General features: G+C 40.5%; 5 protein-coding genes across 18 annotated transcripts; 4 read left to right on the forward strand and 1 right to left on the reverse strand.

Moving 5' to 3' along the window:
• Window positions 1-2,837: 2,837 nt before the first annotated feature.
• On the forward strand, window positions 2,838-16,845 carry LCA5L (lebercilin LCA5 like; the record flags this gene model as incomplete). The annotated part of the gene is made up of 7 exons (XM_082337866.1): window positions 2,838-3,093; window positions 6,309-6,823; window positions 8,317-8,454; window positions 10,363-10,456; window positions 14,030-14,139; window positions 14,441-14,573; window positions 16,253-16,845. The coding sequence occupies exons 1-7, from the start codon at window positions 2,880-2,882 to the stop codon at window positions 16,843-16,845; spliced, it is 1,797 nt and encodes a 598-aa protein (XP_082193992.1). The 5' UTR covers window positions 2,838-2,879.
• Window positions 16,846-18,504: 1,659 nt separating this feature from the next.
• GET1 (guided entry of tail-anchored proteins factor 1) lies at window positions 18,505-26,790 on the reverse strand. The gene is made up of 5 exons (XM_082334221.1): window positions 26,626-26,790; window positions 24,370-24,535; window positions 22,905-22,972; window positions 21,927-22,041; window positions 18,505-20,215 (listed from the first exon to the last, which is right to left on the reverse strand). Exons 1-5 carry the CDS (start codon window positions 26,713-26,715, stop codon window positions 20,142-20,144), a joined length of 513 nt encoding a protein of 170 aa, XP_082190347.1. The 5' UTR covers window positions 26,716-26,790; the 3' UTR covers window positions 18,505-20,141.
• Window positions 26,791-26,911: 121 nt separating this feature from the next.
• HMGN1 (high mobility group nucleosome binding domain 1) lies at window positions 26,912-34,596 on the forward strand. Of its 8 annotated transcripts, none has more exons than XM_082337782.1 (6): window positions 26,912-27,259; window positions 27,709-27,741; window positions 27,852-27,881; window positions 28,006-28,056; window positions 29,666-29,797; window positions 31,385-32,283. In XM_082337782.1, the coding sequence occupies exons 1-6, from the start codon at window positions 27,245-27,247 to the stop codon at window positions 31,523-31,525; spliced, it is 402 nt and encodes a 133-aa protein (XP_082193908.1). In that variant the 5' UTR covers window positions 26,912-27,244; the 3' UTR covers window positions 31,526-32,283. The 8 variants fall into 8 exon arrangements, with proteins under 8 accessions (XP_082193908.1, XP_082193909.1, XP_082193910.1 ...); XM_082337783.1 differs by lacking the exon at window positions 31,385-32,283 and adding an exon at window positions 34,463-34,596 and having other exon boundaries at window positions 26,914-27,259; XM_082337784.1 differs by lacking the exon at window positions 31,385-32,283 and adding an exon at window positions 29,894-30,034 and having other exon boundaries at window positions 26,916-27,259.
• A 2,659-nt stretch (window positions 34,597-37,255) lies between these two features.
• BRWD1 (bromodomain and WD repeat domain containing 1) lies at window positions 37,256-100,403 on the forward strand. Of its 6 annotated transcripts, none has more exons than XM_082338014.1 (41): window positions 37,256-37,494; window positions 37,676-37,734; window positions 37,946-37,975; window positions 38,174-38,233; window positions 41,435-41,585; window positions 42,881-42,979; window positions 43,545-43,705; window positions 46,352-46,573; window positions 48,554-48,654; window positions 50,217-50,287; window positions 51,462-51,562; window positions 52,939-52,979; window positions 54,568-54,666; window positions 56,131-56,281; window positions 56,864-56,998; window positions 58,435-58,563; window positions 59,878-60,103; window positions 60,530-60,715; window positions 61,460-61,643; window positions 62,477-62,567; window positions 63,484-63,624; window positions 64,529-64,614; window positions 65,564-65,759; window positions 66,750-66,866; window positions 67,015-67,122; window positions 67,350-67,474; window positions 67,584-67,666; window positions 68,107-68,218; window positions 74,060-74,121; window positions 78,077-78,232; window positions 78,502-78,622; window positions 80,249-80,374; window positions 81,043-81,118; window positions 82,373-82,417; window positions 83,040-83,186; window positions 84,369-84,521; window positions 84,796-84,965; window positions 86,665-86,900; window positions 88,035-88,226; window positions 88,695-89,675; window positions 99,182-100,403. In XM_082338014.1, exons 1-41 carry the CDS (start codon window positions 37,431-37,433, stop codon window positions 100,330-100,332), a joined length of 6,945 nt encoding a protein of 2,314 aa, XP_082194140.1. In that variant the 5' UTR covers window positions 37,256-37,430; the 3' UTR covers window positions 100,333-100,403. The 6 variants fall into 6 exon arrangements, with proteins under 6 accessions (XP_082194140.1, XP_082194141.1, XP_082194142.1 ...); XM_082338015.1 differs by having other exon boundaries at window positions 78,077-78,208; XM_082338016.1 differs by lacking the exon at window positions 37,946-37,975.
• Window positions 100,404-103,616: 3,213 nt separating this feature from the next.
• Window positions 103,617-118,159, forward strand: PSMG1 (proteasome assembly chaperone 1). Of its 2 annotated transcripts, XM_082303944.1 has the most exons (8): window positions 103,617-103,769; window positions 103,965-104,074; window positions 105,504-105,655; window positions 106,047-106,109; window positions 108,611-108,809; window positions 109,697-109,833; window positions 113,956-114,057; window positions 118,073-118,159. In XM_082303944.1, exons 1-7 carry the CDS (start codon window positions 103,636-103,638, stop codon window positions 114,025-114,027), a joined length of 867 nt encoding a protein of 288 aa, XP_082160070.1. In that variant the 5' UTR covers window positions 103,617-103,635; the 3' UTR covers window positions 114,028-114,057; window positions 118,073-118,159. The 2 variants fall into 2 exon arrangements, with proteins under 2 accessions (XP_082160070.1, XP_082160069.1); XM_082303943.1 differs by lacking the exons at window positions 113,956-114,057; window positions 118,073-118,159 and adding an exon at window positions 110,915-112,959.
• The last annotated feature ends 23,960 nt before the right edge of the window (window positions 118,160-142,119 follow it).

Raw genomic sequence — 142,119 nt, forward strand, 5'->3', positions numbered from 1 at the left:
CGGTCGGCCGAGGAGGCCGGTAATGGCGGCGGGGGAGACGCTGGGGAGGCCGGGGCAGGGCGGAGGTGGGGAGGGATGGAGGAGATTTCTTGAGAGGGCAGAGGGGAAGGCGGGATCCCCTGCCTGGGGGTGCGCACTGGCGAGGGGCTGCTCTCCCGCTCTGGACGGGGAGAGCGGAGCAGGGCGGTGTGAGGCGGGGCCTGCCAGGGCTTCGAGGCCTCTGAGGCGGCTGGGGAGGGTGAGCTGGCGGTTGGACCCCGCCAGCACCCTGGGGAGCCCCGCACTCCTGAGGGTGGTGGGGGAGCTCTGGCTTGTGTGGAGCAGGCCAGGGAGCTGTTCGGGGCCCTTGGAGGAGCCCGGAGGCAGGTCTGAGGGCCCTGGGGACGCCCTCACCCTTCCTGCCTGAGCAGGTGGGCCCTGGCACCGGGCGTGGTGCCCCCCGGCTCAGGGCTCGGCTGTGAGGCCGAGGGACTGCTGCAGCATGCTGGTCTGGGAAGCCAGGCTGTGTTCTCCCACCAGGACTCCCCCTTCATTTACTTACTCTGGTTTTGCACACAGACTACAAGTAATTCTTCCCCGTGACAGTTTTGCGGTTTCTGGATGCTTGAAATGGCATTTTCACCTTTGACAGATATATTTGGCCCTAACTATTTTTGTTCCGGCATCTTTTCCTTCAACATACGTTCTCCTAGTGTTTGTCCATTTCAGTCCCCCTTCAGCTACTGCTTTTTTTCCTTCATTTCTATAGTAATATCTTTCATTTAATTTCTTTCTTTCTTATCCTTCGCCTTTGGTTTTTCTGTTCTTTCTTCTCCTTTTCCATTTTATTTACTTCTCCACATCTACTCTTGAAGCTGCATGGTGAGATTCAGCCCACACTTCTTGTCAAAACAAATTAAAGCAGTAGTGTTAAGTTTAATTTAAGCTAATTTGATTTAAAGACAATTTGGTGAAAAAGCATTGACAGTGTCAAGTCAAATTTAAACAGAAATACAAATCTATGTACGAAGCTGGCCTTTGCCTAATCCTCATCTTAAAATATGAGTTCTCATCTCTTAGGGGTTATTGCAGTGGCTCAAATTTAGTAGGACCCTTGGCATTCCTCAGTCTTCCACAAGGAAGAGTCATTCATGTAAGGGAATGAAGAGTTATGAAACTGTTTTGGTTCAACCTAGAACATTTAGTGCAATCCTAAATTACACTTTTTAATTTTCTTTGGGAGTTATGTAATTCCCCTCTCCCCTTTAAGAAATTTAATTTAATTTGAAATTAAATGCCACCACAAAGCAACTTATTATACTACTTATTAGACACCTTATTATTATTACTACTTATTATACAACTTATTCTACTACTGGGTAGAATTCTGCATCTATAAAACTATGGTCTGAGTAGTCTTCATGTGATATTAAGAAAATGAAATGGATTGAACCATATCCCAAGAAATACTTTTTACCAGAACCACAGTGTTTAAATAATGCTGCCAGGAGTATGAAGTAATCTGTTGTGCTACTCTCCAGTAGCCTCTGCAGGGAAAAAAATTGAGGTGTAACAGATATTCACAAAGACATAGAAAATTAGTCAGCATTCTATATTTTATGCTAAGCATATGTTTTTTAAAAAGCCAAACAATTGGGAGAGTTCGTTTTGTTCGAAAATTGGACTGTTGAGAAAAGGCAATTCCAGAAGCAGCAGCAATGTTACTTAGAACCTGATGAAACAAAATGAGATCATCATCTCATCAGAGAACCACATCTCTGACAACAACAGTTCATTACAAGTGATATTTTCTGAGCTGTATGAGTGCATAGACATGGAGATAAGTGTCTTGCAGCATTTTCAAAAGCAAACAAATGTGTTAAGTACTGTTAGGCTGTGAATAAATTGTTTTCATTAAAAAAACACTGAAATTTTCCCTAATGTTTCTTTGAAATTGTGCAGAGACACTTATTACACTGTGAGGTTTTATTTAGCAAGCTTTTTTGTTTTTACAAACAATTTTGATTTGAAAAGAAATAAAATAAACAACATCCCAAAAGTTTAAGAAAACTTTTATTTCAGTCTCTAAGTCACATACTCTGTTGTGCAGCTTTAGGTGCTGCTATAACCTCTACCTATAATGCTAATATGGCAGCTAAGATCTTTTTTTCTATTTTAATGCATAAGTTAATTTTGTGATCCGATTTGTGATTAATTATTGAAAAATATGACTAAATGATATTTTTATGATATGAATGGAAACCTAAAAATACTACAAAAACAGAGTTAGAAATATCCAGTTTCTATAGACTTGAACAATTATTTTTTTAATATTGTAAAGCACTTTGTAGGTATTGAGCATAAATACAGTTACACTTCTTTTAAATTATATTAATCATGGAGAAAATGTATACATTACAGGAAACAAACTATGGTATCTTTTTACATTTAAATGGTAATACCTTGTAAATATTTAGAAAATACATGCCAGTATCATAGTAAATGCTGAGGTAAAAACTAGTATATTTCATATTGCAGTTCATTCTGGAAACAAACTTAACCCACTTACTACAGACCACACAATTATTTTAATGGTTTAAAGAGTAATGACTGTTTTTTTTTAAAAGGTCACTTAGTATTTCTCAGCATCGTTTAATATAGTTGAACACTGTTTAGTATTGTTTATGTCAACTGTAAACAACTCAATAACATTCTGATTCCGGAGAGGTTATGGAGGTCAACTTTTAAGTCTTCTACCATAACAGTGGTGAACTCAGATGATTGTTTCCTCCATATTTTAGTGACAGAAGATAATAAGTCAGAACATGGCACAAAAAGCAGAAATACTAAAGATTCCTCAAAGCACAGAAGTATCAGAAGCAGCAGCTGTAGCAGACGTAATGATTTTAGGTGACACAGTAGAGAATACAGAAATGCAAATTCTGACGCTAATGATTCTGAGGGCTTTGTCAGTGACTTGCTCTGAAACACCTAGAAGCAAGAAATGTTTAGAAATATCAGGAACTGAAGAGAAGAAAACACAGGAAAAGGACAAAAAGAAAAACAAAAAGAAGAAAAAAGGACAGCATGTTTTCCCCCAGGATGATAAAAAAGGTACTTTGTTTTCTGGTGGTAGTATAATGAGACTCTCTTGAGAAATATAGCTGTTCCCTTTCTTTGGCATTTTTTCAGTAATTAGGAAGACAGAGGAAACAGTTTTTCAGTGACAAAAAATAATAAATCATGTTTCAAACCCTAGGAAAGGGAGGGAAGTGAGAGAGAGATTTCTGTTGTGTTATCCCACAATACTTGGTGATCCAAGAGGCAAGGGTAATCACCTAAGATGTGGGAGCACCTTTGCAATCCTTATTCCTCAGTTTTAATCTGAGGATTTGAAAATGGCTCTCCCACATATACTGCAATTTCTGCTTTTGACCATACATCACATAATGAGTCTGAAAAAGCCTTTCCTGAGGAAAGTTACTCAAAAATTATATGTCTGCACAAAAGTGTCAGTTTTGACAAAAAAACGCTATGTTTTGGCCAGCTTAGTCATGGTGTATCATGTAAAATTTAGTTTGTGCTTCGATGGAATGACCATATAGTACACATATGTTCCCTTTATGTAAATGTTAACAGTGAAGAATCTTTTCATGTCTGCATGTTTTCATATCTAGATCCATACTTTCTTAAATCCCACCATGCCATGTCAAAAAATGAGTGTAAAACCAATAACCCTTTTCCTGCTGATCTTCAAAATTTCATCTAGAGCTACCAAACCTATATGATGCAAATCAACGCAAAAAAGAGAGTGGAACCACTGATTATCTCTTCTATTATATGAGTTACATGGTGCTGTCAAGAAGGCATACTGGCATGAAACTAGCAGACCAGAAAGAATAACCACATTTTAAAAATCTATTTAGCAGAAGAATCATTATTGGCTGCTAGCTGTGTTGGATATTTTAAGTGGTTACTTTTGCTTGTTCGTGGCTACTTGAAATGATCAGTTTCCCAGGAACGCAATTATAACCTACAGTTTCACCCTGTATAGACATGTATAGATTTTACAGTATTTTTGTCAGCTTTTGCAGGAAGGTATTTTCCCATTTCTTTTACATCCTCTCATTCTATTCTGGCGAAATGAAATAGTAAGTTCTCATTTTGCAAATATTTGTGTGATGACGCTTGTGGTCATATTATAGTCTTCCTGCAGTGGAATCATATCACAGAGAACACGCAGGTGTGATGCTAGCGTACCTTCTATTTGCTTTGTTTTTTACCTCTGGTGAGTTTTTTTCACAGCACCTGTTAACTTTGCTCACTGCAGAAGGTCTTGAATGTGTCTGACCTCAACTGACTGCTACAATTTCTTCTCTCTTTACTTGAACCTCCACGATAGTCCTTCTTAATCCATTTAAAACATATGTAAAAAAAAATAACTGCCCTGCCCAAATCACAGTCTCTCCTCCTTTTGATTCCTAATCTCGGATTCTTTCTATCCTTTCCTTTAGCTATCACATCGAATTTGATAGTCTGTTCTCCCTATGTGGCTCTGTATGAGTAAGGTCCTACCAGCTTGCCCCCGCTTTCTCTCCTCTATCAGCAGGGCCATGAGAACAAAGACCATCTGGTTTGTATCCTGAAACACCGGAGTACATCAGGTGTTTCAGGAGCGAGAGCAAAGGACAGACAGCGTGGTCATTCTCCTCCATGCCATTCCAACTTCACTCCGTTATCACCAGTCTGCCCTGTTGTGCCCAGTTGTACAACTGACCCGCTTCGTACTTCCCTCCAACTTTCTGCCTCGCAGACCAGGCACGTGGGTGCCAGGGCCCAGGCCAGACTCCAGGCCCTGCCATGGGAAGGGAGGAGCAGAGCTGGGCTGAAGGTGTGGAGGACAGGGAGGGTGTGGCGGCTGCTGCCAGCAGGGAAGGGGAGAGAGGGGAACAGGTGCTGCTGTGGCAGGGAGGAGCCATTTCCCCACTGAAGCCACTGCCCCACGCATCTCTGTCTTCCTAGGTAACGCTCTTTCCGTAGCTTTCTACTATTCTGGCTTAGGTCATGGAAGCAGCGAGGCCATGGTGTGGTGGTGCCCTAGGCAGTGTCCTGCTTTACTTTTCCTACCGCTGATTTGATGTTGCTTCCTGTATGCAACGGGGTGTTCTGGTTAGGGCCTGCTCCTGTAAACACTTTGTGTGCAGAACACGCATTGAATTCAACAGAAGTGCTTCAAAAGATCTGTCCTTTTCCTCTGATGTTTTTTAGATTAGGACCTTGCCTATTTTATCCATAAAATGTTACGTGATCTGTAAATTATTGTCATCAACTTCTAGCAAACTACTGCCTGAAATGTCTTGAGAGCTATAGTGAAACTGAATACATGCCTGAAAAAGGGGAATACACTCAGATTTACGGTCTTGACTATTTTCAAATTCTGATTATGTTTTAGGAAAGGAAAATGAGAGTAATTCACTTAGAGTGCTGGCCATAAAGAAAGGCAAATGGCAGTAATGCACCTAGAATGCTAGCCCATAAAGATTTTTCTCAATTGCTGTATAGAAACAATGTACACAACTGCGTAACCGTTCTATTCTAATAAGCATGTAAGGGTTCAAAATGTACTTCAATTCAAAGCTGGCTTGAAAATTCTAGAAAGCTGGTTAGAAATCCTAGCTGCAGAAAAAATTAAGCATCTGCTATTGTGAACACCTTGGTTTTTGAGTGCTTGCAGACCTGTAGATTACTACGTTAGGTTTTTTTTCTATCATGCCCCATTCAAAGTGTAGGTCCTCCCTCTTGGGAGTCTTTCTAGATGGTTGAATTTGGTTCCGCAGTCCCCAGATCATGCCTACAGTAGTGAACTGCATGATTTACAGAGAGAGAATTTATTTCCATTGGTACTGGAGTAATGTGTTAACATACTTTAGTAAGTTATTCCCAGAGTATTACTGCTGTTTACCTCAGAAGACATCACCTACGTAGTTACCCTTATTAATGGAAAGTGAGCATGATGGCTGTTTCGAATGAAAATGGCTTCAGAGAATGAAAGGGGGAAACCTTGACCTCCTGTAGACCTAGTTAGCTATGGCCCAGTGCAGCCACATAAATGCACACACAGAGACATAAAATCTTTAATGGATTTATCTGTGAAATACTTGAACATTGGAGTCTTATTATAGATCTTGGGCATTTTATCAAATGTACCACAGTTAAGTAGCTTGGATGAGCAGTATATGACCTTATGTGAGCAGTGAAGATACGCAGTGATTTTGCTGTCTCAAATGATTGGTATATATCAATGTCAGTTTACTTTGGTCTGAATGCAGGAGGAAAAAAATTGCCAGCTGAGAAGATAACACATCAGAATTCTTCATTTTTAAGCCTGCGGAGTAGTATGATTTCCCAGAAAAAAAATGCAGTGGCTCAGCGAATATCATCAGCAAGACTTCACAAAATTAAAGAGCTGAAGAATGAAATATTTGATTTACAACACAAATTAGAAGCATCAAGCTTAGAAAACCATGTTTTGAAACAGCTTCAGTGTCGACACTCAAAAGCAATAAGTAGATATGAAAATTCAGAAAGTAATTTGCCAGATCTTTTAGCAAGTCATTATAAAGAGGTGAGAGCTTTAAGGAAACTCCTGAGGATGTCTCAGGAGGATGAGAGAAATACATCCAGGAAGCTCAGAAAAGTTGAAGCAGAGCTGCTAAAAGCTAAAGATGCTTTGCAGGCCTTGCATATGCTTTCAGAAGACAAAGCTCTTGCAGAGAGAGAGGAACTTGATCACAGATTATCAGTCCTTACAGAAAAAATGGAAGTGAATAATAAGAGAATACAGGTAATATGTGCATGTCATTGTATTTGTGGAACAGTACTAGGAGAGGTTTCTGTTGAAGAGTAGTGGAAAGTTTTTAGCTACTCCTTGTCACATTAATGATTCTGATACAATCCTGTAACATTGAACTTTCTTCTTAATCCAGAGCTGTCCTGAGTGTAAGGTGCTAAAAGTGGCAGTAGTATCTCCTTTCAATATTTTAAAATCTGAAAGAAATCTATGAGTGGATTAAGTTTGGCAATAAAGATGTTTTAGGAATTAAGTCATATGTCTTAACCCTGTTAGGTCAGAAGCACAGCATACAGCTGGCGAGCAGTCTTCAGCAGAGCATCTACTCTGCTCCCTGCCAGCAGCATGGGGTGCCCAGGCTTGCTTGGGCCGTCTAGCCACAATTGCACGGACCCTAATTTACCCTGGCAAAGCACAGGGTTAGTCATACATGGAGACCACCAGGCTGCTGCTGAACTGCTACCTTGAACAACCAAAGCTGGCTTATCTGGAACTAGCACGGTTATTTTTATGTGGTGCTGGTGGGCAGTATGGACATACCTACATCTCCTATTCACTAATTACTGTCACTCACTGTAGGGTGGCTGCTGAATTAGGCAGCAGTCGGGTGTCGTAGATTTTAGGGTGGGTTCTACAGTTGTTTTATTATGCAACTGTAGTAAAAGCCTGGTGGGAGTTTAAGGGGAGATAATTCAGCTCCTTTTAATATCTCATGCTTCTTTACTCTTATTGAACCTTTCACAGAAAGACAGAAATACAGTTTTTAATACAAAACTGGAAGAGTGACATTTCCATTGTCCTCCAGGAATTAATTTCTATTTTCTATGGGGTATATTATGCATAGAATTAAATAAAGAGCCAGGTAATCATAGAAGCGTTTCACCGTCTGAACAGCTGGGTCTGAAGCACATTTATTACATGAAAGAAAATGAAAATACAAACAGCTGAATTCAGACTCGCTTTTGAAAACTTTCTATTTAAAGAAGTCCTAGTGAGAAGCTATAAAAAGCTTGCAGGATTGGGTGTCCACCTTACAATTTTAGTAACTATAATTTCAGTGCATGGCACTGGATTCTGATGATAAAGTACTCAATAAATTACCTGGTGTTCATTTACACTAAGCCTCCTTATGCTGCCACAGTTAATAGGTCTCAGTGTGAACAGAAATGTTGTCTTAACATTTCTCAAAGATTATTGTATTCATTAATCCATCAGAAAGGTAATGTACAGTCTTATTTTTCATGTTTAAATGCCAAATATACTTTTTTGTTTAGTAAAATCAGGTTTTAAACCAGGCTTTTCTCATTTTTGAAGTAATTTTTCAGGTACTTCATCAAAATTTCATGCATTGTTTAAAATAGAATATAATTATCAGAAGTTTACTTTTCATTATATTAGCATGCTTATTTTTTAGACCTGGTAAGAACTGAGATTTTCAACAGTCATAGCGAGTACATCCATGTTGTAAAATATATAATTTTTTTAAGAGCCTAGAAAAGCAGCTGAAGTTGAACAATAGCACCTTTAGTCATCAGTTGGCAAATGAGAACAAAAAAGCGGTGGAAGCTGGGATAATTACAAAGAACTTGCAAATGGAAATTAACTCTCTTCACCAAAAAATTAAGGTATTCAAGCTTTTAAACGGGTTTCTGTTCCTACAAGAAGATTCAAATATTTAATGTTATCCATTCCTTTTGCCTCTTTTATATTATTTAGTAATGGAATTTTTGTTTCCTAGTTGAGTTGAGACTATAGAGTCTACCAAAAAAAGTCAAAATATAAAATTATGACATTATTGTAGGGTCTATTTGTCAAAAGTTCAAAGCAGTTCAATAACTAATCGAAACAGAGATTGATGCATCACAATTTGAACAAATAATCCCCACCAACTTGTTACCATTTTGATAGATCTAGGTCAATATATTCATCTACTAACTTTAAATGAGCTCCCTTATAGAAACACTTTCAAATCAAAATGAGGCAAATATTACCATCTGCAAAACTGGAGTTTAACAAAAAGACTCACGTAAATGTTCCAATAGTTTGTTTCAAATAACAGCTTGGGTTTTAGATAAATATTTTTGGGACAAGTATGTCCAGTTGCTTGTAAACCAAACATACAGGAAAACCTAAAAGTGGCACTAAGTAGAAATAGAAACAAAACTGCCATGAATGGTATGTCATATGAGTTGTAAACAAGAAAAACAGAACACATTCCAGAAAACATTAAGATCCTTGTGGCTTTTTAATAATTTAAACTGTGTTTGTAACACAGTTAGTTACAAATATACGGAACTTCCTCTTTCTAAATGGAATCAAATGTCTGTGAAAGATGTTGTTATGGGGAGTTTTCCCAGACATTGTGAAGGGCAGAACAGGCAACTACTGAGGATTCATGGAGATCTGCATTTCTGTACCGGGCACTGTTTGTCCCTCTTACCTATGGATCGGTTGCAGAAACTTTCCTCCTGATACTTGGCAGCAGCCAGGCTGCCCAGGCTGCAAAAGCCCAGTGAGCTGTTGGGAAAGGGAAAAAGTACAGTGCTCTTCCCGGGCCCTGTATCAAAGGCCCCCGAGGGGCACTTGCGGTACTATTTCCCTGCCAGAGTCTGATCTTCTCCTATATGTGCAGATCTGGGAGACGGGAGCAATTATAGTCCCAAGAACGCTAAGGTAAAACTGTTCCAAAATACAAATTATTCTAAAATACAGTTCTCACCTTAATGCTTCTCCAAAATATTTCTATTATTTCATGTGTTTTCCACTCAGTTTTCTATGTGTGTCCAGTTCTCTTAATGTTATATTTAGATTTAGAAAACCTTCTATTGTTTTACCACAAAGACCAGACATGCTTATTACTAACCTTATTTCTGTGCCAGAACAGAGTTGGTTTTTACACAGCCATAGTTTTGGGCACCTGGCTTAGACCATTCAAGGTATTCAGACGCACAATTCCCTTTCAGATCAACCTGTATCTCCAAATTAAATGCAGCTCCAATTGTTCACACTAAAAATTGATATGGTGAGAGTGTTACCCAAATCTCTCTTCTGTGTTTAAGATAGATTTCAGTAAGGAAAGATGACTCTTGCTAAATAAATTTTTAAAGTGTGCCTCTGAAGTTTATCTCCTCTCCCAAGCAATAGGTTGTAAACCAGAACTGAGCACATTGTAACCAAGGACACTGGGTAAATAAAAAAAATTTTAAAAGGGAGTAAAGCCAAAAATTACTTAGATCTGAAAAAAAAACCTAAAAGAACAACAAATGAAAAAATCATTAGAGAAGACTTCCTCTTTTGACCATGGCATTACGAAAAAGATCATGTAGGTGTGCTTTTAGCCTTAAAAAGGGAGAATTTTGATTTGGCTCGTGAAAGAAAATGACAGATTCCTATTTATGTAAATAACAAAGTCACCACATGGCCTGGCACAAAGCAAAATCACTGACAGTTTTCTCCCAATATGGGAAAATTAAGTTGGTAAAAAGTAATTCTTAATACATATTAGAAGTTTAATAGTGTTTATTTTTTCTTAGGAAAAGGATCGGCAGCTTTATGTAAAAAATATGTATGCAAATCGGATGCCTAAAATCCCAAAAGACACGGGTGATTCAGTACCTCATGAAAAAAGTACGTGTATATTCATTTTCCTTTGTTGTTTAATTATGTGAAACTTAGATTGTAACTGGGACATATATTCCAAAATAAAAGCCAATATGATACTTTTATACGGGCTAAAAATATTCTGGCACGTATAATACAAAGAGAAGTCCTTGGTGTTTTGCTCATTTATTTTATGAATACAAATACATGACCTCTTTTTAATATTTAACCCAAATTTCATCATGAATAGTATTTCATGTATGCAGTTCTAGTGTACTAACAGTGACACTGAAGTAGTGCTGCTATTTTAAGTGTCTATTCGCATCAAGAGCTGTTTGCCTATTTGTTTTTTAACAAGGTGAAGTTATCAGTCCACAAAGCTTTTGCAGACTAATTCTTGTTCAGGCTGTTGCCTTTGACTTGGCCTCGAGAAGTGGCCACTCTAGACCTAGAATTCCCACAACATGGCTCACTAACTCAAAGCACCTCACAAACAACCCTCCTGTAGCAAGTTCCTAGTTTTAGTACAGACTTTCAAAGTGCTTCTATGTGAGCAAAAACAATTAATTTAATCGGGTTGTTAAAAACTGTTTTCTCATCTTTAAAATCCTTAGACCCTGTAACTTACAAATAGCAGAGATGCATTGACATCCATTATTGCAGCTTCTGCAGCTTGCATTTTGTTGGAGTGAAAGGGGAGGAGAAGTTTTCAGATACAGCATTTAGGAAGTTTAAAGGGTAGTCTGATGATCATACTGTCAGCTTATCTGAGAGAAGAGAAGGTTTATCCTTAGTAGTCCTTTGGTTTTTATCATAAGTAAATTTAAATGGGCAACCAGAGATCATAATAACCCAGTTATTGTATACCTTCTTGATTAATTCTTTCCAAAGAATTGATGTTATTTAGAATAATATAGTAGAATGATAGAAAAGAACAATAAAACGTTAATTGTATCAAGGAAGAAAGCGCTCTTTATTAAAGAGAATTTCTTTTACATGGATGCTCTGACAGGTATCAGAGGGAAATATCTATTATATGCAACCTTGTCTTTCAGCCATTCCAAGAGCAGCTACCTTGTGTGGGATTCAGCTGCCTAATTATAGGCATCCAGTGCCATTTGAGATGCCCTAGCACATTCTGCCTGGCCCTGTGGTTGTTGTTCTAGAAGGACATGGGTGTCCCATCAGTCCTGTGTAATATCGGCCAGCCTTATGTGGATACCTTGAATACTCGAGGGCATCTCAAATAGCACTAGGCGCCTGTGTTCAGACAAGTGGATCCCACCCCTTGAACTGAGGGAGCAACAGCTAAAACCAATTACAGATCATACAAGACAAGAACTGTTACATTGCCTATGTGCTCACTATATTTATCAGGGACAAAAATGTGATAGTTTTCTTGAAGCACTTACAAATTTCTGATTGTCATATGCTTTAGATGTAGTATCTAGAATGTGTTTCTTACAGAAACTAATAAAGAGATTTCAAGTACTTTCCCCACGTTGAAAGTAATATTTTGCCTCCTACTCAGGATCATAAACATTCTGTCAATATTCTAAAGGAGAGCTTTCTGCACAACAAAATTACACCCTTAATTTTGGATAATGATCTGAACATTGAGTTTCCTGGGTTCAGTACCTCTTTAAAATACTCATCAGATATTTCTGCTCCTAAACTGAAGGAGGAATTGGAACTTTCTTCATACGGGTACAGAAGAGCACTTAAAATTTACATGGTAGCAAACATATTTGCTGGAAATATTGCACATGCCCACAGAATTCTTTGAATTATGGTATCAGTACAAAGTCCTATCGTAGTCAGTTGCTTGTTTCTTTCCTCTTCATTGCCTTAGCAAATCCATTACTCTGCCGTAACTACAAGTGAACTACAGGGAAAAGGTGGGTAATTCAAGTTGTAAAATTAAGAAAGACGAATTCCTACTTCTCATTCCAAATCAGACATGTTTTTTTATGAAGCCCTGAATTCCAATTTTAGTTACATCACATAACCAGCTGTGTTTTTTTTATTTTTACTGACATATGGATTTGTACAATATTGTTACTTAAATTACAGTACTTAAATCACTGTTTACTGTTTAAGTTCTTCTTTTCCTTAAGCAAGATAAGGGGGCTTAGTTGGAGAGAGATATTTTGTAAAATGAAAGTGTTCCAAGCAAAGTTGTCTGATCTTTTGGTAATTTTGGCCAATAAAGGTTTCATTCTCGGCCAGTTAATGCAAACAGATGATTTAGAAATCTAGGACTGGAATTACTGGCAATTGTTTTTCCTTTTCACTATTGACTTGAATTTTCCTGTAACAGACTTAGAAAGACCTGCTTCTTCAAGTAGTTATGTTCTGCTCTGCGTTTGTAAAAATTTTTACCCAGCAGGAAAGAAAAAAAGAAATGTGGGGCTGCACTTTTTAACAGTCCTGATAAATAGCTGAAGGTAGGCTTGCTTAGGTTATCAGAGAGCTCTGTGTACATAAATAAAATTGCTTTATTGAATGAAGCCATTAAATTCGTTGGCTCTCCCTGAGAGCAAAGGTCGCTCCGTTGTGGGAAGGTCCCAGCAGCTCATCTAGAGGTACAGCTCCCCCTAGTTCTGAATCTGAGGAACGCTCCGCTGATTGCTGCTGAAAAAGCTGCTGAAGTAACTGCTTGCTGGTTCCCTTTCGAAAGGGAAAACTAATTCCCTCCGCATCATCAGGGCCATTCCTTCAAGAGTGATCTTCAAATTAGTTATCAACATCCTTTTTACCACCAAACGGCAAACATTTGAAAATCACCATTTTTATGGATAGTCGTCCTCTGATTTCAGAGATCAAAACTGGGAATGAGGCCGAATGTTGATGTAGGTAAGATCACATTTTTGCTGCTGTGCTAGCAGCTTTCTCAGCTACTGTACTCATGTCAAAACTATTCTAAAATAGAATAAAAGGACAATATAATCACCTTCCCCATTCCATCCCATCTCCATTCAGCTATTTCTTTAAATGCCTCATTCAATCACTCCCTTGGAATCTCTTTTCAAAGACCATAGATATTTCAGTGTTAAGCATTTCTTCTGGAGAGTTTGGTTCCATAAGTCCCACATAAGTGCTTAACTTTGAGAAACGTGAGTAACCAAGTCAGAAGGCATAAAAGCAAGCATGTTTATTGTACTCCGTAAGATCCGACTCCAGGAACCTGAAAGCTGAGGCCCCATACCAGACCTCTTAAATTTACATCAGAATGTTACCACACAAATTAAGCCCACACGGGCTCTAGGGTATAGACACACTTGTCTGACTTCGCATGTTCTATCTGGACAGGACTTTGTAGATCTAAAACTTAAGTATATTTATGATGTACTGATGTATGGATGAAAACGCTTAAAAGTCCAGGTAGCTATGTTTGTGTTCCAGTTTCAGCACATAAATGCTCCAGATCAGGCAGAACAAAGAATTTCTTTATTAAAGGGCATTAAGACATGCAGCAAAAAAATGTTTAAATCCTAGGCCATATACCAGTATTATCAGTCGTCAAAGATATCTTTTGTTTATACCAACAATATAATTCCAGAAACTACTGTATTACTAACAATTGTCCTTTTTCAATAGGTCTTAGCGTAAACAGATCAGTACAAGTAGATAAACAGAGGTTTAGATCACTGCTGCTGTCACAGTACCAAACTCAGGAAACAGAAAAAAGTCCAATTCAGCTAACAAAGGTATGAGAGATCTGGATCCAATCCCTTGTTTAAACTCTCAACTAAGCTGTATGTTATTCTGTAAGTTTCAGTAATATGCCTGAATAGCCTGATCCGTCATCTTAACTTTCTAGGATGTGGATTTTGTGTGAATGTAATTATATTACAGATAATATGTAGGACAAATGTTGTGATACAAAATAAGAATATAATAGTAATAGAGATCACTAATCTTTTTATAAGTATTGCACTGCCTGTGTACTTTTAAAAGTCACTAAACAAGTATTCCCTCATTATTTTTACCTTTAATTGCCAATCATAGGAGGAAAAGTCTTCCGAAGATAAGAATCAAAAAGCTAAAGCAAATGAAGCATACACAGATGCCAAATGTAGAACAGAAAACCAATCAACCAAGAAAATACCAAAGCCAGAAACTTTTAATAGAACACACAGAGGTATATTTTAACATTTTTCTCAGAAATTCATTTGATCTTTTCAAAAGTTGAATGAACTGATGGTATTGGTAATTTACATAGGTCTGACAGCCATTAGCTGGCATCTGACTGACAGGAACTAGTTCAACAAAATAATATATTAAGGGTCACTGAAATCCAGCTGCTGGCAGTGCTGCACCATCAGCAGAGCAGCTCCACAGTATGAGGCATCTTCATACTGCTGTACTTCTAAAAGGAGTTCCTTTAAAAAGGCAGTGCTTTATCTGTAAAAGTATACTTCAGTTAATAGTTTGTTAATTCCATACTAATCAAATACTGATCTCAAATTGTTGGTTGTGAATCTTCATCATAGCTGATGTCAACATATACTTCTGACTCAGGATCTATTGCTGAGAAAGGAAAAGGACTTCTTCAAGGGCTGGGAGTATCTCCTCATCACAATGATCACTGTAAATAAGTTTTATGTAAATCTTAGCCATTGATTGTGTTCTCCTGTAATGGTTATATGCAAGGGACTCATCTATAAACACCTTTATTTTGAAGAGATTCTATAGAACAGAAGAAACTAATGCATCCATTCCTTTATCTGAGTTTTTCTTTCTAAAAATATTTGTGTTATTTTCATTATAGTGAGGCTTGTAGAAAGAACCAAGATCTGAACGCAATCATACTAAATACTTCACAGATGGTAGGAGACATGATGTGACCTAAAGGCCACGCGTTTACAGAGGTGAAACAGGTTGTTGAGGTCACTTACTAGATCAGCAACAGAGCTAGTAATCTGGAATGCATTAACTCCTCTATTTTGTACCCCGCCTTTTCAGCCTGCAGCCTTTCCAGACGCCACCAGATAACAGAAGTCACCATTTGTCTTTGAAATCCCCTTTTAAATTTGACAGAAAACACAGGTCTTCTGATTCTGCCCGTGAATCTCTCTCCTCACTGTTTGCCAGACTCCCTTCCGGCTTTCTCCCACTGCCGATATCAGACTTATTTATTAAAGTCTTATTTAGCTATTTTAATTATTGTAACTTCATACTTCTCCTTTAAGCTTGGACTCCTGTCTCATTTTGGAGGCACTCTAAGTCTCTTCAAAGCACAGAACCTGTTATAATTTGTCCCCTGCAGCAGACAAATGTATTTATGTAGGCATTCAGTATACACATAGCTTTTTCTACTAAAAAGTGGACCCAACTCAGTGAGAGGTTAGAGAGTTGCAGTATATTCTGTGCCATGCAACAAGCAACCGTGTTGTCAATTAAGGGAGAGAAAATCATACATATATTTAAGTTCCATTTAAAAGCAAGAAAATTACCATTAGAGTTTAGATCTCACGTGATTTCTCTGTTGCATTGTACGTGACTTTTCTGGCCCTTTAGCCATTACTGATTATATTTGCATGCCAATTCATTTAATAAAATGAAACATAATGAAAAAGGTAAAAATAAGGATTTTTACCTGGATTCAATGGCATAATGATCTTGTTTAAATCTTGCCCCATCCTGTTATACTTGTTAGTAAATAGCATTGTCATAACCCTCAAGACTGAAATACCATCAATAACAACAACTCAAGCAATGAAATAAGGAAGTAAAACTTGCTCTCATTAATGCTTCATGACTCTTTATGTTCCTAGGCACTTTAAGAACATTCCTAAAAAACTCACTATTTCATTTTAGAGTATTTAAGGGAGGGCAGACTACAGATGGAAGAATACACTTGCTTGGAATTTATGAAAGAAGAAGAAAAGGAGACAGACTTGCTTAAACAGGAGCTGAAAAAACTGATGAAAACTGAACAAACTCCTCTACGTGACAGTGTGAAAGAGAACGATAAAGAGGAAGATGCAGTGGAAGAATATGAAAAAGAAGAAAAAAAGCCAGGGGAACAGGTAAATAACAGCGAGAAGGCAGGGAGTAAATGGTCCAAGAAAAAACAAACTGCAGGTCCAAGAAACCACACATTCATTAGGCTGAAAAAAAAATACATATTCTCAGAAGCCACTGAGAATTTGCATCATGGGCTTCCTACATCAGATACAAAATCCAAAAAAGGCAGTCTTTGCAACCATAGACATGCAGGTCAGGACTGCAGCGAAACAGCTGCATCGAAAGTGAAAAATTCCTTTGGGCTATATGAACCGTCTTTTGGTAAAGTTATCGAAAGAAGGCGGAAGGACAGTTCCACTGAAGCGGAAGGCTGCGCTCCTATGACATTTGCTGACAGGAAAAACAGTCTTATGAAAGAACTCTTTGGAGCAGGCTGTGTTTGAAGAGACAACCATTCAAGTTCTAACATGAGAGGAATGAAGAAAGGGAAGTGAAGGGACGCAGGATTACACAAGCCGAACTTCAAACCACCACTACTAACTCATTCAAAATGTAAAGCATCTGACACTAATGAAATCGTCATGAGAATACACAAACTAATTATTTTAGTTGATATTTAGTTAAGTACATCAACTTATCTTTACTCTAGAAATACAGATAATTTAAAACTTTTAAAAAAGCCCAGTATTTTTACCTTCATTAAATGCATATTAAATCTTACAAGTAGTGAGAATTTCTTTCAATGATTTTTCCAAAGTGATAGTCCAATCAGTTGTCACAAGAGACCATTCTTCTCTTCTTGGTCTGTGCGCATGCATGTGCATCTTAGTAAGAGTGCCTTAATGATTACGACATTTTTACCTGTTATCAGGTGTCCAAGTTAGTCCTTGTTGTGTAATTTCCAGTTTTTTGCATTCTCTCTGCAGTTTGAATTTTGAAGGTGATTATTTGTTAGCTAGCTGAAGTGAGCAATCTGCTTTCATAAGGCTCATTATTGGGTTAGTACCAACAATGCAAGAAAAGAAAATAATTTTTTATTTTCTTCACTCCTGAAATAGCTTCCAGAATTCACACATAATAAAAATAATATGCTATCACATTGTTTTCACTAGCGTTATAAAGCTCTAAAGCGTCATTCTTTTCCACTGTTAGAACTTATCAAAGCAGTTTGTCTGGCAACTTCCACAGCTGACATCCAAAGATGAATGTGCAAGAGTAAACTATTGTTTTGGAGAAGTCAGGCATATCCCGTTCTCAAAAAGCCTTTAAAAATCCTGTGTTTAAGGTTATGTAAGCGAGGGTAGGAGGATTACGTTTTGTTCCTCATAGTAATTCATGAAACGTTTGCTAGAATGTGAAGTTAGGGGAAACTATGTGTGTTCTATTAATTCTAGAAGACAGTAGCACTTAAAAAAAAAACTTCAAAAAAATATACTGCAAAAGGTGATCAAGACATTTAGATCCAAACCTACTTACAGCATATTTCTTGTCAAAATTTCGAAGGTTTTTCTTGAAGTAGTGCTTAAGCTGTACAGCGGACAGGTTTCAAAGAATGACTTCATGCAGTCAGAAGAGTAGGCGTTTCTCCTCCGTGAGGTATTAATGCTTCCACCACGCCATTACTGCTGTCCCAAAGCTAAGAGCAAACGAGCGTACATAACCCAGCACTCCTACTTGTGCCGACTAGATGGCCAAAAGCCTTTCTGCCCTTACTCACCCCAATGTTTGACTACGGCAGCCAACAAACTGCGTATTTGATGACCCCATGCTAAGCGTGGATAAACAGCAAATGCCATCGTGGAGATTTTAAATGATGCTGCTTTTCTTGACTTCACTGTGCTGAATTCCCTAACAAGCTAAGTAAAAATATCATTAGCCACATCTTTAGATTCAGAAATATGTCAATGTCATAGTTAAATAATCTGTCCTGAATACTTAAAACCCACAATAAATTACGCCTGTTGATTCTAACAGTATCTCCTTATGCAAGAACATGGCGGGGGGGTGTTGGTTTGGGTTTTGGGGAGTGGGGGCGTGGGGTTTTTTAGGGAAACTGTAATTAACATTGAAAAATGGATTAGAAAACTTGAGATGGGTTGAAAAGCTTTATTTCATTAATAAAAACACAATTATACATAACATTCAATCACAACTTTTTTTTTCTTGATGATATTTAATGCACCTATTTTCATGTGGGCTAAATGTAATCCCTAATATAAAATCAATTTTTTTCAAATTAACATTTAAAAAAACAAAACAAAGCAACATTTCATGCATATACATATACACAGACACACAATGTATCATGACCTTTTGAACTGATTTCTAAATGCCGTGCTAATTATGGAGGGGCCCTAGCCCCTTCCGGCAGGAAGGCAAAGGACCCGAAATAACAGAACAGATGCATTCCACTGTAGAGAGCGGGCAGCTGAGCCAGGATCGCCAAAGCCCAGCAGAAGAGGGAAAGGTGTCCCCTAGGGCTTTGTTCAGGCTCATGTCAAAAAACAAAAGGAGATGTGGAGCAAGAACTTTTTAAACCACTCATTTGTCTTGCGCGGCAGCAATGACAGGGTTGCAGATACCTCTGCAGCATGGAAGGTAACGCAACTTTATTGCTGTTGTACAGGCATGGTACTAGGAGAAATTCTGTCCACCTTTAAATTCAAAATATTGTGGCTGCTTCCTGTACCTAAATACAGCAAGAACGATTTACACCAAAAGAGAAAATTGTTTTCCCTCCTCCTCCTGCTTGCTACCATTCTGTTACTACTTTAGAGATTTAAATCACTGATTTGCCTTTTTACATTTACATAGCCGTTTCAGGTTACCCTGGACTGTCAGTAATATATGCTAAAGCCCTTAGAAATGTAGTCCTCCAAAGGCACAGCACTGTCTTCTACTTTCCCATTCTTAACACGGACCTTGAGAAGGCTGGCCAGACCTTTCCTCCCAAAACGTAGAAGGAAACAGTTTCAGTGATCCTCACTCAGTTTGGGAAGCAGAAAAAACATCAAGGAAGGACAGATCAGCTATCAATAAAAAAAAGCAGGAAAAAATTCAAGGGTTCAATGACTTTTAAAAGTCAGGGAGGAAAAAGTAGCCAGCCAGCCAGCCTGTATTTGGCAACTGAGTGAGTCTCTTAGGGGTTGATTCTGCGTATATATCAATAGCACATTTTCTAAGACAGCCCAAGAACACACCAATTCTAGTGTAAAAAACAAGGAGGGAACTCATTCTGTTTTACCCTAAGCCAACGAAACCACCTACCTCTATCCTCTAGTACCACTTGTCACCAAATATAATCCCACCTTTGGGTGAAACTGGCATATTATACAGCAAAGAAACAGCAAAGCTCCCAAATTAATTCCTAATGCCAGTGCATTTCCAACTTAAAAATACAAATCCAACACTTTCAGATTTTGGCGAATATATGCCATGACAAAGCCTTACGGTTCTGCCACGAATCAGTGTTCATACTTGTCAAAATAGACACAAAATGAGGTTCTATAAACAGCAATGCTATTCTTTGAAAACTGACCACCAAACAGAAAAACAAACTAAGGAAACAAAAAATAAATCCAAAGGAATATTCACTGATATCCAAATGAAGTAACAAAGATTATCTCAGACCTAGTCTCATGAAAGACAACTGTTCCTTTTTTTTTTTTTTTTTTTTAATTCATTTAAAACGGTGATAATGAAAATGTAGTTGAGGACTCCATGGATTACTGGGATTCCTTCAGCTGAAAGGGTGTAGCATGATAGCTACAACTTTATTACAAACCACAAGCCAACATGTAATTCCAACACCACCTGAAAGAGATATAAAACACAATTTTAATCATTGCATCAATAACCCTGAAGCACACAAGCTTCTGAAAACGACTTCGGAAGTGTAAAAAACAAAACTTAAGAGTTATGAGGTGAAAAGGAACAAAACATCTTTCTTTTTATATACAAATGTCTCTCTTCAAGGGATGGCAGCTAACTCCATGCTGGTCCCGAGAAAACCTGAAGATTGTCTGGGGAAAAGAGTACCAAATAACACAAATATGAGCCAAAGTGCGGTACGTAGAACCCACAGCTTCTGAAAACATTTGCTGTGTACCTAATGGAAAACGTCTAAGGCATGGCAAGTAACAGAATACTTTGCCAGAATCTAAATTCAAGATTTGAGATAGGTAAAAAGTAAATTTCCTCCGAAATTTACATCAGTCTTTTTAAAAGTATTAGATGCATACTTCTCTCCTTTCCCCTTGCTCCCCATACAGCTGTATAGAAAAAGGCTACTGAGACCTTTGCTACTGACCCAGGTGCCTTGCTCCGCTGTTGTGAAGGGTCCTGCCATCCCAGCCAGCAGCACAGAAATCCGTATTGGTATGGTGGAATGGAGGCTGTGCCCTGACTGTCCTACACAGCACTTCCACATTGCAGACTACCTAGAATCATGCTACATAGTATCATGGAATACATAGCTATTCGTAGCACACACCTGAAGAAACTACGTTTTTGGTGATTTTTAGACATTTTTGTGTTTATCACCTAGAATTCAAAAGCGATCTCTTTACTGTGATTATCAGCCAAGACAAAGAAAAGGAGATTTGAAGGCAGGCATGGATGTGAACCTTTTTAAATCCCTTCAAATGCTATTTAAATAAATGTCTTCCGAAGACTATTCCCCCACCCTGCACAGAAGCAGACTCTTCTCTTGTCCAGTGAGCTTGCTGGATACAAATCATTCTCTAGACAGCTATTAAAAATACAACAACATACAATTCCAACAACATATTTTGCAGTTCCTTCTAAGGCAGTTGGGACTTAGAAGCCTAACATGAAGAGTCACCAGCAGCATTTTAGCTTGATGGTAAATTTCCACGCCACATTGTCCTGTCATTCTGCCTGTCTACCTTATGCTGTTAGCATAGAGCCAGCACACTTGTCACTCAGAAACAGGTATCTACTAACTGTAATATCGTTCTGATCATTAATTCATTAAATTGTCCAAAAGAAAAGGATTTAAGTAGGTAAAAATGCAACAGAAGTGCGATGGGAAAAAGGGTGGGAACAGACAAGACAAAATGCCGAGAGAGCATACCTAAATTGTTTTGGAGTTACACTACTATGAAACCCCAGCAATTTATAAGAAACGCATGTAAGTGATACAGACCTATGAAGTATTTGCCCGTTTTTAAACCCAATTCTGCTATTTCAGTGGACTCCTTAATATAAAAATATTCCTGATTTGAAATCTTCTCCAGGGTCTATTGCATATAGATAAAGATAAAGCTGCTCTGTTTGAGAAGAAATAAAAATGACAAATAGCCCATTTCATTGTCAGTTAAATAAACAAGAATTGAATACATAGGAAACAGCTAATCAAATGTTTGAAACTCCTCCCTGTGTTAAGGGAGTTAGAAGAAACATGCAGAAACAGTGCTTTTAATCTGTGCATGCTCTTCGTCACCACATTGTTAGCATCCCCATGGCCTTGGGAAATGGATCTTTTCTACTGTACAGTCCTTACCTGCCACCCCCGTAGGAAAGGCTACCAAGCGCTCCAGCGGAGCAAGCCATTTGCTCGGAAGCACTGTAACTGGCTCAGAATAGTACTTCCAAATGAGACAGATCATCAAGGCAGCCTAGAATTGAAATTTTCATTAGCTTGGATAATAATACACATCAAAGTACATTTCCACGGCTATTTTGAAGCAGTAAATCACAAATTCTAATTAAAGGGAATAGTTTCTTTGTTATTTTACACTGTTCTTAAGCAAGCTCAAAATATTTTTAAACTTAGTATGACCTTAACTTTATGCACAATATTAAGAGGTAGCAGTGAGACGTTTGAAAATACTGCTTTCTTTTGAGACCCTGGTTCAAGTCTAGCATAGACAAACATATTAATAATAGCTGTTAAATTCTGATGACTGTTTTTAGCCATAATCCTTGCCTGCTAGGAATCCAACTAGCTTTAACATTACCCTAAAGACATCTTCGGGTTGACCACTGTCATCCTTATTAGCGGACAATTCTTTGGCACCAAGTCTGCACTACAGAGACAATCTGATGAGGCACTGTGGCAAAATGTGCAGCAGCTGCAAGTGGAGATTTGCATCCTCATCAAAAGCACATTTTGTCTTCAAAAACATAAGCAAAATATATTTACAGGTATCAGAACCTTCCCGGTTCCAGTGCCGTATATAAATGAAAAAAAGAAACAGTGATGAAAGAGCTAAGACAAACTCCTACCTTGCCATCTCAAAACCAGAAACACAGGGCTGAAATGAAACTCAAACCTCCTTCCATCCACAACTACCAGACCTTATCAGCAACATCACTCCCTTCTGTTCCAAGAAACTGTTTCAGTGTGGCATGTGCTGTGTCATTAGAATGTCAAACACCTGTGCGACTAATCATTGTCCAAAAAAAACGCAGGAGAGAATGGTAACACTACTGGGGATTTGGTTTAGTAATTTGTATTCCTAATAAAATATGTACTTACTTGTAAGATGTAGAACACAATATTTATAACCCACTTTATTTTGGCTAATTGGGCAGTTCGTGCTTTCACTGTTAAAAAAAAAAGTACTCTGCATTATTTATAATAGTGTATTAGACTTTCATAAAACTATTAACGTATTAATATTTCATTCTTCAAATCAGGACATTACAGTGTTTAAAAATCTCTTTTCAAATGACTCATAGCTATATGGAAAGTACCCTTCTGCAAGAAAGTGCTAGGTCCTTATCACACCGTAGTTTATTATTAATGCTATTATGAAAAGTTGCAAAACACTAATACCCTAGACAGAGAAATGTCACACGTAATCAAGAACACTATTCCCAAATGAGAACAGCCACTGTGGTTACTAACTTGAGAACTTGCTTCAGATGAAGCATAAAGTAAATTTTCCCCTCTCCTGAAAGGGGAGAACGATGGCTTTAGCAGATGTACTTTTTGCCTTATTCCATTCAGGAACACAGTTAAGACTATTCCTTCATTGAATGAACCTCGGTCAGGTTCAGTATTAAAACTTCCCATGCCTATTTTTCTTCTGTTGCAGTACCTCAAACCAATAGAGAGAAGCCCAGTGAAGAGAGCACATCTTCAAACATAACGGTGGCCTCAAGTTTTCTAAAACAATGTTGTTGGTTGCTAAGTAAACTACTCAAATCTAGTTTAACTGAAATTATTGGGTTAAGAATTACACTACTGAAAGCAATCCAAAACTGCCAGTTGTAAATATTGTCCTTTCTCCAAGCAAGGAACCTATAAACATCCATCCATTCCGCACAGAGGAGGCAGACAGAGCAAGTAGTCTCCTATCCTGTTAGGATCGGTTAGTGAGTTTGGGCAAAGACAAGAGCAAAAGCTCTGGTGCCAAAGGTTTACCTGTACTTTCTACCATGAGATGATGGACTATGCTACTCCCAATGGAGGCAAAGCACTACAGCTTTATCGCAAAAGCTGCTGCGTGAGATCAAACAGGATTGCAAATTGACAGGAAAGATCTCATCTGGTTACCTTATAGATCAACGTTTTCTCTCTAGCATTTTGTAGTACACCAACCAAATAGCCCCAGCCAAGCAATGCATCCTTTTGCAGTGAAGATAACGCAGCGGAGGACTTCCTCGACTTACTCAAAACATGATTCAGTGATGAGCATCACTGAGAAAGGGTAAATAATTACACAGTGAAGCCCCGGAAATTCTTTGTAACAAAAAATTTATATCTAAATCCCTCCCTTAGCAGTGTATGTAGAACTATGCACAATTGAAAGACAAAAGCAAGCTCTCCAAAAACTTTAAAGAAAAAAAAAATGAAAGAAAGAAAAGAAGAAGGGAGAACTGGAAATGGATAAGAGAGGGAGGAAAAAAAGTTGAAGGAGAAATATACTTAAAATTGAAAACACTCTTGACAAAATGTTTTTCAGAAACTAGAAAAGGGAGTAAACATTGCACTCTACCGTGAGTTTTAAGCTTGTCGGTCATTTTGTTAATCTTTCTTTCCAGACGGGCATATCTAGCAAACTCATCCATCATACTAATGGTTGAGAGTTCTTGCTTCATGTTCTGAATTTCAGCTCTCATTTGGGATTCCTGCTCTGCATCCTTTTGTAACAATCTGGATATCTAAGAAGTAAAGAAATAGTATCAGTTATTTATCCAGAATTCCATTGGTTTTCTTTAATGTGTATAAAGTATGATCTCCTGTTTACATACTCCAAAGCCTCCCATAAAAAAGGCCCTTTCATCAAGACACGGGAAAACCTTGGCTTAACAGTTGCAACATGTTCTAAAAGCCAAAGAATTTTTACTCTCTTGTTCTGACTGAAGCAAACAAAAAAGGGTTTTACCGTCCCTGTAGGGCAGTGATTTTCAACTTCTCTAACTATGGTTAACTGCCTTTTCCTTCTCTATTTCTGTCTTCATCTCCTCATCTCCCCGCTCTCGATGACGCTGCCTTCTGAGACCTTTCAAACCTCCCAGGCCCTGCCTGCCGCTGCGTCCTGAGCTGAACTGCTCTCTTCCCTCCTTGCAATTCTCATCATGCGCGGCTTGGATGACAAGCGCCTGATATGTGCAGGAGAGGAAGGGTTGGGGAAGCACTCCTTTTCATCACTACTTTTTCCAGCTCCAGCAATGCCCCTTACTCATTCATCATTCCCTTTTCCAGCTCCAGCAGCTTCAGCAAGGGTCTAAACTAATTAATGTGGAAACTTTATTCACTGAAGCCCAGTTTTAGACCTCACCAGTAATGCATGGCTCACCAATCGGGAATCACTCCTCTAGATTACAGATTGCCTAGCCTGGGGGCTGTTAGAAACACAGGAATTGCCATACAGGCTGAGAGTTGTGATCCATCTAGTGCAGCATCTGACCGCTACCTCAAAACCAGAAACACAAATTTGCATTAGTTACTTTTCTTACATCTCACCTGTGCATTTAAATGTGGTTTTCTTATAACATCTTATTGGTTTCTTGGCTAAAATTATTTCCTACCGACGTAAATGTAAAAAAGTAATCACGTGTTGTGTTGCCAAACATTTTCTCCCCTTCTTTTACTTTTCTGCTTTCTTTTCATGAGGCACCACCTGCTTGTTGGTTCATGAACTCCCTTTACCATAGAAATGAAGACACAAAGAGCATAAGACCTTTTTCTTGCTGTTCCTTAGCAAATCTTTCTAGCTTTCTCATGACACGTGTAATTTTTTCCCCACAACTGATGTTCTCAGTATTGCAGTCAATGAGAACATTACACTACTTTCTGTCAGGAACCACAGCAGAACGTTGAGCAGAGATTTTCATTAGTCATCTTTAGTAACACTGAGTTCAGCTTCCCAAATTGCTAAGAGTAATTTACGTTTACAGGATTTTTATCCATTATCGAACAGTGTGCACTGATCTGTGTGACAGTGAAGTTATTTACGCAAAAGAACAGAATGATAGGTATTTTAGCATGCTTGCTCGCATATAAGTTTATTTGGCAGTCACAGAGTTTACTGGTCCATAATTCTGTTAGGCACGCTTCCACAGGAACGCGTAAGATCAGACCAGGGGCATCCCGATTAGTGACTGCGGTTTAAGGTTTTCTCCTGTGATGCCTGACTCGTTAATCTCAGCATCCACTGACCTCTCTTCTCAACAGCGGGGGTGCCCATCTGTTGGAAGACCGAGCAAAGCTGTCCTTTATGTTCCCTGCAACGTCCTACGGGCTGGAGCCTCATTTGGGACACTGGTAACTCATTACCCAGAACTTGGCCTCAAAGACCCGCTTAACCGAGGCTGCTGGAGGCAGCCGCTGTCATGGTGCCCAGTTTTACCATCTCCAGTTCTTCCCAGCACCAGCCGCTCAAGCTTCTCCTCTCCTGAGGCAAGGAGCAGGGCCAGGCCCCGCCGGCCGCAGCCGGGGATGCGTTACGGGCACCGCCGGGCACCGGGAGCCCGCCGGGCACGGCGCCGCTCCCCCCGCCTCCCCGCTTCGCCCCGGCTCTCGCCTGCGGGCGGGGGTGACGCCACCTCCGCGAGGGCCTCCGTAACGGCCTGGCCTGGCCTGGCTTGGCCTGGCCTGCCCCGCCGCCTCACCCCCTCCTCCGACACCCGAGGGCCGCGGCAGGCGCTCGGCCGCGGCCCCGGTTTGGTAACGGCCGCTCCCCCGCCCCCTCCCCCCCCGCCTCCCCCGGCCAGCCCGGGGGCGGGGCGGGCGCGGTGACGTCACTCACGATGGCGGAGCAGGAGGGCAGGAGGATCTTGAGAGCGTTGCAGAGGAAGACGGAGCTGAGCACCAGCAGCCAGGCGCCGCTCTCCGCCATGCCGCGCGCCTCCGCGGGCGGGCGGGCACGCCCCTTCCCACCCCCCGGCACTGAGGCGCCTCCCGGGCGCGCGGCACCGCGGCGGGGCGGGGCGGGTGCCCGCCTGAGGGGAGACGGGGACAGGTGCGGCCACGTGACGGGGGCCGGCCAATCAAGAGCCCTCCCCGCCCCGCGGCACGGGGAGGCGGTGGTTAGCGCAGAGATCCCGCCTGGCGCGAGGACCCGGCCGGCCCCGCCCCGCGGAGGCGCCCCTCGGGCGGGGAGGAGAGCGGGGAGCGCCCCCCCGCCGCCGTCGCCCCCTCCCGCCTCCCGCCCCCCCTCCAATCCGGCTGGATCCTGTTGCGGTGCCGCTGGCGCTGCTGGGATGGGGGGGGGCGGTTTCCCTGCGCAGCGGGGCTGGCTCGCAGGCAGGCGCAGCCGCTCGCCGTGAGGCACCCAGCGCGCGCAGCAGCCAGGCGGGAGCCGCCGCCGCCGCCGCCGCAGCTCCGGGGGTCGCGGGCGGGAGCCGCCGCCGCCGCGCAGGCTCGCCATGCCGAAGAGAAAGGTGAAGCGGGCGGGAGCGAGAGGAGCCGCCGAGGGGGAAGCGCGCTGCCCGGGGCCGCCCCGCCGCGGGGACGGGCGCGGGGGGAGGGCGGCCTGACGGCGCGGGGACGGGGCTCGGAGGGAAGCGGCCGCTCCGCGGGCACCGGTGCGGCGGCCGCCAGCGCTCGCTTGACTGGGGCCGGCGCCTTCCCCTTGGCCGCCAGCTCCGCGCACCCCCTGACGGAGGCCCCGCCGGGGGGCGGCGGTGTCTGGAAGGTTCGGCGGGGGCTCGCCGGGCGCCTCGCCGCGCCTCTTCGGGACTCGAAATCCGAAAGCGGCGGCGGGAAGGGGCGGGCGGGGGGGCGGGCGAGCGGCAGCGTCACGTGCCCGGCCGCCCTCCCGCCCCGCCGCCGCCGCCGGCGGAGGCCTGAGGCGCCTGCGCCGCCTGACGCGGGCTGTTTGTGTTGGCAGGTGACGGTGGCGGACGGGGAGGCCCCCGAGGAGGTAGGTGTGGGGGCGGGGCGGGGCGGCGGGCCAGGGGGGCCCGTCCCGGGCCGATCCCGGCCCGCCCGCCGCCCGCTCACGCCGTTTCCCTCTCTTTTCCCTGTCTGTAGCCGAAGAGGCGATCGGCGCGGCTGTCCGCGGTGAGTACCGGGGGGAGAGGGGGGTGTCCCTGCCGGGCTGGGCGGGGGCGTGCATGCGCCGCCCCGCACCGAAAAGGGGATTACCGAGGGCCGAGTCTCTACCTTACTTGTTCTTTCTTCTCAGAAACCTGCTCCTACCAAAGCAGAGCCGAAACCAAAAAAGTTAGCGGCAAAGGTGAGAGTCAATTGGGAAGAGGGGAGGGAGAGGAGGTGGTCGAGTTCGTTGTGCGTCCCATCATCGCGTCGCGTCGGCGATGCACGGTGTCTGAACGTTCCGACTTGTCTTCGCACGTTCCTTGTGGGAACATTCATTTACCTGAAGTATCATTTTCAGGTGCTTCTGTCAGTGTCTGCAGGTACATTCCACCACTGTTTGAGTAGGTCCTTGTTAAGCATGCAAAGTATTGTGTAGAAGCATCGGCGCTGATTCATGGGTGTTAGGTGGTAGTTTGGTACTGAGCGGAACTACTTGACTGTCAAAGCAACTGTACGTAGGATTGTATTTCATCACTGTAACAAAATGGGATAAAATAAACTCACAGTTTAAAGCAGCGTGTTAGGACAGGAAAAAAAAATATTTTAATCACTCAGGCAGCCACTGAAAAAGATTCGAGTCTCCATTCATGTAGTCTAGCTTTCAGGTCTTTGTATGTGTAAGTAAGCTGGTTTAGTATGATTTTTCAATTTTTCAGTGTTTTTTCAGTATTACAGCCTTCGCAGTGCCAATAACTGAGGTGTAAAATTCTTTGTTACTTGGGAGAAATAAAGCAGGCTATGTATCTGTTGGCTTGTTGGTATATGTGTTTTTAAGTGTTCCTTTGTGATTATAAGCTTTTCTTTTTAATGTATGGATTAAGAGCATTTCAAATACACTAATATAGAACTCTGCTTTACACACTTTCTGATGTTTTCATTTTATTAATCCTACTGAACAGTTACTTAGCAGTAATACACTTCCATTCCAGTGGTTTAAATATCTGTTCCCATTCTTGAAGTTGTAAGCCTAAAGAATTTGGGGAAGCTTTCCAATTTTACTTCAGTTCTGGTTCTCTTTTTTTTCCAGTGTCTCTGTGTGGTGCATCTAATTCTTAATGCTGCTAGTTGATGCTGACTGATACGCATGATGCTGACTTGCTGCCTGTAACTACTTTACTTCTAGAAAGAAATGTTTCCACAGTTCATAGCTGGGAACATGTTCATGTAAACCAAGTACATCACAAACAATTGTCAGCTTAGACCATTAAGTAGAACACCTTGCATGAGGCCCCCATGGAATGCTGCTGTAATGTGAATATGCGAATGATGTTTTTCTTTTTTTTTTTTTTTTTTTTAAATCGCTATTCCTATTGAAAATTCAAATAAATGTGTAACTTGATTTACATTTGATCCTCTTTGTTCTAAAACTCATGCTGTCCCTAAAGTCTTTTGTCATTTGGAAACTTTCTCATTGTTAATGTAAAAATCTCTTTTGTACTGATTGCATTTTACTTCTCATTTTAGCTATCTCTGGACTTTCTTTAAATGGGTTGCAGAAATATTTCACTGTTATCTTCTTATCCCAGTTTGATTCTCTCATTTTACTGACTGTCTGAAACTGTGATTGTTTGTCTGTGTATAGTTTGGAAAACTTTTTTGGCAGTTGAATTACATATTAGTTCATTGGTTGTTGGTAGCAGCTCTTGCTGTTTAGCAAGTCCGTCTTGGTTTTGTGTGTCTTTTATTATTTTCAGAGTTTACCTAGTAGGTCGTAGGAATTTACTTACTGGAAATTTATTTCATTGTAGGATAAATCTGAGGACAAGAAGGCTCAATCAAAGGGGAAAAAGGGGCCTAAAGGAAAACAGACAGAAGAGACAAACCAAGAACAGACAAAGGACAACTTGCCTGCAGAAAATGGGGAAGCTAAAAGTGAGGAGGTAAAGTTGTCTGTATTCTTTGGTGCAAAGCCACTGGATAACTTACTGTACTGGTTTATACAAACATCTGTCAGAAACATACGCAGTTCTTTTTAGATTCTACAGAATCTATTTCTGCCAAAAGGAAGATGTAGGCTATTGAAACATTAGTGGATGTACCTGGAAGATTCTAGTTGCCCCCAAAAGAGTTGCAGTGATGTGTCCCTGCAATAACAGTCTCTGAAATTAAGGAAGAAGGTGAGAATGTTACCAAAGTTCCAATACAGGATAACGTCCTTTCAGAGAGGGGCTGTTTTCCCTGTGGGTAGGTCTTGGCAAAATAACACATCCAGGGTGTACAGAGGGGATATTGCTCGGGGTGGGGGGCGGTCTGTCTTTGGAGGGTTTGGTTTGTGTTTTAGTCTGCCTTTGCTGTTACTGGAAGAGAAGTTCCTTCTTGCTACAAAACTTTTTTGACAAATGCAATATTCATTTTCTTGGGACTGGAAGCAGTTTTTGCCGAAAATCCGAAGTTGAAATGATTTAACCAAAGCTGAGATAATATTCATAGGAGTCAGAGATACAGACACTGCTGGTAGACGGGCCAGGTTGGTGCAGGGATGGAAGACAAAGTGCAAAAACTACTAATAGTTGTTGTTGCTGAAGAAAAGAACATGCCAAATCAGTCTTGGCTGTAATACCATGCTAACATGGCCCCGTTGCTGAAGTTTTTGGAGTCACTGATCATCTAACTTAAAGCATCCTCCACACTGCATTCTTCTTCTGGAATGTGGACATAATTTAGCTTTAAATTTAGGACAAGACCTGTAGGGAGAAGCAGTGCCTTTTACTAGGGCAGCTGTTAACAACTGGATGAAACACAAGCTTTCATGTGGTAACAGGCCTAGAATTCATCTCAGGTTTCTGCAACATTGAATGCCTCACTCATTTTAATTAGTTCAGTGGAGGCTGCTGATCAGATAGTCAGATGACTTTTAAATTTAATTCATGATTCATGCTTCCTGTCTGGTTGTTGCATTGAAACGTAATTTTTTTAAAATAGGAAAAAAGTCTATCTGAATTCTGTCGCACTGATCTATCAGTGTGCAGATAGATCTTCAAGCAGAGGAAAAGAGTATTTGGTTTTTAAGTAGATGATGCATTTTGGTGGGTGAGGAAGGTACAGGATGGTACTTGAGTGTACAAGAAAACTTATTTTGGGGTAACAGTTTTTCATTTGCAAGCTTACAGTGTGATCTTTGTGAAAAATTTGTGCTATAACTAGGAACTCTTTAGTTGGCTTAACTTTCTGTGTAGCTCTGGCTCTGTATTATTATCGCATAACTTGGTCTTTTCATTTGTGCATGTAGTATTTCAGCAATACCAGCGAAAGTTAAATTTGGCAATATTTCTCAGCCGAGGTGTATTTAGTACACTAGTGCGGAGATGATGCAAATTTACAAGGAACGGATGATGACTTCTGGGGCACATCTTCATGCTGGTCTCATGTTGGTCACACCAGCCAAAGTTCCAGGCTTAATGTAACACCAGAGCCTGGAAGAGGCAGAGGTATAGTCTGTCCTGTTGGATGTTCCTGTTTTCAATCAGGACAACAGTGTCAGCAATGCTGCTGTTAATCCACGATCTGGTGAAGGGCCAGTCACGACTTCTGGTGACACTCACAGACGCCTGCGAATGGAAATGGCTTCCGTACTTCATCCTCCAAAAGCTTCCCCCAGGCGGCAGTAAAGACCGAACAGGTGTTAGGGTTCCTGGTTGGGTACTACTGCGATTGAACAGTCTGTTCTGCTGGTGGTGCTGCAAAGCTTTGGAATAATTAAGTAAAATTTTTATGTCAAGAGATACGTTACATTCCTTTTTTTAACCTACGTTGCAAATGCAGCGAGTTTTCCTATCTAAATGGAGTTGTAATTTTAATCAATTAAGTTTGTATTAACTTGTTCTGAAGTTGAGGTACGGCATATAGAGACTGGACTTGAAAGCAGTATAGCTCTGCTGCTACAGTTCAGTTGCGCTGAATGTATTTCTACAGAATTATGTTTAATGCATTACTGTGTTTCTCAGTCTTAGTTACTTAAACATGGTAAGATTTGAGAATATGTTAACAGCGCTGCACTGAAATGTAAATGCATGAAGTGTATCTCTAGTGTCTTTTCTAAACATGCTATATGCAGGGATTTTAGCTTAGTAGGTTAAAAAGCCCCCTTTTCCTGTCATAAAGGCAGTAATTGTTGAAATGGGCTTTCTTCTTTAAAAAAAAGAAAGCTGCCTTTTCAAGACAGCTTGTTTTTAGTCGGTCATTATCCAAGAGAAATAAGCAGACCATGACACCAGTTTATTAAGACTGTAAAGCACGGTACACAGAAACAAGTGGTGGTTGTTCTGTATGTCAAGTTAGCTAACTTGTGCATTAAAAATACTACAAACTAGGAGGCTGAGTCACTTAGAAACTTTCTGCATTGAAGTGTTCTGGTTTTTTGTCTTCTTTTCAGACCCCAGCATCTGATGCAGCAGTAGAGAAAGAAGCTAAGCCCGAGTAACAGCTGGTACCAAGTCTTTAATTGGTGGTCCTTATACCTTTCTTCTTGTACAATTCAGAGGAATATTTTTATCAACTATTTTGTAAATGCAAGTTTTTTAGTAGTTCTAGAAAACACATTTTTAAAAAGGAGAGAATCCCAACTCAACCCTTTTTTTTACATATTTAGATAAGTCTAAATGCTTTTTTTAAGTGGTAAAATCATGTACTGGTTGTCTGTTTTCTATGAAACCAGAAATTAATGGCATGTTACATTAAGGAGAAGGCTTTGAAGCCTTGATTAGGCTTCACGTTCCACAGGCTGTGAGGGACAGTTTTTCTATTCAATTAAACGAAGCATAACACAGATCAGACTTTGGAATTCATAATGATATGTTGAGAATGTCTTAACATTTTAGTTATTTATCTTTATCTATGGTTGTACCAGCAGTAGAATTGCTTATCTAATAAAACTGCTCCCTAGTGTTGGATTTCTTGCTGAGTGATGTATATCTGTGACAAAATTATTTTTGGTAGTTGCAGCTTTATTTTTTCCAACGACTTTGTAGCTGTGATGCGAAAGATTGGAAACTTCTATTATGACTTTAAATACGAAGTACAAGTTTCGGCTTGGCAGATGTAACTTGTTACGTCAGTATTCGAGATACTGGAACGTCACATTCAATTTTAAAGGACAGCTTTGTCTACAAAGATCAAACAAAAATATTTGAAATAGTCTTAGAAAAAAACCCAGAATTATAGTTTTTAGATTTAAAAAAACTATGTGAATAAAAACAATTGTAAAATTGTTCATAGTGTCTGTGATCACCAAACAAAAGCCAAATAAATCTTGATTATGAAAGGATGTTTCTGTAGCTCCTGCATTGACTATGACAACTCACAATCTAAGTGGTGTAGTTTTTGATTCTTAACCATGTTCTTGATAGTGTTAAAAATGTACTTTTCAAGAGATAGGTGGTAATGCAGGGAGTGAGTAGCAAGTAGAAAACTGTAGTTCCAGTCTTAATCTGGACTTCCAGTTTGAAAACTGCTAGCCTAGTGCTGCTTCTGTTACCTTAAAAAAAAAAAAAAAAGTCAATAATTAGTAAGCATCAGATGTTTTCATCTGTTCGGCATCTAAGAGTTTGCATATGCACTCGTGTGTGAATAACTGCTTTCAGGAAGATGCACAAAGCAACCCTCTTGAATGTTAACTGATCAGGTGGTGGTGTGTTGGAACTGTATTGGAATTTCCCCAGATCCTGCCTTAAAATCAGTAAAGCTTCAGATGTCTGGGGAAAAATGAACCTAGGCCGTGAACTCTTCCCCGAGTAGCCAAGTTTACCTAACGGAGGATTGATGGATGGCATTTGATGCCATCCATAGAGGAGGAGCCGTGGGACAGCCTGGGCAGGAGCGGGAGGGAAGCACAAGACAACTTCCCCTTTGGTGCTGATGAGCCGTTAGGTGAGCTTACTCTGCTGTGAGCAAGTGTACGCGCTCGATAAGGTTGCGGGTTGGCAGAGCGTCGTTTCAAATAAAACATACCTGTGCTGAGAGGTAATTTGTGTAGTACAAAACTGTCCTGATTCTTCCTTGCTGGATTTGAGGAAATTAAATCAATCTTGCTGAAGATTTAACAGCCTTTCATCAGAAGGGGGCATATTAAGTATATATTACTTAACCTTAAAAAAATCAAATCTAGTACAGTATTACTTCAGTCTTCCTACAAAGCACGAGGTTGTTTTGGTTTGTTTTGCATTTTTTTTCTCCCCCATTTCACATTATTTTGCTGAATTGCAGCAAGTAGTAGCCCGGTTTTATCTTACCAGTCTATTTGATGCCAGTCAGACAGCTGGCAGCCTTGTCTTGGGAGGAGTCAAGATCAAAAAGTAACGTTCATTCTTTTTTTTTTTTTTTCCTTCCCCCTTGACCGAGAACTTGTTTATGCTCTTAGGTAACACCTGCAAGCACAGTATCTGCTTCCTGTACATTTTTGGTGCCTTTTTCAGATTGTCATACAGTTATTTCTAAAAAAGACTATAGTTTCACCTCCAACTTGTTTTCTTAAACAATGCTTTCATTTGAAAAAGCATTTTACCACTTTTACCTCTTCAGTATTTAAGCAATGTTTACCTTTTCTTTAGCTGATCTATAGGATGTGCTCCAACACCGGACCACGATATGCTTCTGGTCCAGTTCCACCACAGCTCTGTTCCTAGCAGAGCGCACCTGCCTTCAGAAGTGGCTTTGGCTTCAAGTTCTTGGATATTCCCAAACTGTAAATTTATGCCATTTTTTCTGCCCCTGCCTTCCCTGCCAGCCCCCTTTCCAGTTACCTTATTTGTTGGTTTCATTTAGTAGTAGCCTGACATAGCTACATGACATTCTTGACTTTCTGGTTTTAGCAGGTTAAAAACACCAGTTAAATGAGCAATAAACTTGCAGGTAAAAAGCCCAAAATAACCTCTCTTACCTCCTTGTACTGAATGCCTGCTTTTCATGTGTTTTGAGTCTCTGATGTTGAGATGCCGTTGACTTGCAACATCTCTCTTAACTTAAACAGTGGATAATAGACGTTACTGTAACTGCTCCCTAATATTTACTCTTGGGGACAAAAAGTTATTTCTTACTTTATTATGGCAGTGAAAGGACTCAGCAAGGGTAAATCAGCAACAGCTGCTCTCTCGCAGGTTGGAGGAATTTTCACGCTGGAAGGATGGGACGAGGTAGTCGCATCAGGAGCACAGGAGCCCTAGATCCGTTTTGAGCGGCACAGCCCACTTGATGCAGAAAGAATGAAATAGCCTTTCCTAATCACATAAAGTGTGCCTACTAAATACGTAGGTGAATCAGCTATGGATTTGGATTGGTTCTGCAGCAGACAGATGCTGTTGCCCTTCCCCTCAGAGCATGACATGCCAACACGTAACCATAAAAACCCACCAGTTTGGCTACTGGGAAAATGAGGAATTGTATATATTGGCACTAGATGTCAGTTCTGCCTGTGGAGAATTGGAGTGGAAGGCATTTAAGTTTGTCTGACAGGAATTTCCACGGGCACACTAAAGAAAAAGCATTCTTTCCTGTACGATACCAGATACATTTGCTCTCTGCGACTGAGGAATGGAGTGACGTCTCGTGTGGATTTGCATGCAGCGCTACAGAATAGATACGTAACGGAGGACCATCCATTTCAAAATACACCACGAAGAGAACAAAACGTCTTTCTTTGAAGTTACTCAATCGTATTCGTATGCTGCTACGAGTTGTTCTGGTTACGAGAGTGCTGTTTCATACGTGTTCACGCTGCACCATTCTGGAATTCATTTTCGAGCGTCGGCTAGATCACAGCTCTTTAAAACACGAACGCAGCCAGGACGCTGAAGTGCATCCAAGTTTAGCTAATGAATACTGATTTGTTTGGCAGGGAAATCTAAAGGAACGCAGGTGGCCTTTAAGAATGATCCGGCTCAGGCTTGCCACAATACAGGAAGCAGAAAACCACGGATCTCTTTTGAAGAGAGATTTTCAATGGACAGGATACTGGGTTTTGTTGTTTTTTTTTTTTGTTTTTTTTTCCCCCCCCCTTGTACCCGAGCTGTGATGCAGGGGCACTGCCCAGGCAGGCGGTGAGGAGCAGGGAGCGGAGGCAGCAGGCTGCCTTCCAGGATGCATCCGGGGAAGCTGCCCGCAGCCGGGCCTGCACCTCAGGTGTGCAGCGGCTCTTTGTCAAAAGCTGAAAGCACGTCTGAGGTAGCGAGATCAGTAAAACACGCATATATCTACAATGACATGTATAAGAATATTTTACTTCAAAGGTTCTGAAAGTGTGTACCAAGCCACCGCAGGCGCGGAATGGAAAAGGAAAGGAACAGCTCAGATTTAAAATACTGCACAAGTGTAGGCATTGCTACATTTATGTTAGAATTCACGCTGGGCAGAAGTGAGGAACAACTGCAAGAAGGGAAAAAAATAAATAAAATCCCCCCCCAACAGGCTGCCGGAGCCGGGGGGGGGGGGCCGCGGTGCTGGCACCAGTTTGCCGAGGCAGTGGGGGGCACTGGGGCAGAGCTGCTGGCGCCGCTCCCTGACCTGCCGTGTGGGGTGGCCGGGGTGCCCCCGGGCATCGCACCCGCGGAGCCCCGCTGCCGGAGGAGGGGACCGGTCGGCCCGGGCAGGTCGGAGATCGCCTGAAGCGGCCAACAGGAGCCACAGGAGAACCGGCCCCGTGTACGAGCGCTGCCGCGCTGGCTGCAGGCGCGCTATGCCGCTGCCCGAGCCGTTCCCCAGCGCCACCGGCCCGGGAGCGCACCGCTCTGCCCGGCTGCCCGGCGCAGCGCGCACGGCAGCCTCCCGTGGGGCGCGGGTCTGGGCCCGGGCCCCGCCGCGCACGGCGCCCGCAGGGCCCCGGGGAAGCGCCGGCCCTCGGCCAGCAACGGCAAACGAACGGCCGCGCCGCGCGCGCCCGCGCCCGCCCCGTGCCACCTCCCCCCCGCCTCACGGAGCGGCCCCGCCCACCAGCGCTCCGTCACCAACCGCCTTCCTCGCGCAATCCTTCCGCGCCCGGGCCTCGCGTTCCCCCGCCGGCCGCCCTCTCCTCCCCACTCCCCTCCCCGCCGCCCGCCCCGCGCGTTCCCCGCGGCTGCACACGCACCCTCTCTTCCCACCCCCGCCCCCCGCCGCCGCCGCGCCCCGGCCCCCGGGCCCCCGTGCCGGGGACTACTTTTTCCCTCCGCCTTCCCTCCCCCGGGCGTGCCCGGCGCAGGTGTCGGCGGCGGCGCCGCGGCCCGTGGGGCGGCGGCGATGGCGGCGGCGCCGAGGCTGCGCTAGTGCCAGCGCAGGGGGGAGGAGGAGAGCCGGAGCGCGAGCGCGGCGTCCGGCGGGGGGCGGGGGCGGCTCGCTCCCGCGCGCGGAGGAGAGAGGAGGGGGGAGGGGGGGCGGTTGGCTGGCGGTTGGCGGTGGGGGAGGGGCGGCGCTGACAGGGCTATGCCGAGCCGGGCCCTGCCCGCGCCAGGCGCTGCCTGAGCCCTAATCCCTGCCCGGGCAGCAACGGCCGCCGCCAGCAGCGACTGTGCCGAGCGAGCGAGCGGCAGCCGCCGTGCCGGGGCCGCCATGGCTGAGCCCCCGGCCTCTTCCAACTCCGGCGGCGGCGTGTCCCTGCCGCTCATTGAATCAGGTAAAACCGCCGGGGCGCGGGCGGCCGCGGGCCAGGGCGAGGGCTACCGCCGGTGCCGCCGCCGCCGCTCCCTGCCGCCATCTTCCTGACGGTGATTATGAATTACAGTCACCCCGGGGGCTCCCCCCCCGCCCCAGCCAGCCCCGGACTCATCCCCCGTCTCTCCCCGTGTCTCTTGCAGAGCTCTACTTCCTCATAGCTCGGTTCCTGACCACCGGGCCCTGCAGGAGAGCGCTGAAGGTGAGTACAGGGGCGCCGCACACTCACCTGGGCGCAGAGGCTCAGACCCCTCGGCCATTCGCTGCCGCGGAGAGGACTGAAGGGGAGGTGTGAGCAGCCGGTCCCCCCACCCCCCTCCCCCGCCCGAGCCCTTTTGCGGCAGCGGCCGCTGGGGAAGCCAGAGGCTGGCTCGTCCCTAACTCTGTGGTTTTTTTTCCCCTTTTCTTTGCAGGTGCTGGTGCAGGAGCTGGAGCAGCACCAGGTCTGTGTCGGCTCTGATGAAATCATCCCTCTTGCTGTAGTCAAAAGTTTCCTTTACTTTACAAGTCATTCAAGTTTCTTCCACTCTACTGTCTCAACTTTTTCCCCTCAACACACATTGTTTTGGATGTGATGTATCCCTCCTTCCCCTTTAACCACTCAGTTTTCCTTTTTTTTTTTTTTTTTTCCCTCCATTTAGTTGCTTCCTAAAAGGTTGGATTGGCAAGGAAATGAGCATTATAGAAGTTACGAAGAATTGGTGAGACTTTTTTTTTTTTTAAAAAGTTTTACGTAGGATGATAACATTGATGTTAGACCCTTTACCTTTAAAAGCAGGCCCAAAGCTTTACCTTCCAGTTTCATTCCGGCTCTGTTAAGACATTGGAGTTATTTTGGAAAGGGCCTTTAATTTCTTTACATTAGACTAACAAAAACACCAGTGGTGTTTTAAATTGAGGATATTGTTTACATAGCAGAGGTGGAGCTTGGCGTTGTGCATTGGTACATGCCACTGCCTACGTATAGGGAAGAACCAATCTGAAGCAAGGTTTCATTTCAGAGTTTCATGAGCAAGTTTGTTAGGTGCATTTTGATTTGACGGTATTTATTTTCTGGTTGGCTTCCTTCATCAGTCCCCTTCAACAGATTAGGAAATGAAATCGCTGTTCAGAAATCAAGGCTTGGCAGTTCTGGTGCCTATGAGTGTGCTCGTTATCTCTGGCTACTCACTGGTCATAGCTTTGTTTCTAAATATTAGAAGGATGTGAACAATCTCTCAACAGCATGTACTTTATGCCTTCTACAGCTGATGTTGTTTGCTCTAAATGTTTTAACTTCTATCTGTTTCAGAATGGAAAGCTGTCTTTCTCTTGGTGTTTTATTTTACTGCTTCTTAAATGGCAAAGTATATTTGGCAGTTGAATCTTGTGAAGTGGTGGCCTGGTGGTGCCTGTCCAGTGTGGTTTTATCCTACTTTATTGTAGCTGATCTTTTTTTCTTTAAATGGATGTTCACTCTCACTTTTTGCCCCCCTAAATTTCAGGCATTCCAGGTTAATTGACTGACTTCTCCCTTACCCATCAGTTTGTGTACTGTTATAGTTCTCCTTGTCCCTCTTGTGTAACACTTGAAGATCTTGGAATCGTATTTGCATAGAGAAGGAATGAAATTTTGTTTAAAACATTTTCTTAATTACTTAAGTGCTGCTTAAAATGATAAACTGGCTTCCATTTCTTCTGCTTGTCAGCGTGGTCAGTTGAGCAAATGAGGTTTTAAATAAATGCTTTAAGTCACTAAAAAGCCTAGTCTTGCTAAACAGGAATACTTTCAAGTTCTGACTTGAATTTAGCAAACATGAAAGTAGTATTAAGTTTAAAAAGGATTGTTTGGGGTTTTTTTGTTGGTTGGTTGGTTTTCTTGACCCCAGTTCTTCTGGCAAAAAGTGGTGGTCTTGGGAGATGTCATGTGTGGATTCTTCTGACTTAAGTACAGTGTTTTTTAACTGTGTTTATTATGCATATACAGTTGTCAGATTAATGCTTTAATATGTGCTGCTTCTACTTCTTTTTCCTACACAATTTAAAAGAAATCTCTACATAGGCTAATAGTATTTCAGAATATCCCAATTAATCTTCTGAAGGTTTTAGTTTCTGCTTTTGAGGGGCTTTGGGAACCTCTTGTCCCACTGGTCTCACTCTGAATTTGCAGGGACCACAGACAAATGCAATCATGTGGTGCAATTATTTCTTTTCCTCTTTGTTCATCATGGAATTGGAGCAAGACTTTAACGTAACTGTTCCTTCCAAAATCAGAGTAAAACTACTTTAAAAGGAAATTAATGGCGAGGTTTTGTATGCATACTTCTGTCAGGGATTGCATTTGGAATATATACTGCCTGATGATGATGGCATGCAAACAAAATTGTTTATGATGCTTGGCATAAAGTATGCTGAGCTGTCTGTCCTGAGTGTCATGGCTACTACTGTTCTATACCAATTCAAGAGGCAAAATTTATAAAGAATTGATGAAAAAGTGTATTTCTTAATCTTTGGAATGCCAAATATATTTCTCATAATCAACCTTAAGCATCTGATGAGCTGATTTACTTTGGATATATTTGGCTGTGTGGTGATATTAACTATTTTACTTATATTACCACCTCCCTGCCCCTCCTCCCCCGGAATACAACCTATACTCCTGCAAGCTTTATACATTGTTTGGTGGTTTATTATTAAAACAAGCGTTAGGTTGTGGCTTAAATCTTACGTTTTCAATACTCAGTGTCCATTTGGGCAACTTCTTGTTGAACAGATCTTACATGACAGCATGTGGTATTTTTATTCCCGCTGTTCCGATGACGAGATCAGCTTTGTCAGGACTTTCCTCATCTAAGTTCAGTTGGTAGGCTAAGGGAATAGCATCATAAGCACGAGCTAGTTCTGCCTGTGTTCTGAGCTACGTGGGCAAGAGGCCACATACCTGTGTTGGTGTGGCCCTCTGCCTCTCCTGGGTGTATTGGCTGGGAATAGTCTGGCTGCTGAAGTAGCAGTGTGGCTTCTGGGTCTAACTGGTTTTTACGAGGCCAGATCAGAGAGTGGAGTAAGCATGGGTGCCTGCTGATTCAGACCTCCCCAATAGTTTAAATTGATGATTCTGGTGGTTTGGTGTACTTGAGTCTGTGTAAATTCTACTTTGCATATTTAACCTCTTCGTTATTGTGACTGACTTCATAGTTAGATAAGGATTTTTTTTTCATTGAACTCCCAGGAAGAAAAGGGGGGAAATAATCAAAAACCACACACATCTGTTCTTGACTGAGACATCTGCATGTGTGTGGTGGTGTATTTTTTTAGATTGTTAGATGTAGATAGTATGGGATCCTTCCTGAATGGATGGATGACTGTTTTGATCCTTTCGGTTTAAGGAAGTAGGGCAGTCTTATGCTAGGTAGTACTGGTTCTTCAAGGAATCTATTTTCAGAGAGATTGTACTCAAACCTACTAGTTTGCAGTTTACCAAACAAGTACTGTGTGACTGAATTACTAGTTGCATAAATTCTTGTGCTGGATTACAGCAAAATTCTCCATGATCTTGAGTTATGAGGGTTTGAATGATATTTTTTATTTTTTTATTAAAAATAATTGGGTGAATTGGGCAAAGACACTCGTTGTAGGGTGCCGTGCAAATGGGTGCCATATGTGTGAATGCTACAGGCTTTCAGTAGTAAAATACTGATGTGCAGTAAGTAATTTTACTGCAGTTATTTTTACTACAGCTCTCCCATTCTTGGAGAGTACTTGTTGAATTTACTAGATCAGAGTTTAACAGAATTGATTTTGTTTTGTAAGTTGAACTTAAAAATATTTAAACAATGTTTAATATACCTGTGAATATTCGATGGTTTTAGATTCATCTGTTCTGGATGTACCATATATATTTTTAAAACTTAAATTTCTGTCAGGTGCTGTCCAACAAACATGTGGCTCCAGACCATTTGTTACAAATTTGCAAGCGTATTGGCCCTATACTGGATAAGGAGATACCACCCAGCATTTCGAGAGTGAATTCCTTACTTGGTGCAGGGAGACAGTCATTGTTACGTACAGCAAAAGGTACGGTTTGTTTATTATTTGAAATGGGTATGATACATTTTCATAAGTATATGGTGAAAACTTTTGGAATATTTAAAAGTGGTGAGCTTTCACCACAATTGGCCCCCACTTCTTCTGTACTGTGTTTAATCAACCAAATCACCAGCGATCTGTGTATTAATGGTATAACTATATATTGATTGTTGTGAAGAAAAGGTTTTAAGTTGCATCACAAGAATTATTGTTACTCTGAGTGCTGAGGCTGCTGAATATGGCCAGTTTTCAGTATTACTGCAATATAATGAATCATCAGGACACAGGTGCTACTTCTCTAACATCTCCCGATACTCCCAGTAGTATATTGGCCTGTGCTGGTTTTGAATGCAGTAGCTGTTGTACTCTGTTCACTGCAAATGTGAGACAGTAACACCAGTTTTCTGAAAGTTTTCTTGGTTAATGCAAATGGCATCAAAATTAGTACTTGTGAGTTCTGTACATACACAGGAGAAAGTCCTTGCCCATAACGTAAAGGGAATGATTGGCAATGCAGAAGCACATACTTTATTTGATAGAGTAGATTTTAGCTTTAGGCAGATCTCTTTGAATGTTTCTCGGAGGGGGTGTTGATGTGTTTGTATGAAGTTCTGTTGGGTAGCTAGGTGCTGTGGTGTGGGACTGGTTTATGGGATACTATTGTGTTTTCAGTTGTCAGTCTTAACTGCTTTAAAGGATGCACAGTGAATGACAGTGACTGTTCTATCCTGAAAATCACAATTGCAATTATTTCAGCATGAGTGTGCCAAAATAACTGTCAGCGTGGGATTTTTTTTTTTTTTTAAGAATTGCACAATTGTCAGGTTGGAAGGGACTTCTTGAGATCATCTAGTTAAATAATTTCATACTAATAAATATTCAATAAGTATATTTATGAATAAGTATTCATGAAAATGTTAAAAATCTTAAATGCTTTGCACTGAGAATGAGTAGGAAAAAATTCAAGTAAAAGGTTAGTTTTGTGTGACGTGAACTTGCAGGGGCATCACCATTTAGGAGTAATTTCAAAGTTTGGTTGTTGGTTGTATTGTTTTTTTTTTTTTTCCTCCTTCTGTTACTATATGAAATGGATTTTTCTCTCAATCTGACGCTACACCGTTCCTGGAAAGTTTTGGGGCATTTGGTGTTCCTATTTTTTTAGTTGTTTCATTACTGTGTTTGAGACCGCCTATAGATACGTTCTTTACCATGTTTTGGAACTGCAGCTCTCTTGGCATTTTTAACATGTACTTACGATGAACTTCAACCAATTGGTTTTAAAGATTGCAGGAACACTGTTTGGAAGGGCTCTGCATTTGCTGCTCTTCACAGAGGAAGACCTCCTGAAATTCCTGTGAACTATGGCACACCACCAAATCTTGGTAAGCTTTTTTCAGCACTCATCACTGCTGCTGTGAGCATGCGATGTGTATCTTGATACTGGCCTTGCTACAACGCTGAAAATTGCACCTCAGAGCTGGATCTGGAGGCTTATCTGGAGAACTTCTTTCGACTTCACCGGAGCTGTGTATTGGGTACAAAGGTTTGCTCACAGCACTAGTGAGACAGTAGCCTCTAGATGACTCTTTCCTTTTATAAAGCCCCTGTATTAAGTAGATAGACCTGCAGAAAATACAAGTCCTTCTCCTTTGGATAGAAGGACTCTTGTATGATTTTAAGGTCTAGAAAGCCATGGGAAATTAAAGATAATGTTTAGCACTTCCTATTTAGAGACTGAAGTTTTGATTGGAGCAAGTTTAAAATACTGTCTTGGTTTTATACCCAGAAAAAATTGCGAATACAAAAAACCCTGACTTTATGAAATCTGAAAGTCAATTCTAGTAAGTCCTTAAGTAATATATTAATGGAAGTTAAATAAAATCATGTTTTAGAATAGACCTGCTTTAAACATCAGTACATTCATTCTCTGATTTCTTTGTGTTCTAGTGGAAGTACATCGAGCAAAACAATTAACTGGATATGCAAAGTTCAGTACTTCATTTCCAGGAAGTATGTATCAGCATGTCAAGATGCACAGACGGATTCTTGGCCATCTTTCTTCTGTATATTGTGTTGCATTCGATAGGACTGGACATAGAATATTTACTGTGAGTTGATGAAATAGATCCGAATCTGAATATAGTTCTAGATGGATGCAAGGAAGAGAACTCTGAAATGCATGTTACGCTAGAACTTCTGGAGGTGGATATTGGTAGAGTTGAAATGTAGCTGATTAGTTCCATGGACCTGCTTAAGCAGAGCAATTTGATGTAATTAAAGGTCGGAAGCATGTAAGAAGTTGTTATACTTGATGTCTAGTCAGGTTGACACTGATGTAGGAGCTTTATTCAGTGATGTAGTTTGGTCATAGAATCATAGAATGGTTCGGGTTGGAAGGGACCTTAAAGATCATCTAGTTCCAACCCCCCTGCCATGGTTAGGGACACCTTCCACTAGGCCAGGTTGCTCAAAGCCCCATCCAGCCTGGCCTTGAACACTTCCAGGGATGGGGCGTCCACAGCTTCTCTGGGCAACCTGTTCCAGTGCCTCACCACCCCCATGGTGAAGAATTTCTTCCTTATATCTAATCTAAATCTGCCCTCTTTCAGTTTAAAGCCATTACCCCTTGTCCTATCACTATGTGGCCTTGTAAAAAGTCCCTCTCCAGATTTCTTGTGGGCCCCCATCAGGTACTAGAAGGCTGCAATAAGGTCTCCCCAGAGCCTTCTCTTCTCTAGGCTGAACAACCCCAGCTCTCTCAGCCTGTCCTCATAGGGGAGGTGCTTCTGCCTACTGATCATCTTCATGGCCCTCCTCTGGACTTGCTCCAAGAGGTCCATGTACTTCTTATGTTGAGAACCCCAGAGCTGGACACAGTGCTCCAGGTGGGGCCTCACAAGAGCTGAATAAGAGGGGGAGAATCACCTCCCTCGACCTGCTGGCCACGCTTCTTTTGATGCAGCCCAGGACACAGTTGGCCTTCTGGGCTGCAAGTGCACATTGCCAGGTCACGTTGAGCTTCTCATCAGCCAATATCCCCAAGTCCTTCTCCACAGGGCTGCTCTCAATCCATTCTCTGCCCAGCCTGTGTTTGTGCTTGGGATTGCCCCAACCCATGTGCAGGACCTTGCACTTGGCCTTGTTGAACCTCATGAGGTTCGCACAGGCTCACCTCTCAAGCCTGTCAAGGTCCCTCCCGCGTGTCAACCACACCATGCAGCTTGGTGTCGTCGGCAAACTTGCTGAGGGTGCATGCAGTCCCACTGTCCACGTCACCAACAAAGATGTTAAACAGTGCCGGTTCCAATACCAAGCCCTGTGGAACACCACTCGTCACTGGTCTTCACTTGGACATCGAGCCGTTGACCGCAACTCTTTGAGTGTGACTGTCCAGCCAATTCCTTATCCACCAAGTGGTCCATCTGTCAAATTCATACCTCTCCAATTTAGAGACAAGGATGTCGTGCGGGACAGTGTCAAATGATTTGCACAAGTCCAGGTAGATGACGTCAGTTGCTCTTCCCTTATCCACCAATGCTGTAACCCTGTCATAGGAGGCCACCAGATTTGTCAGGCACGATTTGCCCCTAGTGAAGCTATGTTGGCTGTCACCAATCACCTCCTTGTTTTTCATGTGCCTTAGCATAGTTTCCAGGAGGATCTGCTCCATGATCTTGGTGGGTACAGAGGTGAGACTGACTGGCCTGTAGTTCCTCAGGTCTTCTTTTTTTTCCCTTTTTAAAAATGGTGGTTATGTTTCCCGTTTTCCAGTCAGTGGGAACTTCACCGAACTGCCACGACTTCTCAAATATGAAGGATAGTGGCTTAGCAACTTCATCTGCCAGTTCCCTCAGGACCTGCGAATGCATCTCATCAGGTCCCATGGAGTTGTGTACCTTCAGGTCCCTTAGATGGTCTCGAACCTAATCTCCTACAGTGGGTGGTTCTTAATTCTCCCAGTCCCTGCCTTTGCCTTCTGTGACTTGGGCAGCATGGCTTGAGCACTTGCTGGTGAAGGCTGAGGCAAAAAAGTCATTGAGTACCTCAGCCTTCTCCATCGTAGGTCTCCCGTTTCCTTCTGGAGAGGGCCCACATTTTCCCTAGTCTTCCTTTTATCACTGATGTACCTATAGAAGCTTTTCTTGTTGCCCTTGACATCCCTGGCCAGATTTAATTCTATCGGGGCTTTAGCTTTCCTAACCTGATCCCTGGCTGCTCGGACAATTTCTCTGTATTCCTCCCAGGCTCCTTGTCCTTGCTTCCACCCTCTGTAGGCTTCCTTTTTGAGTTTGAGTTTGTCCAGGAGCTCCTTGTTCATCCATGCAGGCCTGCCATTTTTGCCTGACTTCTGCTTTGTTGGGATGCATCGCTCCTAAGCTTGGAGGAGGTGATCCTTGAATATTAACCAGCTTTCTTGGGCCCCTCTTCCCTTCAGGGCTTTATCCCATGGTATGCTACCAAGCAGATCCCTGAAGAGGCTGAAGTCTGCTCTCCTGAAGTCCAGGGTAGTGAGCTTGCTGTGTGCCTTCCTCGGTGCGCTAAGGATCTTGAACTCCACCATTTCATGGTCACTGCAGCCAAGGCTGCCCTTATGATTTTATTTCTTTCAGCTTAAGTAGCGTACATAGTTTTAAATAAAGTGTAGTTTACCACGCTGTGGAAAAACATCGTTAGGTTCTTTAAAAGAAACCTAAAACTTTTATCCTGAATGTCTTTGAAAGTCCTTGCCAAGCATAATAAATATTTCTTTCTAGGGTTCCGATGACTGCTTGGTAAAGATTTGGTCAACTCATAATGGCAGGTTATTTGCCACATTACGAGGACATTCAGCAGAGATTTCCGATATGGCTGTCAATTATGAAAACACTATGATTGCAGCTGGAAGCTGTGATAAAATGATCAGAGTGTGGTGTCTGCGAACTTGTGCACCAGTTGCGGTCCTCCATGGACATACAGGGTCCATTACCTCATTACAGGTATGTTTTTTTAAGCGTTTCTACATATTGAAGCACAAATAATGTAGGTAGATTGTAAGAAGCAGCCAGTCCATGAAACGCGAAGGTAAGTTTCACTTGACAGCATGGTATGGAAAGCTTGAAGGTATTTTAATCAAATAGTAGAAACAAGAAACAATTTGGGGGAAAAAAAAAAAAGTTGCTGTTGCACATGATTTAAAAGTTAAGAGTCTGCTTTAGTAGTAGGATTTAGACTGATGGTGTACCCTAAGATTAGCTAGCTATCATGTTGGTAAGAACCAATTTCCTTGGTTGCTTACTGAAATCGAGAAACGGTTACACGAACGCTCTACACCAATAGAGCCTTCTATCTTTGTGTTAAACTTCTTGAAAAGCAAGATCAGTACCTCATTTTCTGTTTGTGGAGAAAAGCACTTCGTGGTTGCTGTTACTAGGTTAAGAAGTAACTTGCCAAGTGTGCATCTTACTTTTTCATGTCCAAGTGCAAGGAACTGATGTTCTGTTTCCCATGAAGGCTGGCATGTGAATGGCAAATAACTTTCACTGTGCTTGTCACTGTGGTTGAAATGACTGAATTCAATTTCATGACTGAAATTATTTCTCTGTGACTGCCTGTGGGAATAGTAAAAGCTGAACATTTAAATATTGATGTCAAAAATTAGTCAAAACCACAGGAGTAACCTACTTTAAAAAAAAAAATTCCTTGCTTCCCTGATATTCCTGAATATTTAACTGAAGATAATGACAGGAATTCTTCTTCACTTAAAAAATATCACTATCTGTAGTATTTGAGCTGTTGGAACCAAAGAGAATTTCTGGGAAATATCGTGTCCTCCTATTGTCTGTTACTGGAGACGTGATATGCTGGTTTATGTGGGTGAGTGTTCTGATCCAATATGTGATTCTTACAACTTCTCCGATACGGGTATTTGTCTTAATCTCAAAAATATATAAGTTATTTCAAAAGTGCAGGGATGTTTGGTGTAATATGTTGTGTGTTTAAATTTGAAGGTGGCGTGAGACTTTGTGCTATTGGTAGTCCTTTAGATTCAGTCTCCTTTTGGCCTTTGTAATTCCTTATTTAACAGATAAACTAGTAGCTCATTATCCAGATTTGCTGTGTTTTCCAATGAGGCCTGTGTTGAGAGGTGAAGAGTGGCTACCTGCCAGCTTGTGAAGTTCAGTACAAAAAATAATTTTGCAGGTTTCTCAAAAATGCTGCCTCCGAGAGTAATCTTCATATTTGCAGAGTTTCTGTGGAGTTCATTGCATTTTTTTGTTTCTTTGGTTTTTAATGGCAATGCACTTATTCGTGGTGTTTCTTTTATTGTAGTATGGTGGATATTTTTTTTTGTTTACAGGTTCTTAATAATACTATAATTGCAATATGTACAATTTATATGGCCATTGCCAAAGGTGGTAGTAGTAATGGATGAACAATTTAATCAACTTGTGTTCTGTAAAGTTTTCTGAAGGGTAGCTCTGTGCATAGCAATAAATCCATGTCTTATAGAAGTATGTGTGAGGACTTCCTCTAAATTCATATGTGATGCTGGGTTACATACTCAGACTATCTCATAACTGATGCTCTGCTTAATTATAGAATTTTAAAAGTAAGCCTGTCGAGTGAAACTTCCTTCCATATTTTTTTTTTTTTTTCAGTCTGCTCTGCTCATTGCTTCATTCATTGACAAAATTTTTTGTGAATGGTTGTGGTTAGTTAAGACTTCAAAAACAAAGCAGTGAATAAATTGGTTTTATGTAATGCAATAATTGAAACATAGACCACAAACTTATTTTAAAGTATAGGAGATATATTATTTTGTAAACTTTAAAAATGGCAGTTATCAACAACTGCTTTAGCAGTTTTAGTTGAAAAATCCAAAGTAAATCAAGGTTTCACATTAATGGTTTTAAAAGTTCATAAACAGTTTTAAAATATCTCTTTGTATGTGTCTGATTTTACTTTCTTCTCTTTAGTTTAGTCCAATGGTGAAAGGCTCCATGCGATACATGGTCTCTACTGGTGCAGATGGAACTGTTTGCTTTTGGCAATGGGATACAGATTCCATGAAATTCAAGTATGTAACTGCGTTGCTGATTATGCCATACTATGCTTGATTGAAATAGGTCAAGTGCTTTTAACTAGTTAAAAAATTTTCTTTTGTTTTTGCGATGATAAAAATGTTGTGGAAATAATCTATTACGTAATTATTTTAAAGCACTATCACTAACTATATCCTTTACAAATTTATGTTATTCTGTTGTCATGGGAGATTAGTCGGGAAATACATTAACTTTTTACTACTCTCAAAGTACAAATGTAGGACAACTAGATAAATATGTTGGAACAATCTAATAAAGCTTTTTGTTTGTGTTGAGTTTTCAGTAGTCCTGTAGTTTTAGGATGTCTCTTACAGAACTTGCATGCAGAGTATGTTCAGGATAGTTGTTAAATGTTCTGTGTGATTGGTGTTTATTTGTACAAAAAAAAAAAATTATTATGGGAAAGAAGAGATCTGGGATGATCAGTCTGTATCTAGGATTGTGCTGTATAATGGTAGTTGGTATAGTGATCCATTTTACATTAGAGCAGCTATTTTAAAAACAAAAAGAATCAGTACTTTAGAAAGCAGAAGGTTATTTTGCTTTTTAATTCAAACTTGTGATCTTAAAGTAGTAGAATCGCAGCAAAAACCATCAAAGGCGTAGTTTCATCTGAAGAATCTTTTAGGGCTGTAAGTTATAGGAGGAGAGTGTTTAAACTGGATCCTTAATTATTCTCTTTCTAAAATGAATTTAGACGACTGTATGAGACGTAAACATTGTTTAAATTAGTTTAAGCATGGACTTAAATCGGTTTAAGTGTTGGTAGGTCTCAAAGCAGCATTCTTAGGATTTGAATCTCTGTACTGTGTATCATAGAAACATGAGAAATACTCTTCAGGCTGAAGGTCTCAGCATTTCCTTTGATAAACAGAAAACACTTCAACAGAAAAGCAGTAGAATAGTGAGCAAAAACCTATAATGCTTGTAAGTGGCACAGCTTGCTGCGTTTCTCCTTAATGTAGTTCTTAGTAGCTACTTTCTGTGAGATGATGGCCGTGTCAGCTGGAAGAGTGTGTACATGACTTGGAGAACAGGAAACCAGTCTTTTAAATCACCGTGTGCCTGGTGTTGCAAAACTTTTATTTACTTCTGTAAAATTTTATGGTTTTGCACAGCATTCTGCAGTAATGGTATTTAGTAGGCCTTATTTCATGTACTGTTGGTGGTTTATAATGTGAGGGTAAGAGTTCAGTACTTTGTGGATATGTTATGGAGGGGGTAGATTATACTTACCGAAGGATGAGAGAGAATAAACATTCTTTGGCATGTCATGTTATCCTTGCTAGGTAATAGCATCTTGCAGAAAAAGTTATAAGCTGTGTGGGCTTCAAATGTCATTTATGTGTGTACAGTAATTTTGAAAAGTAAACCTTATTGCTTATCTTTCTGCACAAGATTTACAGATGTTACTGTATGTAGTTAGGAAGTACCTGTTATGTAGATGTTTGAAGAAACATACCTTTATGTTTTGAAACGTTGATAAAAGCCAAGTTTTGTGTGGCATGTCCTGTTTCAAGCATCTCTTCTTTTTAAGCAATCGGCCAGTGAAATTCACAGAGAAACCTAGACCAGGGGTTCAGATGCTTTGTTCTTCATTCAGTGTAGGTAAGTCATGTACAGACGGAGTTTAGCATTGTGATTTCTCTTCTTTCCTCGTAAGTAGTTATAATACTCTGATTGTGATGGCTTTAAAATATACAAAGCCAGCAGCTGTGTAGTAATTGTATATATGTGTATTGTTAGCCTATGAGATAATTAAATATTGTGACTTGCCTTAGCTAACAGTGAAAGACTGTTGAACTAAGTGATGCTATTTTTCTTTTGCCATTGGTGATTTTACAGAAGTAAAAGTCACCTGATGGTTGTTTACTTTTTATCAATCTTTACTGGATTTTTATTATTGTTTAATGCCTTAGTATAATGTCAGGGATTTTCAGAATTAGTTTTCTAACATACCACAGTCAACAGTAGTAGAAGTGGTTACTGCCAATAGTAGGAGCTCCTGTTTCTGTGCCAGTTGTATGCAGGGAGAGTCATAATGATCCCTCCCTTCTCAAGGATCCACAAATGTATCTATAAATGTGCTTCACTCCTGGCTTGTAGTCTTTTTTCATTCTAATCATGTGGGTGACTTGTGGGAAGGCTTACTGGTACCAGACAGCATGAACATCAGGAGAAACTTGGGAATTGCAGAAATAAAATACAAATCGAAGTGTAGTTTGTTAACGTTGTCAGGATGTAGCCCTGGGTTGTGTTTGGGTTTTTTTGAGGTTTTGTTTGGGGTTTTTTTTGACAGCACTTACAGGTGCCAAGAGGCAGATCTTCATATTATTGCCACCACAGCTAAATATTGGAGTACTTATACTGGTTTACTTATGCTTCTACCCAGTTTTGAAGCAATTCACATGCCACAAATGGGACACATGCTACAGTGAAAGAGTCATCTAGATAATTCTGATGATGACTAACCATATTCCCAATAATCAAAGGCTTCTGTGTGCAATTAGTAGTGTTAGATGTTTCAGCATTCCCCTAGTTATATATTTTAAAAATCTTTGTAACACTGAGTGCGACCATTTATTTTTTTACTGTGGCTGAGAGTTTTCTGGGGCAAGAGGGGGATTTCCTTCCACATTTGTATGTCAGTGGAAGAGCATAAAAAACGTGACACTCTTCAGATTTTTTCTTTTTTTTTTTTTTTTTAAACTAGGCATCTGAGATGTTGGTGATCTGTTTTAATTTCTTATACAGTAGCTTAATTATTGCTTGATTTTTACAGGTGGTATGTTTTTAGCAACTGGCAGCACTGACCATGTCATCAGGATGTATTTTTTTGGCTCTGAAACACCTGAGAAAATAGCTGAATTGGAAAGTCATGCTGTAAGTAAGATTATTAAATCTAATAATTAGTCGCTTCAAGCGGTATTGAAGTTACAAGTTAGTGTCGTTAGTGGGTTTGTAGCAATGTTCTTTTACTGAATATTTTTAGAACTTATGCAGAATTTCAGCCAGTCATCTCAATGTGACTTGACCATTTTAAAGGCTGGAATGTATCAAGATGATATTTAGAATTCTGTCTTTTCAGCTGGATGTCATACATTTCTCTAATTTTAAAATGTGTGGTTTGCTCGGTTGCTTCCCTCTGCAAGTGTGCCCAGCCACCCGCGTATTGCATGCTGTATACAGGAAGTAGTTAGGCTGAGAATGTGGTTTTCATTACTCAAGTTATTTATCATTTGATACCTTTTGTGTTAAATCTTTAAATGGGATTGAGTTTCCAGAATTTTACTTCCATTCATCTTGACCTTTATTCATGTCTTCAGTGGCTGTGCAAGCTACTTTATACTTCCTAAGTAGTGAGTCAGCTTGCTCATTTAGCGTTGTTTCCCCATGTGCTTTATGTAATCTGTGCTGTCTGTCTTTACTTGCTTTCTTGATAAAACTGATACCTGTTAGGAAAAGAACTTCTTAGATAAAATACTGTTATTTTTTATTCGTGTATCTTAGTTTACTGGATTCTAAGGAGTCTAAGGGAAACTTGGCTTACATTTGTGTGCTGAAGGTTGAGTCTTTTTTTTTTTTTCAGCACTTGATGCACAAAGAATCTGTAGTTTTACTGCAGAGAATTTAGATTTAGTTGAACCCTTAAAGCTTGTTCAAGGGCAGCTCTTAAAACACTCATCATCATCTTCGTTTTGTTTGCCTTGATATATTTTCTCCAATACTGAATCTAACTTTAACCATTGATGTTATAGTGATAAGGCTGGATCAATACGTATTTTGTATGTAGAGAAGACTTCCAGCTCTGAAGATAAACTGATCTGAGTGTGCTATCTACTTTTCTTGTAGTTTTTATTGTGATAAAAATGAATAACTAATTGTATATTTCTTTAAGGGATGTGTGAGTAGGAGTGGGAACAATGGATTGCTCTTCATTGTAGTTGGCTTAGGATATTGGAAATATACATTCAAGTATAAGTTAATTGGCTGCCAAGTTATTAATGGACAGTTATTTCATCCGTCAATCCTTCATATCTAATGGGGACATTTTTAAAAACTTGCATTTTAAATGCATTAACGGTTAGTGAATTCTGGTAAGTATTTGTTGGACTTGGTTCATCTTGCAGTTAAAACTCTTAGAAATTATACAATATGCATTTTTTTCATTGTTTCAGATTTTACTAAGCTCAGATTTGTCAAAACCATATTTCCCGTTTAAAAATGTAATTTCTAACAAACTGTACTTTTTCTTACAGGACAAAGTTGACAGCATTCAGTTTTCTAACAGTGGTGATAGGTATGTTGAAAGATGCTCAAATGTGAACAAACAATACATTATTTTGGAATTAAGAATGTATTCTTGTTCTCACCTGGAGGTTTCCAGTAAGAAATTCTACTTATTTAGAACTCAAAGGGGAAATTTGGACTAATCCAGGAGAGCATAGTTAAGTTTCAGCTGTCTGTCTCAGCATGCTATTAATCTTTGTTAGACAATGTGTTTGGACTGGCTGGGTTTTTATTTACCTGGAGGAATGTTACCACTTTTTAAGATACCTGATATATTCGTGGCTTCATAAACCTCCTCTTCCCCCTCCTTTCCTTTCAGTTTCAGGAAGTATTGGATCAAAACAGGAAATAGGAAAGTGCAATGCAAATGGTCTAAAATAAATTTTAATCCTTTTAACTTCTTTCTAGCCTTCTATTATTTTTTTTAAGGAAGTGAATTTTACAGCTGATTTGGCGGGGGGGGGAAGCATTGTGTAAATTCCGTTTGTAAAACTTCACCCATACTTCCGGTACAGCATGGAGTCAAAATTGATCTCTGATTGGCCTTTCACTAATTAGTCAGTGGATTTTAGCCTTCAGGGTAGACTTAAATCTGCAACCATAAGTTGCAGCTTTATTTTCTTTTTTTTTTTTTTTCTCAAAAGCCAGATAACTGTGACTAAGAATGCTAATAATCTGCCTTCAGTTTGGAAGTTGTAGTTGTCTTCCTTTTTAGGTGTGTTTTTTTGCAGTTATACTTGTCTCCGGGGCCATCATGTTGCACTGGTCCATCCATGTTACTTGCATGGATTACTTTTCAAGGCAGTACCAAAAAAAAAACCCAAACCCCAAACCAAACACAAAACTTCTGCTCTTTTGCTTGGTGACACTTTCTATGGAAGATGTTTAAGTTATATAATTATTATTAAAATGAATCATAGCAAATTAGAGCACAATCATGATATACCTAGCACGCAAACTTTTTTTCTGTGGGAGGTATGTCAACTGTCTTTCTCAGGGTTGTGATTCATGGACTAGGGAGACTATCTTTGGATGTCTTAAAATGTTTCAGTTCCTCTGTTCAGGAATTTCCATTCTGCTGCATTGATAGTTCATGAAATGGAACCCTGAACTGCCATGGTTTACACTTTGGTATCTTAAAGTAAACCACTGGTGGTCTTGTCTTTTGTGCACAGTTGTGGGTGGGAACATCTCAGGTTTGCCTGTGCTGATGTGTTCTTGCCTCTACTTCAGTATCTGATACTCTACAAATTCAGAATGGATTACTTAAAATACTTCATTAAAGTATTGTAATTGAGAAGGAGTCGAGGATGAAGGTGTGAATTAAGTTTAACTTTGGAACTTGCTTCTCTGTTCTACATGTTTTGACAGCTTTGTTGAGTTTTTCAGTTCAGGAAAACTCTCTTTCCTGGGCTTCTGGAAAGAAAGTTAATGGCCAGGTAACAGTAAAGAATTCTCTTGCACACAAATTGAAGATTTCACTTCTATCAGTCTTTCATTGTAATGTTTTAAATTGTGGTGGTGTGTAACTCTGAACATACTTTAAAGCAAATTCTTTTGAAGATGCATTAACTGTCTTTTAAAACTACTTCTTCAAGGTTCATAAGTGGCAGTAGAGATGGAACAGCTCGAATCTGGCGTTTTGAGCAAGCAGAATGGAGGAGTATTTTGTTGGATATGTCTGATCGATTACCAGGGTAGGTGAAGTGTAGTCTTTTTATCTGTTGTGTGAGGTCAGAAAGCTTGAATAACTTATCAAGCACACTTACTTACAGTCAAACTAGAGCAAGCCTTAGCAATATTGTGATCAAGTGGTGTGGTCTTTGGGGGGGTGAAATGAGTGTTCTGGTGATGTAATAACTTGCTAAATTTTAGTCTGTGCTTGAATAAATGCATAAATATTTATATAGCTTTCAAATGTACACTGTGCCAAATTAATTACATTTCCTTTGTTAAAGAAAAAAGTTGACAGGAAGTGTGATATATCTTCTCTATCTAGATTTCAGTCAGACACCTGACAGGTCACAGGAGAAACATTTTCTAGATTAGTAAAAATAAGGTAGATGATAACCTTTTTCCAGGAGAGGTCATGACAGGTAATAGGTGGGTTTCATCAAGGACTGATCTTGCTGACTATTTTCATTGATTTTTTTTTTTTTTTTGTAGTTTTTAAAAGTGTATTAATGAAATATGCTGGTGGCACACAGTTTGAATAGTGTCATTACAGATGAAGATCAGGATATTACATGGCATTGGATAAACCTGAAGGGTGGATGATTTACAGTAGTACAGAATGCTCAGTCAACTTTTATAGGCACTAAGCAGAATTGAATTTGTAGGTGATTAAATGGGGCGGGGGGGGACACAAACACAAAAAACACATCTTGGGTATACTAGTTGATTGGAGGGTGATTGCAAGCTCTTCTTGTAATGCAGCCATGGAAAAAAAAAAGTGGTTTTACTTAAAAAAAGGAGGAGGTATTAATAGTTGAGATTTGACTGTGGCATCTTTCTGGGTTAATATGTACAATTGTAGTTGTGTATAACTGAGAGAGAGTCTTTGTAAGAGAGGCTACTAGTTGACATGGAATATAGATAATACTGTGTGAAGGTATGTTTCAAAGAAAGCTTGTTCCTTCAGTTGACTAAGATGCTGAGAGGGAGTGTTACAGTATCCTATAAATGTATTTTGGGGAGAGAGATGAGGAAATAGAGGTTAATACTAATTATTATCTTTAATATATTTATGCTGGGAATCAAAAAAAAATTCTTAGTTAACATAGAGGTTAGTTTCTGAAACAGAGTTAGTTGGAAAGCTCTTGACTGTAAAAAGTCCAAATTTTTAAAGGGATTATGTTAGGACTCTAATTGTAGAAGAAACAAGACTCCATGAAAAAGGAAAGCCTTTTGCCTTGCATCTCAAATGGGAAAGAGGTTATCATGTCCTATGAAATAAGTATGCTAGAAATCCAGATTTGCTTTATAGTTGATTGCTTCAAAAAGAATGAAATTTAGGGACAAAAGTTTCTAAACAAATTTAATTCTTAACTTCCCTTCCCTTCCCTGATTATTAACATGGGAAAACAGGTTCTTTTTCTGTACTTTGAGATTGTAATGGGCTAATTAAAAATATCTTATGCCTGTTCAACTCTCTAAAATAGTGACATGTGTTCAGAAGAAGACAAATTTATGAAGCCTAAAGTAACCATGATAGCTTGGAACCAAAATGATAACTATGTCGTTACGGCTGTGAATAATCATCTGCTCAAAGTTTGGAATTCCTGTACAGGGCAATTGCTTCATGACTTGGTGGTATGTAATTTTACTTGCTTTTTGAAGTAGATGGTCTTCCTGCAATGACATGTTCATGCTGAGTTCATAATTAGATCTGATTTGTCTTGAAAGCTCTGTATGAATGATAAAGCAAGTGTAGTGTTTCTTCGATATTTTTAACCAAAACTAGCTGCTTCCTCCTGCATTTGAACAATCCTTTTCCTAGCTGCTTTGTTGAGCTTGCCTCTCCTGTGGAATAAGTAAAAGTTGCTGTGCAGTAACATACTTGCCCGTTGAATAGCTCACTGTCCTTTGGCAAAAGCTCCAGATTCCTAGAGTTCTTGCATGAATCTAGAAAATGACTAAATTTAGAACGATGATGTTTTTCTGGCTGCCTGCGGTTTTCCCCTGCTTATGTGCCACAGGTAGCAGTCCAGATAGATACACTGTGGAATTTGTAGAAGTCCATATATTTTTGGAGACAGCTTGTAGGGGTCTAATTTTCCAAAAGTATGAGTGTCAGGAGAGGGTAGTACAGTGCTTTAGACTCTACTGTAAATGTCCTATTGATGTGGATTTATGCCCTCTTGTTTGCACGTGATGTGCAATTTTGATTTCTAGGGGCATGCGGATGAAGTATTTGTCTTGGAGACCCATCCTTTTGATTCCAGGATAATGCTGTCTGCAGGTCATGATGGCAACATCTTTATATGGGACATTACCAAAGGCACGAAAACAAAGCATTATTTTAACATGGTAAGACCTTTTTAAACTCCATTTTTTTTCAACACACAGCAGTGTGTTCACATACTAGTTTAAGGAATTGTCACGGACACCCCCTGCACCTTTTGGGGAAGAAGAAGAAAAAAAACAAAACAAAACAAAACCAAAACCAACAAACAGAAAACAAACAACCAAAACCCACCAAGAAAACCAAAACCAACAGAATTTATGAGTTCGGTTTTTTTCTCTAGAGCTTTTACCTTTGAATTTCTTGGTTATTGTAATGGTAGGTACAAAGTGACCAGGAGCCAGTTTTAACAGTTTAACGTGGCAGAAAAGGAGGGCTGGGATTGCCTCCATTGTCTGTTCCCAGCTGTCTACTTCCATTCTCTACCTTGAATCAGGTGCCTCTCACTGGACTCTTTACTCAGCTGAGTCAGGTCACTGACCTTCTGCAAAAGTGCTCCCCACTTCCTTCCACTGCTGCTTTTCTGTAGAGCTTCCGAGTTGAATTTAGTCAGGGAGGTCTTGATAAGCTTCTGAGACAAGGAAGATGAATTGTGAGAATTTGCAGTTGGGTGTGAGGAATGTGAGGTATGGGGGAGCAGAGCAGGACTTTACTTTCTTCACAGTCAGTGTCTGAGCTCTTCAGCCTTCACCTGTTGATGAGGACTTTTCAGGCTGTGAGGTGTTATGAACAGTTAACACCAGGGCTTTTCCACTCTTTAGTAATAAAGATCTTCTTGAACCTGATTAGTGGTCACTATTTTCTTTAATTGAGATGAGGTGCCATCTAAAAGACTGAAAGGTCCTGTTTTAGACCATCATTTCAAGAGTCTTATGGACAAATACTTGTATTCTCAACTGTCTCAAAAATGATAATATTACCATAAGCATTAGTGGATTGGCACAGTTCTTCTTGAGAGCTCCCATGACATTCACTCCATTTGACAGCTCATGATTAACACTTAAAATAGGTTATTTTCTCTGAGACTTAAGTTATGATCCAATGTTCATATTAATTTTTTAATCTAATTTTTTTTCTGGTTACAGTCAATAGCGAAGTGATTTTTTTTTTCTTTAGCTTTAAGATTCCCTGAGCTTTTCTTGAAAGTGGTTTAACAAAATCAGTATATATTGTCTGCAGCTTACTTTTAAGCAGTATAGTAACAGCTAAAAAGACTCAAAAAGCGTTTTTTCCTCCCTCCCTTAACAGTAAGTTTCCATACCCTTTAGTGCATCTTTTAAAATTGAGTGCATTTTTTAAAATTGTATGATTCAGGACTTAAATTCACAAGTCAAGGGGAAAAGAAATAAACTGAAGTTACGAGGTTATTTGTGCTTTAATGGGGGTATTTAAGAGGTGCGTGACTGCTTTTGATAGAGTAATTAATTTTTGATGCTGCATTATTGTTAGCTCAAAAAAAAAATTGGTCAAATAGTCTCGAGTTTTTTTTCCTTCAATCTAGATTGAAGGCCAAGGACACGGTGCTGTTTTTGACTGTAAATTTTCACCAGATGGTCAGCATTTTGCATGTACAGATTCTCATGGGCATCTATTGATATTTGGTTTTGGCTGTAGCCGGTCTTATGAAAAGGTAAGTTCAGCTTTTTATTAGAACTGTTTATTCAAGATTCTAACTGAAATTAGATTAGTTACATTCGTTCCTCTAAAATATCATATATAAAAAAGAGTTTTGTATGGGTACGGGCTCTAAATATAACTCTCAGACATCAAGGAACCTGTTCTCTTGTAGGTATGGTCCTGGCACAGCAGAAACAACCAGTGTCTTAACGTTCCCTTGGGAGTAGCTTCCAGGAACTTTTCTGGAATACATTTTCATCTTCCAGCCAGCTAATTTGCATGTTATTTGTTGAGCCTCAAAATTACTTTCATTTCTAATTTCTGAAAATAGCTTAATGTTTAAAGATTGGAATGTATCACAAATTTTGTTGCACCACTACCTAATTAACAAAAAGCAGACTGTATGTTAAGAAAAATTTGCAGGTTAATTTCAATTATTAGAACTTGCAGTTCTTTAGGCCTTTCCTTACTCAAACCCAAATTCACTGTAGTAGTTGGATGAATATTTCCTATTGCTTATTTTAATCAAACGCTGTGAATTTTGAAATGTTAGAAAAATGTGCACGGGATAAATGTTTTGCTTTTTTGAATCTATCAGCCTGTTTACTTTTTGTTTTGATGAACACATGTGTTTCTGTTTTTTTGAAATAGCTCTCAAAAGTGCAGTTCTGGCCTATACTTTTCTTCACTTCCCCCTCAATTTTTTTAAAGTTGCCATGGTAATTCCATGTTCGTCATTTTAAAGAATTATTTTTTTTCTTGCTCTACATTCTTAGCTGAAATTGAAAGTTATTCTCTTCATCTTGCTCATCGTTGCTAGGAGCAAAGATTCTGACTGTGATCTAATACTTGTGTAACTGTTTTCCTTCAGCTGCATGGATTTAACAGACTGTTGCAGTTGCAGAAAAAATTTCTGGTGGACATTGCATGATTAAAAAAACTTTACTTTGAGAGCTTACGCTGAACTTTAGACAACGATTTCCTTGCATGAAAACCAAGAAAACTTTTCTAATTATGTGGGGAAAAAAGTAGCATGAGATGTAAAATATTTTTAATTTTAAGTGTAAAACAGTGCTTCTGCTTTCAGTTACCTCAGTTTGTTGTTTTCTAAAAGCATTTTGTTGCCTGCAAAAGCACTATCAAAAATGAGAGTACTGCAACACCCGTACAGGTTAATTGTAGCTATGCATAACTCTTCTTATCAGGAACTTGCCCTTTCTTTTAGCTTTAAGGAGATTTTAGATATTTTAGTGTCACTTATTCTTCTCCGTTCTTTAGCATATTCTTTTTTTCAAATTGGTAACATAAAAACTTCGTTTCTTTTTAGATTCCTGATCAGATGTTCTTCCACACTGACTACCGGCCACTTATTCGAGACTCTAACAATTATGTCCTAGATGAGCAGACTCAACAGGCTCCTCATCTCATGCCCCCTCCCTTCTTAGTAGATGTGGATGGAAACCCTCATCCAACAAAATATCAAAGATTGGTGCCAGGAAGAGAGAACTGTGCAGATGAACATTTGATTCCTCAACTTGGATATGTAGCAACAAGTAAGACCTACATCCAGAAGTTAGTTACTGTAGTAATTCTGAATCGGAACAGAGTAGATATGACATAGGTGATTTAAAAATACCTTTGTTTTCTCACATGCTGTTATGTATTTATGTTCACTAAAGGTGCTGAAAGGTCCCACAGTGAATAGAATTGTAAACAAGCAAAAAAAAAAAAAAATCAGTTGTTCAAATGGATGTCTTAATTCTTTTCTTCTGTGCGGGCAGTGACATGCACAAACTGCGTTTGAGTTGTAGACTTTGTAAAGGTCTCATTCAGAATAAGCAATTGGAATCATTTCAAGAGCTGTTTTCATTGTGTTTAGTTGTAGAACATGTCTCACTGTGATGTGAACAATGAGATTAAATCATTTGCTGTAGTCAGTTAAATGAACCCATTCATTTTATTTGTATTACACTTGCAAGGTGATGGAGAAGTGGTTGAACAAGTTATAGGCCAACAGACAGTTGATCAGGATGAACAAGGCTTGGAGCCCAGCATTCTTGATGGCATGATTAGACAATTACAACTACAACAAGATCAAAGAACTGGAGCTGATCAAGAATCTGCTTCAAGTGGTCCACAAAATGGGGAAGGAACACCTAGGAGAGGTTAGTACTTGCTGATAAATTCTTAGGTAATTGTTCTATCTTCATTTTTATTAACCCTGTGTGAAATATTTCAAACAGGTTTTAACTTTAATGTTGTTTGGGGGACTAAGATTCCCTTAACATAGTGATATCTGGTTAAGATCTTTTTAGTCATTAAAACACTGCTACTCCTGTGATTAAATTAAAACCCAAAGCGTTTCGCTTTTCCTTTTAAAGAGCATTAATTGTATTTCTTGTAGAGTGCTACATATTTAATAATATTTGTAGAGTACTCAAATAACATTTATAGGAGCTACATTTATTCTCCTCTGAAGTTTGCAAAATAAGTATTTACGATTATTCAAACTGGTTTCCCCTCTCCCTTCTTTACAGATTTAAACCAGACACTCTTCTGATCTGTGTCCTTGTAGTTTTAATTACGTAAGCTCAGGTCCAGGAAAAGTGCTTTTTAGAACCTCACTAGCCTCAGAGCTGCCTGAAATAGTTCAGAAAAACACCTCTGTCACATTATACTTCCTTTCACTATATTAAAATAGTAGTAGAAATAACCATTTTAAAAGTATATGTATAATCTCACTGTGTTTTCTACAAGACAGGTAATTTCCTGAAGGTGATAACTAGTCATATACTTACGGTCACGGAGATAAGAATAAGTAAAGTGTTAATTTTTTATCTTGTAGTAAGAAGAAACAAGGTTCTAATTCTGTGTAGTCTGGAAAAAATGTTTTTGTTTGTATATTTTAGCTTTCAGAAGACCAAGTTTCGACATCCAGTCTCCTCCCAATATTGGTCTGCGACGTAGTGGGCAAGTTGAAGGTGTGCGTCAGATGCATCAGAACGCTCCACGAAGTCAGATGGCTACTGAGCGAGACCTTCAGGCTTGGAGACGAAGAGTTGTTGTACCAGAAATACCACCAAGCTTACTCAGGTCTGTAGACAGCTTACTGGGCTGCAGATATGACTAGAGAGAATGCATCATGTTTTTTCTAAATCTAGTGCTATTAGACCTAAGCTAAAACACGTGTGGTACACATTGAAATAGTTCAGTGTTATGGTCAGCTGTGCTTAAAAACTTTTGATTGTAAAGTCCATTCAACAAAAATAAATGGAAGTTTCTCTCGCTTAATAGAGAAAGATTCTCCCGTATTTCGATATTCTAAGTCATCTTAAAGGGCAGCCAGATTACCTAGTTTCTTGCTTTTTCCAAAATAAAGGGATATAGGTTAAATTCATTTACGTGAAAGAGTTCAGAGAGATTGTGCTTTTGTGAGACTTTGTGAAGGTGATGTGTTATGACCAGAGAAGCAGCACTGAGCACTTGAAATGCTAAAACAGTTAGCTGCTTTCAAAAGTACTATCAGTATGCATCTGTGAAAAGGAGAATTAATATCAATAGCTAAATATTTCTTTTTAGTGGTACAGCCATATGTGCTGCCACATCTCTGAAGTTTTTTAAAAAGCTTTCCCAGTGTTGGGAGGTAGAACAATTGCGAAGGGAAAAATGTGTATTGAAAATTGTGTTGAAAAAGTTTATTATATTCTGATATTTGCAAGGAAGACTTTCTTAATGCCCATCTTCTTTATCTGGAAATGAAAGGACATATGTTACAGGTGTTTGAGCAATAATAACATCTGAAATTAATAATGTAATGGAATTAGATGTTAGGGTTTTTAGATAGATCCTTTAAAGAGAACGGACCATTTAACTTCTCAGCATTGTCAAAACAGATGTAGAATTAGATTTTCATTACTTTCTTGTAGGAAGCAGGAAGAATATCGAATTGCAAAAGGGGAAGAAGAGAGAGATCTTTATGCAACAGAGAAGAAAAAGTCATTCGAGTCATTGGAAAAGGTATGCAGCAGCTTCTAGGAAAATAGGCATTCTGTGCCCAGGGACAAGTCATGGTTTAAAAAATGAAAGCAGACATTTCTATGGTCTTCAAAGGTTCCTGCTGATTCAGCTTCTACTTATTGCAGGACAAGGTTTGATTTATTTTTATGAATATGCAGAATTCTTTTTTCTTTCAGTCTTGTCTCCTTCCATCTAAGGTATTTGGTAGTAATTTTTAAAGGCAGGCTAGGTTTCAGGCCATTCCAGTTTTACTGCAGTTACAGTTTCAAAGACAGCTGTTGTAGGTCCATGCTAAAGCACTGAGGAGTAAGTGGGAATGTTCAAGGTCCTGTATTTGAAGAACTATAACCTATATTGCTATGCCCTTGTCATTTTACTTTAGATGACAATGTTTTGTGTATGGGGCAACTTTTTCAGACTTGCCCCATTTTGAATGATTTGTTTCGTTATCTATTTTTTGGAAGAGATCAGTAAGAGGAAAAATTGGTTATTGTACTGTTTTTATAAGACAGTGGCCTAGTTCACTGTGTCTTGCAGTACAAAACAATTTGACGCAAGAGTTCTAGTGCATGATCCCCTCAACTGGGGGGAGTTGAGGATTCTCAGAATTGCGCGTTGTAGGCAGTTAATGTCTTGGTTCTGTAAATATATTTATCAGGTAATGTGAATGGACATGTCACAGTAGTTTACAAAGAGCAATTTCTTAGAACAACTACTAAATCTTAAGTTGGGAACAGCAAATTTAAAAGTATTGGTTTACAGGAAAATTATTTCTTGTGAAAAGGAGTTTTGACATGATCAGGCTATTTCAGTTTTTACATTCAGCAGTGCTTTTAGCCACCCTTTCACCCCCATAAAAGTTCGCCACATACATACTTTTATGTAACTTCTTTTTTTCGCTTCCTATGTAAATTAGAGTGACTCTGAGTCTTCATTAATACAATCTAAGCGTAGACTGCATAGACGGAAATACTCCAATTACCGAACACGGAATAACATTGAACAACTGGAGTCTTCTGATGAGGAAAGAGATAGCTGCTTTGGCTTGATAGAGCAGGTAAGTTCTGTATTGAATGTTAAATCTTGTTTTTCTTTTTGTTTTTCTTTTTTTTTTTTTTTTTTTTTTGCTTGGCAACATATACCTTGACATGAGCAATGCATTATATTTAGTCATTTCAGTTATGGAAAACACATTTAAAACATGAAGTTAATGCAAATAAATTGTTCAACAACAATCAGGAAATGACTTAAGTTATAATACATTTTGATGTATCTTGACCATTTAGTTTTGCATTTAAATACATGCATGAATGCACCCAGTTAGTACTTGGTCCATGAGTTGATAGTAAAATCAGAAAAATCACCTGATTCTAACTTGCATAACTAATGAAAAAAAAAAAAATCATAGAAGTGCTACTCCTGTAACAGAATATTCCCATGTTGTGTGCGGATGGGAGATGTGATAGTTTTCCTTGATTTGCTCCTTTTGCACTCTTGAAATTCTTGCTTTGCATTCTAGTGAGCTAGATTTTATGGTGTACTTTACATGACCTAATTGCAGCATCATGAGTCTGGAATTTAAAGGAATCAAAATCGCCTGCCACTTTGTTCTGATAAATGATGTGAACTTATTCTTAGACTAGAAAAAAATAGAACCGTCATATGGTAGGGGAACAGAAGTGTTGCTTTGTGAAGAGTGCCTACAGCATGTGGCTAATAAAATGTGAGTGAATATACAGAAGTTGATGATTAATAGTGCGCTACTGAGGTTAATAGGCTAAGTTGAAATCAGCTACAAAAAAGAACTACTTTCATTTCCATTTTGACAACTGTTTTTACCAGATTTCTTCCTAACTTGTTAACTACGCAGACATGAATGGAGAATGTGGTTTATGTTTCAAACCCTTAAAACATGTGCTGTGAGAAGGTTTTGGATTGACTCTGCATATTTTTAAATTCAGGAAGCTGAAGAAAGTGAGGGCTCTGGCTCATCTGATGAAGAGGAAGAGTGGAGAAGTGACAAGAAAAGCAACAGTAATAGTTCTAGGTAAAAGCGAACAAACAAATCCCAGCTTTTACTGTAATGGGTTTTACTTGACTTTTGGAAAGTTAAAAGTTGTATGGAAGTTCTGTTGTGCTTTGTATGTAATAATATTTTGTAGGGTGCTGACTGTACTGAGACATTGCATTGTTACTTAGTGTTCCATTTCACCAAAACATTTATGTCTTTTAATATAGTTTCAAATCCGTTTACTTTTTTGCTAGATGGCAAGGAGAAAGAAGATAGTCTGGAATGTTTTTATAGTGTGTTTTGTTCTGTTGGGTTTTTGAGGGGTGCGGATTTGTTTTGTGTGGTTTTTTTTTAATAATGCCACAACAGTTAGTTGCTTGCTCTTACAAAAATGTTTAGGTGAAAAAAAAAAAAAATCTTAATTTCGATAAGGTTATAATTTTATTTGAAATAGAAGTTATAGATAACTTTAAGCACAATACCATGGCTTTGTAATCACTTTACTATAGCTTTTTTAGATATTCTTTCTAGAACACTATAGTAGTAAAACTAGAAAATACTGAGAGATATTAAAAAGGCAAATATGTTCCTGTGAGATTTGTATAACTGTCCTTAAAGAATTTAAGTAGTGTTTGGCCAGTGTGTTTTTTAGGGAGAGCTCTTAACTAGTCCAGAATTTCATTGCACAACTTTCTTGAATTCTAAAATCAGTAATTTTATTCACCAGACTTGAGTTGTTTTTGGTTTTGTTTTTTTTTGTTTTTTTTTTTTAAAAACATGCTTTGAATTATGCTGGTCCCAAAAAATTGTTAGACATCAAGTGAAGTAGTTGTTAAAACAGGTCAAAGTAATTTTAGTACTTTTGATAATGCTTTCAACAGCAATCTATATCTGCAAATATTTGTCTAAGAGAATTTAGCATTCTGAAATATTCACAACTTCGTTATATGTTTGTATTTTCCCTGGCCCCATCCACTATGGACAGTGATTCTTCAAGTAGATACTCTGACTGGATTGCTGATGCAGGGATTAACCTACAACCTCCTGTACGGACTTCTCGACGGAAAACTATCAGATATTGCAGTACTTCAGAAGATGAAGTATCAGCAGAGAAATCATCTCCTCCAAAGAGAAGAAGAAGAAAAAGGAGAAAAAAGCCCAAACCAAAAAAGCAGGAGGAGGTATACAGTTAATTTCATCTGCTCACTCTTGTAGTAAATTTCTCTCTTAGGTTTTTAGATCTCTTCACTGGAAACTGTTAAAAGTAATTGTTATTGCCATTGGACAAGGATATTGGTATCACTACATACAGTGTACTGTTAATTAATTTGAGACCATTCCAAATGCAAGGTATCTGATGATTTGTATGGAAGAATCTGCATTCCAAATGAAGTCATTTTCACTTTTCAAATAAAAAGAGTTCTCAAAGTTGCTGGTATCAAAGTGGAAATGTGATTATTAAATAACTGTACAGAATATTAGACTAAAACCCTGTTAAACTGTCTGGTTTTAAGCAATGTGTCTTGTTGAAAACTTGGAATATAGTCACTGTATTTATGCTGGCCATTTATACTTGGGTTGAATCTCTAATTTTTGGTAAGTTACAATATTTACTCTTTAAGTTAGTGAAATTTTAAAGTTAGTTTAAATAATTATCCTTTTTTAAGTTACAGTAGCTGTTGTTTGCTGTTTTCTACCATAAAGGGGCAAACAGATTTTTTCAATGCTTGGGGTAATTTTAGTATGTTTTTCTCTCCATCCTTTCAGTGCTCAAAATGATATTTTTGGAACTGTTTTAATATGGATATTTACTGTGCAATATCTCTCATAATTTTCATCTTCAAATAGTTTCTTGCAGCTTGATAGATTTTTAATTGGCCACTGAGACTGCCATCTAAATTATAAAACTTTGTTTCTCTTAAGACCTGCATAATAGTAATCTTGCTCACTGAAATCTTCATATAGGAAAGGAATGCTTAGTATTAGCACTACAAATACATTTACAACTTGAGCAAAGCCTTGGAGGAATTTTGCTAATAGGTTTTGGAAATGTACATTAGTCTTTTATAAGTTAAGCTTTTGTCTGCCAAATTAAAACGGGATGAATTGTTTTGATGTCATGTCAGCAATATGTCCATTATGTCTAATTTTGCTGTCTATTACATGTGAAGGCTAATGCTCCAACACAACCAGTAAACTTGGAGTTCTCATATGATTGGCATCCTCCCATTTGGATAACAGACACAGCTCTTCGAAGATCCCCTTTTGTTCCTCAGATGGGTGATGAGGTAGGAATATTGATTAAAATCTTTAAATGCTTGTGTTAACTAACATTATTATAGTTACTAAATATAGGATAACCTTTACTGTTTGGGTTTTTTTTGTTTTGTTTTGGTTGGGTTTTTTTGTTTGTTTGGTTGGTTTTTTTTTTTTTAGGTAATATATTTCCGACAAGGACATGAAGCTTACATTGAAGCAGTTAGAAGAAATAACATTTATGAACTGAATCCGCACAAGGAGCCATGGAGAAAAGTAGCCCTTAGGGTAGGTGTGCATTGAAGATACTGTGAGTACTAGTAGTCTGTGAAGGAAGAGTTGTATTACACTGTTTGCAAAACATTGATTTGTGAGGTTATGCCATTGCCCTATGGAAACAATAGGGGAAAGTTCGTTCAGTTACCAGAGTATCTTCAGAGTTAACTGTCGGAAGCCTGAATATAAATGGCTCTGTTAAAATTGCCAAGTCTGACAGACTTTGTTCTTACCTGTAGGATCAGGAATTGGTAAAAATAGTTGGAATTAGATACGAAGTTGGTCCTCCCACATTGTGTTGCCTCAAGCTTGCCTTTATAGATCATGCCACTGGAAAACATACAGACAAATCATTTTCCATCAGGTACGTGCATCTTTATTTTTCTGAAAAGTATTTAAAAATACGTTTCTTTTTAAGCTTCTTCCTAAAGCCCTAAGGCACCCACATGAAAGGATTTATTTTTTTTATCTAGATACCATGATATGCCAGATGTTATCGACTTCCTTATATTACGTCAGTTCTATGACGAAGCACGGCAAAGGAACTGGCAGGCTTGTAAGTGTGTTTTCTAAGTATTTGACTAAACAATTTTGAAATAAAAAAATTGTCCTTGGCTAATTGCTGAATATGCTAGATGCTACTTGTTTGTAACTTCAGAGGGCTCTCTGGTAGGTAAGGCCCCTTTCCCCATTAGAAATTTGAGCCTACTGACTGCTGTCCTAAGCACTTTGGAGCGACTACCATAGTCTTCAAAACATGTATTGAGACTCTAGTGTTCCTTTTTCTTATTTTCTAGCTAAGTAACAAACTTATTTAGATTTTAGCACTTGTATTTTTTTGGCATAATAAGTTGTCTCATCTTTTATTGAATTTCAGTGGGTTTAGAACTTTAAACTGAAATACATTCATCAAAAGTTTTTCTAATTGCATGTAAAAGAAGCATAGCTAAATAACTTTCCTTAATAGAATATCTGAGCAGGCTTTTTTTGCTCTAGCTGATAGGTTCCGATCCATTATTGATGATGCGTGGTGGTTTGGAACGGTGTTGGGTCAAGAACCATATCAGCCTCAGTATCCAGATAGTCACTTTCAGTGTTACAGTGTTAAGTAAGTATAAAAAGATTTTACACTTCTAATGTTAGTAGCATGGGTTGCCTCTTACATAGCTGGCTTATTGGTATGAGAATGTATAAATCGTTCAAATGATTTTACTGGTGTATATCACTTCTTAATGGTTTCAAGTTGCTAATCTAGCACAACATGAATATGTAATAACTTGTGGCAACTTTTTAGTGAACAGTAATATGGAAAAAGAAGTTATTGACCTCTTTCACATTTGCGAATCATTTTCTGTGATGTCTAGTGCTGAATCTCTTCCATGAATCCATGAAGCAAGTAATGCAATTTCCAGTGTACACTAATTATTATTCTTCATTGATAATTGATTTTGGATGGAGCATGCTGAATCTCTTCTGTCATTGCTGACATCACGATCCTTATGCTTCAAGTTCTCGCACTTGTGTCTTTCATGTTATAGTCCACAGGAGCAAGTATACGTATAAGATGTTCTCACGCTGTCACTTGAGACTCCTGTAGAGGATGTTCCCAAATGTTACTCTCTCTCTTCATGCTTGACACATGAATGTGAAGACAGAACTTGAGTCTCTTCACTACCTAGTGGTATCCTGCCATATTCCCTATTGTGTAGGTCTCACCTGCAATTTCGCCTTTTGATTTCCTCTTTGGGTGATATTTAGCTAGGTAACTGGCAGATAGTGTAACCCTGCGTTACAGGTAACAGACAAAGCCCTTTGACTGGTCTATTTGTCAGGAGATACAGTACTGCCTAGATGAAGGTATATAATATCAAGTGCATTGTTCAAAACATGGCAAATTGAGCAAATCAAGGGTATTGGAGTAGAGAAAAATAACTGCTTAAACAGGAAAGGCCAGCAACATCCGAGTCAAACTGGTAACAAGATAGTTGGACGCATACCTTCTTTACCAAGGTGTGTTCTGAAAAATGACCCCGTGACGATTTGACATTGGTGGCGTTCCTGTGCACCTTCTGTCATATTGACAAAGAGGTCCTTCACACAAAGGAGAAGAAAGGTGAACAAAGATAACTCCGGACCTCAGTGTTCAGAATCAGGATATTGTCCTTGTGCTGCCCTGTCCAAGTTGTCTGGAATGGTTCTGGGATCTTGCTTGCTTCTGCAAGGAGAATAATCAGTGAATACATAACATTCCTATTCCTGTCATGACCAGAGATTCTTCCCATGTCTTTTACAGTATATTTGATGTACAGAGTGCCATTGTTAGAGGGCTTTTTAGTTTTTTTCACTTGAGGCTTTTGAACCTGTCACTTATCCCAAGGAAAGGAAGTACTTGTAGCTGAGACAATTCTGTGAGACTGCCAAGATTGTGTTACATATTTTAGTTCCTTGTCTCGTCTACTTTACTTGTCATCTATCCCGTTCATTTTCCTTAGTGGGAATATGTAAGTAACTTCCAGATTGAAGTTCTTGCCTGTATGCTTTTGGCAAGTGAATTTTCACTTTTGCTTCTACAGCTACAGTTAGCAAATTGGCACTCTTGATGTGCCATAAATAAAAGTGGCATCAATTTCAAGTCTCTACAACATCATCTGATCGTAAAGAATTTCTTCACGTTCCTGTCAGTGATAAAGCAAAGACTGCTCCACGTATAAAGGATCTATCAGTATGTGCGAATACTTTTTTCTTTCTGACAGTTGCTTAATCACCCACAATGAGAAAGTACATGCAGATGAAAAACTGAAACCCAGACATTGATTTCTTGCCCTCATTTCATTCTTCTTCAGACTCTTCTCTTACCTAAAGAGAGGATCTTGACAAATTAAAATGGTGCTGGATGCTTACTGAACATCTTACTCATGTCCCAGGCGTGAGGGATAGTACACTTGAAGCGTATCTCCTGCAGGTGATGTAGGGGTAAAAATGCTCAAGTTACTGGCTACTATATTTTCCCTTGTTTTGTAAAATGATGTACAGAGTAAAAATCCACTGAGTCTAGATACCAGTATGAAAATACAACTAAATGTTCTTTCAAAGTACTAGATTTTATCTGTTAGATAGCTCAAACCCTTTGATATGCTACCGTGGGGAATATGTTACTTTCCGTATGTTACACCTTTCATATGTTTTGTTATGTTACCACAGTTGCTCCTTAAGAGTAAGTTTAGGTGGGGTTTTTGGTTGTTTCTTGGCCAGTTCAAAATCAAGTTTCCAGTCATGAAAAAGAGCTTATAGCCAGTTTCCTAGACTCCTTTCTTCTGTGAACACTAAAGGATATTTCAGTATTTTAATGTACTAGCCTTTAAGGGACGAAAGTCTAGAGCTGCTTTGAAGTTCGCTTAATAATTGAATAGGGAAGGAATGTAGTGCTCTTTAAAGAGCACTTTCAAAAGAGAGCTTTTTAAAGATTTGTGCTGCTTTTGTAGAGAATGTGACTCTGTCCTACCTTGACTCACAAACGACTCTTCTAGAGAAGATTCCTAAGATAGATAAATATGGAAATGTCTGGAGCGTTTTGCAGGTGTAGTTAGGTTTTGCAACTTGGCTGGGTCCTTAGCTCTTTCTGCAAATACGATCCTTTGTTCAAGAATCTTAGTCTTGTCTATCTAAGAATCTGCATGTGGTTCAGCAGCAGTAGCTTCATAATTTGCATTCATATGCTTTATACATTAGATGCAAAAAGATTTTTAAATACATTAATTTTACATCTGTTTAAACAGGAAAAAACAACCTAAACACAAATGGCTGTGACTCTGTCTTGGAAAAACTGCAATATGCAGTCTCTCTTCTTCACTCAGGATTTGAGTTATGGTGCTTTTTTAGATGGTAGTATTTTGCTAATCCAACTGAGATTGAGCATCTGCAGTTGTTCTTCACCACTTCTGAGGCAAAGAGCCTTATGGGAATAGAAGTGCTTTTTATTTTATACCAGAAACAACCTTTGCAAGTTGGCTTCAAAACACTCAAAGATGGAGAGTGTGGGGAAACCACATTTGAATGAGATGAAGGGGAGTAATTGCCACGTAACTTAATGGAAAGTCTTATCGGTAACCAGGTTGTCACACACTTAGGAATCATCTCAAATTATCACCATCACTGTTGTATAGATAATAAATAAATAGAAGATGTATAATTTGAATGTTTTGTTATTTTATTGGCCAGACAAAAATAGGTATTTGTGTAGCAGCATCTTTATAGATTATTAAGTTGCATTACCTGGATGAATGGAGCTTAAGCAGAACTGAATGGGGCTTAAGCTGTACTAAGCTGTATTGATAAAGTCTTCCATGCAATATTATGAAGTAGTATATACATTCATGAATACCAACAACTTCTGAAGTGTTGTGCATTAACTGGGAAGGAGAACTTTGTAGATGGACCTTCAGAGCCTCCAGAGCTCTGTGAGTTCATAAACATCAAACAGGCTGAATGTGGATGGATCAAAGTTTTCCTAAGTCAATGGGTAATCCAAAATACTGGAGAGGTACTCTTGCCTGAGCAGAGTTTTAGTTATAAAATGTAATGAGGATGATCATGGCAATTTTCAGTTCATTTGAAATAAATACACAGGAGGTATTAGACCAAATATCTAAGTTTATTAAGTCGTAAGAAGTAGACGGCATTCACTCAGGCATTTGAAGAACTCTGATATGAAACTCCTGGCAAGGCTGCAAGCTGTCCTACAGTTGGACCCTATCCTAGAGGACTGGCAGATTGCTATTGTAACTCCTGCCAACCGAAATGGCTCTGGAGGGAAATTTGTGAACTGCAGACTGATATACTTGACTTCAGTTTCTGGTATGTGCCTCTAATAAAGAATAACACTGTTGAGTGTAAGGATAAACCCAGCTGTAGGAAAGAGCCAGCACTGCATCTGTAGGGGAAGTTCTGCCTCTCTCCTGCTTTTGAAGATCTGTGACTTTGTTAGTAAACATATGAATAAAGTGGACAATGGACAACATATATTTGGATTTTTTTTTTAAGGCCTTGACAGGGTTTCTCTTCCAGGGATGTTAAAGAAACAAAGATGACGTAGTATTGGAGCAAATACTTCCAGGTGTTGAAAATTGGTTAAACGATAGGGTGCGAAAGAGTGGTTCTTAACAATCATATTGCAGGCTGGAATAGCGGGCTCCCCCAGGAACTGGTGCTAGGACCAGTGTTAGTCAGTGTCCTTCTAAGCCTCTTGGAGGGCGTGCACAGTGAAATATGCAAGGTCTGTAAATATCGCAAGTCATTTCGGGTAGTAGTCAAATATCACCCTAAAGGTGAGGACTTCCAGGAAGACCTCATAAAACTGACTGGGTAAAAACTGCCAGGTAATTTTCAGCGCAGATGTATGTTAGGTAGGATGTCTGAGGGAACAGTGGTCTTATTTATGCGTCTATGATGGTCAGCTCATTAGTAGATTCAGCTGAAGACAGAAATGTTGAGGTAGTCATTGACAGTTCTCAAAACATCAGCTGTGTGTGCAGTGGCAGCTACAAAAACCAGCAAGGTGTTAGCCACCATCAGAAAGGATATCAAGGACAAAATAGTATTGCTCCCAGCTTTCTAGCACTGTGGTATGCTGATGTCTTGATGCATTTTGGGTCTCAGGATCTAAAGGAAGATGTAATGACTTTGGGAAAGGTACAGATGAAGGGCAACTAAAATGATTAAGAGTATGTACCAGATGCTTTGTGGGTTAAGACTGAAAAAAAAAGTGACTCTTCAGATGGAAGAGAAGGGTGAAAGGGGTGCGTTCATAGTTCACAAAATCATAAAGGTGATAGGCAAGGTGAATAGAGAATTATTATTCACCAAATTCTGTAATGACAGAACTAGAGGTGCATGTTGAAATCTGTAGGTAATTTGTTTAAAAGACTTTGGTTTTGGGTTGTTTGGGTTTGTTTGTTTGTTTTCATTGGGGTAGTGAACTTCGGAAATACATTTACACAGTAGGCTGTGGAAACAGTATTAGCAGGTTAAAAAAGGTATTGGACAAAAATAAACAGATACTAAAGGAAATAAGTTGGGATGTATTCGCAAGCGTGCCTAAAGGAATACAGTGATCATGAATGCTGGAAGTATGAGTAGAATGGATTGTACCAGGATCATATGGTCTCTGTAAATAGCATCTCCCAGTAATAGTTTCAAAGACACAAATTACTGATCTAGCTGGACCAGTAGGGTGTTAAGCTGATCCAGTCGGGCATTTCTTATAAATTTGTTGGTATTTTTTGTGTTGTTAAAAACATGTAAAAATCTTCCCAAATGTGTCCAACAAATGATATTCATACCTAATAGTTAAGTTTCAGAGTGAATATACAGATACACTATCAATATCAACTGTGCTTGCCTTTACTTCCTCTTGGTCCTTACTTAACTTTAATTTCTTCATTTTATACTTACTCTTTTCTTTGTCTTAATGTGGTATGCCTTATGAAGTGAAATGTCAATATACTGAATACCTCACTTATTGTTCTTCCTTTCTCTGAAACATTCCATGGACTTGAACAGCTATTGTTTTGGTTAGCAAAAAAATCCTCTCCCCTGTGTGTTTTTTCTTGTATCTTCCCTTTGATGTTGTTATCTCATTTTTCCAAGTGTACAGCTTATTTTTCTTCTGCAACTTCCTGATACAGGCTTTATAAAATTGATTTTTATGTTGGGTAAGTTGCGTATAGCCAAAATCAGGAGCATAATTTTAATTTGAAATTCATTATGAAAAATGTTTCTTTTTTGCACTGTGATAGCTGATTGCTAGCTAATTCTTTTTTTTATATGCATGTTTATACAGTATATTTTATTAATACCTAAAAATAGCTGTGATTTAAATATGCTTGGAGGGAATACTTCTGAATCAAGATAACTTTAAATTATTATTCTTTTTTATAACTTGGTGAATCAGATGGGACAATGGTGAAATTGAAAAGCTTAGCCCGTGGGACATGGAACCGGTTCCTGATAATGGTAAGTAGAAACTCACTTAATAAAACAGTTTAATGTGCTTCTCCCTCCTTCCAGTTCCTTTGTTTCATGCAGGTAGTGGACCTTAGATGATTCCCTTCTTTCTTGCGACTCTTGCCACTAAGTCATCCGAGTACAGTATCCATTGTGCACATCTACTTAACAGGTGGAACTGATATGGTAATAGTTATCCTTTAAATTATAGAGAATGCCACCAAGGTGGTTTTGTGCATTTAGGCAAGAAAGTTCTTAAAGACAATCTTGCTTCAGATTTGTTGAAGTACCTTGAACATACCTATATTTTTCCCTTTGCGTCTTCCAGAACAATTTTGAAGGAAATACTTTAAATGTGTAGCTCTGACTTATGCAATAAAACCTGCTACTTCCAAATGTCAAGTTTCAAAAACATCTCAAGTTTCAAAAAAACTAGTTTGTTGTAATACATTATAGTATAAGGGGGTGGGGGAAGAATATGTATAAAATAATTTCCAGTCAGCAAAACCAGCAATTTGTAAAGTTTGCTGGTCAAATCCAAAAGATCTGTAAATGCAACAGTTGGATTCCTGGTTTGTCATATTCAATTCAGTTTTCCAGTGCTTGTCAGTACAAGCTGGGGGAGGGAGGAGAGTCTGTGAAGTACTGGGAGTGTAGTTACTGAATAAGCTGTAAAAAAGATACTGATTTTCTTAATAACCTTTGCTAGGAGTTAGGTTGTTTCCCAGATACCAGAAAGGATTACGCTGTATTTTTTCTCTTAAATATGAGTATATGGTACACATGTGGATGTTCTCAGTAGCCACCTGACTGTCTAATCTTTCAAGTGTTAGCTGGCTGCTTTAGTCATATCTTGTCATGACAAATTCTGCAAAACAGTCTGAAATCAAAATGTGCAATTGAAATCTTTATGTTTCAGTTTATAGAAAACAAGTAATCAGCAGAATTTTGATCTTACACACACAGAGATTTAATTGAAACATTCCATTTTCTCATCACTAACATCTGTCTCCTCCTAACATATAGAAGCTTTTTCTTATTCATGGTGAACTGATTAATGCTTCCCTTATATGTCACTGAGAGACAGTCATATTGTTAGAGGCTCACAAGCCTTACCTGTGAACTTAAGTCGGGATTTATTCTGTTAACAGGACAAATTGTATCAATTTCTTCTGAACGCTGTGTACTATGGTTTAAGTTGCTGTTTATATCAGTGTATTAGTTATCACTTCTTCCTCCTATAGTTTGAAATATAGAGTAGTGTTCTCAACCATGTAAGTGTGATAGCATAAAGGAATTACAATTCTTGAAATCGCTACACTGACAACGTAATGACAGACATCCTACAGATGCTAATTTAAATATGGATAGTATTACGTGTGTAAGTCATCATATACTGGCTATATCAGAGGCAAATTGTAGCTTCTTTCTTTGATCTAATAAGTTGTTACTTTGCCATGTTAAGAGCATAAGGTTTGATTGATCTGAGGAGCTATGACTTCACCATTGGAAAACTGGGAAGGGACACACAAAAAAAAGCTAAAAGCTAGTGTCTCTCTTGTGGACAAGGTCAAAGAATTGAGAAGAACATCCTCTGAACAGGCCAAGGATAAGTACCACAGCAGGCACTAGACTAGAGGAAGAGAAAAAATTGTCTGAAGACAATCCGGAACTCCTTATTTTCTACCTTTCTTTCCAGGCAGAAAATGGTGCTCTGTAGGGAAGTAAAGCTCTTACAAAAAGGTTTTGTGCATGTATAGAAAGCATTATTATGTTAATGATATAGTATAAAACAGAGGTTAAACCCCTTCTCCTTTACTTCCTCTTCCTTTCTTCAATTGAATGACTTACAGATCAAATTGAAATTGTACCTCGCATTTGCCACTCTTCTCTCAAAATATTTATTTTTCATTCAGTTTACTAAGATAGATGTATGGGAGAAGAACAGCACTGAAGTTGGACTAACTAGCAGGTCACAACTTTAATTTGTTACCTTTTGTATCCTGCAAGCATAAGTTTTGTCTTATATTATCAAGATACAGTATCAGATGTCAAACTGTTGTCTTGTCAGGGACAATACTGTCAAGACCAGGAGAAGCTGGTGCATATGGACCGGAAAGTTCAGTTTTCAGCAGCCTGCTTACTAAACCACTATCAGTGTGAACTGGCTGTTGTATATATTAACTGTCTGTATCTGCACTGTAAGCACTGCAACCCTCCTTCTGGGAGTTCAGCTTTCTGTGACCCATTTACTCCTGAAGCTTAGACCATATGGTCATACTATATATATATATATATATATATATATAAATATATATATATGGTCATATTATATATATGCACACACACATACAAATAAAAACATGCCAGGAGTTATGACAAGTCTTCTGTGTCACATGTATGAGGATGCTGCAAAGAACACAAAGCAGAGATCTTTACATGCTTGTTGAGAAGGACAGAGTTTTGTTTTAGTCTGTCATTCTGCTTTAGTTGTTACTCCTGCAGGAGAAAATCCCTCTTGAGCGCTTATGCAATGGAGTACCAGATACCATGTTGAGTTCTTCTTGACACAACCCTGTGTAAGTGTAGAAGCATTACCTGCTGCTTTCTCTCAGTGTTGTCTTCAGGAAGCTTGGTTGTAGAATTTGTTTCAGCTCAAAGATGAGTTAGGAGGATCATCTAAGTGAGTCACCTCTGCCCCTTCAGCTTTTCCTAGCACCTTTTTGTATTTTATCCCTTTGTTTGCTGAAGAACTTCTTCATCTTTAGTACTATTTCAGTGGGTAACAAATACTGTTCGGGCTCCGTCAGTACAGTAATTAACAAAGAACTAGAAACGACTTTGGGTTATTGAGACTAACCCTGTACAGCTGAAGGAAAAAGCAGTCCTATTTGTAAACTTAGAAGATCCCCCAATAAAGCTTGGTTTTTTTTTTCTCTACAGTAGTTGTAGTTGAAATGTGTTTTAGAATTTGTATGCAACATATTCATGGATTACAGTAATTGTAACGCTGACAAGGACCCTATCCTATTTCTTGCTTTCGTCTTTAATGGACAGACTCTCAGATGCTAATGGAAGTTCTTACTGTTAGTTTCTAGCTATAAGCCTACATGCTTTATACTGTTGAATTTATCTGCTAAATAAAAATAATTTATCTGCTAATTCCAGTTGTCCTAATCGGTACAAAGAAGTGATCTTGCCTACCCACAGTGTCTGACGGGAACCTTCATATGCTTATTCTTTTCAAGTGCTCAAATGAAATGAGGAACTTAGCTTTTCAAAAACAGTGAAAGTGCAGAAACTCCAGATGTACTAAAAATAATCTGTGGAGTTGAGGGGGAAAGATATCCAAGGATAACACATTATCTACTCAATCATTCTGCATTGGCCAGATTGCATTAGTCTTCGGAAGCGTGACTCTCTCCACAAAACCATACACCACAGCTTTATGTTTCTACTAGTTCTTATTGCTTTGAAACGATTAATCTGCCATGTTCAAAACAAATATTTTTAAAAATGTCAAAAAGATCATAGTTGTTAATGCCAGGAAGGATGTCACAAAGTATATTGCCGATCTAGCACATGTTCAAAGGTTGGGGGTACAAATGGACTTATTAAACTAATTTACGATCCTGTGAAGTTTAGGGTGTGCATTTAAAACAAAAGCATCTAAACAACTCTTCTGAGTTTAAGTCCTCTTAAGTGTAGTGCTTAGATGAAGAGAGGAAAGTGTCTTCTGGAAATTCAGAACTGCAGAAAAGGCAAGTAAAGGATATCTTTGCTGTTGTATACATTTTATGTACTTCTTTTCCCCATAGTCTTAGCATCAAACTCCACTTTAAGGCAAGAATTGTTTTGTCAGTTATGAGCATATGAGTATTTAATAAGCATGAGTACTCAACAATTTAGTTTGTTGTTTTGTGTTCTCATGTCTTATCCTTTCCTATTTGCTATCACTCTTCAGTCGATCAGCCTGAAGAATTAGGAGCTAGTGTTTCCGTGACTTTTGAAGAGGTGGAGAAGCTACTATACAAACCCCAGGAAGGGGAGTGGGGGATGAGATCTCGTGATGAAGCATGTGAACGGATTATCAATGGTATTGATCAGCTTCTGACTCTTGGTGAGCATGTAATCTAAGCTTTAGGTAGTTTTCTCCTAACATTACATTTATAAACAGGTCCCTGGAATATCCATGGCATCCTTTAAAAATTCCCTATGATAAAGTACTGTAAATGTTCATAAATTTTTATGTGTAGTTTTTTCTGTTTGTTTGTACTGAGATTTTTTTATATTTTTATACATCATTGGTTTTATGAAGAACACCTGGCTCAATTGTCATATGCATACAAGCCTTAAAATAGTTTGTTTAATCTTGCTGTTTCTCAACAGAAATTTCAGCAGCTTTTGCTGGTCCAGTTGACCTGTGTACATATCCCAAGTACTGTACTGTGATTGCTTATCCAACAGACCTGAACACTATTCGGACAAGACTGGCTAACCGATTTTACAGGTTAGTACTAGCAGTAGAAACAGGGGACGATGTAGCCTTGAGTTTGTCCGTTGCGAGGAGACTAAGCTTTTTTTAGTAAGAAGAGCAATTCTTCTTTTTACAAATATTCTGAAAACCAATAGTCCAGTACCTGAATTCAGCATTATTAGTGTTTTTTTAGCAGGGCTCTTCTGCTTGATAACTGCAACATTATATTCATTTTTATTAAGTTTCTTAGTGCTGTAGGAAATTGATTTCAGCCTATATTGGTACTGTTTTTAGAGTTACCATAAACACTGACATTCTTTCTTTGAAAAATTTGCTATTTGAAATTAGTAAATATTAAAACAATTGAAGTTACTTCAGTGCTGAAGACTTAATTGAGATTTTGAAGTGCTGTACTTCAGTTACTTTGAATTTAAAGAGGTTTAAGCTCTTAAGCTCTTATTACTTTCAAAATGGGATTAAACACGGAGGTGAAACGTTGAATATTACCACCGATGTTTTAAATGATGAAAACTTCTGGTAGAGAAAGAGCAAAGAAACTGAAATGTAATGATGATAAAGTTCTGATTTGCTGGATGTGCTGGGTATCCATAGCTCTAAAAGAAATTTAAGGGTGTTCTTCATCTGGACTTGCATTCAGTGTGTCTGTAAATACAGTGAAGAGACATTAATTGTTGTTTTCCTCTGACATAAGACTGAAGTGTCTCGGGAAATAGTTTGAAATTCTGTAGGTGAAGAGCTGCATATTTGGAGTATCTCTGCTTCACAGTTCTAAGGAATTGGAAAAATGAATGATAAAAATGAAATTACGCAGTTGTGCTCGCTCACTTCTGTCAAGTTACAATTTTAATTTGTAGCAGTTTATATAAATCTGTCATCTTACAGAGGACGCCGCTTTGACTGGTCAGTTGGCCTCAAAGCAAGGTATTTGAGGGAAGACAGAAAACATCATCATAGCTGAGATCTCTTTAAAATGCAGTTAGACTAAGCTTCTTGTCACTCTCTCTTTTAATTGCTTGTGCCTTGTGTTCATTAGTTATGAATTACTAAGATACTACACAATTTGTGTTCCATTTGACAGGGCTTTGTGACAAGCAACTTCTGATGTTTCAAGAATAAATGTTATAATTTACAGTGGTGGTTAAATAGTACTTTGTTTACCTCCTTTTTGAATAAGGTCAAATGTAAGCTTTTTAAAAAATGCATGCGTTTTTAAAGAATCCAGGGAATCCACAATCCTCAGTACTATTTCAGTGATATTTTATAATTTAGTGGTAACAAATGCTGGTGCTTACTTGGCTAGTTGTATGAACTGAATTTTAAGAATGAAACCAAAGCACGCTAGAATTTCACAAACTTTCTGAAGATTAATTATCAATAATGAGTTGGAAAATCGATGAGCAAAGATGTGCATTGTTGGTTTTGCTTCCTTGAGTGAGTGTGTGTCTGTATATGTGTGTATACATACACACATACTTCAGTTTTCCATGTGAATGAAAAGTTTTGAGACTGGTCTAATGAGACTTAAAACAAAGGACATCTATGTTGATCTAATGTGGACAGAAAATTACTAAGATATAATTTTTGCAGTTTTTCAGCTTTTCAGCTTACTATTAAAGGTGCAATGTTTTTAATTTTAAGGAGAATCTCTGCATTGGTTTGGGAAGTAAGATATATTGAAAGCAATGCTAGGACCTTCAATGAACCTGGGAGTGCTATTGCAAGAGCTGCAAAAAAGATCACTACCCAGCTCTTAAAGTTTATCAAGTAAGTGGCATTTTCATCTAAATAGTGCTTGAATACTTGTACTCTGAAACAGTGGGAGAGTATAAGCATCTTAATATCCCTTTGTTGTGAATCCTGCTTCTTTTGATTTCTTACTATTTTTCAATACACTACAGGACAGTTGTATAGTTCTTTTTGAGCATTATCTTAACTGGGGAAATACTTCAATGTTCAGCATAGAGGCATTTTAACTTTTTCGCTCAGTGGCATTCACTGGTATTTATAGTATCAAATTGTCACTTGATGTGAAAGTAGCTCAACCTATAATGTAAGTTCTGTGCTGTCTAGCACATGTGTAGAAGCTCCTGTTGCAGCTTGTCTGATTTAGTTCAGTTGAGAGGTTTATTTTTGAAAGAAGTTAGTATAGGCAGTCTTCCTGCAGGTAGATCAGACATGAAGGCCCCTTTCAAATCCCTAATGCTAATTTCACCCTCTTCCCTTCCCTTCTTCTGAAATGTGCAATATAGCAGTTCTTCAGATATAACATTACTTTGTTAATATTATAATAATCTTGTGATTTTTATATTTCATTTAATTCTTAGTTACTGTCTTCCAGATTATGTGTAGCTTTTGGTTGTGCCTGGGTTTAATCTAGGAAATGATAGCTATGTTTTTGCTATTCCAGTAACAGAAATGTAATTGCATTACAGTGATCAGGACTGTACAAACATTTTTGAACTATGTAGCACAACAGATGATGAACAGGATTGTCTTGATGCTGATCTGGTAAGCTTTTTTTGTGGACAATTCCAATAACGTATGGTGGTGAGAAAATACCACCAGCTTTGAAATATTTTTGGTAAAATTGCTCAATTATTTTTATAGACATGTTTGTGTGTATTTATACATTGACATAGCTAATATAAAAATAGAATATGTTATGAATGTGGGGAGTGATGTAAGGAGATGCTTTATTAAAATAATTTTGAGTTGTCAATATTCATTTAGAAGTATAACAAGTATGCATTTTGTACTACAACTGTGTACCATCAACTAGAACAATTCTTCTGTGTTTTGTGAGTGGCACTGTGTTTCTGAAGCATGTTAATGTGCAGTAATGTAATATGAATATTTCCAGAGCACATGAATAGCTGTCTTTCATTGTATTTTTAGTTATATGCATCTGGCTATTTCTGAGGTCAAAATTGTCATTCATATAGTCATCAATGCTAAAAGCTGACAAGTTGTGTAACTATTGCACTGATGCTTTGCCTCTCAGTTTCTCTGTATACCACAATATGAATCGTGCATCAGATTTGCATGCCTCATTGAGAATTTAATTAAACACATTTCTCTTAAATATGATAGAGATACATACTTGTTATGCAGTGAATGCTATCTGCAGTGCTGTATGTTTATTACTAGTATACCCAAAACTGCCCAAACCAATGTCTTTTTCACATTTTGATTTCTAATTTGGCATTTACTAACAAGACTTCATAAAGTTGCAAAGTAGCGGCTCTCCCTTGCGGGTTAATATGTAGGGAAGAAATTATGTTGAGTCGTTTTAGTTCTTTATCTCGCTACTTCAGCATCATCTTAGTACTTCCACATTGTAAGGTTTTTCTTTTTACCAAAAGTAACTTGATCACAAGATGTCTTTTCCTGAACTCGGGACAAGCAAAAATCAAAAAGTTTTATGACATTTATTATCAGTGAATTGAATTACTGATAATCTTCAGTCATTGAGGTTCAGAGCTGATGGGTATCCTCTCATTGCAATTTCTGGTGGTGGTTTTTCCTTTGTATTAAGGATAAGAGTTGGAGTTAGGAAACTTTGGTGGTAGTATCTAGGATCTTGCTTTCCAAGTCTCTCAAATGCTGTGTTGTATTTCTTGATATGCTCATCTTCTGTCTTATTGAGAGAAATTGGAATGAAAATCTATTTTTACTACAGTATCAAATCTAATGACACTTTGAGCACCCATTACCTATTTTTTCACACATAATTTTTAAGATGATTGATTTTATTTTGTGCAGGATGATGAAAAATGTGTTCCGAGAACATCATACAGAAGAAGAAAAGTGAGTTGGCTAATCTTTACCATATATACCCAAATCAAGTCTGGCAGGAAAAATTGGTAACAGACTGTATTGAAATTCTGTGGGAGTGATGCTTGGTTTTATAACAATTATAGAACAGAATTTTTCTGATGGTATTAAGGAAGTAAAAGCTTTGCTTAAATAGGTCTTTGCTGTTTTAATGCTTCTATACACGTTCTATATAGTTGTCTAGGAAAATCTTACGAGTTTGATACCAGTGCTGTTCAGTGTAACAGTTTTCAGTTATCTGTATGATACTGAAATAAAAGCATTATTCAGCTGAGATGCTTGGAAAAAAATATTTTGGGTGGTGGATATTATTTAAATCTTTTGAGAATAATTTAGTATCAGAAGGTATATTTTTGTGTGCCTTAGTAACTTAGTATTAAAAAAAAAAATAACAAACCTTGAAAGATAGTGAAAGAAAATTGTGTAATTTGTCAGATTAGGAAAACAATCTGCTAGTAGTATAGTGCCCTTTTTGTTATGAAACAATATGTTTGGGAGTGCACTTTTCTGTTACAGAAATAATTCCAGACAGATTATCAGGTTTAGTTTTACTTGCTATATTTCAGTAATGATTTTTCCTAACTTTTTTTCCAAGGGACGGGGCTTAAAAAAAGGAAAAGGCGTGAAAACTGGCTACGATGAAAACTGTTGGAAGAAGCAGTGTATGGAACTGGTGAATTTAATTTTCCAGTGTGAAGATTCTGAACCTTTCAGGCAGCCGGTTGATTTGGATCAATATCCTGTAAGTTGGTCTTATTAACCTTGTAAGATATAAATATTATTGATTTTTTTTTTTTTTTTTTTCCTCTTAGCCTTTGGTACCATAATAAGATCTCCACATTGTTCTTGGAGCTATTTGTTCCCTTTACAGCTTTAGTCCCAAACCATTGAAAGAAATTTGCTTTGCTCTGTGCTTAGAACTATGAGCTGTATGCTCTACTGCATCAAGATAACATCCATCAAAGTATTGACACAGAGCACAAAAAAATTGTAGAGCAGTGGTGGTGTCTACAAATATCCTGGTACCTTAAATATGGTTTGAAACCCCTCACAATCTTTTTTATTTTTTGCTTGCTTTCTTACTGTCCCTTGTAGGGAAATAATTTTTGATAAATCTCTATGTTCTTAATTAAAACTAGTTTCTTGAGGGACAATCTGCAAAACCTGTCTGAGCTATAAACTTGATTTTTTCTTTCTTTTTCTCTTAGCTGTTCATGGTATTCTTGCTAACTCTTTGGTCTCTTTTTGTCTAAAAACCCAACAAACCTTCAAGGAAAAAACTTCTTAACAAGCACGCAACTGTGTTCCTGTGGACTTCACCTCTTGAGTTTGGGTCTCACTTCAGATTTTAAAAGCATCTTGAGGTTCTCTAAAACTCATTAACAGGAGAGAAAGATAGAGGTGTTTTGATTTGTTGGGGATTTTGGTGGTGGTGTGTTGTTTTTGGGGGGTTTGTTTTGTTTTGTTTTTTTAAACCAGATCAGTTTGCTTCTCAGTAGAATGCATCAGGGAAAGAATTATATGATGATTTACAGCAGTCTCATTTCTCATTTTGATTAACAATAAAAACAATTGACTTGCATGTTATTGTTACTGGGTAGTTTTTATTGAGGAAACTCAGGAGAATTGAAACTGGAAATGTGCATGTGCAAGCATGTGACATTGTATCAACTCATGATCCTTCAGAAATTCTGAAGAAGACCTTGAAGATGAACAAGAGTTTGTATGGGATAATGTAGTGGAGACTTTAAATCAACTAATCTCAGCAAAACTTTTGCTGTCTGCTTTGGTAGGTGCTTCTGTTTCCAGCTGATGGTTTAGATAATCTGTGGTCATCTTATCTACCCTTAAATTACAGAAATAAAATTCAAAAGTGTTGTTTTCCTTTATACTTCTTGAATCCTTTTTCATATGTATTTTCTAGGATTACAGACATATTATAGACACTCCAATGGACTTCGGTACAGTGAAAGAAACTCTGGAAGCTGGAAATTACGACACTCCGATGGAACTGTGCAAAGATATAAGACTAATATTTAGTAATGCAAAATCTTATACTCCAAACAAAAAGTCAAAGGTAGCTGTTACTACTGGGGGTTTTATGCTTGTCTTAATGAAATAAGATGGTATTTTGGAATTAGTTTGTTTATCAGTCCTTCTGATAAAGCTGCTGGTTGGATAGATAGCGGGGAGAAGATGACAAAAATGTTTATGTTCATTTCTTGTTATCTAGTGTTACACAGGATTGTGTGCCATGCTTTTTCTAGTTCTTTGCTCTACAGTTTTTATTTTAGAAATGTTATTCTTGGATGAAAGGTTCTGTATTTAACATAAGCCACTTCTTTACCTAGATTTATAGTATGACCTTGAGATTGTCAGCACTATTTGAAGAGAAAATAAGAAGAATTGTTTCAGATTTTAAAAATGGTCAGAAACAGAATGAAAAATTACGAAGAAACCAGAGGTATACTAGAAGATTGCAAAATCAAAGCTCGGTGCAGCATCCTACCAAAATGCTCAGGTAAGCAAATTATGAAGATGTAGAGATATATCACAGCTGACTTATATTCATATTGACTATCATAGTCTATGAAGAAGAGAACAGTTGGTTTATTAAATGGTTAGCTAGCTCCAGTGAGACTTTTTATGATTACTTCTCTTGCAGTAGGAAAGATGTGCAAAAAAACCCGGGTTTTTTGTAGTATAAAACTGGTTGTGAAACAGTGAAGGGACTGAAGAGTAGAAAAGGTTGGGGTTTTTCTTTCTTTTTTTTTTTCTTTTTTTTTTTCTTTGCTTTTAAATATTTCAGTCAGGAAATCAATATTTAATCTGACTGAAATAATGAGGAATGAAAAAAAGATTTACTTTCTGTATATATTACCAAGATTATGAAGCTGCATATATTACGTGTTTTATCACATACAGATGAAAGTCGGTCCTGTGGAATTTATGGAAATTTTTGCTTACTGTAGCATTCTGTTGGTAGCCAGATATGCTTTTTCTCTTTTGAAGGAAAACAAGCTTTTGACACAACTGCTGGTTGACATGATTAACTCATGTATTTTTAATTTGCATATGGGATGAAGTAAAACAAAATACAAAGCTAAACATGGTAAATCATTGAAACTGAGCATATACCTTACTGCTACTGTCCAGCCTTTCTTCTCTGGCAGCGAAAGGATAGGAGTAAGAGTTTTAAGAAAACAAAAAAAATCTTAAGAATTCATTTCTTTGCCATGTTTGGCTTTCTTCTCTTAAAATTTCAGTGGATTACTTCTACATTTTCAAATTCTATTATGCATACGTGTTAGATTATGCTACAGTCATACCTCTGGCAATGAGCTTTAAGCTTTACTGGCAGTATTCCTTGGGTTCTCATTTCTTCCCAGAGAAATAAAGCAGCACACATCAGGATAGTCAGAAGTTTTCCTCTGAAACAACACTCTGCTCATATCTGCAGAGTTGTATGTCGCTTTTTTACAAGGCAGTGGTACTCAGCACGACTGAGGTTTGGGACTATTTGGGAGAGTGTTCGGATAGCAAAAAGAGCACATACATCTTGTGTGCCTAGATGAGTATCTGAAAACCTGTGACTGTAAGGAAGCAACTGACAAAATAGTAGTTCTAAATGTGAAAATAAGTGACTTACCAGGACTGTGTGTGTAGCACTCTAGCATGTATAGTAAGGAAGAATCGAATCAGTGAGTTTCTCTACAAACATGCATTTTATTTTAGACAGTAAACTTTCTCTAAAGATACACCTTCTTTGTGTCTTTGGAACTCAATTTGTTGTGGAATAATGTTGTAAGGATAACAATTTGAGGCTTATGTGCAATTAAGAAGAGACTGGGAATTCAACAGAAATTGAGTCTGCTGTTGCAATTTCCTGGTAAACAATAAGAAGACATTGCTGTCTAGAAGGCATTCAGTATTAACTTCTTTGTTTCTCAGAGCAGAGAAAGAATGTCTCTTCTTGTGTAACTTCACTAGGAGTGTAGACTATTATTTTAATCAAAGTACTTAATGCTTATCCTTGTCAAAGTTAAAATTGTCCTATGCCATGTTAGCTCACAAATCTAAATACCCTTCCATAAATCTAAAATCGTATGGCATACGGTTAGTTAAGCTTTTAGAGAGAAGTATTGTTAAAATACATAATTGCCACTATTTCTCATAGTTCTACAACCTGTGTTGCTTTTACTTCTTTCCCCTTTCACTAGAAATTTGAAGCAGAAACCATTGAAGTCTCAGGCAAAAATTGAATCTGAGCAGGAAGACTCGTTTACTCAACCTACCTCAAGCAGAGCCGCCTGTGTTGCAAGCCATAAAACGAATGCTAGCAATTACAACCGTAGTTCCTCTGGTGAATCCTCTGATTCTGCATGTGTGGCATCCTTTGAAAGGAATGGAAAAGCTAGATCCACAACACTAACAAATTGTTCTGCATTATCATCAGGTCAGAAATGGAATCTGTTTCAGATGAGGATTTTCATCTTGGTCTTATCTGAATTGACTGCTAATGTTTCCTTTCTTTTATAATTGCCATAATTTGCAATTGCATTCTGAATTGCTAAATGAGGTTTGCATTTTTAATGTGAATTTTGTTAGACAAGATTTCTATGCAGTTTGTTTTTTGTGTAATATAGAATTTTGTGTATTTTAATGAATTTTGGACACTTACTACATTATTGAATGTTATAAACATGTACTAAACATAAAAATTTCTGCTTTAAAATCCCATAGAGTCCAGTAAGTTTACCTAACTTTTGTTAATGAAAATGCTTGCACCCAAGCAGAAATCTGTTGATAGGATGGTTTGCATCTTAGAGGCAGAGGTGTCTTGGTTGTATATCTATTTTGCAGTCAAGTAGGTGGTATTTTTTTTTCAGCTTTTATATGGTGATTCACAACAAAGCTGAATTGAGTAAGGTTGATGATAAGAAAAAGTTGACCTGCTAACTACATGGTTACTTGATGCTCTTAAGTCTTACCAAATAGAATAATAGAATTTCTTCATTTCAAGCAGCTGTTCTAGAAAAGTGGTTGTAGTGAATGGATGTCTCTTATTTGAGAGGAAAATGTAGTGTATTTGATAAATGGTACTATATCAAATAGAGGTTATACACCCATATATGTTACATACAAATTGTCATCCAAAATTAGCAAATGACAGAAGTTCCCCAAGACATAAAAACCTTCCTGTCTTTTCCCTCTTCCCCTACACCTCAGCTTCTTTCAAAGAATAAGAATGCAAGTCCTGGTAAAAGAGATCTATCAGAATATGTTTTGTGTTGTTTTTTAACATCCTTTTCTCTTAATTCTGTTATGTGGAAACAGCTGTGTTATTGTATTTGAAACCTAAATACAGATTAAAGAAGCTTCCTATCACTGAACATTGTAGAAATATGGAGTGGTATATTTTGTAGAGCTATCAGTTTCATGCATGTAAGACGTTAAGGCATGATAGTGTATTGTAAGGTAATATCATGAGGAAATTTTGAAGATTTCCTGTATCAGCAAAATGTAGCTCTTAACTGGAAGCTAACTGTATGTTTAGAATTCTAATTGACAATTTATTTTTTTTAAACAGAAAGTGAAATAGAAGGTTCCTTGGTTTCTTCATCTACTTCCTCTTCCTCTTCATCCTCTACAAGTAGCTCAGAAGACAGCAAAGAAAGCTCAGTGGCTCTTGTGTCACCTCCACTACACAATGGTGTATGTAGAAGAAAGAACAGCAATCGTAGGATAACTAGAAATCGAGCTGCTCAGAGAAAGCAAATAGGTAAGATTTGCGTAGTTTTCTTGTGAATGGCAAACAGCACAAGTGTGTATATATATAACTAAATGTAATTATTTTTTAAATTGTTGTATATGTAAGATACTAACTTTTTGTTTGGTGGTAGTTCTGAAGCTCTCAAAATACTACACTGAACTTTTAAATCCAGTCCCTAGGGGAGGAGGGCAGAAACCAAGAGCCTAGTGAGAGGGAATGTCTTGCAACATTTTGTATCTTAATGAAAGCAAAAGCAATAATTCGTAAAGAAGTTCTAATTTTCACAAAACTAGAATGAATCTGAAACTTATGACATAGCTAAATAATTTCTCTTGGCAGACAACAAAAGCACATAACTATTAGTAGGCGTATATTTCGTTTGTCATGTGTGTGGGTTGAACCTGTTCCAGATTTGACAAGACTTAAGAAGTTGCTGGTTTTATATTTTAAGATATTAATCTCTCCTTTCCTTTACAGGAACACTTCTTCAGGAGAATGGGAATACAAGGAAAACTGTTAGGAAAAAGTTATATGGAAGTGACTCTGAAAATACTTCGGTGGTGACATCTGAGTCGCTCAGTAATAGTACTGCTAGACATAGAAAAACTCCACGCAGAAGTGCTGCTGTGGCTGCTAATAAGTTAAGGCTAATGAGTGATGTGGAGGAAGAGGTTTCAAGCTCAGAAAGTATTGGCATTGGATGCAAGAATAGAAAACTGCCCCACCGAAATGCCTCAGCTGCAGCCAGGCGAATGTTACTGGAGGGGTCTGAGGATGATGTTGGCTTAAAGTCTGAAAGTGAAAAAGAAATAGAAGAGCAGCTTACCAAGAGGAAAATTCTTTCTCAACCTGGTTCATCTGCTGCACGAAGAAAATTTGTTAGTGAATCTGAAAATGGAACTTCAGATTCTGAGACAGACACACAGATGAAGCAGAAAAACTGGCAAACCAATGGTCATAAACAGTTACGTGGGACAGTCCATTCTGTATCTCCCAAAATGAAAAGTCCCACCCTAGACTTTTCAGAGGACGACTCCAAAAGCCATAACTCAGAGGATGGGAGCAGTCAAAAAGTTTCTGACCAGTCAACAGCTGCACATAATAAGCCTGCAGTGAGCAACTCTGAGGATGAAGTGGATTCTGAATCGGATATATGGAACAGCAGAAAAGCAACTGGTCTGCAGCTTGCTGCTCCTTTAAAAAAAGCAAAAGTCTTGAGTGATTTAGAGGACACAGCAGAATCTGAAACAGAAGACAGAGAGGATGAGAGAAGTTCTGTCTTGGAGAGCTTGGTGCCAACTAGAATTGCAGGGAGTTCAAAATCTGGACCTGGTGCCAGCTTCAATCACTCTTCTGATACAGAATCTGAGACAGATTCTAATAACAGTAACTATTGTGAAACTTCTTCAAAAACAAAAAAGAGGAAGAGAAAAGGAAAAACAAAAATCGTTAGAAAAGGTAAAATTTTTAAAGTTAATGCATCTAACTCTTGATACTGACTAGATGAAGGAGACAACATAAGATTAATGACTGGGAGGATTTGGACTATATGAAGTGCAATAGTGCTCTTTGTTGTTCTAAAATAACTCTAAATGGGGGAAGGAGAACTATAAGGTATGATGATGACGACAGTGTTTAGAAGTCTAGACAGGTTTGGAACTGGGAGGTTACCAAACACAGCACTGAGAGAAAACTATTAGTTTGGTGCAGTTCTGTGGTATTCAGAATTCAGACTGAACACTGGCCATTCTTGTGCAATTCAGGCAATACATTTCTCTGTGAAAACCTTGTCATTAAATCATGATTGTTCTTTCCATATTTAACTTGCACTTGCTTATCTATGTAGCAGTATATAGAAACTAATGCTTAAATACCTATTCTGAAGTAATATTGCTGCGCGTGTGTGTTGTGATTGTTAAATTTGAGAAACGCTGGCTTCCAGGTTGTTGGCACAAAACTAAGCAATATTCTAAAGGGTCCTGTGAACGAGTTCTATGGTATGCAGCTCAAGGTAGCAGAAAATCTCAAAAGGAGCAGTGCATTATCTTTCTTTGGCCTGCTCCTTGTTTTGAGAATTTCACTAATGAAAACCGTCGTGACTTGTAGTCCTGTTACCTTGAGTTTGTGGGTAAAGTAATAGTTCTTACTTTAGATTATCTTAATTTTCTGTTGAAATTTTCTGTGCTAAAGCAGACTTACAACCATAATTTTCAGTTGAAGTAACTTTATAGTCTTTCAAAATGAATTTGATTGAAAGGTGTTTTAATTATTCTTACTTCCATGGCGTACACTGGAACCTGTAACTTGATTTGACTTTTGGGTTTTATTCTGTCAGTGATGTGTAGTGTCCTTAAGACAGAGAGGCTCTTTGAGGCTGCATTGGTAGTTTTCTGATGCGTGCTTGGCTTCTCCCAGATTAATATATGAGGGTTTGGGTGGTTTTGGGGGGGAGGCTGTGTGTGGGGGGGTGCTGTTACCAATACAGTGGTGATCCTCCTACTCCTTGCTTGCTTTAGTTTTTGTAGGTTCATGGGTGTCTAAGCAATGTTGTATCTAGTTGAGGCATCATGTCACTGCTCTGACTACATTATCATACTGATAAGATATTACATGAGGAGATCGCTGTAAAGCAGTTAACAACAGCTGACTGAACGGCAGAAATTCCAGATAGTTGCAGTAGCAAGATTTACCATTTCACTTGTTTCCGAAAGTTTAGTTCTTTGCTTTTTGGTTTTTTTCTATAATTTTGTCTGTCACTCAAATGCTTGTGTGTTCTGGCTGACATGTTATGATTTGGAGACTCGTTTTTTGGGGTTTTTTTAAGCTTATCAGAATGATGCTAAGATGCACTGAAACAAGTTCTGCGTATTATGTGTCTTCATATTGTTAGTTGATTGGTCCTGACTTAGAATTTGAAAGACTGTTCAGAGGTTGGTGTTTGGTTTAATCCTTCCAAACCTGTCACTGAATCACAGAGACCAGATTATGAACCTCTAAAAACTCCTTAGGAATTTTAACTGTGGGTGGGTTTTTTTGTTTTGGGTTTTTTTGTTTTGGTTTTGGTGTTTTGCTTGTTTTGTTTTGTTTTCCCAAAAGAATTTATGGAAGATCTTAAGTGCTCTTAAAAGACTTGACTTGAGAGAATACCCATTAGTGGCCATAGACATAATTGGATCATTAGCTTTTTCTATATATTTCTTCAAGTGCAAGTTGTCAGAATGCTTTACAGGGAGTAAAGCAAATTTTTCATGCTTTGTGAGCTCTCATGACTTGTAGTTATCCTCAAAAGGAAAATGAATATGTTCAATGTACAGAACTGTATTGTGTGAACTGTTGCACATGCTTTTACGTAGCATGCTTGGTGCTGACTGGGGCTAAACCACAACACTTCATTATACAGCTTTTGTTCTATTATTATGGTGCAAAGACTAGTCTTTCCCAGTGGTCTTCCTGTTGCGGATCCTGATTTAGAATCCTGTCGACTACACCAATTTGTCACAGATGAGTGGAATGCACCTCACTCAAAAGAGGGAAGAGGCGATATGTTTTATTGAGGTAAAATAATAATTCGACAGAGTTCAGTAAATTCAATGGAATTTAACAAAGTTTGACAGTAGTTTACTAAGTTTGATAGTAAGGTTCACCTTACTAATTACTGTGTGGAAGAAACATACAAAGGAAAATTGAGTCAGTGAAACTTACAAAGTTTAACAAGCTATTGGTCACTTACTGAAGATCTGTTGCAGCAAGGAATCTCTCAGTGTTGAGGAGTAAGGGATCTCTCCGCCTCAGGCAAGGAAGGATCTCTGAACCTCAGGTGAGGAATCTCAAACCTTGAGAGGCGTCCCTGCTCCAAGGGGAGAGTCACCTAGTGGCAGTCTAGCTTCAGCTCAGGAGGAGCTCAAATCAGGCTCGTCCAACAATCTGCTGTTGGTAAAAGGTGTCTCTGCCTCGAAGAGCAACCTTGAGAGGCGTCCCAGCCCAAGGAGAGATCACTGCCATGCAGCCACACTGCCTAGCAGGGAGAGCTCAAAGAAGGCTTATTTAGGCGGTCATATTTATGGGATAAGGTGGTTGGCTCATAGTCAAATCACATGTGATGGAAAGGTAGGCATGAGACTCCTTGTACCCACAACTTTGTTTTTTGATAAATGAGTTTTGGAAAAGACACCTGTTATTTGTGTGTTCATCACATGATCAGTGTTCCAAACTCTTAGGTATTGAAGTTTACTGCATCACTCTGTTCCTTTGTGGGTTTTCGGAGAACAGGTTGAAACTAGAGTTGTTCTTGGCCCATCTACAGCTGAGGCCTTTACCTCCTTTGGAGCCTGTACCGAAGTACTGCTAGTTTGGTTACGGGGTTGAGCGCATCCATCACACTTCCTCACCCACGTCCCTCAAACAAAGCAGTCTGCATTGTTTAGTCTTAACACGTGGGTTTACAGGAATTTAGTGCCCCACAAATAGTTATCAAAAGGCTTTAAGGGAATTAAAGAAAAAAAGGTACTCAAGCTCAAGGGGGTTGGTTGGTTGTTTTCCATACCAAGCATACAAAACAGAATTGAACTTTTCTGATTCACATAATATTTGATCAGAGTTGAAGACTGTCATGTTTTGGAGCAAAAATTCCTACCAGTGTTTTCAGTTACTTCCTTACTTAATTACAGTTACTTAATTTGGCAATTGAGAAAGGAAAGAGCTATCTTCAGTACTGCATTATAAAAGAGTAAAATCTTTCTGTGTTCAAGCTGCTTCCTTTCCAGTGTTCAGTGACAACTGAATGCTGCCTTGCCAAAAAATGAGGCGGGGGAAAGGATTATTTTTGACAGCATATAATTTTTTTTTTCTTCCAGACTGAGTAAATTTTTAACATCCTTGTAAGTTGGATTGTTTCACATTTTTGTGCCCTCTCAGGTAGTGGCTTTGATACACACTTGTAATGGAGCGGTTTAAGGCTCTTGGGAAGAACATTATTGTCTCTTAAGATGAATCTGTCTTGACAGTTTTCCACAAGGAGTACTTATTTCTTTTGTACTAAAAACATCTTACTATTTATAGCTGCTAAACATACTGAAAACGTTTCTTAATATTTTAACATTAGTAATGTGAAAGGATGCCAGATGGACCTGAGGAGCAGCAATAAATTGCCGCTGAGTTCTGGAATTGGCTATTGAACTCTAGACTTGTCAGAACTATGTTGCCATAGTCACATTCTAAAACTTAAGAAAATTGGGGGAAGGGGGGAAATCTTTTAATAGCTTTATAGAACTGAAAAATCTTACTTGAATGTGCTTCATGTGTCAAAACACCTGAGTCAAATGTAAAACTTTTGAGGTTTTTTTTGGAGACTTGTACCATTACTTTGAGAACATTTAGAGACTTAATATGGCAAAAAGGGAAGGTATTTCTACAAATTCTTCACCCAGTGGGAATCTGTAGCTTTTGGAGGAGGCAACTGGTAACATTTCCCTTATCAAGCTTGTCTTAACACCTCATTTTTAAGGGGAAAACAAGACTGGTTAATTTTAAAAACTTTCCTTACACTTTTTGTGTAAACATTTCCTGTGAAATACCTAGAAGCTGTCACACTGGGTAGCTGACACTGAGCTTTTGGTCTTTTTAGCTTGTCCTTTGAATGTAATGTGGATGTTTTAACTGTTTATATTGTAGTGTTTTAAAGCTTGATGAAAATCTGGTTTCTCTTCTTGCCAATTCTTTAACGCTCTGGTTAAACTGCAGCTTCTTTTTGCTTTAAGGGGGGCTCATTTGTTACGGAACAGTCTCGCTTTATACAAAATGCTTAACATCCCCTGCCCTGTATAACTACCCAAACATTGAGGTGCATGCACAGCAGAATGTCAGTTTGTTGTTTTACCAAAATTTTTAAGCTGATGCCCTTTTAAAACTCTTAAATCAAGTGAAGACACCTCATCTAAAGGAAATCCTTAAGGTAAGTATGGGGCAAGAGCAAGTATCACTAATTTTCTATAATACCATGACATATGCTCTTTATAAGTCAGGATAAAATACAGTAAGGAATACTTGCATCATTTGGGTCTCATTGCACAGTCATCTGCCAAGAGGGCTCAGTATACTGTTAACTTAGTAAAAAAATTAACGTTATATTTCAAAGTATGTACAGAACCAGGATGGTTAAAGACATAGGGCCAAGGTTGAGACTTCTTTCATGTGAAAGGGGAACATATCATTGTCCTATACAGTGTTCCTTACAGGCAAGTAACTTTGGGTCATTTAGTTTTCTTTACGTTGTGAGTTATTCCCCCTGCTGTTTTGTTGAAACATTAGTTGTCCTGTACATGAACTGATAGCTAGCTTTAGACAATGTTTACTGTAAAACACAATATTTATTTTCCATTTCAGTTTACCTAATCTTTAATCTAATTTGGGATATTACCTCAGGTAGTCACATAAGTATTTTTAAATTAGCAGCTGCCCTTTCTAGCTCATTTTTCTCCTCAACAGTCAATGATGCAACAACAGATGTCCTATTAGCACAGCCTAGTTTACCGTGGTTTGCCAAACTGATGCATGTATTGCTCTTTTCTAAAGAGGCTGATAGTTAACTGTAAATAGGAAGCTAAACTTGTTTGTACTTCTAAAAGTTATTGTTAGGTACTGATGGAGTATGTGCATGCTTTTATTTAAATACATATGTATAGGCACATATGTATTTATAGAATATATATTTACTTAAAAATAGATATTTTATATATATATATAACTATATATATACTATGCAGTTAACCAGCTAAGCAATTTATGTGGAAACATTGGTTATTTTTTTATATATATATAAAATATTTATACACTAAATATATAGTATATTTTAATATATAAAACATAGTATAGATAGTACTGTAATGTATATTATATTTTATATATTATAGATATATGGGATATAGCATGGTTTTGTATATATTTAAAAAAAAAAAAAGCCAAAGCAAAGTTTTCACATAAATTGTGTAGCTGGTCAACAGGGGTTGGGAAATACTTGATGGACTGTAGTACACCCTGCAGATTAGCTGGCTGGAGGTATGGCTGGATATTTCTACCCAGTATTGCAGCCTGGACTTCCAGGTCTAGAGTTTGATGGCATGAACTCCAGGACAGCTTGTCACAATGGTACACTTGATGGACAAGGCCTTCATATCTTGGTGCTTTTCTTTTAAATGCTCGCCCAGTTTTTGTGGGTAGCAGAGTTTGGTTAATCCCCCCTCTTCTTGCCTGTGCAATCTGTTTGTACTTTTCCAGCATTTAATTCAGGATGTTTGTTCTGTAGTTTCGTTAAGCATTAATTAAAGCTTTAATTAAAAAATAAGATGAGCTTTATACAAATTTGCTCCCAATTTAAGATTTTGTATGCAAAGTATAGATTTAATATTCTGGTAGTGTGTTGCAGAAAGGCTGGACTCCTTTACCTAGTTTTGCATTCCATCTTAGGAATTAGCTGCTGAAACTTTGAAAATACACATAATCTGTTTATTATGATAAAGGCACTTTTTTTTCCCCAAAACATGCATCTATGAACACCTAAGCACCTACCTCTGAAAAACGGGCTAAAAATCATTGTGTGCATTCTTTTTTCTTTTTTTTTTTTTTAGCTGCCTCTCTTGGAATAGCTGCAGGTGATGTCTTTAAGGTTTTTAAACATTTATTTTTTCAGATGGCCAAAGGGGTTTAAGTTAGCACTCAGCATTAAGGCTGGGCAGTCTTTTCATAGAATCATAGAATCATTAAGGTTGGAAAAGACCTCTGAGATCATTGAGTCCAACTGTTAACCTAACTGCCAGGTCCACCTCTAAACCGTGTCCCTAAGCACCACATCCACACTTTTTTTGAACACTTCCAGGGACTGTGATTGCCCCACTTCCCTGGGCAGTCTGTTCCAATGCCTAACCACTCTCTCCGTGAAGAAATTTTTCTTAATATCCAACCTAAACTTCCCCTGGCACAGCTTGAGGATGTTTCCTCTCGTCCTATCCCTTGTTGCTTGGGGGAAGAGACCGACTCCCCCCTCACTACAGCCTCCTTTGAGGTAGTTTGTAGAGAGCAGTAAGGTCTCCCCTCAGCCTCCTCTTCTCCAAACTAAACAACCCCAGCTCCCTCAGCCGCTCCCCATAAGCCTTGTGCTCTAGGCCCTTCACCAGCTTCGTTGCCCTTCTTTGGACACGCTCCAGCACCTCGATGTCCTTCTTGTAGTGAGGGGCCCAAAACTGAAGGCAGTACTCGAGGTGCGGCCTCACCAGTGCCGAGTACAGGGGCACTATCACCTCCCTGGTCCTGCTGGCCACGCTATTTCTGATACAAGTCAGGATGCCATTGGCCCTCTTGGCCACCTGGGCACACTGCTGGCTCATGTTCAGCTGGCTGTCAGCCAGCACCCCCAGATCCTTTTCTGCCAGGCAGCTCTCCAGCCACTCCTCCCCAAGCCTGTAGCGTTGCATGGGGTGGTTGTGACCCAAGGCCAGGACCCGGCACTTGGCCTTGTTGAACCTCATACAGTTGGCCCCGGCCCATCAATCCAGCTTGTCCAGGTCCCTCTGTAGGGCCTTCCTACCCTCCAGCAGATCGACACTTCCACCCAACTTGGTGTCATCGGCAAACTTACTGAGGGTGCACTCGATCTCCTCAGCAATATCATTAATAAAGATACTGAACAGAACCGGCCTCAGTACCGAGCCCTGGGGAACACTACTCATGACTGGTCGCCAACTGGATTTGACTCCATTCACCACCACTCTCTGGGCTCGGCCATCCAGCCAGTTTTTTACCCAGCAAAGAGTTCACTTATCCAAGCCATGAGCAGTCAGTTTCTCCAGGAGAATGCTGTGGGAGACAGGACTTTAGTAAAGCCTTTGACACTTTCCAGCTTTCCAAACTGCCCTTCTAGAATGTGAGTGTAGCTGAAAGCAGATGAAGGGGAATCTTAATCCTAGGGCTGGGTTATACATTTCCACACTTACTAACTGGTCAAAATGTCTCTTTGTATCAGTAGCTTGTGTGCTGTTGTTTGCCACCACTACTATGTTATGATGTATCGTTACATTTACCTACAGTATTTTCCTGTTTCAAGTGTAATTTACCATGTTAAAGCTCTTTCTTCCTGCCTGGTCAGGCTTACCTCATAACAGCCATGAGCAGCAGCCGTATGTTGTGTACGTGTCTAGTTGATAATATTGGAGGACAGTGTAGAATTTAAGCTTTAGCTCTTCATTTTCTTAATCTGTGAATTAGTTCACCTTTTATACAGCATTATGCGGTATTCAGCAGAAATGTGTTATGTTTTGGCCATGAAATCACACAGTACAAATATTAACAGTAGTAGTGTTCATGTGTAATTTCTGGAAACTGTTAGAAAAGACAGTAAATTAATTATCCTTTGGAAATGTCAAAATAGGAATATACTTGAGTAGTACATAAAAGGATTTACATTGAAATAATGACCAGATTTGGTATCTGATGAGATTTTTAATATTGGTACTCAAGCTGGACATTTGTAGTTGTGTCCCATAACTTTTTTTTTTTTTTACTTTCTATAATACATCTTCACTGCATTTATTCTTATTAGAATTTAGGGAAAATGTTGACTTGTCCTTACCCCACAGGTGAGGAATCGGGGAACAAGAGAGTGCAAATGACTTGCAGTGTTAACACTTCTGGTTAAGCTGGCCAGAAGGAGCAAGGAGCTGAACCTTTCTCCATTTTAAGTCTCAGGCTAGTGTTCCCATGTCTGGGTGGCTGTCATTCTCAGAAGGCATTTGGCCATTAACAGTTCAGACAGTTGAAACAAAGTTAGCAAGACAAGCTTGTTTCATCCCTCTGTAAAGGAAGATGAGCGAGCATGCCTTCTATAAACTCCTTGTTTCCCTAAACTTCTACTTGAAAATATATTTAGTTGCCTAGCATTCTGCAAATATACAGCAGCTGCCATGCTTTTTCCCTCTGTTTGCTGAGTACAGGTAGAGAATCATCAAAAGTAATGAGTTTAAGCTAGAACAAAATTGACTGTTATCAGGAGATAGTAGGCTAATATAATGTAGGGGCTTTAATGGAGCACATGATTATCCATTTTGCTCATAAAATCAGTAACAGCTACAAAGAAATATGAGATGGACAGCAATCTTGGGAAAACTAACTTTGCAAAACACATTTCTACTAAAATAGCAAAATTTTGGGTTTTTTTAATGAAGTCTTTGAAAATACATTTACTTCAAGAACTTCTGCTTTTAATTTTTATTGATACCTATGAGGAATTCTGTTTTATTTAGAAAGTAAAAGTTTAAACCATTGATCTCCGTAGCATCATTCACATTATTTACAGATTGAATATTTGTTTTAAAACCCAACATAAGAAACAAGTGTTACATTAAAAATGAAAATACTGAATGGAAGATTCACTGTTAGAAGCAATCTTACTGTTTAAGTCACTAAGGAACTGAACGGTTTAAATGTTTTCTATGTATATGAAACAATTCTAAAATTGTGAAATCCATCCAGGGCTTGTGTCTACATAAAATATTACAATCTCTTTTTTAGAATAAAAAGGTCTAAAATGTGTAATAATTCATTTTTAAAGTTCATTCTAGTAAGAAAATGACAGCTTCTAAGGATAGAAGTATTAGTAATATGAAAGCATTTGTTTTCTAAGTTAAGTAATTTGTAATTTCTAAGATAATTACTAGAGTGATGCTAAAGAATGTTACTTCTGAACCCTTTCGTTATCTCAAAGCAAAAGAATAATACTGAGAGTTAAAAGTATGCCTGGGACTGGCTGAGTGTATTTTTAGTAAAGGCTTAAGGTAAATTCCACATAACGGTTGAAATTTAAAAGAAAAAAAATGCTTTTGTGTATTTTATTAAAGGTGGTAGTGTTTGTGCTTAATAAACTAATTATTTCAGGAATGTAAGTTATTAAAAAGAACTTTTAAATCTTTATTTTGTAGAATCAACATCTGAGGAGACTGGACAAAGCGCAAAAGTGCTCAGGAGCAGGACGTGTATCATTAACTACAAGAAACACATAAAGCTGTCTAATGTGACTGAGAAGAAAAATCCACGCAGATGTGCCACTTTGGCAGCTAATAAGATTAAGATAATGAGCGATACAAAGGAAGAATTATCAAGCTCAGAAAGTGTTTACACAGTAAAAAAGAACAGAAGGCAGCTTCATGGCAATGTTTCTGCAGCATCCAGGAAGAAACTGATCGGCAACTCGGAGGTAGATGCTTGTTTAAAGTCTGAAAATGAGAAAGAACAGATTTCTGGCAGAAAAAAACTTTCCTGCCCCGAATCATCTGCTCCTAAAAGAAAATACATTAGTGAGTCTGAGAACGAAAAAACAGAATCTGAGGCAGAGATAAAAGTGACTCAAAAGCAGAGTGATGATAACCACAAGCAGGCACACAAAACAGTCTGTGCTGCAGCTCTTAAAAATTTCGAATACGACTCTTCAGAGGAGAATTCCGCAAACCACAAGATGGAAAATGGGAGAAACTGGGGAAGTTCGAGTCAGTCGACTTCAGCCCACAACCATCGTACGAGCAACTCTGAAGAGGAGGTAGATTCTGACTTAGCTAAACACGAAACTAAAAATGTCAGAGAAGTATCAAATCAAAAATCTAGAGCTTCTTTCAAAAGATCAAAATTATTGGATGACTTCAAAGAAACAGCAGAATCTGAAACAGCGGGGAAGAAAGATGAAAAAAGCTCAGTATCAGAGGATGTGGAAGCACCTGGGACTGCAAGAAGTTCAAAAGCCAGTTTCAATTGTTCTTCTGATTCAGACTCTGGAACTGATAACAGTATCTGTAGTGATGCCACAGAAACAAGAAAGAGGAAAAGGAAATCAGAAATCGTTAGAAAAGAAATTAGCAATTCCAACTCACCTAAGCCTTCCAGAAGACCCCAGCGAAGGAAACGTTGGAAACCTAACCAAGAAAATGACTCTGAAGATTTGGATTACACCAAATACAGAAGAGCTAATCGGCGTTCTAAGATAAGAACTCGGAACGGCGGTAGACGGACTGTGAGATACGACGATTGTGATGACGACGACGATGACAGAGGTTTAGATGATGTAGATTGCGAAACGTAACCTTAAAAGGAAAAGCCAGCCCACTGTTTTTTTTTTTTTTTTATGGTAATAGCACTAGAACTGATGATGGATGCTGGCTCTTCTTTGTCCTACATTTCAGGGAATATATTTATATTTTTCTATGAAAAAGTTATGAATGTGATTAGATGATGACTTTCTCCTTTTCATATTTTGACTTGCACTTGCCTGCCCATGTAGCAGCATTTAGCACAGATGCCAAAATGTGCCTCATTATAGGGGCAATTTTTTGTCTTTACTGGTATTTTATTACATATAATGAGTTAAAAAAATGTTAAAACACTGCGCAACAGGTTAATAGCAGTATGTTGAGTATTATTGTTATGGGTGCTGCAATGGAATACTACCTAGGTCATACAACATTCAAGAACAGATTTCAAACATCTCTAATGCTGTATGAAATCATATACAATAGTAACAGGCTTATAAATAATACTGTACACTATAAAAATCTGGCAGATGCTAGCATTGCATCAAAAAAATAATGAACGGTCACTAGGCTAATAACTTCACAACTTGTATTAGTACAGATGTTAAATGTTCTGTACTTCCATTATTGATAACATGCAACTAGAACCAGTTACCAGTGAAAAAGCGTATTTGCCAATTAAACAGGCGTATTGGTGCTGGTGAAGAGAGGGTTTATGCTGACAGGTAGTACTATCATTAATGTGACTTCTATACTGTAAACTTAAGAATATGAAATGCAGGTGAACTCTTGGGCCTAAGGGTTTTTGTGTGTTTTCTTTATAAAATAGAAAAACAAACAAAACACTTGTTCTGTTTTCTTTATGCGTGAAAAGCTTGAGGTGCAGGATTCTTACATTCCAGACCTTTTTGCTACATTTCTGTTGTTCTTCCATATTTAAACTTAAGTGCTTTAATGTTAGACTTCTCATTGATTAAACCTTATCAGTTTCCGATTATTGCAGTACATCTTCTATTTTTGAAATGTTTGAGGTGGCTGTTGTTGACAAGAAGTAATTCTTGTGTAGAGGAAAGGAGAAAATTTCTCCAGGAAAAGCGTTCAAATTCATGGTCGGCCACATATCAACTCCGAGAATGCATAGCACCGCTTGGCTCTTCCCTTGCTTTTCCCTGGAGCTGGGCTGGCGGGAGCCCCACCGTCGCTGCCTTCAGTCCCATGCCAGGCCCTTGGTGACCTCCGCTCCTTCCCCACTCTCCACGATTGGTTTCCTTCCTCTGCTCTACTGGTTCCCTTTCTCACGCTTAGTAAGGCTTAGTGATTCCTGATCTCGTTGTTCAATAGGAGATATATTAGAATAGTAGATTGATGTATCCTAACCCAGCTCATTTTAACTGAAATAGCAAGTTTGTGAATTAGTTTTCCAGCAGATTGGACTGGTAGTAGCATATGGAAGGGGTTTTTTTGGGGGAAAAAAAAAAAAGAAATTAGTGCAGCTGCATCATCACAGTCATTAATGCCAGAACTGCTTGTACAAATGGAAGGGAAGCAATGGAGAAGGGAGTCCCACAGGCTGCCTGCCCGTGGTCAGTGTGAACCACTTCAACAGCGTCGCTGATGTGATGTGCCAAAAGGTGTGTTTACCATCACATTGTTTTGGTGTCTAGAATGTGATCTCAGTATAGAGAAATACTTTTTTTTTCCTTAAAACTTCTAGATGAAGTCCAAAAATAACCTAGTTTATATTATTCTTGCCCCAGGAAATTTCTTTTAGAGCGTAGTCCTTAATGAGATACTGTAGAATTTTGTAAATTAAAGATACGTGTTTATCTGAATTCTTTAAGTTGGTTTCTAAAATATGAACACAGTTGTGTTTAGTGATGAAACTTTGAGGTAGCTTTGTGTATCTTACCTGTTAGGGGCAACTTTGTTAAAAGAGAGTAAGTCAACTGGTATTTTTATATTACCCATAAACTGAATGCATTGTTCAGCAGCTGCTTATGATCAATGTTCTGTGGAGCATAACCTCCAGTATAGGAATAAATACCGGTATAATAGCTCTTAAGTGAACGTCGGTTTTTATTATTCTTAAGTTTAAACAGCTAAAATTGGGCTGGTAGGTTTGTATTTCTAATTCAGGCTTAGATTTGAAAAGACGGTTTTCTTTCTCGCCCTTTTTCAGGCGCTGTATTCTCTGTCATACCGCACTGGTGCACTACCTGTTCACGGTGGTCCCTGAAAGCCAGGAGACGGTTCTGGCCTCTGTATTTATATATCTGAGAGGGAATTACTGGCTTAGGGATTGTAACACTTTATAAGCAAAGCAAATGCTGTTTTTGTATTTCCTAATTTTATACATACAGACAGGTTCCAAAAAGCCAGTAGGAGGAGAAATGATTAAACTGGAAAGGGACTTTTTAGTTGTTCACCCTCCAAGAGCTTGAATGGTTTGTTGTTTGTTTTGTTTTTTTATTTATTTAAATGAGCATGCTTACTTGTATCAGAACTGGCTCTTTTAAGCCTTGCAGAAAGCAGTTCTTTCATCTTCCTGGTAACTTTAATCCTTCAGCATTCTTTCTTTGGTCTGGCTGTACTCAGGGAAGTCAAGTGATTTAGTAGAGCTGTAAAAGTAGTGTCTTTATTCGAAGCTGCTTAATGCGATTTGTTAAGCTGCTTTGGTTTTTGGGTTGGTTTGGGGGGGGGGGGCAAGGAGGGTGTTTTCGGTTGGTTTTTTTTTTTTTTTTTTTTAAAGCAGGACCTGACTCTGGGCTAGCGAACAGGCTCAAGGGCAGCAGGGAGAGAGGAAAGTACTGAAAGTGCAGGGCAGAAGCGTAGGAGACTCAAGCTGTTTAACACGAAAGACTTCCATGACGTACGCGTAGAAGCGGACCCCAGTAAAGCTACACATAAAACCGCAGCCTCACTGTGCTCCTTCGCGCACCTGCCTGTGCGGGGGTTCCCGGCCCCGGGCCTCCCGGCCCCGCACCGCAGCCGGGGGCCGGCAGCGGCGCTGCCCCGGCCTCCGCCATTCTCAGCGGGGCGGAAAAGCGCGGGCAGGCGGTGCCGCCTCGGGCGTCCCTGCTGGGGGCCCCCGCCTTCGCCCCGCTCTCGCTCCGAGGCTTCGCCGCCGCCCCGTCCAGCGGAACCTCCCGCCGCCGCGGCGGGACGAGGCCCGCCGTCGGGCCGGGGGCAGGCGCCCAGCGGGCGGCCGGGCCGCGGTAGCCGCCGCCGGCGCGCCGCTCTATGGTTTGCGGGGCCAGAGCGTCACCAGGCGGAGCGGAACTCTGTGGTGCCGGCGAGCCAGAGTGTCTGGGCGCGCAGGCGCGCTGCCCGGCGGGGCGAGTGGCGGGGCGGCGGCGATGGCGACCTTCTTCGGGGAGGTGGTGGTGGCGCCGTCCCGCGCCGGCGTGGACGATGAGGAGGAGTCGGCGGAGGAGGCCCGCGAGGAGACGCCCGAGGACCGGGAGATCCGCAGGGAGCTGGAGAAGAAAAGGTATCGCTGCGGGGCGGGGGGGCAGCCTGGCCGCTCTCCTCGCCGCTGCGGTGCGGCCTCCCCCACGTCCCCCGCCGCCGACCTCCAGGGGCGGCCTGGGCCGGGGCGGCGGCCTGGGCCCGGGCCGGGGCGGCGGCCTGGGCCCGGGCCGGGTAGGGGGAGCGCGGCTCCACTTCCCTCCGCCTCTTTTGCCAGGGAGATCGACGTCTTCTGGACCTTGAAGTCGGGCGCGTCTGCGGACAGCTCTGCCGACGAGCCGTTCGTGTGCTCTAAATTTATAGTAGCGATAGGACATAACGCTGCAGGTGGGTGGTGCAGACTGCAAAAACAAACCGCGTGAGACCCTGAAATGCTGCTGTTCTTTTGCTGTTGGCTAAATTTGAGAAGGCAGGAGGTTGGAAGAAAGTGTAAGTGTGCCAGGACGCTCCCTTTGCCATAGTCTGTTTTAACGTTGGTCTCTGCTGTAAGAATGGTCCTTAACGGTGTCAGCTCTTCACTTAGGGAGCAGAGTTTTAACCCTGAGGCAGCTGAGCTGTGCAGAGAAAGCCAGAGTTAATCTGTACGTGTAAAACGCAGTTTTTGTTACAGCTCCTTATTCCCTCTGTCAGATCAGGATAAAATGATCTATTTTCAGTTGAAGGGCAGAAGCAAAGTATGTTTTGGTTTTGGATTTTAGTTGGGACAACCCCCCTTTTCCTTTGTCTGACTTTTGTTTGGTAGGCTCTTCTGGATTGCTTGTTAATTGGCAAACGTTTCCTTCTAATAGTAGCAAGTTGCTCAGTGCAGTCTGGTGTTTTGAAACAGGGATCTGTCAAAGATGTAAAATTATGGGTCAATAAGCTGTAATTTCTTCAATGAACAGTGATTTCTTTTTTTTTTTTACTTTTTTTCTTGATTAGTGAGTCCCTTTTTCACATTCAAATTCCGCACTTGTTCAAAATGCCCTCTTTTGAGGTGATTGTTTACTCATTAGGCCTAGAGTCTTGAAACACCCTTTTCCTTTCCCACACACACACTTGTCAAGGTCTTGAGGTTTTTTAATAGCTGTGTCGCTGTAGATATAAAGAAGTTTTAAGTCTTCCTTACATTTAGGTCACATCTAGATTACATTTAGATGATATATAAGTTAACTTTGCTGACTTGTTTTTTCTTTGTTCAGATTTTTCTTTGAAAAATAGTTACAGATATTTTAGATCTGTCTTATGTTTAACAGTAACTTTTGACAGGAATTTGGTTTATCAACATTTAATTTAGGATCTCTTTTTGCCACTAACTCATGCATACTCTTGTCTCTGCTTCCTAGAGCCAGTGTAATAATTCTGCCTTGCTGGATCAGTGTTTGGTTTTTTTTTGTTTGGTTTCGGTTTGTTTGTTTTGGTTTTTTTGTGAGAAATCTGTTATATCTGATATGTCAAGCAGTATTAGAGACTTAATATTTACATCCTTCGTGTATACTAAAGGAATCAAAGTTGACCATAGTAATATAATTCCTAAGAATATGTGGTTTTGATGTTAGGGATCTCTATGTGTAGAACTGCTCTTTAAGTCTTGATACAGTGAGGTTACTCTGGATCTTTGCTGGATTTGGTCAATAAACGTAGGTTGATAAAAATAAGTTGTTAGATTTTTTTTAACTTGAGATTGCAAAGAAATAATCTAATTCAGTTCGGGTATTTATTTGTAGAACAGAGATTTAATTTTTTAGAAATTAACAGTATTTATTGGTTTTTGCAGCTTTCCTGTCTTCTTTTATTCTGGATTCTGTCTGTTGGGAAGTAGTTGGAGTTGCGAAGCTGTGGAATGAGTGGTGTCGAACATCCAACACAACAAATGTCCTCCCGACAGATTCTTTCTGTTTGTTCTACCGATTAATATCAGATCCGACAGTAAGTGACTTATGCATGAATTCCTCTATATTTTAGGTTTCTGAAAAAGAAGGCAACCTTCATCCACCCCCTACCCTGCCCAGGGCAAATAAAGCTTTAAGACTGCAGTATTCTGGATTAACCTCATCAAAAACGTGAAGGGTCATTATGCTCACTAAAACTATTTGAAGTTCTGGCATATGAAGTTCAGTACAAAGAAGATGTATGACAACCTGATTGCTTCACATCAGTTGTGAATGAAAAATTCTTGTTGAAATAAGAGTTGAAGAAGCCCAAGAAAACTGAACAAGTTGTTGGCTGCAGTCACATCATCTTTACACGTGATTGTGAGCTGCTGTTGTGCTCTTTAAACCACTTGCTTACGCAACTTTTTTTTTTTTTTTTTTTTAAGGTTTTGTTGTGCCAGTGTAGTTGCTATGTTGCTGAGGATCAACAGTTCCAGTGGCTTGAAAAGGTAAAACTGGCAGGACAACAAATTGAGCAATGTTATCTTAGGGGTAGGGATCTTCAACTTAGTGTAAGTGCCTCTGCCGCTCTGATATTCTAAATATGACAGCATTGTAAATAACTGTTTTCCCTGTAGCTTTCTTTTCTTAAATATTCAACAAATGAACAAATTTACTATCTGCAGATTCTGTGAAAATCCTTTCTAGACACTGCCAGTTGTATCTGCTGTAACTTACCAACTTTGTGCACTTACTTATTTTGCACAGTTTCAATTTTGTTGCCCTTAATTACTTTCCAAACCTTTTTCCTGTTTGGCATAAATTTTCTGTGGCTTATTTCAACTGCATTTCAGCTCTGGGAGAATCCTTCCTTAAAAAATAATAACATAAATGTATTTGTACGGCTGCCAAAGGATCGCCAGGCAAACCTGTCGTGAAACTCATGATGGATGGTATCTTTACTAATGGGTGTGTTCTGTTCCTTGTTCCTTTCACGCGGAGGAGCTCTAAAGGAAGGTGCTTCCAAAGCATTATCTGTCTCGTTTGTTCATAGACTTAGTATGCGAAGTGCCTTACCCCAGCATCATTCAGGTACACCAATGCTGCTGGGTCATTCAGGTCCCTCCAGGTATCATGTTGATGTTAATAAGATAAAGCCAGGGTGGGGAATGTTCTGGCTGTTGATTTTCTTTATGGGTTTGGGTCACTGCTTAGCCTCAAGGAAGAACGGCTTATTCTGTCTTGCTGTCTGTCTGGTAACCTGCCCTCCTTCAAATCTCCGCTGATCTGATGAAGAAGCAGAGATTCTAAAGCTATTATGTTATGCTGAAGTTGTGCAAGGCTGTGGCTAGAGATCCAAAGAGTGAGATGAAACGCGGTGTGTCCGCTGAGAGCAAGTCCTCAGCCTGAGCTGAGTGATACCTGCTCAGTCTGGGCTGCCAGCTGGCCCAGCCAGCGCATGAGAAGGATTACTTGGTTGCGAGGGAGAACCATGAAAGCATCTCAGTGTGAGGGAGCCAGGGAGATTATGGGAAGGCAAAGAAGATGGAAAACTGAAGTAACTTCACTGAATGATACAGACCCAAGTTTGTGGAAAACTAGCCTTTTGTGGTTCCTTGGCTTGTTGAAGAGTTTAATTCATTTTGGTGGGGGGTAATGGTTCGCTTTGAAGTTTAGAAACCGTAAGACCTAAACTGGTTTGGTTTTGCTGTATTCCATGCATTCTTGCACTTCATTTAAACTTGGATTACAAAAGAAAGATGATTGTGGTTTTGCTGTCTTCCCCATTTGTGTTTTTCCAGCTGTTTGCGCATATGTGTAATTTCAAATGTGGGTGTTCATGAACAGTAGGAGTGTACAGTTTTACCAAGTCAATGTTCTCGAGTATTTTGAGACTTTATGGTTATTGATATTTTTTGAATGTACAACAGAAATGTTGTGCTGGTAATCTTTTGCTTTTAGTGTGAGTTACAGACCTGTTCTGTATGCTTCATAAATTCTGATTCACTGAGCATCTTCACAGTCTCCACGAGTCAGATTTTTACTTCTGTGTGTGTTTTCTCAGTAAGTGATCACTGACAAAATGAGAACATACAGACTAAAGTTTCGCAGTAATGCATACCAGCTAGTGTTTCCAACAAAGTAAATTGAAAATATATGTGCTTCTGAAAAGTTATATCAGTTTATATTACAGTGGTAACACACTGATGTGAGGGAATAGTCAGCTTCCCTTCTGTGATTGGTACCATATACAGAAACACGTGAGTTTCTGTAATGTTTAACGAATTCCCTATTTCCTTATCGATCATAAATCTGAAGAGGACAGTGTAAAGGGAAGGTGCAGGTTTATTATGTTCCTGCTCATTTTGACATATGTTCTTTAAAAACAATGGAACACTGTGCAGCATGTTGGTGTTTTGTGATGGCATGCAATGGATACAAAAGTATGTTTTGTACAATGTTTTTTAAACTCTCTTCTTTGAATTTGAGGAAGACTATGGAAAAATTAAGGTTCTCGTTCTCAATTCAACTTGAATATAATTAAATAAAATCTGAGTATTTAAAATTAAGACTCTTTTAAGTACTGTAGAACATCTGGGGAGTACAATTTCAATTTCAGATGTCTTGCAGCTTAGCCAGCTGCCTTGCTGTCATAAGCAGCCTGATTTTATTTGGAATCCTTTTTCTTTGTACAGTCACCATTAGTAAAAATAGTAAGTCTTAATATATTTGCAGGTGAATAGAAAGTGCAGAAAACCTAAAGCCTCTCAAGAAAATCAATAGACTTGATAAATACATTATCTGTTCTTTTGGGTTTTTTATCTCCATCCCAAGAGCAATGCATGTGAAATTTGTACTTGAAGGTTGTGATTCAGATTTTAGTTAGTCCTTCAAACCTGAATTAAACTGCCGTTTGCCATCTGTGCTGAAAGTGAAATGAATCTTTGTGTTTTTACGCTGTTATTGTGAGAAGATAAATTCTGCTTATGTATTACCATTTCTATTTCAGGTTTTCGGCTGTATGCGAAAGGAGGGCTTGCAAGTAACCATTCTTTCAACGTGTCCTGTAGCTGATTATAAAACTCAGGAATCCACTTTAACGCTTCCATCTCCATTTCTGAAAGCCTTGAAGACAAAAGAATTCAAAGAGCAGGTCTGCTGCCCACTGCTGGAACAGCCTAACATTGTGCGAGATCTTCCTGCTGCTGGTATTTTGCAATTCCAGTTATTTACAAGGCTGCTGGTGGCAACACAAAATTCACTTTGAAGAGCATCCCATTGCAATTAGAATTTTTACTTAATTCTGTGAACTGGTTACAAGTTAGCTTTTTGAAAATTAATTCCTAACAGTTTGACAGCTTACACGTTGCCTTGTAAAATAGGGACAAATTTCAAAACTACCCACAAATCCTTTTATCCCTTATGTGTGGAACCTAAATACTAGCAAATTCTTCAGTATAGCCTCACAAAGTGTATTGTATATTGGGGTTTTTGGGCATTTTACTTATGAACTAAATATGTTTTATTAAGAGTTATTTTCATCTGAGCGTCCAAACTGAGGCTCATAAAGTCCTTTCTGCATGTTACAGGTAAAGTAGGTTTCATAGTGCTACTGATCGACCTCATGTAAAAGTTAGATTCAGTTTTAGTATGTAATGTAATAAAAACCCAAGGCTTTTCATTATAGAGTACCCTCTGACAGGAGCTAAAAGTGGATGATTTTTCTAGAAAAAGTTTATCTTGCTTGCACTTTGTTTTGAGTTTTTATGTTTGCTTGGTTTTGGGGGTTTTGTTTGTTTTTCTTTTTTTTTTTTTTTTACAGAAGCTCATATTTTTTTTGTTTACCAATAATATACCGTTTCCAGTTAAGGTATTTGTCAGGAAGAAATACCAACTGCATTTTACTAATTTTTGGTGGTTTATTTTCTTGTGTACCTGAGGAATGGGGGATGGCTGGTCTAGCAGTCAGGTTCCCGAGTAGTTAATTTATAAATTTCTGTGCTTTTGAAGTTCTGGCCAGAACAAATGCAATTTTATACACAGAACTGAGATTCCTTCTCAGTGTAACACGTGTTTTCTTTTGATTTGTATTTAGTTTTGAGTTACTGTCAAGTATGGCAGATTCCTGCAGTGTTATATCAGTGCTACACTGATGTCATCAAACTGGACACGGTTACGATTGAAGCGTTCAAGCCTCTGCTTTCTTCTAAAATCCTGAAGAGTTTAGTCAAGGTAAAATTTCATATTTAAAAATTAATGGGAGGTTTGGTCTATTTTGGTCTGTTATTCATCTCTTGCATTCTGCTGTTGATGTGCCCCTATGAGGATTCCACCTGAAAAGGCTGATGTGTGTAATGTACAGAAACGTACAGACTTTATTGGCAGAGGACAATGTTTTCTGGTATAGTACCTGCTGTAACTATTTACATGTGCTTATAAGTTGCTTAGAAATAATGAATGTGCAGCTTCCCTCAAAACTTCCTTTTGACTTTTCAGACTCTTGTAGTGGTATTAATATATCAGGGAGTAATTTCTTGTGATTGTTTAAGCTGCAGTTTTCTTTGGAGGTGTCTTGTGTTAAAACCTTGAAGTGTATGTATATATTTTAACATTCTGTATTTGCAAGATGCCTGTGTTCTAGCTCTGTATCTACCTGTCCTGTGCAATACATGAAAGCTTCTTAATAAGTTTATTTTGACCAACAACTTCTTTCTGGAATTAAAAGACTAAATTTCTAAAGATTATTCTTAACAGTTTTGCACTAATCAAGCAGCTCTGAAATCATGGCGTTATAGCTACTGAAGTGAATGTTTTGCTTCTTTCTGAAACGTTTTTAATTGAAGTATAGTTGGTTCAAAACACTCCTCAGTTTTGCCAGTTGAACTTACATTTAAATACTTCAGTACACACAAACCTCTTCTGTCATTTATTTCAGCTTTAAACGTGGGAATTGTGAGTTAGTTTTCATTACATCTTATACTGGTCTGCTAAACAAATCTAACAGACTAGCATGTAAATGTTTAAACTCTGAAGGAAAACAACAGCAAATATGCAGGCTCTTCCTCTCATACACAAGCAAGGAGGAACGCCAATTAGCAAAGCCTGTTCTATGGTTGATCTGCAAATTCATTTGGAGCCTTTAGCAGGTCTCTGGATACCTTCATTCGGAAGACCTGAGTTTTGCTCCCAGTCAACATTTTAATCAAACTGATATTCAGAGTAATAAAAATTGGAATAGGGGACAGTGAGGCTGTTCTGTTTTGTTTTGTTACCAGCAATGTAGCTAATGCTGCTCATCTCTTCCTTTTCCTAGGATGTATCTGAAAGCACAAAGATTTTGAAGAAGTTACTGACAACCAATGAAACTCACAATAATATCTATATCTAAAGAGGACATTTATGACGCAGACTGCACTTTCGTAAACTCCCGTTTCTTCTGTAGAGGACCTTTTGGAATTGTAGTTGTTTCCTCAAAAGTGGAATAAATTCCAGTAGATTTTTACTCCTGCACTCATTTTTGTTACTTTCAAATTAATCACTACAAACATATATTTCTTCTGCGTGGCTTGGGAGACTTTCTTCTGGAGCGATTTTAGGAAAGATACCTTGAGTATGAAAAGCAACTTGTTTTTCTCCTCCTGAAGGGATTGTCTTATCTAAATACTTACCTTTTAAATGTAAAAGAGGAAATGCAGTTAATGAGTTCTGTCTATATCTAATGAGACCACCTATTTTTTTTACTTTGTTTTGAGACACAAAAGTTTTCCTAATATTTGATCCTCTTGAAAGATTTGTCTGTGATGGAGAAAATACGATCCGCATCTTTTTACATACATACATATATATAATATTGTGTGTCTGTATGTATGAATGATACATAGATATGTATGTGTGTACATACTTTTTTTTATGTATGTGTTGATACAAAATATAGTAAGTAAAGTATGGTAAATACCTTTGAAAGACTTACTAGTGGAAAATAAACTTAAGCTTGCTTTACAAATTAGTAGGAGGCAGGAATGTGGAGCTGTTTTGAACTGCATGGAAGGGCTGTGACTTGGATTCAGTGAGCAGATAGTCACAGGTGTTTAGGAGGATGCTGCCTGCAGATCTGGCAGGGAGAGAGATGTGCCCACATTTCAGATGCTGCAGCTCCCATTTGCAGTGCCTTGCTAAGAGCTCGCCTTTGTTGGCAGTTTCAGCTTCAGACCTTGAGCAGGAGCCATGGAGGCGGACGAGCGTTCCCTGCTGCCAGATCTCTCACAGTGGTGGGAACCTCTCCTGGTGAAACGGTGGTAGGCTCGCAAGCTGCTTCAGCTGGATTTGCCAGGGCAAACTGATTTAATCTATCCGCTTTAAAACTCCGCATCACTGGCAACAGTAGGAATAGTACAAGATCTCTTATGCAGAGTATGTAATTTTTAGAGGAAAGTAAAAGTTCAAGTCTTAAAGTGTCTCAAAAAATTCTCTGAAAGCTGGTAACGATTTCAGCAGTGTATTTAAAATATTTATTAGGATTGGCATGCGGTTCTGACTTGTATATATCCTCTGTTTAATTTAACATTTTGTTTAAGAAAATGTTGCTAAAGATATATTTCTGGTGCTACCAGGTAATTCGCTGCTGGTGTCACTGCCCAGAGATCTTTAAATTGCATGTAGCTTATCCTTTTGGAACAAAAGGATGACGGCTTCAAAGTTCTTTACTAAGTTTAACTTTGACTTATACTGGATGCCCAGTGGGCATTTTTGAACAGTGTATTCCCTTAACAGAACTGTCGTCCCTTCAGGTTTGAAAGTGGTTGGCTTAGTCAACATCTACTGATCCAAGTAACCCCTGGCTTCAGCAGGCCCACTACAACTTCTGGTTTTGGAAATTTTTAACTGCACACTGTATCACAGTTTCAGTGGTTGTAGAATATTCTTGATGTGGATATCAAGTTGCACATCCGTTAAGACATTGATTTAAATTTCTGTTAATATAATTACAGATAAGCAAGGAACTGTTGCTTTAAGTGGTACTGTATTTTGGAACAAACTGAAGCATGAAGTGCAGGACATGGTTTCTTCTGGGTTTTTTTGGGGGGTTTTTGGTTTTTTTTTTTTCCATTTCTGTGCAGCATTTTAATTAAAACCTATTTGTATACGTGATCTGAGGTGAGAATTCTGTTGCTCTGGAAGAGTTGCATGTTGGCTGCACCATTTTCTTGTGTACTGAACATGTTTGATTCATAATAAAGTACATAACAAGAAATGTCTTTAATAATAAATATGCAGACTCTTATAGGAACTGTAAATATACTTCTAGTATTGGTTTTATCACCCATGCAGCTTGCAATGTTTCAAAACAGTTATCCATTGAAGTATAATTCAGTTTTTACTACCTGGGTTTATGCTGAGGTGTGAGAATACTCTTAAACACCTTGAATAAAAGTGGCAAACAAAACACTCTGGCAACTTGGAAGATGAAATTAGAAAGACTGAAACGTGGTGTATTGGCAAAATGCTCCAAAGGCTAATTATTCTTGCTTCAAAGGGTGTGATAGCTCTCCATGGCTGGAAATGTTTATGTAGGATGTGGTGCTTTTTCTGTTGGATACTATCAAGCTGGTGGTGTCACCCTGTGTATCCAGGTGTATTTCTGTGATCCACATTACAGATGAGGTCAAGCTTTGTGCACTAGTAAGTAGTTCTCTCTGGCGTGAAACTAGATAGGCCAGGGCATGCGCACACCGTATAGTCAGTAAGACTCTCTCATATCAGTGTCAGCTGGATTGTGCTGTATAAATTTGAAATGTCAGCCTTTTCCAGTACACAGTAAGTACTACAGGGCAGTGAAAGAAGATATTTTAATTTAAAATTCTGTCTGTCTTTTTCCATAATTTGACATATGAAGTAGCTCATATTCCCCCCTTAAAACAAATAGTTCTGGAAGCATCAGAACAAATGATGTCTGAGTATCTCATAAAATGTGAGCGTTGGCTGAAGATTTTTTTCATATTTGAACATTGCTAAGTTGTTGGGTTTTTTTTTTTTCTTTCTTCTGTGCTCTCCAGTAAGAGCCCGCAATAAGGTTTTCTTTGTTTCTAACAGCTGCGAGTTTTGTAATACTTGTAGGAGCCTATCAACTTAAAACTCTTTTGCCAAATGTGGCAGATGGCTTCAAAAGCTTTGGGGGAAGAAGTGCATTCTTGCCTGCATGTCTGAAATGTGATTGTGTAAGTCTTGTTTCCTTAAAGTATCAGGCTAAATGCAAATAACGAAATCAGGTAAACTACTAGACTGAAAGTTTTCTTTTCCAGTTTTCAAATCATCTAAGCCACTTGCTACTCATTTTTGGTTTTTTGTTTTTTTCAGAAAACACAGAGCTGTCTTCCACTGAAGAATGTTGTCTTTCAAACCGAGGACACAGCCTCTTCTCAGGTCTAATCTGCGTTACCATGCTGCAGAATATATTTGGTAGGCGGATGTGTTCTCTCTTCCCTTGAAGGCTCTGACTCAAAGGTGATGTGCCTGACCTAATTCTTAAGTCCTGGAATCATGGTGCTCTTTAATGAGACTCCTTAGCTTTTGGCTTGTAACATGTTGGTGTCTGTGCAGTTCAGGTCACAGGTGTATGTGTACAGGCCTGTACAGACTTAGAAGGTAACATCCAAGCCAGGAAATTCGGGTTTTATTTGAATTTGTTACAAAACCCCCATGTCTGAATGCCCAAAACAGCAATATTGATGCTATTGTGCTTTCCTTTTCCCTATGGTGGTTGTTGTCACATACATACTGGAACCAGTGACTCTCCAGTAATAAAACTCTTGCAGTCTTTTGAAAATCCAGCAAGAAAGCATTATGCCCTGCTGTGCTTCCCTGCTGTGCTTCCTGAGTCTTCTATACCATTGTGTTCCTTCTGGATTTTACATGATGTACCAGTTCTCTTCCCTGTACAATTTCTCCTTCCCATGTGCCATCAGCAGAAGCACTGGTACTGCGTGCAGAAGCACGAGCCCGAATGTTCCTGTTGGAGCCCAAGCCTTTTGTGGCACTAAAGCAGGGGATGTTGGAGCTCGTGTCCTGAAGGTTGCTTTCAGTGACTGCCTGCCTCCCTCCTATCCAGTAACATGCTCCCTGAACCTTGTTCATGTACCTCTGTGTTCCCATTGCACAACAGAGATGAGGTAGAAAAGAGCTTTATTCTTTCATCGATGCGTCCTTGATGCCAATGCATGATGCACGTCTCTTCCGCCTTCCTATGTGAAGGTCTCCTCATCTTACTGCATGGCTCTAGCAAACAATTTAAGTCTTCCTAGACTCCAGCCTTCTCATACTGGCAGCAAGTATCTTAGGCTCCACACAACAAATTGCTTTGTTGCCAAAGCCTCAGAGGAAGAACGTCACTTACGACATTTAATTTTACAATTTCTATGGCAAAAACTGTATTAAAGCATTTGGGAAGTCTAGTAGGCAAAATTTAGGAAAATCCTGGAAGTTTGCCCTGCGAACTTTAATTCAGTCCCTACCCAATGCCTGAAGACATTTGCATCTTTAATTACAACCTTAGGCGCTTTTTCCCTGATAAAGCTACCCTACTAAAGGGCAGTGTTCAGTTACCACCACGTGGAGGGGAGGAAGCGCAGGATGAGATTGCTGGTTTCATTTCTCCTCTGTGTTGGAGAGTGTGATAACTGAGGCAAGTGAGTACTCTTAATGGCCCGTAGAGGAGGAGTGTGTTTCTACGTCAACTTCAGGCAAGAGTTTCTTTAGTAATGCTAGGCGACCCCTGTAAATGACAATTTGACACGCAGCTGGTATCTGTGTATTTTGTGGGTACATAAGCTGAGGTACCTGGAACCTGACTTGCTGACACGTTGAGCACTCACAAGATGAGTTGTAAGAACAAAGCTGAATCAGGATGCTGAAAGAATAGAATTATTATAGTGAAACTTGAAAATGTTTGAAATGTTGCAAGTAATGGAAAAGATTTTTTTAAAAAGACGAGCATTTTGTTCAACCTCAGATGTTCTTTCTCATTTTTTAAAATGTTCTGTTTTGTGTCTAGAACATCGAAAAATCTAAATGAGCTAAGAATGAAATGAAAGTAGGAGAGTTTCATAATTTTTTTCAGTGCAATCAGATCTGCATTTTTTTTCCCTTTAAATATTTTAGACTAAAAGTTTTGACAGCTGCTGCACATAACAGCAACCAACATTAATGGGCATGTCTATCTAGCCGAGTGAGATCAGAGCTTTGAGGTAAGACTTTCTTACCTTATAGGAAACACCGAGATGCTGTTGATAGGTATTGTAGAATAGTTGATGAGCAAAAGTACTTGAGAATTCCATACAATAAATACTGTGGGAAACCATTAACTCGTAGGGATAAAAATCCAAAGCACTTGTTTCACTTTGATAGCAAGGTATCCTGAGACGTCTTCGATGAAGGAAGGACACATAGACCCAAACAGTATGTATGTGGAAGAAAGTTAAAGGCTGAATGGCAGGCTTTAGTCTCAAGTTTTTCACTTTAAATAATTGTATAACCAAATGTTTAAATGTTCTTTGTATGGGATGTCATGTACTTGCCTAGGTAATTGCTTTAAAGTAGAAAATGTTTTGTATGAATGGTGATGTACCTTCAAAGGGCAGTTTCTTAACATAAGCATTTAGTGAAAAGACCATGGCTTTTTGCCCTGTGTTTTAATCAGAGGATTACAGTGTGCTGTCATACACTAAAACCACTATATTTCTTATGTTCAGGATTGATATTTGAATTCTTCTGTTTGGTCGGATTTGGACTTGGATCCCTTTTCATGGTCTACTGAAATGAAAGCCATTCTTTTTCTATCAGGTCTATAGACTTTAAAGCCAATCTGCTGCTTCATAGTGAATTTACAAAAAGGAGAACGAATATAATAGAGTGACAATCACTAAAGGCAGCAATTTGATTACTGAAACAGATGAATGGTGAATGTACAGCCTTGCTTAAAAGAAATAAATAAAACCTGTGGGTAGAAAGGTTGTAGCTGGAAGGTTGTATGAGAACAGTGACAGCCAGTATGGAAAAGTGAGAGCACAGTAGAGAAAACCTTAGCATTGACCATCCTATAAAATTAGGGTTTGAGACAGTTGTTGTGAAACAGAAGTAGGTTGTAGGGTGGGTTAGCCATTCCCTGCTGGCCTGAGTAACATTCTCGCAGGTCACAAAGAATGCCTTTGTGCTGCTCTGCTTAACTCGCTTCCACATTGGATTGAAAAAGATATTCTTTGTGCAGAATAAGCACAGTGGGCAAGTACAAAATACTGTGCCTGGCTATTTCCACCCTTAAACCCTGGAGGACACTTGCAAGAAATCCTGCTGATGCTGTCAGAAACAAGTAGTTCTTTTGTTCATTACTTAGAAAGTGCTGGTGCAAAACTCTTCAACCTGAAACTAGAATTAAGAGTCCTCAACGTAGCTCCGTCAAGTTGCTGGTTTTTTTTTTTTTCCCAAGTGGCAGGAAGCAAGCATATGTGAGATAACCTTGTAGTGCCATGTGTGAGGAGATGCTCTGCAATAGTGGATTCAGCAGAAAAGGCAATTCAGCACCTGCCCTTATAGGTTTCACTTTTTTATGTTCTTCCACTTCTCTGTGAGCTGCATGAGAGTGTATGTGAGGAATATTTACTTTTAACAGCTACTGAAATTTGGTGGGTTTTTTTTAACAAAAAATAGTTCCATCTGTGGGGTTTTTATAACTAGACTTACACCCAGGTGTTGTGGTAAGCACATTTTCTATCTTTATGACCATGAACTTCATCTACAAGGCTTGTTGCAGAGATCTTATGAGTAAAAACCATGTATAAATCCCCACAGTTCCCAACTGACACCCTGTCTGGCAAGTGAAGAAATTCTGGATGGTGCAGGTTTGTCTAGCATAATTTTCATTGAAGGTTTTGTTGGCACTAACTGCAAGTGCTCTCTTCTGTGTCCTACTGGACAATGATCCTATTGTTTGCTTTTCTGAGCATCCCAATATAGAGGTGACTGAGAGGTCAGATAATTGAAACTGCAGGCTGGTTTGTTCTGTGGTGCTCATTCGTGGCAACGCTGCTTTCTAAGGCTCATGTAAATTTTAGTTTTTCACTAACTTTTTCAATTTATTTGATAACCATCTTAAAAAAAAACTGGATGGAAATATTTCTACAAGTCAATGTTGGAGATCAAATTTCGTATTGGCTCAGTTCTGAGGTGGTTTTTGACTGTTCTGATTCAGGCTCAGCTGTGTCTGGCATTATTCTACTTCAAGCAGTAAGAGTCCCGTACGTGATGGGGTTACCCTGAATGTGCTCAAAATTATGTGTGTTGGGAAATAAAACGTTTGTGAATGGGATGGCTCACAGCAGGTGGGCCTGCAGCATGAGGCTCCCCCTTCACCAAGTATCATCCCAGCTCCCCTTCGCACATGTGCTATTCCCTTTCCCGATTGCGGATCATGCTTTTGCAGGGATTGCCTGGAAGCACAAAGACCTACGCCGGCTCTTAGGAAGTAAAACAGCAGATGTGCTAGCTGACATCTCAGACCCAAGGAGCTCAGGTGGTGCTGCAGGGTGCTTCTCGAGGTAACGGCATCCACTTCTACACCATGGGACAGAGGGAATCGAGTAAGGCAACTCTTTTCTGTTGCAGCAGTATAGCTAGTGCTTCCTCCAAAGAAGGCACAAAAGTTCTGCGCTAAAAACCACTTTCTGTGGTCTTCAGAGCAGCCCAGTAAAACCACAGGCTGCAGAAGTGGGTTTCCATGTTGCAAATGCTGGTGTGAATCATGTACTTCCTTCCAGCCAGGACCCAGACTCCCCAGCCACGTCCCCAGAGCTCTGCACCGCGTCTGCATCAAGCAAGAGGTTCCTGTTCATTAAGAAGCAACTCACTCAAAACAGGAATAAATACTGAGTCTTAGTAAAAGTAGGGCTCTTTCATATCACATTTATTTAGCTTTCCTTCATTAAGGTTTCACAGTACTTTATGAACAAAGAAACAGGATCAAAAGCAGTTGTTTGACTTTGTATGTCTCAGTTTTCATTTCACGTTACACTTGCACTGTGCACTTCAAGTTAGACATTAAAATTAAGATCAGTTGGTAAAGGTCTTGACTTAATCAGTACGGGGTAGAGAAAGTAATGCTGTAATGCTCATAGAAATGGTCACTTGTCTGAAAGGAAAGTAGCTTGCCTTAACTTTTTGCATCACCTCTACTTAGGGGGTGCTGCTAAGTGTTTCTGCAGAGCAGCCTGCTGCCACAGCTGTGATGCTGCGTAGCAAGTCTAATGTTTTGAAAGTGGCCTTTAATGTTTGAACTTCCAGCAAGCCAGCCTTGTGTTTTCTAGTGTTGACATGTGGCTTCCAGACTTTAAAATCCAATACATGCTATGAAAATGCATGAGTGTTGAATTTAAACCATATTTTAATAATTTGGCCACCTGTACAATATCCTAATAATCTTAAAATAGAGAACTTGAGATCCTCTGTAAAATTATTTGTAGCAGATGTTAAATCTTTGGTGTATTCTACACATTTACACGCTGGGGGACAGATATCAAACATTACCCTTACAAAAATAACCCAAAACATATTTATTTCAAAGAATTAGAAGGGTTCATACCAGGAAGTGGATGCAGGAAGCTTTGTCCATTGTTGTGGTTTGTTTTAAAGGTGTGCTCAAAATGAGATGAAAAAAAGTTTCAGTCGTTACTGCAGTTGGACAAAATTATTTGAGTGTTTGAAAGATAAAAAGCCTGGTTTTATATTTTGTTCCAGCAGTTCCTCAGCTGTTATTTTTCTAGCCCAGCTTTCTTTTTTATTATTTTTTTTAGTACACTTCAACTCTCTGACCTTAAAGACATAATTATGGGGCACTAAATCCTATGTGTCAAACCCATTCTCTGATGATTGAAAAATTACCCTTTTGGTTAGAACTTGAGAGCCAGAAATGAAAAACTTGCTGGCAAGAGGCAAACTGTGCTGGTTTTGGCTGGGATAGAGTTAAATTTCTTCATAGTAGCTAGTATGGGGCTATGTTTTGGATTTGTGCTGAAAACAGTGTTGATAATACAGGGATGTTTTAGTTATTGCTGAGCAGTGCTTACACCGAGTCAAGGCCTTTTCTGCTTCTCACACCACCCCACCAGTGAGGAGGCTGGGGGTGCACGAGAGGCTGGGAGGGGACACGGCTGGGACAGCTGACCCCAACTGACCAAAGGGATATTCTGTACCATATGACGTCATGCTCGGCATAAAAAGCTGGGGGAAGAAGAAGGAAAGGGGGATGTCTGGAGTGATGGCGTTTGCCTTCCCACATAACCGTTACACGTGATGGAGCCCTGCTCTCCTGGAGATGGCTGAACGCCTGCCTGCCCATGGGAAGTAGTGAATGAATTCCTTGTTTTGCTTTGCTTTGCTTGTGTGCACAGCTTTTGCTTTATCTATTAAGCTGTCTTTATCTCAACCCATGAATTTTCTCACTTTTCCGATTCTCTCCTGCATCCCACCAGAGGAGAGTGAGCAAGTGCCTGTGTGGTGCTTAGTTGCTGGCTGGGGTTAAACCATGACACAAATGTTACAGTCTGATGTGACTGAGTAACAAGTCTCTTTAGTAGGAAAGTGAAGTGCTGCTTTTAAAGATAAAGGTGTTGTTGACAAGTGAACGTGTACATAGATTCTTCGTTGGTGTAGCTAACTCCAAGTGTGCAAACTCTGAATAGGCTTCAGAAACCATGCCACTTCTAAAATCTGAGTATGTTTTGGGTTGTTTTTATTTGCCTCCTGAGGTTTTGAGTTTACTCTGTAACTATGAGGGCTAGACTTTTTTTTTTTTTTCCCTTTCTTTCTTTGCCAGAACCTTAACTTTTGTCACAAAGTCGCATGTTTCCAGGAGCTAGGACTTTCAGAAAATCGGTAAATGTGTCTAACGCAGCGATAAAAGGATGGCAATCCCCTACCCGCTCCCTCAACTACTGCCTCTTTCTCTGTAGGAAACACCACCTCTGGCTTCTTCAGATAAATATCACTTTATACACTTGCCCAACTCTTCCACTTTCCCTTCTCCAGTTGTCTCGCTTGTCCGCCTCCCAGCCTGCCTGCTTTTTGCTGGCATCCTCCTCCCTCCCCTCCCATCTTTGTATTTTGGATGTTTTCCAGCCTCAGGTGTAGGGGCAAACTCTAGGCTATGTTGTTCTGTGAGAAGACTCCCAGCCTTTCCCCTGGTGCTGCCGAGTTTATTTGTACTGGCAGCAATGGCAGTAAGGGCAAATTCTGGAAAGAAAAATTTGATGGAGGAGGGCTGTTAAATGCAAAGATTAAATGCTAGATTGGCAGCAACTGGTAGGGCAGACCAAGGGGTGTTGCTGCAGGCTTTCTCTGAGCATCTGCTCTTTCTTTCCCTCGTCATCTGCCATCAGCTGCTGTGAGATGGGGTGCTGACTGGGACCTCTTCTTGACCAGCTTCAGCTCCTTTGATGTTCCCAATGATGTGGAGCCGGAGGAGCAAGTGGTGGGCACCACCTCTGAGGTGGGAGCTGAGCAGTGCTGTCCCTGCCCCATTGCAGCCTGTTACTAGTATTTCCCACAGTAGGAAAGCATGGTAGAGTCACAGAAATTACGTTGTGGCTGTCAGCTTGAGATCCTAACAGGGTTAGGAGAAAGAATCAAATTTTAGAGAGAGACCACTGGTTGTAGGGGCTCCAGTTTTGCGTATATTTGTCCAAAGACAATTTGGCCGTAACTTCTGTAAGAGCAGAGCGTGCACGGGTCGAACTGGGTTGTCTCACCTCTGTCAACCTCAAGGAACTAATCCAGGGTGAGGAATGAAAAGGCAGGTGCTCAGTGTTGGGCCAGAGTTGATGTGTTTTGCTTAAAGAGCAGAGTGGAATACTCTAGAGGCTATTGACTAATTAAAACTAGAAATTTTGCTACATTTTCTGAGCTCACAAAGCAAGTAGGAGCATCAGTCAGTGAACTGTGCTGACTGGTGTGTTTAGTGGTTGCCATTGAAAATCTGGCTTAGGGAGTGAAAAGTATGAGTGCCACTGCTGCTGGAGCTCATAAAGATACGTCTGGTTGGCCTTCCCTGCAGCAGGTGTAGTGTCAGCCTGGACGTGACCTTTTTGCTTCTGGAGCAGACCAGAGCATGGGTGTTACACACGCAAAAAAGTGTCTGCAGCTGGAGACAGGGATAGGGCAAACTTCTCCTCTTTTATCATAAATCAGTGCAAAACTTTTTTCATTATTAGAATAAAAATGCATCATGCTGTAGCTTTGTGGTGCCTGAGGTGATGTTGAAATATCTGCTAACCTCTGCTTTATCTTGAAATAAGCTAAAACTCATCCCAAAGGCTTTTTTTGGTTCTAAATTATAGTGAACCAGAACATACATGTGTATATATGGACTGACATATTCAGTTATGGACTTTTGACATGTAAACATTAATTTACAGCTGCTGAGATTGTATTGAGGGGCCTTTGGACACTTACAGCTTCTGATGTTTAGACTTAAATTAGTGTTGTTTTTCTTTTGAAGGCTGGGTTACTTAACCAGGTAGATCATCACAAACAACTGATGACTGAGATCTCTGTTTTGATTTCTTGGCTCTGTAGTTTAGCATCGAAGATGCCTGTTAGGGCTTGATAAATGGCAGCTGTAATGGCAACCGATGAGCTTCAAGTCACTACTGTGTGTAACCCACTTCGCTCAGCTCCAGAGTGCCAGCTAACCAACCCGAACAGCAATTATAAATGAAAAAAAGCAAAGGTCCAAGGAAATGGCACACAGACAAGGCCAGTAAATGCATGGGACTATTACTCATTTAAAATGAAAGGACAAAAAAGGGAAACTGGGTGATTCAAGCATCAATTCCTGTCACTGACCGAGAATTGCCTGGCTTCTGCCCAGTTCAGTCAGGATTCAGGAATTACCCTAACTTAGTCTTGGATCTCTGATGGATGTGTGGCATGCCCGGGTTTCTCTGGACATCTCTCTCATCCTCTCTGCCTTTGATGTTTCTTGAATGTTTTGGATTTGGCGCTTACGCTCAAACCCTCTGAGCAGGACACATGCAGGCACCTGTATCCAGACAATCATGGACCCAGAAGGTCAGGGCCCGAAGTTCACCAACTGTACATAGAATCATAGAATCGTTAAGGTTGGAAAAGACCCTTAGGATCATCGAGTCCAGCCGTTAACCTGGCACTGCCAAGTCCACCGCTAAACCATGTCCTCGAGCACCACATCTATCCATTCTTTAAATACCTCCAGGGATGGGGACTCAACCACTTCCCTGGGCAGCCTGTTCCAGTGCCTGACAACCCTTTCGGTGAAGAAGTTTTTCCTAATATCCAACCTAAACCTCCCCTGGTGCAGCTTGAGGCCATTTCCTCTCGTCCTATTGCTTGTTACTGGGGAGAAGAGACCGAACCCACCTCACTACAGCCTCCTTTCAGGTAGTTGTAGAGAGCCATAAGGTCTCCCCTCAGCCTCCTCTTCTCCAACGGGTTAAGACGGTGTTGTTAGGGACTTTGTGTTTCAAGCAGCGTCGGCCCCGGTATTAGTGGTAGGAAGGTGCGCAGGGTGGGAGCACGCAGGAGTCTTCCTCCAAGGGTCTTCCAGGAAGAGTCAACAGAGTGTTTGGGGCTAGTCAAAGCTGTAATGAAATATATTATTCTCCCAAGAGGGTTTTTTTCAGAGTCAGTGTAAATGCCATTGATTTCTGTGGGCTTTGGAACAGTCTTCCTTGTGTGTAAATCATACATGAATTTAATAAACGCAAAATCACTGCTTTGGTCTTTAATATTACTGAAGACATTAACTGAATATGTAGAAATACACAGAACTGGTGAAACAGTTCCTGAACTGTCACCGGAAAAAAGGAAAGCTATAAATCTTGAAGAGTTAATGTGGAAAAGCTAATGCCTTTTGCACGGACAAAGGTTTAAGAAAACCTGTTCCCTATGTCTTTAAAATCATAAAAATAAGAAATGAAAAACCGGTTAGTAGCTCATGAGAGGAGGGAGAAAACAGGGGCTCTTGCTCCTAAAAGACTATAGTGGCATAGCCTGTATATAGTTCTGTGCTTCAGCTCTCTGGATGCTGCTTCTGCACAAAATGCTTCTGTCCTGGAAACGTTTCAGCTGCTGATCAGCAGTACGAAATGTGGCCGTGGCGACTGTCAGGTCGTTGGATGGGCCGCGCTTCAGCGTGTTCAATTGTTCCCTCCTTCTTTTGCCCTCGGAGTTGAAACTGTGAATATTTCTGCTTTTCTGGTTTACTGACTCAAGCAAAATAACCTTGGAAAAGTGACTATTTTGGGTCTGCAAAAAGCATGAAAAAATTCTGCTTTCTCAAAAAAATGGAGAAAAGGAATTTAAAGTTGGAGTTTTTTTAATTGAAAGGTTTCATTTGGTTAGAGATTAAGTATTCATTTTCAGTGGGTTTTTTAAATTTTGTTGTTTAAATCCAGGCAAATTTGGCCTTATTTTTTGTTTTAAAGAAAATAGAAAAGGTATGAAAGCAGTCCAGGTTAAACTGTGCCAGAGGTAGGGGAGAGGGTTGATTCCTCCTCGTCCTTCTGTCAAGACGATGATTACGTTCGTGCCAGTTTCAGGGAAACCTTTCGATTTCATTCCCGCGTTCAGCTCCCGCCAAACGCCCGGGGGGGCGGGGCCGGGCCCCGGGGGGCGGGGCCACCGGGCGGGGCGGGGCGCGGCGCGGCCGCGCGGGGGCGCTGCGGGCCACGGCCGGGCCGTTGGAGGCCGCGGGCCGTGGCGGAGCGCGGCCCCGGGCCCCTGGGCGGAGGCCGCCGGGGGAGGGGGCGGCGGGGCTTCGCCGGCACCGGCCGGGGCTGCGGCCGAGAGCGGGGCGTGCTCCCGCAGCGACGGCTCGCCCCGTTTCCCCGCGGGACGGTGTGCCCGGCCGCGGCGCCTCTGCGGGCGCCGGCGCTGGGGCCGCGGTTCGGCCCCGCGTAAGGCCCGGGCGCTGCGGGGCTCGGGGTGGTTTTCCCCAAATGTAAATATCTGCGCTTGCGGCTGGTTTTACGTGACTGCTCTCAGGAGAGAAAACGATGGCAGGTTTCTGTAATAAGGTCACAGCCGTTTGGGATTTTTTTTCCCCTTTGTCAGGGTTATGGGGGCCCTCGGTGTTGTGGGACCGAGTGCAGCGCTGAACCGGAGAGCTCCGCAAACCCATCTGACTCGCAATGCCGGCCGGCGCCCTGCCGCCTGCCCGAGCGCGCCTCCTGGGCGCGTCTTCCCTCTCCAGCTCCTGCAGTATTTTATCTAAAACCTGCTGGTATGTTAACTATTTTAGTTATTTATCAGCTCCATCCATCAGCAATTTGCTGTTGTGATTGGCACCGATTTTACAGCGCTCTGCTTTTTCTGCGGCCGTGATAACATATATTGTGCCATGTTTTTAGATCCTGGCCGATTTCCCCATATGGTTTCCATATGGGAACATGCTGCTCTTGTTAGCCACCTTCGAAGCAGCCCGTCAGCCAGGTCCCCGCTCAGAAACAAATAAATTGTCTAGTGTCTACTGTATTTCCTTTCAGGCCGCACTCTCCACTTTAAACTTGGCAGCGTTTCAGAACAATCAAAATCCAATCAGCGGCCGTGCTAACTCCATATGTTTTATTTCCAGACTGCGCGAGGCGGAGGAAGCCGAAACTATTTTCAGCGTGTAGCAATGTTTAGGGTGACATGCTACAGATCGCGCTGCGCGTTTTCCGCTGACTGTTACCCGGAGCCCCATTCACCGAAGAGAAGCGCTCAGGTTTCGTGCAGAAAGCTGTGGCTGGCCGAGTGCTGCAGATCAAATTAGTTTTCCTGGAAAGTGGAGCACCTCTAATAGAGAGTGAAACGAATGTAAACTACAATTAGTTCGATGTGTTGGAAATACGCCGGAGTCCTCTGGGGCTGAGCCTTACACCATAAGCAAACTTGACAGGTTACCTTTCTTTAAATGGTGTTTTAAGCACGGTGCTTACCCCTGTCGCAGGTCTGTTGGCATGTTCTGTTGGGCTGTGTGCTGGAGTCCATCAGTTGGTCTCCTTCTGCCTCTAGAAACCATGCAGCCTGCGTCTGGATGTAAAATAGCACGTCAGGAGGCATGCATGTGCACGAGCAACAGCAGTTGCCTGGCATCCCTCTGGGATCAGGCTTCTCCCCGTGAGTTTGAGCTGTGTCTGTTTATTTTGCCCTGATGTGTACTAAAGTAGTTGGCAGGTGACAATAGCAGTGCCTGACCTGTGTTGGCAGGATCGCCCACCTTCGCGGCAGCTCACCTGCCCGTGCTTTATGGAGGTGGAAGCTGGACGTGACAGGGTCAGGTTGGTGCCTGCTACCTTGCAGCACCCCGCATCAGAGGTGGGTTTGGTCCTATGCAAGGCGCCAGACGCAGCGGCAGGCAGTGAAGAGGCACATGGAGCTGAGGAAGGATCTTGCTTAAAAGCAGACAGGAGGTACAAGGCGGTGTTGGGACTTGTCCTTGCATCTCTGGAGCGCAGACACCAGGAACCAGCTCTTGGAACAAATTGTTCCTGCTCGGAGAAGTGCTTATCTTACGGTGCATAAGGGGAAAAAGAAGTCAAGCAAACATGAGGAAGACTCACCTCGCACACAGGAAAACCAGTCCCGATCCCAAAGGGATCACAGTTCTCACTTAGGGGCATGCAAGGAGGAGAGTGAGAGGGTAAGGTTTGGGTTGGTAGCAACTCAAGCACATGTTTTTCCCTGGGCCAGCCATGTAAGTGAAGAGTTGCAGACTGATTTCACCGAGGATGAAAAGCAGCAGCAGTCTCATCTCCCAGCCTGTGGTCCTGTTGCGTTGCTCCGTTTCCCTCTGGCTGCGTGTTGCGAGTCTGGCATAACGCAAGCAAAGCCCTCCATTTTGAGATTTTTCCTGAAAGAGAGCTGTAGCCCGTTCCGCGAGCGTATGACAGAGTGGGGAGAGCTCGCTGCCAAAGTGCAGGAAGCACCAGCAGAGCTGTTGAATGTTAATCCAATATTTAATGTTCAGTGGGTTGCCAGTAGTTATAAAACCGTTCATATGGTTTGATGGCTGTATACAGCGTTCCGTGGTTACTTTACATCTGGCTTCAAGAGTGATGGATTTGAGAATACCACTAAGATGTCTGTTAGGAAACACTGTGAGGCCTTAGGAAAGGCAATAAACCAAGATTTGTCATTGTCAGGGAGCTGGCTTGAAGGATGCTTTGAAAAAGCACTCTGCGTGACCTTTGAGTGCAGAACAAAGTCAAGCTCCCAGGCATCAAAGTAATGCCACATGTCGGGAAAACCTGACCCATATGGAAAGCCTAGAAGGTGATAGCCAGCATGAGGCAAATGTGCAGATCAATGCTAATTAAGTGAATAGTAATGTTTGAGCGAAAATAGCTGTCGGACCGTTCAGCTGTGATGTTCGACGACGCAAAATGCCGGGAAGCGCGGGGGAAGAAACACACAAGTGAAACTCCCGGACCCCCTCCTCTTCCCCAGCCTCTCTGGAAGGAAAACATGGTGCTGCACATGCAGCTCTCCCATCAGGAGAGGGGAGACCGACCGGCACAGGGCTGAGAGGTGTCGCTGATGCCTGTGCCGCGCTCCTGGAGGGCCTGCGCTTGGCAGGGGCTGCGGGCTGCACCAGCGGAGAGCGTGGCTGTGCTGATTCCTGAGCGTGCTCACGACCAAAAAAAGCTTTGTTCAGGTCAATGGCGAGGGAGAGTAAAGGAGATACAGGAGAGAGTGCTCGAGTGTGTAGTTTGGGTATCCACAAATTGGTAATGTTTTGGGTTCAAATCAGAAAACCGTGAGGGCTTTGGGGCGACAAAGTAGGCAAGATTAGTGCCTACATGTGCTTTTTCTGTTTTTTTTCCTCCCTTTGGAAGCAGAAAAATCCTTCCTAAGGCGTACAGCACACAGACAATTTGTAGCGGGTAAACCTTTGCCTTTTAAGTGTGAATGTTTATGTGACAACTGAGGGGAGTGCAAAGCCAGCTTTGCGCTCTCGAAGGAGGACAGAAGTGCAGGGGAGTTTGGGACACATGAACACCAGGGGCTCAGATTTGTCAGTAGCAGCAGTGCCCAGTTCTACAAGAACTTGGAAATAAAAGAGAAGGGTGTTTTTTCTTCGTAAATCTCCTCTTTCTCATTTTGTTACTCGGTCTTGTTCACCTCCTGGGTTCAATAAGTCTTTTCAAGCTTTTTTTCCCTGCACCTTTTGAGGCTTTCCAATCTTTTCTAAATCCCGACCCACGTCCTCTCTTTGTGAAGCATTTTCTGTTCCTTCCTCATTACCGCTGTTATTTGTTTTTCACAATTGCCTTGCAAGCTGTTCCTTCCTTCCCTCCAGTTTTCTTGGTTTATTTGCACATCCTCACTTGGTTTTGTTTCTGGAAGGAAAAAATGCAGAGGCTCACGTGAAGTATTACACAAAATAAAAGGTACAGTTTCCATCATTGTTTTCCTTTACAGTAGTTAGCTTCTTCATCATACGCTTAAATGAACCCTTTGAGTCGTCCTATTGATGTGCTCGGGCTTCACCAGCGTCCTGGAGCAGCGCTAGCGGCTGCAGCTGGCTGCAGGGCCCGTCCTTGGGCCACGCGGGGAGCGGGACCTGTCCTCTTCCTTGCTTTCCTCAGTAGGATGTTTGCTCTGTTGGCCTATAGAGGATGGCTGTTTCAATAGGAGCAGATAGGAACAGGTCATAGGGGTTAATATCTTTAACTGCATTTTATTTTAATTAATTTTTTAAATTTTAATCTGGCCAGGGTTAGAGTATTGCATCTTTCCCTCCCTGCCATCACCCAAACACTGAATGCAGAAAGAGCAGGATTAGTCTAATACAACTCAACAATCTATTTCCCCCATTTTTCTAACCTTTTCCATTGTGTATAACCTAGCGAAGAGAACAGGTAGAAACCATTTTCAATTCTCACATGAATTAATTATAATTTTATTTTTTGTTGTAAATTCAGTTATAAAGCATTAAGCTGAGTTCTTAAGCCTGAAGCTGAACCCAGAAATCAAACCAGTGGATTTTGAGATGATTTTTACAGCTGTGTGTATTTTCCCTGAGAAAATCAAGAAATGAAAGTTCTGGGCTTTTATTAACCTCTTTTCCCTAGCGAGATGTGTCTTTGCTGCCTGCAGAAAGAGATTTGAATAGACTGGAGGAAAAGCAGAAGTCCCTCAATGATTTTGTGGTGGGAGAAGCTGCCCGGGACATCTCTTGGCCCAAGGTATGTTGAATATGAGAAAAGGGCAGGAATCGCTAGGAAGCAGGAGGGCAGTGTTGCCACATCGTATGAGTTCAGTGCTCTGGTACTTGATGCTTTACTTTAAACCCCTCCATCTCTCTAAGTGGCGATATTTAGTGCGATGGAGCCCCGTGTCAGGGCAACCACGCTGCTGAGCGAAGCCGCGGTGTTTACTCCCTGTTTCTCTGCTGTAAGTTCAGCTTTGGGTCCCTGCCGGGACATTTTCTTTTTGAAATGAAATCATCGTTTACAACGCACATCCACAAGTTTTTCTTTCTGGCAGCATTTGAAAACGGAGCCATATTTTGTTTTCCTCTGTAGTACAGAATGATGTTTTACAAACAACTTTGTTCACATTGGATTTTTAGTTTTATAGGTTATGCTTTTGAGCAACACTGCTGTTAGCATAAGTGCACTATTTCTAATTGTGCCCAAAATTAATCTGATAGGTTCCTGCAGAAAATACATTTAAAATAGAAAAAAAAGTTAAATAGGACCTACTTCATTTATATGCTTTTGGCAGAGGTTTCATTTGGGGGGGTGTGAGAATAAATAACCTGCTGTTCAGTGACAGCATGTTAACTCATGGTAAAAATAATATATGAATTCAAATAGCCAGCCTCCAGCCTGTGTGCAAACATATACCTAAGCATGCTTGTGCATACCTATTATGATAAGGCATATTAGGCTGCTTTATAGAATTATTTTGTTATTTTTTGCTTGCTGCAAAGTGTCAATTTTACAGTGACTCACATCCCAGAGAAACAGAAAGCCAATATTTGAAATTATTGTTGCTGTCTTCCTGCTTGAATTCCCTCCAGTATCGGTGAAATCAGTAAGAACTTTGTGTTTGACCAAATGATCTAGGGTTGGGCACTCAAGGTCGCATTGACCCTAGCTATAATTTTCCTTTTTCAAACTGGTCCATGATATATTTGATATTTAACCCGGATGTCCCACAAATTTAGATGCAGAACAAAATACACATGCGAATGGGATAACAGTAAAACCTGGGAAATGCTTACAGCTTATTTAGTGCCTCCAAGTGTGTAAGGTGCACACCGTGTAGAAATATAAAACTAACAAGCAAACCTTCTTGGGGCCCAGACCTGTGATAGGATGTGTCTTGATGCTTGAGGATGCCTCACACCACACAGGCAGACCAGTCCTGCACCTGGAGAGCGCATGTTGTGGTGAGCACGAAGAATGAACTCTGAGTTGAAGTGGCAAAAGGTAATTTTCAGCACCAGCCTTTCCCCCCGCGGGTGCTGTCCTTCTGGGCTTGGTGGGGTGTTGGCACCTCCAGAGGTTGCCCGAGTTCAGGACTTCTGGTTGTTGCTTTTCCAGGTGTGGTGAGAACTTCGGAGTGACTAGCGCCTGGCAGCCGGGGGCTGTTAGCAGAGACCACTGAAGGCTGTGGCAGAATGTAGCTGTCTGGGGAACTGGGAGATTAATACGCAGGATATAGAGAGAGAGCCCAGAAGTCCATTAAAATGACAGGGTGCAGGCAGAGCGGAGGAGACGGGGAGAGCCAGCCATAGCGGTTGGGTTTTCTGGCCAGGACGTCTCAAGCCAGAAGAAGGTCTAATGGGAAGGGCAGGATCAGCGGGTGAGCTTCAGCCTTTGTTGACCGGGCACTTGTGCTGTACGTACTGCCTTTCCCTACAGACAAGATGGTTTATCTTAATTTTCCCCTGATTGTGTCCTTCTGTTTTTAAAAGCACAGTCTTCGTGGTAACCTCATGGTTCCTTGCTCCCCTAGGGTCCCTCCGTCTCCCCCCGTCTCCCCTGGCTGCTATTTGATATAAGCGCAGTCCGAATGCTTTGCTGAGCTGGGACCTCACTGTGGTGAAGATGAGGGGTGGCTGCACCGAGCTGAAGGAGCGACTCTTGCAAGAAAGGCTCTGGTGTGAGGTATGGCAGGTGGCACTCTGCATTTGTGTAGCCCTTCCTTACTCCGCACACTGGAGCACAGCGCAAGTCGTGTGCCTCCTTCCCGTGAGGGCCTAGCCAACAACAAATAATGTGAGCGTGAACAAGGGCAAGGGAAGGAAAGTGACTCAGGGTCGCCTGTCCTTGCATGTAAGGATGTAGCAGTTGCAGTTACTGTTAGTGAACCCAGACTGTAAGAAACAGGTGAGTCAGTTGCACAGTTGTTGAATTGGTCTTTCTAACATTTGCAAGTGAGTGAAAAGTTTTGGAAAATCGGGGAGGGCTCGCTCTTGTCTTTTGGGCATCTGCAGAAAGCATCGAAGGGGATCGGCACCCCTGTGAGAAGGTAAACCTGATCCTGGAAGTTCCTTGGTGGAAGCATTTGAAGGGGATCCTTAAGAACACAAACTGTTTTCAGAAACCAGGAGGAAGGCGTCTGTGGGCATCTCAGCAGAGACGATGTGTTTGATTGATAGCCTGTCCTGACAGGGAAGAAGAGCTGAACTCACTCAGAGGGGCTTGATGTTCAGCACCTTCCTTGTCCTTGTCTCTGTGAGACAAGAGAAATCATAAGAGACAGGAGAAATCATAAGGAGAAAATGGTTCTGAACCTATTTTTACAAAGTTTTGGTTTGTTCTTGGTTGTGTTTCTGTGGCTTCTTGTCACAGCACCTCCTTACACAAGTTAAAGTGATGTATGAGCCAGATCTGCTTTAAAATAAAAATGCTGTTAAGGATCTTTTTTTTTCTGAAGGATTTTCAGCTGTTAGGACAGACGGACAAACAGCACCAGGGGATCCTAGTAGACTCGTATCACACCAGATATTGTTATGTACTGTCTCCCGTGCAGCCATTTACGCCACTGCCAAGTGAGCCGCGGAGGCTGGGTGTCCCTGCCGCCGCTGAAAACGAGTGGGGATGCCTGGCCGCTTTCCGGAGCCCCAGCAGGGCTGCGGTAGGGCGGATGCTGGGAGCAGTGGGTGTCTGTGGGGCCCCGAAGGAGGCAGCTGGGGGGCTTGTGGATGCGGCTCTGGTGACCGGCAGAGCTGGCCGCCTCTGATGGCGCACAGCTGGGCTCGCTGGGGAGGCTGCCAGTGGTGCGCTGGTGGTTGCCATCTGACGTCGATGGACCCCTGGGGAGCTGTGGGATAATTTTAAGAAGTAACTTGTGAAGAGTGACTAAGAAAAGGAAGCTCCGTGTTCACTGAACGAACGAATGAATGAACAAATAAATGAGTGAATGAAAGCAGAGGGTGCGTAGGGGCTGCAGCCACAGGGGTCTGAGCCTGATCTGTGAAAACTGATCCAGTCCCTGCTTCCTGGACTGAATACTTTAGCAGTGACCTGGTGGAAAGCTATGGCCAAACTACCTCAGAAATACTATCCCCAAAGTTTTGGGGTGTTAGAGAGGCTTGCTAAGGAATTGCTTGGCCTGTTGTAGTCTGCACCCATGTGGTTTAGAGGGGAGAGGGCAGAGCCAAGAGGATGCATGCAGCAGAGGGATGCTTTTGTCCCTGCAGCTTTGTGAGCAGCCACCAGCTTTGAGGATGCTGCCAGGGCGAGGGGTAGGCATTCAAGCGAGGGTGTGGACTCCCAGCCCCAGAAAAGGTTACGCTGGCATCGCCAGCCCTCCGCCCTCAGCCCAGAAAGGGGGAGGCCAGCAGTGCAGGCATCAGCTTGTGCCCCTTGCACCTTTCTAGGGTAGAGAGACACCTGGCAGTGGGAATGAGGTGGCTCTGGAGGCAGGAGGGTGTGTGGCCCTGCCTGCCACAGGGTACGGGCCTCCTCTCGGTGACACTGCTGGCCACCTTTTTCCCCATCCCCTCCTTGGTTCCCCGTGATATTCCCAATCCTTACAGCTGCCCTTTTTGTCTTGTCTTTTTCAGCCCTGCTGCTAAGCCTGGGGAATGGGGGTGCTTGCCCTGTCTCCTCTCCAGAGCCCGGGCTCCCCTGCAGGGCTGCTAGGGGCTTACGGCCTCTCTGATGGTTTTGCTGTATTTTTGTGTGTGTCCTATTTGGTGTGAGCAGCACTGAGCCCATGGGCTGTAAAAAAATTTTAATGGAAAGAATGTGTTCCACACTGTTGGTTATTATTATGTTTTAGTGCCTAACATATGCTATTTTGAAAAGCAGCAATATTTTTGAAAGTGTGTGTAAAGTGGGGCGGAGAGACATCTCTTTTTAGTGCTGTAAATTTGTCTTTCTGTATAGAGAGAAGAACAAACAGCAAAACTCTTCACCGGTTTAAATCAGTGCAACTTTTTGGCATCTGTGTCAACTCTTCTTCCACCAGAATTTGTACTACAGCCCTAGGAGTAACTACAGCAGCAGAGGACAGGCGTAGCATGAAGCATGTGTATTCGACACAGCAAGTACTGAGGCTTAGCTGAATAGCGCTCGATGTATTGTTTGGGTGGCTTTCAACATCCCAACCAAAAATACACATCAGTCGTGCTTCTCTCTTTGCTGTGTTGAAAAGCAGCCTATAAAAAAAACCCCCGACGCTTGCCATCCTGTATGGTTGTGGCACACGACCTGCGAGTCGGAGACGCTACCTCATGGTACAGGGTTCAGTGACAGTAAATCTGCCGGAGACGTGATGAGTGATGGCTGCGAAGGGAGAGTGATCTGGCTGCCCCAACCCTGGCAGCCGGCGGGCTTGGCTAGCAGGGCCACAGCCGTGCCAGCCCATGGCAGCCAAGCACGGCCAGCCTGGAGCCAAGTCCCTCAGGCTGGCACAGGAGGATGGCCGGGGGGCTCTACCTTGCAGCTACAGAGGAGAGTGGAGGTGGCAGCCCCGGAGCAGGCGGAGGACGGGATGTGGTTTGCAGCGAGGTGTGGACTGATGCCATGCGGCCGGATGGGGGGACACGGGGAAGGAGGGGTGAGGAGCCCTGCAGCTGGCAGGGTTTGCGAGTGCTGCTGCATGGTGCTTGGCGTTTTCACTCTGGCTTGAGGACTGTGCATGGCGTTTTGCTGCCTCGGTGTTCCCAGCGAGCGTGGTGGGACTGGTCACGCAGACCACTCCTCATCTGTGATGAGCCCTTTCTGTGCTTTTGGGTACTTTCCTAGGACATGGACAGCATGTCCAAAGGGCTTTGTTGTTCAGATAAAATTCAGAAACAGAAGAAGCACACAATAAGAAACTGAAAGAAGAAACCAGGAGTGTGGTGTTGTTACGTTGTTTTATGAATATGAAGCATCAATCATAAAATCACTGAGGCCGATGGATGGTTTTTAACCACGCAGAATCACCATCCCAAAATTCAGTATGTACTTTTGACAGCAAAGGAGCATTTTATACTTTCCAGATAGATCTTGTCACTCATGGATTTCAAAGGCCCTACGCTGAACCCAGGTGAGGGATTGAGCTATATCTTTTCGTAATTGCCACTCTTCTCAGTTACGTAGTCATTTACTGGGCGTTGTTAAAACTCCGATCCTTATTCTCAGTTCTTCTAAGGCCTGACCTTATCTTATGCTTCTGCAGAGTCACAGAAGCAGCATAAAATTGTTCCCAACTCTTTCTAAATCAGGCTCCAAAGGGGACGCCACATCTATGTGACAAGAACAAGGTTGTGCCCCCAACCCTCCTGCCTTTTAATTGTTAATGGATTACTTTTTCACAGGTTATTTTAGGAGACTCAGCATTTGGGTATATGATGGAAGAACAAAAGTCGCAATAAAAGTATAAATGCTCAGGGAGAGAAAATAACATGTTGTAAACTGGTTGGTTGTTTGTCACATAAGCAATCTGTATTTAGAGAGTTACATAGAAAATATAGTTTCCATAGGGAAAAGTGAGAACACCCACCAGTGTTAGGCAGTTGGGAACAACCAGTTTATATGCCAGCTAGAAGGAGGAGAAACATCAAGAGTATCCTTCAGCTTTCCTAACCGCTGTTTTACTTGGACCGCAAGGTACACTAAATGTTGCTGAGAAAACTTAAAACTTTCTCCAACATGCTCAAGAATTCAGATCCACCTCTTTCATTGTCACTGGCTGAGTGCACATATTTACTTGTAGGGCACTTTTAATACAGTGTGATTGGGACATTAAGCTTCAGCCTGGTCTAGTGTTCTGAAAATAACTTACCATTTGGGAGGAGAATAAAGGGTGTTAATCTCAGCTCCTTGGCTGAAATTCCTAGTAAAGTTTTTACTTCTTCATTCCCAAGAATAGGCACAGTGTTCCTCAAGAAATAATTCATATTCAGAGTGTTACTCTGTATATAAAATTTCAGTGCACCAGTGCACAACTAATCCTTAGAAGGAAAAGTTGCCCTCAAAAATCTAGCCAACTCTGCAATACTTAATGTATATGGACTTGAATGATAGGCAAAATGTTGAAAGCATTAAGTTAAATGTATTTCAGGGGGAAAAAAACATTAGGAAAACTCTTCGGCAAATCTTTTACAGATGGTAGACAGTTTAATTGCTGTGGTAAACTTGTCTGACATTTTTGGAAAAAATTTGGGTGCTACAGTAATCCGTAGAACCCAGTGGGCCCAGGTTTAAATGGCTTGGAACAAAGACATGCACATCTTCATCTTAGCTGTGTTGCTAAAGTTTCACCCAGGGTTTGGGGGGTGAGATCTTTTCCTTCCTTTATTTTTTTCCAATTAACTCCTTTTAACCAATTTAAAAGTTGTACACGTATTATTTGGATGGGAAAGCAGCAGAGGCCTTAAATGAAGTGAATGAGGCTACAGTATTCCTCTGTACCAAATGTCTTACTGGAAAGTTTTATGCTGTACACAGCTGGACAAACTTCAGGAAAAAAATTTTTTTTTTTTTTTGCACGGAGCATTGTGCAGGACACAACACTAACTGGAGGAGCACAGCCTCTGGCTGTTGGTGGAAGCATGAGGGCTCAGGTGTGATTTCTTGCTCGACGCTCCCCAGTCCGGTGACCGAATCGGCATCCAATGCCAGCGTGTAACACAGCTGCTTCTCTCCTGTCTCGCTGAATGCCTCCTTCTTCTGCAGTTCACAAGCACACACGTCACTCACCCTTTTTTTCGTACATTACCACCGTATGTCTAAACTGAAGTGCCCGTGTTGAGCTAAATTGTAATATTTTCCTTATTTGCCAGTGAGCAGGTATGAAGAGAGAGACACAAATCAGTGTGATACTCAGCTCTTATCTTTTCCACTACACCTACTTTCTTTATCATCAAGGTACAGCTGAAAGATAAGCTCTTATCTTCTTCTGCAAAATCAGTCCATGCTTCCCTTTCTTGAGAAGCTATTTCTTCTAGCACTTTTTTTTATACAAATAGCAAAATTTCATGTCATTCCCATAATTTGAATGGGAATTAGAATAAAATAGAATTATTATTCAATTATATCCCTTTTTATTTAAAGCCTACATTATCTCGTATGCATGTTTGATTTTTGGTTGTCTGTGTTTTTTCTTCTTCTTTCAACTTCTTACTAGGCAAATCCCATGCTCTCCTTGGATCTGGGCTCACCGTGTGGCCTGGGACTGGGGCGCCCTGCGTGTGCCGTACCGTACACATGCCGAAGGGAGTGCAAGTGTGCCCCGTGCCGGCCGCAGACCTCCCCGTGCGTGGCTCATCTGATGGCCCGGCGCTTTGAGGGTCTGTCCTGGGCACTATCCATTACTGGTGTGATGGGAGCGGGGTTTGCATGGACCTCCTGAGACCAGTGGTGCTTTTGGCATCTGTCACTCATTGTATAGCTGAGGATTTCTTCTTTTCTTCCATTCTTCTGCTTCTCTGTTTGCTTTGCCATGTCCTGTCTTTGCCTTAGCAACTTTCTTTAATAAACTTTCCCCTACAGAGAAGATATTTGTCATAATAATGGGCAGCAGAAAACAATTCCCACATCTCTCAGAGCATACAGCCATCGTGAAAGCTCATCTGTCAGGGGTACGATGCTGGGATGCTCTCTGATGTAGTGTTACGCATTACAAGTGTTGTGTTTCAGTGTGTGACATCTAATAGTATACTTGTTTTACACTGGATAATTTACGCACATAATATTTTGCATTTGCTGGAAACTTTGAGTGAGACTTGCACCAAATCAAGTTACTGGTGTGCAAGTGTTTGCAGGTTTAGAGGTAGAGGAGTCTATTTGTGGTCTGGGTTTATACCTTTTTGGATGCTTTCTGCATAAGCATTAGCCAGGCTGACTTAATTGTTGCTCAGTTCTTCTAGCTCTTAAAAAAACTAAAAAAGTATTTTATTTTTTGTTTCTGTCAACCATGTGTTGCTTTTAAAGGCTGATAAAGTGTGTGTATACTGTTCCTCTAAGGGTGGGTCTGGGTCTGGTCTGTCTCACTGCACATTTCTGTCCTTTAAGGACAATCTTCATGGGAGTGAGCAATCCCTAAAAGGATAATAAGATTTCAAGATGAAAATATACCTGGCAGGGAAGTGGGATCAGGATTATACAGTAGTGTCATTCCTCAAAAATCACAGTATTTAAAAAAAAATTTCCCTGACTGCTTCATTCACTGCCTAGGTTGACCCCCTAAGAGGTGGCATTTTCAGGGTTTTCCTCTGCAAGGTGAGCGACTGGCACTGCTTGTTTGCAGTCAGTGCCTCCACGGGCTGTTGAACCACAGGAGTTTTCAGCATCCAAGGCAGGCGCTGTGTCCCAGCAAGGGGGGACCGATGCTGGGGCACCCCAGGAAAGGGTCTGTGCTACTTTGTGGTTTGTTTAACGAAGCTTTGCAGAAGCCCCAGGGGTTACAGCCACAGCGACAGGGCTGGACGGGCTGTGTGGGGTCACCGGGGAGGAGACCTGGGTGGTGGAGAGAGGGCAGCAGAGCCAGCTGGAGGAGTGCCAGGGGAAATCCCATTATCTTGGGGGCAAGGCAGTGGGAAACCCCACCCTGACATGGGCTGGGGAGCTTTGGGAGTTTAGGCTGAGGAGGGGTAAGGGCTGCCTGCGGGGACCCTGCACTGGGGGTGTGTGCCATGGGCTGGGGAGAGGTCAGCGTGGGCAGGATTTCCAGAGGAGACGGAGGTGGGTCGCCCTCCCCACCAGCCTGGCAGAAGCCCCATGTACATTGCAGCGTGTGAGGGACTAAACTGCCAGAGGCAACCTGGGGAAATGGGTCCCCCAATGCAGGCACTGGGGAGGGGCTCTTCCCCACCAGGTTTGATGATTGCCCTGGTGAAATCCCTGCAAGGTGCTGCTGCTTTGGTTGTGGTGCAGTCCAAGCTCTGCCGACATGCCCGTGACACCTTTCATTAAAAAGCAAAGCAAACAAGGGAAAAAAAAAAAAAAAAAAAAGAGCAGGTTCAGGACAGGTGCTGCTACCAGTTGCTTTCTGGTTGAACTGGGAGGTGTTTTTTCTGTCTCTCCTCTTTGCCTGTCTCTGCACACATACTCTGCTGCTGGTTTGGGCTTCCCCACATGCTGCGGTGTGCTGCATGTTTTGGTTTCCCCGCAGAGTGTGGCGTGGTGCACCTGGAGGAGGCAGAGGATGGTGTTTGGCGTGTTTGGTGCAGCTCACTGGCTTCAGGAGTGGAGTTATTTTTTTTCTTTATGAACAATCTCAAATAACCAGCACCTTTCTGGATGTGTTTTTTAAATATCTTAACAGCCTGCTGTTACATCTGCTAATGTGTTTTCAAATGCTCTTTGCAAGGCTGGCTGTCCCTGCTAATGAGCTACAGCTTCTGTGAGGAGAACAGCCCTGGGGATTTTGTGGTCCTGCAGGAAACAGGTGCTTCTGTTTGAATATGCCTTTTTTTTCCCCTGAATACAAAGCATAAGTTTCTGCAAAGCGGCTGACAGAGCCATCTGAGCTCGGGCACCTGGAATATCCCACCTGTGACCCTGCTCCTACTGGAATTTTCCCACTGCCTTACTGGAGGAAGGTGTCTGCTTTCCAGAAGAAACAGGGATTCCCGCACGGATCTTCTGGTTAACTGCAACCCTATCCCTAAACACCTGAAAAATGCAGCAAGTGCAGGCTGTGTGAATGGAATAAGCGTTCCTTGTAGTCCTCTTGCTTTTCTTCCAGCAGCATCTCTACCCAACGGTGGAGGAACTCTTCTGGTTGGCATTTCTCTCTCTTCCCTGCACGCTGAAAGACAGCACTGCCGCTGAGCTCACGGATGGTGCGAGCACCCCACAGCCTGCCTAGAAAGGAAGGCCTGGGGAGAGCGGGATGGGAAGTGCAGATTATACCCATAAAAGGATGAGGAAAGTGCCTCTTTGGCCATCGGGTTGCGGGGGAACCGCTTGACGCGCAACTCTGACTTAGCTGGCGCCCTGCAGGATTTCCTGCAGAAGCGCGGCCATCCAGCCCTCCTTCAGGACCGGCTGTGGCAAAACCCCACCATTTCCCTGGCAACACTGGGTGAAACCCTCTAGTCGCTGCAGCAACTGGGTGTGTTGGTAGTGTCTTGAATGGGACTGTGCTGTGGCAACCAAAGGCTGCTGTTTACTATGATGCCTCACATGAAACCCCCTCTCTAGTCAATGGGGAGAGCCAGGAACTTCCGGAGAGTGATTAATCCCAGCTATTTTAGACACTGACTTCAGGATGGGGTGGTTCATTTGCTACGATTTGTTTATCTCCTTCCATTGAAGGCTCTGCCGTCAAGATCTCCAGTTTACATGAGATGAGATGAGATAGATTGGTTGCTTTATTATGTGGGACCAGAAAGATCTCATTCCCTCTATGAGATGGTTTTATGTCTTGTTTTATGTCAAGGTTGTAATTTGCTCAGTGGGACATACAATGGAAGGATTATTGTCTCCTCAAGGGAATCTGGTCCTATGTTTGTGGAATAAGTAACAAAATCTTAATAACTGGCTTTGTTCATCATTATTCCTGAAAACAGAGACAGCAGGTACCTTCAGAAGGGTGCATTTGGGTTTAAAATGGGTAACAAGTCGAGTCCATTACAGGAACCTGGGATGGGTGGGTTCCTTTTTTGTACAGAGTAGCAGAATTAATGTAGATCTTTTTTTTAAGGAGGTAAAGAATGCTGACATTTAAGAGAAATATGAAAGTAATTCTACCTGTTTTTAAAAGGTTACTTTGTGAATGAGAGAAAAAAAGGCAACATCGCCACTTTTCCTCCCTCTTATAACATGGAAGAAAATTGATCCAAGTTCTTGGTAAGTGGTGTTTTGAGAGTTTCAATACCTGAGACATCACAGTTCTCGGGGATCACAGCATTTCTTTCAGAGAAAGGGGGAAGAGCTGGACTGTGTAAGCCAGGCCATCTTCTTGCAGTGCCCTCTGATCTTCCTCTTTTCTACTTAGGGGCTGGCTGCTTTAAACAGCCCGCTTTACTTGAGTGTTTCAGTTTGCACAGAGCATGTGTAAGTACAGTACACGGCACCCAGGCAGGATTTGTCTGTAAAAGATGGCAGAAACCTGATATCTTTGCGGCTGCTTTCAGAAACGCAGTGCAGATCCTGGCACAGGGTTGGCTGCTTAGTGGTGGGGTGAGCGAGAGTTGAGACGTGACGGGTATTTAAAGGGTGATGGAGCAGCAGGCTTGGCCTGGGAATCAGGGAGCCTCGGCCATCCTGTTTTGGTCTGGCCACGGTGGCAGCCCTGGGGACATCGGTCCTCCCATTGCTCACAGGGTGACGGTAGCAGTGGAGGGCAGTCGCACAAGGTCGGCTGTCCCGCGGCAGCGTGGCACCGTGTCCTGCTCTGCTGCTCCTCTGCTGAGCTCGCTCCTGCTGTGGGTGATCGGATGGAGGCAAATGCGGGATGTCATCCGACTCGGTTCCTAGCCTTGAGCTGGCAGAGTTTGCTGACTGCGTTTGAATCCATGGCGAGCCATGGGATTCCTCTTTGCTGTACTGCCATTCAATAAAAAGGGATTTTTCTTTCTGTTTTAATGCTGGATGCCACTAACACAGTGACAAGTAGAGGCAGATTTTCTTCCCCCACATCTTTTAAAAATTGTAAGGGATGTAAACCACTGTTTAGTAAATTAATTAATTTTCTCATCATCTGGTCTTGTAGATGAATAACTGCATTGAATAATATATATGTTTATCTGGTCTGTTCGTTTAATCTGCTGAGGAAGGTCTTTGCAGCAGGTGATTTGTCATTCCTGCTCCCTGAGCATGTTATAAAACCAGGTTTCCTTGAATCTTGAAAAAACTGTATTTCAAACCTGACTGCTAAGCAGCTGCTGCTCAGGGTGACTGAAAGCATTCTCCGTCCGGGGACCTGCAAGCATTTTGCAGAGGAAACCCGTGCTCTGCTCCCTCTTTCCAGCGAGGAAGCGGGGACACGGGGCTACTGGCGGGCATCCTCAGAGCACAGCCTCGGAGCAGGCGCAGTGCTGAGCCCCGCTCTGCAAGTCGCTCGGCGCCAGCACCCCCTGCTTCAATAGCAACCTGACAAATAATCTTGTCATGCTAACAGTGCCATAGGTATGGCGCAGGGATGCTGGTAAGGAGACGTAATATCTTTCATTAGGAAAAGGGTTAGTAGGAGAAAAGCCCAGGGGCTTTCCAGGCACAAGATCCTTTCCCTTTGCTTATATTCTACCATGTGCTTAACCTGTCCCATGGCATTTATGCCTGAAGCCTTTTGCAGCCTGTTGCTACATTATCTATAGTTATGAAACAAACCCCAGAAACAGGATTCCTGTTCCGCCACCCACCCAGGCCAGGGCAAAGCGGGAGGCAGTGTCTGCTGGAAAGAGGTGCTTTTAGCAGCAATTCGGAGGGAATCTGAACGCTAACAGAGAGGAAGCAGTGAGATTAGCTGTGCTAAAAACAAAAACAACTTACCAACATTTAACAGTTTGTGGCAGAGATTGAATTCTTTACTTTTGTATGTATGAGATGAATTTGATTTAATATTGAGCAGATTATGGACAGGTGGAAACCAGCCCATAGTCTATTGTACTGTCCAAGAGGAAATATAGTGTGCTTAATTTACCAAGGGTGGTCAGAATAACATATCTCTGAATGTATTTCTGTTGCAAGGGCTCTTAAAAACAAAAAAAACAAACAAAAATAAAACACCAAAGCAGAAGATGGTGGCAGAAGATTCACGTTCTCTGTTGATTTTTCATTTGATTCTATGTTCATTATGGTCTCTAGTCCACCTCACGCTGCTCTGCTGGCAAGTTGCAAAATGATAGCGTTTTTATCCTGCTATTTGCCTGTCTAGCAAAAGTTCCTTTCTTTTCAAATATGCACTTCCTGAGCATACGTGACTACTGAAGTGAATAGGAGCTTTGTAAATGGAAGCACAATATGATTCAGCTCTCAAAGGTGTGGAAATTTCATCTTTAGATACTCGGAGGAATATGTTCTGAGTTGTTTTTTCCTGTATGTACCCAAGTCGCAT

This window comes from Platalea leucorodia, assembly GCF_965183815.1.
Source record: "Platalea leucorodia genome assembly, chromosome: 2".
Lineage (NCBI taxonomy): Eukaryota > Metazoa > Chordata > Aves > Pelecaniformes > Threskiornithidae > Platalea > Platalea leucorodia.

Coding starts and splice junctions, on each gene's coding strand:
- GET1 (XM_082334221.1), bottom strand. CDS start 26,715: ATGGCGGAGAGCGGCGCCTGGCTGCTGGTGCTCAGCTCCGTCTTCCTC. Junction 22,973..24,369: donor CGACAAGCTTAAAACTCACG/GTAGAGTGCAAT, acceptor TTTTTTTAACAG/TGAAAGCACGAACTGCCCAA. Junction 22,042..22,904: donor TTGTGTTCTACATCTTACAA/GTAAGTACATAT, acceptor TTTCAATTCTAG/GCTGCCTTGATGATCTGTCT.
- HMGN1 (XM_082337782.1), top strand. Junction 27,742..27,851: donor ACGGGGAGGCCCCCGAGGAG/GTAGGTGTGGGG, acceptor CCCTGTCTGTAG/CCGAAGAGGCGATCGGCGCG. Junction 29,798..31,384: donor GGGAAGCTAAAAGTGAGGAG/GTAAAGTTGTCT, acceptor GTTTTCAATCAG/GACAACAGTGTCAGCAATGC.
- BRWD1 (XM_082338014.1), top strand. CDS start 37,431: ATGGCTGAGCCCCCGGCCTCTTCCAACTCCGGCGGCGGCGTGTCCCTG. Junction 56,999..58,434: donor CAAAGCATTATTTTAACATG/GTAAGACCTTTT, acceptor CCTTCAATCTAG/ATTGAAGGCCAAGGACACGG. Junction 84,966..86,664: donor CATCCTACCAAAATGCTCAG/GTAAGCAAATTA, acceptor CCCTTTCACTAG/AAATTTGAAGCAGAAACCAT.
- PSMG1 (XM_082303943.1), top strand. CDS start 103,636: ATGGCGACCTTCTTCGGGGAGGTGGTGGTGGCGCCGTCCCGCGCCGGC. Junction 103,770..103,964: donor AGGGAGCTGGAGAAGAAAAG/GTATCGCTGCGG, acceptor CTCTTTTGCCAG/GGAGATCGACGTCTTCTGGA. Junction 106,110..108,610: donor AGTTCCAGTGGCTTGAAAAG/GTAAAACTGGCA, acceptor TTTCTATTTCAG/GTTTTCGGCTGTATGCGAAA.